The following is a 129,211-nucleotide window of genomic DNA, read 5'->3' as shown; positions in this document are numbered from 1 at the left end:
TGCAGTACTTAAAGGAGGTTTACAAAAAAGACAAAAAGTGACTTTTTACAAGGAAAAGTTATGGTAGGACAAGGGGGAACAGTCTCAAACTGACAGAGGGAAGATTTAGATGAGATGTTAGGAAGGAATTGTTCTCTGGGAGGGTGAGGAGGCCCTGGCACAGGGTGCTCAGAGCAGCTGTGGCTGCCTCTGGATCCCTGGAAGTGTCCAAGGCCAGGCTGGACAGGGCTTGGAGCAGCCTGGGACAGTGGAAGGTGTCCCTGCCCATAGCTGGGGATGGAATGAGATGATTTTTGAGGTCCCTTCCAAGCCAAACCATTCCATAGATACTATGATTCTTCTCTGGGGACTCAGTGCCTAGGGCTCCTCATCACTCTGAGTCCAGTTTTTCTTCACATCTCCAGTTCCCCTGTCCTAATTGAGTACCTTGGCTCCCTTCCACATCCTCAAATTGTAATTTTTTCAAGACAATTCCTGTGCTGGGGTTGGTCTGCAGCTGTCTGTATGTTGAGAAATCAGCTAGCTAAAGAAAACAGAAAATTGTTAAATTCACCAACACAGTTTTCCATCCCTGGGGTTATTAATTTGGCCATGTTTTTACTATTCAGCCAATTTTCATAACATGTGATGGGAATTTCTTTGCCATCTTGATTTTTCCATTCAGTTCAAATGAAATCCATCAGGAATTGCAGCATCACTAGAGATGAGGGCACTGCAGATGGACAGACTTCTGGGAAAATGAGCAGACAGACAGTTTGGTGACAGGGCAACACAATGGTACAGACATTTCCAAAGAAACTACTAAATCATTTGTCTTCCATGGGGCTTGAGGGAGAAAAAATGAAAAAAATTATGCTTCTGTAACAGTTTGGATTTGCTGGCAGTGTTCGAGATGTGTAGGAAGGGTGTGGCATTTTTGTTAAGACCAGTTTTCAAAGCAACTTCTAAAATGTATAAAACATTTTGACCTCACGTGACTGTAATCTCATCTAAAATACATGAAAAGTACCCTTAAAACCTAAAGCTGTCACTCAGCATTAAATAACCAAAATTTGTGAATCCATGATGGAGTTCTCTGGAGAAAGGGGAGTCACGTTTTCATTTTTCCTTATTTGCCAGCAGAGGCCTTAGTAACACTCCCTGCAAATGCCTCTTGTGAGGCTCCAGATCTTGGGAGTTTCTGCTGGGATGTTGTCTGAAGTGAATAAAACACAGATGATGAATGCTTTTGAAAATGTTCAGTTATATTTATAAAACACATCCTATTTATTACAGCTCCAAATCACCTGTGAAACAAGATGGGGAAGATAATTATGGGATGGTGTTGGCCTGCACAAACACCAGGCCAGCCTCAGGCTCAGCTCTGCAGATGTCTGTTTGGGATACAGAAGGATAGGGTCGACTGAAGAGGTGTTTAAAATATGTTTTATTGCAAATCAGTCCCATGGAAAGGTGAGATTCTAAGGTTGTTACATCCAAAGCCATCACATTAGAAGCCTGGCACCAGAAGCCATTACAATTCTAGTTACAATGTCTTTTATAAATTTCTTTTCCAATCAGCTACTTCCACAAAGCTTGCTAGCATCTCCATAACCAATTGCTATGTTTTACATATTTATCACAATGTGTCTTTTTCTATCCCATCATAAAACTCTACAGAAACTTATTACTGTATCTTGTACTTTCTATTGTTAAACTCTAAAATCTTCTACTATCTTGCTTAACATATTTGTTCACTTACATGAGGACTATATCTAATTGCTTAAAGCATATTTCTGCTTAAACTACAAATCTTTATTCTTACTTTGTGTCTGTTTCCCTATTATATTCCAAAGCTCCAAGCCTTCTCCAAGGCCTTAGGTCAAACCCTGTACCCATCTCTATCTCTGAGCTTGCGTGCTCGAGGCCTTGGGAGCTCTCAGTGCTTGCGTTTCCCACAGATGTCCCATTCCCCAGGCTGCCAGCCTTGCAGGAGCTCTGCTGACCTCATTCCCAAGCCACTGCAGATCTGAAATCTCCCATGATGTGGAGCCCTGAGCCTGTGGTCACTGGGAAACAGAGAAAGCCATAAAGCAGGACACAATCCCAAGCGTGGGGGAAGTCTCCTTAGCAATATTTGTGTGGAAATCTGGGAAAGTGGCACTGGGAGCCTCCCTGAATCCATCACCCCTCACCATGTGGAGGAGAACCTTGGCCCTTGCTCAGCCTCTGGGCTCAGCCTCTCCCCTGACACACTATGCTGAATATCATAAAATATCAATAAGAGGAGGCCCTTCCCAGGCTAAATGTGCAGTGACCACAGGAAGGAAAGAAAGAGAAGATCATAAGCAATAAAAGCACATAACAGCATCTCTAAAATGCCAGGGAAATGCTGGAATTGCTTCCAACCAGATTTGTTATCAATCCAGCTATGGTAATAAATAGAGAATAAGAAACTCCCTTGTCTAGGTGCTGATCAAAGGAACCAGCAGATCTTCATCCTTTTAGTCAAAAGTGGTTTCCTTCCAAAAATATTATCATTATTTCTGAGATAAAAACCATTTAAGTCCTGATGGATGGTTCTGGAAATTACTCCCCACTCTGCTGACAAGTTTATCTGGCCTCAAGCGAGGCCGAGGTGTTTTGCTTGGACTGAGTTTGCCATAACCAGTAGGAAGCAAACAAAACCATATCTGAACAGCACTATGGGGTGCATTTGGCTAAATTTCAGTATTTCCAAAACCAAATTCAGTAACCTAAATGATAATGACATTCTTTAGGGTAAAACTGTTGGACTCAAGAGTATCCCTAGCACTGTTGATCCCATTAATGAATTGGATATAAAACCACACTGTGAGAAATACATTCTGTGTTACAGATCTTATAGTTTAAACATATAAAGAAGGTTTAGAAAGGGAGATGCTGTTATCACAAACATCTCTTTCAACCTAAGCTGTTCTATGATTTTTGGAAAAAAAATTACTTTTGATAAACTTTAAAGTGCAAGATAATTTTTATATCCTGCTTTTTTGGCAAAATTAGTATGAAGTCCTGTGTGGAAAAATATATTAGTGCTTTTCAAACAGTGCAACTTTATAATTTATGTTATGCCACCTATTAGCAAGAATCTGCATAGCATTAAAACTTCACTGGGCCTTTAAATCCTATCATTTCACCTCTCAAATATCCTTGTCCAGCATGCTGGCACAAGCCCTTTTTTAATGGCTACAAGCTAAGTTCAAACAAGTTTATTACACAGCTGTGAAATTACATTGGCATATCTGGTAATGTAAGTCTGACGTGAATCTCTGTGTGACAAGTGAAAACTCATTTCATTGCTTTTCTTTCACATTAATTCTTGCATTTTCACTGTTTTCATAAGTGAACAAACTGTGGAAGGTACCTTCAGTATATTGTCAAAATATGTGATTATGAAGATAAAATTAGATCTTTAAATATTGGCTTTAAATATCACTAAATTAATCAGTCTGGGAATTAAGCTATGCAGAGACATTGTTATCATATGAAAATGTTAAATTACATTAAATATTTCTTCACCCAAAGTAATCCCCGCTTGTACCTGAAAGGAATAACTCCTGGCTCTTCTGTCTTTAAAACACCATCTTTAAATACAGAATTTTAAGGACTACTCTCTGATGATGCATTTGCCAGCTCCATCACAGTGAGCATAACAAATATTTCTACACTTATGTGCCATCCTCACTTCCCACTGGACTTTCATCCACGACTTCTCAGGCTACACTCAGGCTGTGGATATTGAAGAAATCCCAGGAAAAAAATGACCTTTCAGACAAACTCCACGCTGCACTTCCCTGCTGCTGCCTGGGATGTGTTAAACATGCTGCTCACACTCCACATGGCACATGTGCAGCAATTTCAGTCCAGGAAATACCAGACTGAAATGTGAGAGTCGTTACTTTTTGGGATTCAGCTGTTGGCAGGTAGATGATGTCCACGGGGACTTGCTGGAAGTGGCTGTTTTCATCCAAGTGAACCAAAAAGGGACGTTCCAGACAGGCCGTGAGCACAGCAGGGGAATTTCATCCCATTTTCTCCAACTGTTCCATATAACCACTGTCATCCACTCATCTCTGTTGTCTCAGTGCTGTCTCGGTTTTACAGTTAAAATAAAATTTACACATTAAACTTGCCCATTTTTGGACAATGAAGACAACTCTAAACCACTGACCAGGGCAGAACTACAGTCTTTCCAAAGCTGATGAATCAACAAAATACTAATAGTATCAGAAAAAAATAAAATATTAGTTCTCCTTTTTGTAGTGTTAGCATTAGAGAATTAATCCCAAGGCTGCCTCTCCAGTCCCTTTCCTAGTCATAATCCTGCTGGCTTTGGTCCAGCAGTGGCTGCCAAATGCCAGGGCAATGGGATGTTAAAATCTACAGACATTCTGGAGCATGAAGAAATGCAGTTACCATAATAATAAAAAAAAAACCCAAAAACTATTACATTCTTTGCAAAAAATGCCAGAAATTCCTTTTCTGGCTTTGTTTAAGTCACTGGTTAACTTTGCCTTTCTTAAAATTCTGTTTCTTCTCATGTGTTCAGCACAGAAGGAAAAAGTAAAGAAAACTCTGGGAAAGTGTAGGTAGAGAATTTTCATTTCTGCAGCAGAATGGGGCTGATGCAGATGGATCTGATGTAAATATCCCCAAATAATGGTGATGGTGGGTGCAGCCTCTGCTTGGCATTCACAGCATTTGTACCATGAACTGATCCATCACTCTGAGGTGCTCAAAACAGGAAAATCCCACAATTCCATTTCTGGCTTGGAAAAGGGCTCATATAGTGAAAATTATATCAAAGCATGGGGAAGTATAAGAGAACAAGGAACTTTTGTTTCCATGGCAATCTGAGATCCTTCTCCAGACACAAGCACAAAAGCAATATGCTTAATGATTATCTGAAGGTCATGTTGTTCTTAGGAGAAAAAGTTAGGGAGAATGCACTGGGATAAATTCCCCAGCCAGGATGCACACTGCATTTCTAACCAGTTCAAGTAAACAACTGCTGAAGGAAATAATTGCCTTCATTAATGGCATCCGTTTATTTTAAAATCTGCTTGCCTAGAGGGAACAGCAGCCTGCTCAGGGTGATATTTGTACTATTATTTGATATGTTCAGAGACAAATTGTGAGATTCTGGGTATATTTGGCATTCCCCACCTGGTGAAATAATTATATTCTCTTTAAAGTTAACTGTATCTTAAAACTGAGTAAAATGTCTCCATGTAAGAGCTTGTTTATGTTTTCAGTAATTTTTTTCTGTGGTAAGAATCACTCTTTTAAGGATTTGCCTTATCAACAAGTGCAAACAGGGCTTTAAATGCCAGGATAGTCAGGGTGAACAGGTGAGCAGAACCTTAGTACCTGTCTCTGTTACACGTGTAAGAAACAGGCATCACAGAGCCACAAAAATGTTCAGTGCAGCTTCCTTTGTACTTCCAGTGTAATTTTTAGGTTTCCATTTCCTCTGAGATGGTTTGACCTTGTTGACAGCAGGGGTAAATGCTTTGTGCAGCAAAGAAAATTACTTTAGAAAGTGTAATTCTCTTTTCTTGCTCCATTCTGTGCTTCATGATTTACTACAGAGCTGATGTACAAAGGAACAGAAACTTCACTGGTGTTCAGGAGGAAAGTTATTTTTAGAGTCATTCTGTTGCCAAAGCATATAGAAACCTTATGTGCCACCTCAGAAAGTTACCCTGGAATGGCAAGGAAAACAGAGATGCCTGGTTTTTTGTCTTTTTTTTTTTTTTCAACCATGAAGCTTTGCTCCAACTAAAAAAATGATTTTCCAAATGAGAAGTTGCAGGAGTCACTGAGCTGTTTGAGTTAAACCTAAATGTGTGGTCACTGATTGTGGGGTATAAATACAAATCAAGATCATCATAAAGAACTTACAGGTACAATTTTACTTTCTCCTCAGTGAAAAGCATTCCTGAATCTGCACTTTCCTGAGTCATTTAGGTTGGAAAAGATCTCTAAGATCATTAAGTCTTTAACCTGCTAATCCCACACGTCCCCAAATGCCACATCCACAAAGCTTTAAAATCATTCCAGGGATAGGGACTCCAGCACTGCTCTGGGCAGCTCCAATGCTTGATCACCTTTTCCATGGTGAAATCTCCCTTAATATCCACTCTAAACCTCCCCTGGCAGGGCAAAGGAAGAGCTGGGAGTGCCTCTTTTTCCAGAGGTGTTGTTGAAATTAGCCCAGCTTAGAGAGAAAACCATCATCTTCCAAATAAATCCTTTCTGGGAGCAGAGGGGGGAACCCCACTCATTCACAGACCACAGCATGTTGTGTCTCACTGCAGCAGGACAAGCATTTAAAGCAAAGTGTGGGATGACTTCTACACTCTCACTGGCATCGTTTCAGGGAGGGAGGGTGATGCTAGTTACAGCTGTTTTCTACAAAAATCCCAGTTTGCTTTATCTCCTTCCACATCAACGCAGGTTTTTGTAAGCTATTCTGATATGTCCCAGGCAAAAGAAAAGAAAAAGCCCTTAGGCCCAAAACATCTGAGCCCTCAGTCATCTTAATACTTCTGTGCCGCTCTTAGAAGAAAAACCTCCTTTCCTGTAAGTTGTTTCTAGGATGCTGACAGATAAAAAACATTTTATGGTAAGTAGATCAAAATTGTGCCTAGAGACAGACTTTTGTGTGGTCTCAGCTGGCTGAATTCATGCACATCCCAAAAAGAGAGGTGGGCGTGGAAGGGGAAGCAGTGAATCCATGCCCACACCCACAGAAAGTATTAAAACCCTAAAAAGGAAATACAGGAGAGCTGGTTATTTTCTCAGGTTGATACCCAGGAATAGGTATTGATGAATTAATCTTTCTGAAGGGTAATTAGAGACAGAGAGAAAAGAGGGAGTTATTTGTGGTGACTGCAGGAGGAGCAGCAATGGGTTTAGTGCTGCCTCATGTCTTGCAAAGTTCTTCCCAGCAGAATGCAAAATAATGCAAAATTTCCCCAAATCACATTCCTCTGGTCTTTAATTAAAGTACACTCAACTCTGTATTTCATGAAAATGCTTCTTGTTATCCTTGAAAATGTAAATACTTGTCTCTCTGTCCATCTTTTAAACACCACAGCAAGTTAAATAATGATCTGCAGCTAAAGCTCCTTTAGTTACCAAACAGCCAACTCCTTATTGACGTCATGGAGAAGTTTATTTTTCTACTACTTCTTTAGGTATGTGAATATTCATAATGTTTTCAGAAGATTGGCTGTGCTGCAAATGGCAGCAAAATTAAACACATTTTCTGTAGCTTGTGTTCCACCCTCAGAAATTAGGACCAAGGAGGGAGAGGACTCTGGAAAGGGAAAATGCAGCCAGAATATTTGTGAAATCACTAAGAGGGGATTTCCAGGATATTCAGCCTGCTCCCACACTGCTCCCAGAGGCAGAGGTGACAAAGCCATATATTACAGATAAAAGGGCCTGGAAGTTTCATGGGAAGCAGCTTTTCATCAAATAAAGTTTATGTACATATATAAAATTCAGCAAAGCAATGAAAAAGAAAAGTACATTTTATTCCTGTTTTAAAACCAAAAAAATCCTATATTTAAAATAGAAAGGTGCATAGTTTTCAGATTTAAAGGGGGAAAAAAAAAGTTCAGGATAAAAGTACAGCTGCACTTTTATAAAAGGCGGGACAACAGACACAACAAAATCATTACATTCCTTTTGGGATAGCAACTAAGAAAGCAAGGATGATCATTGCATACATGGAACAGGATCACCCACAGCCTGGAAACCAAATATATCAAAAGATACAGGTACCAAGACATGAAATGATGCTTATTATGGTATTAAAATTATGAGAAACACACCATAAATGTGAGCACAAAGCCAGAAGAAAGACTGAGGTAGCAGATGTAATATTTTCTCCCAGCTGACTGGACCATGGCAAGAAATACAATATACATGATGAAAATATAAGCTGGTATTTTCAACACAGGAGTAAGAATTCATATTTCATGTGAGCCAAGTGTTGCACATTTCCTTCAGCACTGAAGGTTATTTTAGAGGTATGAAAAAGATGAAAGATAAGATTTTGCTCTCAGACAAATTGATTTCATTAACAACACTGGCTTGCGTGTGTGTAGCACAAAACATCCTGGTCTGCTGGGAAGATGTTTCAGGGGGAGCAAATAGCAGGACTATCCCAAAAAGTGTGAGAAAAAGGGCCACAGATGAGCCATGCTCTTCCTGGTTTTCAGCTGGGCAGAATCCAGGGAGCTGCCAACTACTCCAGAAGAAGCCTCTTATAATTTGGCACGTGATATGTGTTGAGATGTATTAGTTATAAATGTAGTTAGATAATATAGATATTAATTATAGATATAGTTGTATTAGTTATAGTTGTATTAGTTATATGGCACATGATATGTGAGTTGTATTAGTTATAAATACAGTCAGTTAGTATAGATATTAGTTATAGTTGTATTAGTTATAGAAAACTTGCTGCAAATTGCTATAAAATAAAATAAAGGTACTGCAATGTATAAGTTTATCTAAAGTGATATAATTTAAAGTGTATTATTTAGACAATAAACTATAAGTTACTATAAACTAATATAACTATATATATACTATACTAACTATATATATAATTACATATATATATTTAAATATATCTATAAACTAAAATGTAGTTTTAGCTCTATAAAATAAAATGAAATTTTGTGTCTATAAACAAAAATACAGTTTTAGATCTATAAGTTATATAGAAATTTTGTTGTCATATGGATGTAAACTGATATAAAGAAGGGGGGCTGAGATCGATGCTTACTGGAGACAGATCCTACTTTGTGAAAGTTAAAAGTGGGGGAGGGAAAAGCACCGCGGAAGGGAATAACTTCTGTGGAATGAGTTCTTTGTGCCGCTGTCCCGCATCCCCGGTACCCTGCGTGCCCAGTGCCAGCAGGTGACCCCAGCCAGGCTCGGGCTCTGCCTGCCCAGCCCTCTCCCGGGGGAGGGAAACGCTCCGGCCGCGGGCTGGGAGGAGAGGGCTGCCTGCCAAGCCGCCTTTCCTTGGAATCAGCGCTGCCTTGGATGAGCTGCGCGCAGGAGGAGCGAGGAGCCCGGGCAGGGAGCGGAGACGGGACACGGCGGCACCGGGAGCTGCGGGCACCCGCCTAGGGGGGAGCGTCCGTCTGTCCGGGTGTCCGTCTGTCCGAGTGCCCGACTGTCCGTGTGTGCGTGTGTCAGAGTGTGTGTGAGTGTCCGTGTGTCCGAGTGTCTGACTGTCCGTGTGTCCGTGTGTCAGTGTGTCTGAGTGTCCGTCTGTCCGAGTGTGCGTGTGCTCGAGGGTCTGACTGTCCGTCTGTCCGAGTGTCTGACTGTCCGTGTGTCCGTCTGTCCGAGTGTCTGCGTGTCCGTCTGTCTGCGTGTCCGTCTGTCCGAGTGCCCGTGTCTCCAACTGTCCGAGTGTCCGTGTCTCCGTGTGTCCGACTGTCCGTGTGTCCGACTCTCCGTGTGTCCGTGTGTCCGGCGGTGCCTCTCTTCTCGCTCCCCGCAGCCCCGTCCCGGCTCGGGCTCCATCCCCGCCGCTCCCGGCGCGCTGTCCCAGCTGCCCAAACTCCCTTTGCGCTCTCCCGATAAAGTTCCGGGACCCCCGCGGAAGGCAGCCCGCGATGATCGCCCGTGGCCGCTCTGGGCTCGGCCTCGCCCTCTGCGCCTTTGGGCTGGCTCTGCTGGGGGATGTGTCCCGGGCTGTCCCCATGGACGATCAGGATTATTACCTGCAGGAAATTACCAACAGGGACCATTATTACTCCTTTCCGTATCCTGGGGAAGAGTTCTTTCCTTTCACGGAGCAGCCCGGAGAGCAAGGACCTATCCGTGCTGCTGAGACAGAGGAGAAGCCAGGGTTCAAACCGAGCAGGAAGGAGTTAAAACAGAAGAAAAACAACAAAAAAGGAAAATCCGTTCTTGAAACGCCACCAGGTAACTTTCCACCTTCTCCTCCAGAGTTTGGAGCCTGCTGAATCTCACGCTGTCTGTAACTTTTAGCATTAATGAATATCCAGTTAATGGCAGTCTTGGTAATAATAACAATAAATGAAGTTGTGGTGATGATGATGACAGCACATTAAGTTTTAATATCCCACAGACACCTGCAGAACTTTTACATTGAAACAATCTCTACTTGAAAGGGAAAGAGTTAAAGAGTCGGAATGTAGTAACTCTGCTGTACTCTGGCTAGTCTGTGGACTTTTCCTTCTTAATTATTCTTAATTACACTTGGCAACTGGCTTGCTGTGAAAGCTGCTGTTCTATAGGCAAAAGAACAGACAGATTTCATAGTAAAAGGTGATTATACATAGTGACATCTCACCTTATCCCTTGTCACTTTAATCTAAGAGAGGCTTCTGAATTAATTTCACTTCTAAACATATGAATTTCTCTGAAATTTCACTTTTAAGCCCTCCAGAGGAAGAGATGTAAACAGAGATCTTCCTGGAAAAGACCAAGCCCTAACAAGCTCAACTTAATTATCGACCAGTTAAGTAAAGAAATTAAACAGCAACGAAAACGCCTTATAATAAAACGCTCACCCTTAATTCCATTTCTAAAGTTTGCAGAAACTTGATCAGCTTTTACCACCCACTTGTTCCCATTAACACCTGATTGCTCTCCCCAAAAAGAGCAATCCCTTCCTGTGTTCCCTGACTGGTTTGGGATACTTAGGGGTAAGTTTGGTCCATGAAGTTTAGAGTTGTAAAATTTGGGGCCAAATCTCACTCCCCTACAGCTGAACTTCCCTTTACTTCAGGAGGAAACTTCAGGTTAATGACTGGAGCATATGGCACAAAATCTGTGGTTTAGAACCATCAGTACAGCAAAACAGCGTTGTAGAGTGGCTTTAACTTTGTCCAGTGACATCCAGCAGGTAGCGAACAAGATATTTGAAATTTAACGTTAGCAGTAATAGAAATTAATTAGCATTTGTGCAACAAAAATATGGGCTTTTATGCTAATAAATAGTGATAAGAAAGTGTAATTTCTAAATCTGACATTTCTGTAACCATTAGTGGGGCAGGCATCTTGGCTTGTCAGGGTAACTCCAGGCAGGAGTCAGGGGTGGTGGCAGATGCACCTTGTCTGGGGAGCAGAGACACCAAATATCCGTGTCCCTGTCCCCTCAGCAGCTTCCCAAGGGGATGACCCTGCCTGGACCGTCTCGAGTTCATTATCTCAGTGTGGTCATTGCAGTCTGCATGAGATCTGAGAATATTCTTGTTGCAATGTGTCCTTTGCTTGGTTTTTTAAATTACGGAAAAAGGCTCTGCCTTCCACCTCCACAGACTGAATCGGGTGGATTGACAGGACAAGGGGGAACACTTCCCACTGTCAGAGGGCAGGGTTAGATGGGACTTTGGGAAGGAATTGTTCTCTGTGAAGATGGTGGGGCCCTGGCACAGGGTGCCCAGAGCAGCTGTGGCTGCCCCTGGATCCCTGGCAGTGCCAAGGCCAGGCTGGACAGGGCTTGGAGCAGCCTGGGATAGTGGAATGGACTGGATGATGTTTTAAGATTCTTTCCAACCCAAACCATTCCACAAATTCATGACCATGGGAATCACTTGGATATTAAAGCTCTAATTAGGTTTTTGATTCCTCATTGTGGTGGAGACAATCGAGATTTCCATCCTGTGGTGGGATGTTCTGTGGCTCATCTCTGCTTTCACCTTCCCTGTTGGCTTTTTCCCAATTTTCCCAGCACTTGGGGGATTCACAAGTCTCCAAACCTGATAGTGAAGGGAAGAGAATCCAATCCATGAGGGCAAAGTTTATCTATCTTCACAGACTGGCATCTTCCTCGCTCCCCACCTGCTGCACTGAGCACAGGGGGAGAGGCTTGTGGTGCACCACCAAAAGCAGCTGGGAATGGCTCAGTCCCTCTGGGAATGGCTCAATCCCTCCTTCTGCAGCAAATCTGGGCTCTGGACACAGCTGAGCTTCCAAGCTTTCACCAGCCATGTGCAATAAGAGGTTTCAAAGCCTCTGAGCTTTTAAAAAAACCTGCCAGAGGTACAACAAGGACCTGATCTCCTCCACCCAACTCCTTCTCCTCAACCCAGGACATGGCTGATTGACATCAACTCAGCAAACTGGCCTTATTTATCTGGGAGAATTCAGTGAGTTCCCCTGGGAGCAGCTGAACAATTTTAACTGCAAGAGGCATCATACTCTTGAACACCCAGTGAGGAGAAGAGTCACCACTCGTTGCAGATGGGAATGAAACAGGAGGGTTCCAGCAGGAAGTGTCAGGCAGGTTGAACTGCAGTGCTAAAAGTCCTGGCTATAATATTTAAAATTTCTCTTTTCTCCTCACCCAGAGGCAGGCAAGGGCAAGGCCCTGCCAGGGCAGTAAGTCTGATGCTTAGTGTCATGTCCCCATGTCACCAGGGATCACTTTGGAGTGAAGATTTGACAATCTGGCCCTCACAGAAATGTTGAAATACTAATTCATACCTATATTTACTCACATCTGGATGTTAAGAGGCCAGCTGTAAATCATAATAGCAGCTGTCAAACAGATATCAATAATAATAATAACCATAAATCTGGCTGGGTAAGAATGAGTCTTCTGCTCACATGTACACAACTGTGTTTATGCATCTCTCCAGAGGTGGAATTAATTTATTGGACATGCAGTAAATACCGAAATTTGGGGTTTGTGAGGCTCACTGGCAGCCAGGACATGTGGGATTAATTAGTTGTAACAAACAATAGCCTGGCTGGGAGCTGGGATGGGGAAGGAGGAGCAGTGGGAATGTGTGATGTGCCCTTTGGCTGAGCAGCTGGACCTGATCAACCCCAGCTTTGAATCAAAGTGGGAATCAAACAGAGCACTCTCAAGGACATGGCACTAAACAGATGACACACACTCCATTTATTTCAGCTAATTACTGAAGGTGGCCAGGATACAGATATTTGCAGCCTGTGAAATATTAATGTAGAAAGAAATCCAATTGATGCCAGTGGGTTTGCAATTTTTGGTTTAAAATATTAGAATTAATATTTGCAAATCGCCAATTCAGGTAAAAGTTGAAAGTATCTATCTGCCTCTTTGCCCTTTAAATGCCTCATAAATTAAGTGGTACTAGGTCATCCTTGGAAGACAAACAGCTGGATTGACAGGTTTTGTGTATATAAAAGATTTCCATTTTCTAATTCCATCTTTGTTTGTACAGGCCTCTGTCCAAAGCCCATTCAAATCAGTGGAAAGAGTCTTGTTAACATCAATGTTTTTCTTTTATGAGGCTTTTAATAGAGTTTGATATATGGTGCCTCAGCTGCCATCTGTGGGGCAGATCCCTTCAGAGTCTGGGGGTCTGGCTACAGGCAAAAATTTATCATCAAGAGATTTATAAGGCTGAGGTGCCCAATAACCTCCTCAGTGTAGCCCAAATCTGCCACAGTGAAGTTTGTAATTATTTTGATTTGATCTACAAAACTTAAACTTGTAGTTCTTGTAGAGCCATACCTCAGTTCTGAATGTATTTAGAAACTAAAGGAGCGATGTTTATTTGTATGGCAATGCTCAGAGTGGGGCTTAAAGCACATTTGTTCTGTATTTCACAGATCTCCCAGTCTTTGATCTCTGCACAACCCAACATTTGCCTGTGTTTAGCTGAAATCAGGATTTCCTTTGTCTCATCTCATTTGGTGCTTTCCCCAGGCTTGATGAAACTCCTCACATGAATCAGTGTTTACTTGCCCCATATTTGTTTATTTTTCTGCAGTCTTGCCACCTGTTCAATAATGCAATTCTTAAGGGGTTTGGTTTGTTATTTCCTTTTAATTCCTGTAGTGCATAGGATGGGCCAGGTCTTTCCTGGGACATGTGTGTGAGGAGGAGTCAGTGAGGGAAGGCAAGGAGAGGATAAAATGGACAGTGCAGGCAAACATGGAAATAATCCAGCAGAGAGAATCTGAATTTATAAAAATAGACCAATAGTTCTTTAATTGAGATGTTTATCAAGATGATGAAAGCTTGGAGAGAGATCAGTGAGTGAATGAGGAGGGAAAGCTGAATCACAGGGATGTTATTCAGGAAAAACTGGAGATATTTTGGTGCCAAATGGGGGCGAAGATCGGAGGAGTGTGTGAAGTTAAAAACATGACAGGTTTGGGGTGTTACTGGCACTAGAAAGAAGAAATGACAGAGTGACACAGAAGGCATTGAACTGACAGCTGAAAGCACTTGAGACCTGGTCACCAAGATCCAGCAGCACAGAATTTCTCATGTGCTGGGCAACCACCAGTGCTGCTCTTTTCCAGTCCTTTGGTGTCCCCTCTCTTCAACCTTCCTTCTCTGAGCAGCCCAGAGTGGAGCTCTCCTGTGACCTAGAACACAGATTTTAATTTTAAAGCTTTTGCTTTATAATAAGAACTTCTAAGAATGGACTTCCTGGCCCTAGGTGGGTATCCCATGAATTTTAATATGACCTGTATTGCATCCTAATTGCCAAATGTGACAAGCAATGTGGCTTTTAATGAGTTTTCTTTCATCTACCAGCCTCTATTTTCTCCTCAGCACTTCTAAAATATGCAGAATAATGTAACGTTCACTGTTCCATTTAAGAGCCCATCCTTTAAAGAATGTCACAACAAAAGAGGGCAAGGGATGACTAAGAATGAATAATAAGCAATACCCTCAAAATTGGCCAAATCTTTTTGATTAGCATCTTTCCTTACCCATGGCTTCAATGAATAATGTAACACGAGAAAGAAAAAAAATGGGAATAAACACATTTGATTATGCCAGAGAAAACCACTTTCAAAGATAATTCTTCCAGCAGCCTTCTCTGAATTCAACCTCATGTTTAAGGTGAGAAAAATGTCTCTTTAAAAACATGTCTTTAAAAAGGGGATGATTTCACTGAATAGATTTAATAGTCTCAACGTGAGCCTAGAGCTGTTCCTGAAATGCCAGCAATTATGAGACACTCATTAGCTGAATTCAGTCTTGGGGTTTAATGTTATTATCTGTTCAGTGAGCTGACTAGACAGGTCAATCCCATGGCTCACAACCAAATTTCAGTTATTTCTTTTGGGTTTGGAATGAAGGTTTCTGTCAGCTACGTGAGCTTCAAATCTGTCAGAAAGATGAAGTGGTGGAAGTAGAAGCTGTGGTGCAGAAGAAGTAATTTCCTGATTTTTCAATATCTGACTTGAGATTTTTAAGTCTTGCCCAATTCACTGTGTAAAAAGTAAACTACCAAAAGACTGGTGGTCAGAGCAGGGATTTAAGTGTCATATTCACACAGTGGCTGCTTGTGACTTCGTTGTTATTTTGCAAAGGATGCTCTACATTTGGTCTTCTTGTCAGGCCTGTGGTGAGGTGATGTCTCGTGGGATTATTTGGTCTGTGGAAATATAAATGTGTGCCTTTATCACTGTGTGCCCCAGGAAAATGGGAACAAGTGAAGCTCTGATGTAGTCAAAATTACTTGACTTTAAAAATGCACTTTTAAATTCAGTGCCTGGGGAATGAAATGAGGATGTTCAGAGGAAACTGGCCAGCCCAAAGATGGGTCTCCACCACTGCTGCTGTTTGATTATTTTCCTGATGAGGATTCCTGAACCACAAATTCCTGCATCTTTCAGGGTCAAGCCTTGCTCCAGAGGAGCTTTCTTCTGGCTATTTCAGCTTCAAAAGGAGTTTGGTGGGGTGTTTGCATATCTAATCAAGCAATGAGAAACACCTACATCAAACCATTAGTAAAACACACTGCAATGTTAATTCATTATATTTATAATTTCCTTGTGGCACAGCAAAAGGAGCATTTATGGTTCCATTCCCCTGTGGTTTTAACATCCCAGTGTGAGCAAGAGCAGGCTGTTCTGGATGTCTGCTGTGTGCTGGAAGGGATGGAGCACTATCAGACAGGAGCAAGGCTTTTTATTCCTCATGCACGTGCCAGGCAGTGCTAAATCAACTTGGCAGGTGTAAGGGGAAAACTGCTCCTCTTTTCTACCCGCAGCTAAAAATGGCAACAATAAAAAGGTGAGAAGAACAAGAATAATGAAGAGATGCCAGATGGTGGCTCAGGGAGTCAGAGTGCCTGTGAAGGCATCAGAGTGAGTCTGTGGGTCACTTGAGGCATCTTCAGAGCACTTGGGCTTGGCTGTTAATCCCTCCAGCCCTGCTCTAATTAAATTACAAAGGATATTCTGGTGAGTCTGCTGATAGATATCTAAAGTCCTCTTTTGGACAAAAAATGCTTCCCTTCTGCTGGGGAACAACCCAGTGTTGTGGAACATCCATTTATTATGGGTTAAATGGAGACAAGGAAAGACAAGGGCTTCATGCCTCGTTTGCTCAGTGATTTACATTAAAAAACAGGCTGTAAAGTGATTTTCTGATTCTGGAGGGGTGTTTAAAGGAGCTGTCTTATAAATGGGAATCAACCCCAATACGCTGTGAAGCATATTTTATAACAATTCATTTCAAAGAATTACATGAGATAATACTGCTTTGTCAGGAGTGGAGAAACTCATTTTACTCTTGGCTTAGGAAGAGTGAATCTTTCCCTGTTCTGACACATGAATGCCCCCCAAACCTGCCCTGCCTGGGCTCTGTGGGGCTGCCTTGCTGGGATTTGACATTGCAGAAAAGTGAAAAAAGCTGGGAAGCTCCAGAGGACCACAGTGAATTCCAGCAGCTGTGACTCAGGGCTGGAGCTGAGCTGATTCAGGAGTGAAAGTACCCAGATATGGGATTAATCTTCTGGGTTTTTTGTGGTTATTTACCTGTAAATATACAGGTCTGTAAATAAGAGTAAGTAATAGAGTTTTGCTCCTGCTTTCATGCAAGCATTAGCAGGATGCTGTAATTGCACAAGTGCTGCTGCAGCCAACATGCCAAGCAAGGAACACAGTAAAAGCTGTGTCCATGACTTAAACACAGATCACAGTTATATGTCTTTACTTGCTGCTACACAGTGTACCAGATCTTTGGCTTCTAGCTACTGACACAGAAAATATTACTTTCAAAGTGGATAGTGGAAGTGATTAATTGAGGTTTTTTTATGGGGGGGTTAATTGCTTACAGATTTATTTTGTGGTTTACTTTTTTTTTTTAATGAATTGCCAGACAGCCTTCTTGTGTGAGTGTACATCAGCCTGGGGCTGCTGGTGAATTATTTAAAGTTTGTACCTGGCAAAACTGTTCTCCTACAACTGATGTCATTCCCAAAGACCAAGTGCAACTGAGATCTTCCATGAAGTTTGTAATAAAGAATTATGTGTATATCTAAAGTTATAAACTTTAAAAATGTGGGAATTTTGAAAGTTCTACAGTGGGACTCAGCTGTAGAGTCCTCTGTTCATGTTGATTCTTTCTTTTGGACCTCAGTATCTCATCCAGACAGTGAATGACCTGGTAGACCTGGATGACCTGGTAGACCTTCCTAAATCTAATTTTCTTGCTTAGGTTATGGAGCTTGAGTGCTTCCTGCAGATTATTTTTTCCTTATTCTCGCATGTATCACAAATTTAGTGGTTTTCTTGTTGCTTCCCCTCATTTTGGCTCTATAGGATTAATCCTTCTGGCTGGGACCTAGAAGAGATCCTGAGGGTGAAGCCCAAATGCCCCTGCTTGTCTTCCAGGAGTCTGCAGTCCCCACTGTCCCCAGATTTGCTTTTTAGCTGTTCTCTCATTTGAACTTTAGAAGCACAGCAGCCTCCCATTTCAGGGGGGTTATGTTTGAAAGGGGGAGCACTGAGTGAGGCCGAGCATCCCCTTCCTTCTCCACATCCAGGATTTTGGGGAAATGCCAAGCCCATGAACCATCCTGGCGTGCTGGGACAAGGTGTTGCTTGCAGTGGGAGGAAACTGGAACCCATCTTTGTCCCTCTTTCCCAGAAAACAGGGTATTTTTATGGTCTCCCCTTCAAAGATACAACAGTTCATGGTGACAGATTTATGGCTCCTCACGTTTTAGGGTGCTCCTAAAACATCTGCCAAAGGAAGGGAACAGTTCCGAGTGTTTTGGAAGAGCTGATCTCAGACCTGGCTGTCAGGACTCCCTGCTCCTCTGGTACCACCACCCCTTAGCCCAAATTTGGCTCAAACACAATCATTTTTTCCCTCCCCAAGATTATTTTCAATAGTGTAATGAATTTTCCTCATGTACAAGACAGAAGAGGTCTGAAAATAAGGGACCAAATCTCAACCTTCCCTCTCTGACTGATAACAGAAGCTGCAATTTCAACCAAACAACCTTTCCTATGTGATTGCCTCAAAGTAGAACTTTAGCCCTTGACAACATGATTTTTCTCCTTTTTCCCCTTAATTGCTCATGTACTGAAAAATATTGTTAAAGATTGGACTGGATGATCTTGGAGGTCTTTTCCAACCTGAATGATTCTGTGATTCTGAGCTGCTGAAGGCATTTCAGAACCAGTCAGAATTGTGTTTGTCATCACAGGCTGGATGGGCAGTGCCCCATCCCAGAGGACAGACCCAGCTGTATCCCAGTGTGTGTAAACTGCACTGCCTTTAAATTCCAACCAAAAATTCCAATGAGAGCTCTGCCAGAAGTAAATCTGGGCTATACATGGTCTGTATAGATGGCTGCTGGGGAGGCTGGAGTTTCCCATGGTGAACCTGGAGTGCATTTGGGTTTGTTACAGGATGGGGCTGACCCAAGAAGATGGGGATGCTTTCAGTGCATGTCCCTGGTGCAGGAGGCTTCCCCAGGTGAGGCCAGAGCTCTTATGCTGCTGGGGAGCAGAGGGATGAGGAGAGGAGTAGCCAGGCCCAGCACACACCCCAGATGAAACAAAGAAAACAGTGTGACAGCTCTCCTATTTTATTAGGAGATATAATATTTTTATATATAAAGTATATATATAAAAATATATTATAATATGTATTATATTATATAAATATTATATAATATAAATATAATATTTATTAGGGGTTATTTTGTTCCTCAGCCTCCTCTGGATAATTCTGGATCCCAGCAGATGTCTGCAGTCCAGAATTCCTGCAGGGTCCCCAGATGAGTGGCTCAGATCTAGACCAGTTCCTTTGCCTTTCATTACATGGAAATGACAAAAAAGGGACCCCAAAAAACCTTGATTCCATCTGGTAGTGGAACAAAGGATTGGGGAATCATCCACAGAATCAGAAATGTGAGTGAATCTCTGAGTGTTCTTCCAAAGACCTTTGAAAATGCTGACAGAGGGAGTCCAGGTACTGCAGAAGCCAAGAGATGGATGAAGGGATGAGCCCCAGAGAGGAAAATGGATAAATTCCAATGCAGGAATGAGGGCTGAGGGGTCTGAGGCTGGTAGCAAGTGGAATCCAAAATCCTGCAGACACATCTGATTTGTTCCATTCTCCAAATTTGTACTTGGCTTTTTTGGTGCTTGAATGCAAGTCAAATGGCAATCAGACATGGAGATTCCCTGCTGTCTTGCAAGAGGAATAAAATGGAAAACTTTTAAAAATATGGTAAAAAAGTGCTAGTATGGAGTTAGTGCAGATAAAATGCCACAGAACTCTTTGAAAAAGTGGACAGAAAATAGCACAGAACTTTTCCTCTGCGAATCTTTCCATATTTCTGCTCATTAATCCTGAATCAGATTTTTTTCCTTTCCAATTAGGAAGTGGAAAAATGAGGAGTTTTATGCTCAGGGAAGCTTGCCTTGAAGCTTTCCCTATTCCATGGCTTTTCAAGTGCAGAATACCTGTACTTAACAAATACTTTTGGCTCCTGTGCATGGGAAGGACTCTCCAAGGCAGCACTGGAGTTAATAAGTCCCAAATCATGACCTGAACTTTTCACATTAACACCTTGATGTTTTGCAGTGCAGATGAATCTCTTGGTGACAATGTGGGCGCTTTTTTCCAGGGAAAGGATGTCAAACCTCACTGGGCAACTGATAAAAATTAGATTTTATTGAATGCACTCCTGAGCATTCCTTCTTGGGTCCACAGGCTGGGAAATGCATTTCCTTCAGCTTGGATTTTTGGGCTTTTTTTTTTATTTTTGGGCTTTCAGCCTGGAGCAGGCAGAGATGAATGCAGTCAGTTTTATAGTCATTAATAACTCATATTCCAATTCATTTGGAGCTCCTGACACACTTTGCTTTGAACCAGTGAGGCCTCCAGTGTGCTAAATGTGGAGCCTGTGATTATGAGCCTTTGCTGGACCACGGCTGAATTGTTAAACAAAGCAGAAAAGATGTTTGGACAGAATGAATTTTGGGAACCGTAGGAAGCTGGAATAGGGAGAAGGGAGCTCTGAACATCTGGGCTGGAGAGGTGCCCACCCTTGGAGATATTTGTCTGAACCTTGCTTGAACTGCTTTATCTCCTTTGCTCCATAGCTTGGAGCTGGAGCTTCACACCAGCTTCCCAGCTCAAGCTCCAAACCTTCCCTGCAATCCTCCCAGAGATACCCAAAAGCAATGTCCTGCTCAATTTTAGCATTTCTCTTCCTGCAGACAGGAAACTCAGAGCCTTGAGAAAATGCTGTGTGTTCAGAATTTAAAAGGTAATAACCAAGCTTTTAAATCCACAGATTCCTGGTGCTTGCTTGGGCTTGAAGCATTTTAAAACTTATTTATTTTCGTAAGATGACATTTCCATTATTGATTTGAAGGCAGGTAGAGAAGGGGAAGTTGAACAGAAAGACTCTGGTGTGTCCAAATGTCATCTTCACAATGGACACATGAAAGCTAAGAAGTCACCTGAGAGCTGAAACCCTTGGGAAGATGAGCAAAAACTCAGTTTTTGCTGAAATGTGGGAATGGGAGAGCCTGGCTACACAGGAGCTTTCTGAGCTCCTTAGGAATCATGCCTTCCTCTAAAATTACTTTGGGGAGGAACTGATTTCCTTTGCAAGCTGGGCTCTGTCCTTAGATTTCCCATGTTCTCCAGTGGGATTCCTGTGCTGCCCTGGAGTTTGTGTCCCCTGAGTGAGCCCAAATGCCAATTAGAGATTTCCTCTTCCCAAGGGAAGCCTCTCATGCACCCCTACAATTCCACTCCTCTTTTTTTTTTTTTTTTTTTTCCTAGGGCTTGGTTTGGGGTATGGTTGTTTTGGTTGTTGGTTTGTTTTGATATATTTGGTTTTCTTTTTAATAAAAGAGGGTACTCACTCTTCAACCCAGGCCTGGATTTGATTTTCTCAGATCTCAGAGATTTAGATATGTTTTGAAATGTTGCTTCTTGATGCTTTGAACTCTTAAATCCTCTGCTCTCAGGGTGTTTCTCAAGGGTGCAACAGCTTGGACATAGTGGGATTTTAAAGGAAACAAGAAAGCTCTGTTATATGAGTTCCTAAATCTTTTGCTTTTCTGCACTTCTGAATATATCCAAAGAACTTCTGGTTATTTTCTGTGTGTACCTGGCCAATTTTTTATCCCTCCACTGAAGCAGTTTTCCACTGTTTGGGATTTAAATGTATAAGTTACTTCTGACATTTTAGTGCTGTCTTAGAGCTGTGTATCAAAGAATACTCAAGAATTCAAAGAATTCTGTGGATTCAAAGAACATGCAGTCTATCAAATGAATAATCAGTTAAATAAAAAAGAGTAATTAAATGAAAAGCAGACAACCCAACCCAACTTATCTTTTCTTTTTCTTTGTTCTAAAACTTACACACTGATTTCTTTTTAAGGGTTGGGAAGGAGTACAAAGCTTGAGTTCAGGTTTATTGTAGCCACACAACTTTCCTCTGGAATCACTGCCTGAGCAACAGCTCCAGGCACTATGAAAACTTCCATGCCTTTTGAGAAGTGTTTGGGTTTATTAATTTGTCTTATTATTTCCTATGAAACAATAACAACAGATGTGATGCTAGAAGGAAGGAAAAAAAAAAGTGTATAAATGTCTAAACTTGCTAGAGCAGCCACAGCAGGTCTTCATAAAACTCAGACTTTACACTTTATAAAAGGTTTTAAAAGCAAGCTGGATTGGTTTGAGGTATTTCCTGTCACAGGCTCCTTATATAGGTGGAGTATTTCTCCCAGATGTGCAGCCTGGCAGCGGGCTGGGCAGGGAGGGAGGGCAGGGGAGAGCTCTGAGGGACCCTGGCGCTGCAGCCGAGCCTCCCGTGATGCTCCCAGTGCTGCTGCAGGAGAAGGAATGACAATTCCAAGGGAGAGGCTTGGCTTGGCAATCCCAGCCCATCTTTGGGGGTGTTGCTTGTGCACGGAGCTGCGTTTGCAGCCGTGTGTTCAAACTTTCATAGCAGCATGTTGTTGGGAAGATTTCAAATCCAAAGCATGGAAGGATTTCGTCCATCCAAAGGATGAGGTTTTCCCAAGGCAACAGGACTGATGGTCAGGTCAGAAGGATGATGCTCACCCAGGTTTCACTGCTGATATAGACTGCTACTAGTCTGCACTTGGTTGGCAATTTGAGTATTTTTAATAATAAAAATATGAAGGGTGACAGCTAATGACTAATGACTCTCGGCTGCCTAAAGCACAGCTCGTGCCTCTTCATCAGTGTAGCTCTGGAGTTTCCTGGCTTGCATCAGGAGCTAAGTCAGCTCAAGGAGTAAAAAACACACTAGGAAACCCACAACTGAGGAGCCAAGTGTTTCTATGCACATCCATGATTTACTCCTGTTTGAGCTGCACCATCGAAGGAAGTTCATGTGTCTTTTTCAGTGTCATTTTCAGCTCATTTCTGCCTTGTTGAGAAGTAAAAAAATATGGTTTTGTCTGTGCTGGAGTTGAACTGGATTAAAATTTGAATAACATGAAGTGGAACTGACTGGGAAGTTGCTGATTTCAGTCCTTCTCAAGTGTAAATTTAGCACTTGGGAGTGGAGGTGACTGTAGCAGTGGGGATGAAATTTAATGGCTCGTCACTACTAATGAGAACTTCACAGTTTCTCAGGTTTTCCCTGCTCCATGTGTGTGGGGAGGGTGGAAAGGTGAAAGCTGGGTGGTATCAGAGTAGTGCCATTATTTATTCCAGTGGAATTAGGTGTTTCCAGAGGATTTCTCAAGCTGTTCTTGTGTGTCTCAGCCCCAGGTGAGCAGTTCTGACTCTCAGGGTGGAGCATTTACAGCCCCTTTCCTGTGTCCTCCCACTTGTGTAATTCCTTTGGGCAACCTCAAATCCATGGGCTGTTTCCCCCAAAAGCATGGCTGTGTTGCAGAGTCCTCAAAAACCAGCCAGAATGCTCAGTAAATGTGTATTTCTAGGACCAGGAGTTATGGATACTTTCCAGTTTATTTATGTTTAAGGAATTTCATGACTATGCTGTCACTCTGCCCAGTGTAAGTTCTATACCAACTATGGATATATTCAATGTATTTACTGCTATATAAAATTCTTACTACAGCTCTCATGGAGGGAGAGGGGAATAAGTGCACCACAAGCCAGTTTTATACTCATAGTTCTTATGTATTTATCCTATTTTTGGTAAAATGCACTCAAATTGTATTGCTAATAGGATTAAACTTGAGCACTTCTAAGATGCCTCATTTATCGAGCCAGGGCTGTATCTTAAGATCAGAGTTATTTCTGTCCTGGTTTTATACTTGTTAATAGTATTCCAAGTTTTAATGTTTATTTTTGATGGCTGCAATTAATGCTCTGAGTGTAGAATCTCTGCTCTTGCAGTACACCTCAGTGACCTGGTATTTTTAGCTATTTCTGGCATGAAGATGTGTTTTTAATGGTAATTTTTGTCCAGTACCCAGCCATTGTGCAAGTGGTCTGTCTCAGTTTTGTTCTCCATTTTTTGGCTAAGTCTGTCTGGCTCTGGAAAAAAAAGAATGGTTCTCATTTTTGATGGCTGTACTCAGTTTTGTGGCTTTAGCTGGAATTACAGAAACTCTTCACCCTGTGCTTCAGAAAAAAACATCAGAGGAGGCATTTTAAAATTAATAGCACAGAATTCAGCCTTTGTCAAAGCTCATAATAAAAAGTTAAGAGCTGATACGATATTATTCAGGCTGGATTCTTTTGGCCACAAAAGCAAATATGTTTTCTTCAGAGTGATTAAATTAAATACCCCTGGAGAGAGGAGGGATCTTTGCAGATATGGGCACAAATTGGAGGGTACCTTGTGCCACATCACAAATCCATCCTGTGCCAGTCTGGTGGCAGCAGAAGGCAGCTCAGGGAGTGAATGTGATGTCTGGAGTTTAGATGAAGCTCTTGAGTCTGAAGGCTTGGCCACAAAACTCCCAGGCACTCTGGAAACTCCTGCCTCCAGCTGTGCCAGCAATAATAGAGGCTCTTCCTGCTAAATGTTTCATTGCATCTCCAGCCAGCCACAACCTGGGCTTGTGAGAGAGCAAAAATGTGAAAAGTTAATGAGAGAAAATGAAGAAGTGCATTTTCTGAATCTCATTTGGTTTCATGTCAGACCTGACCTAAAGAACCCAGAGAATTCTTCATTTATTCTTTATTTCTTTTTAAATCTTCAGCAGCAGTCACAAGTGTAGGTTGCAGTGCTGTGATAAATATTTCCTCCTGAGAGGAGTGCCTGATGTTGAACACCTCAGTGCAGCATTTGGTGCTTGTCCTGGAAAAATATACTGCTTCAGTGCAACATTAGCCAATAATTAATGTGGTCTTAGGATAGGAAATGTTGGCATCTCCTTAGTTCTTTATTTGATCTTTGGCCTGGGACTGTAATTCAGTGCTTCAACTCCTGTGCAGGGGATTTGTTGTAAGTGCACTTTGCCTGCTTTGCTCTCACAGTGCTCTGGGAATGAGTTTTCCAGAAAAAGTAAATAAAAGCAAAAGGTGTTTGAGGAACCTTCAGCTGCCTCAAGATGCTGCTTCAGATGATCTGGGGTGTAGGGTGGCTGGTGGCCTGAATTCAGGTCAGAAAGGAAACTTTTTATTGTTGTTAGCAACACTTCAGATATGAGCAGAGTCAGAAAAGCACTCAGACTGAAATCCGTGGACATTTTTCCAGGGAAAAGCTGGGCCAGAGCAACTGTGGAGTGTGAGTCATGAACATCTGTGGGAATTTCACACTTCCATGATCACATCATCAAAGCAGCAACATTTAGAGACCAAATTTGCACACCCCCCCTCCATGCCCTCATAAATAAATATAAATTAATTATGTAATATATATATATATATAACAAATAATTTAGAAAAATGAAAAGTTTACTCTTTGAACTCAGCCCCTGCAAAGGCTGTTCATCACAGAAACATAATCAAAAGACATTTTCAGCAAGGTGAAGGCTGTCAGAAATGTGCTTTTACTGTTACTTCACCTTGCAGGTGCATTGCAGTATTAAAGTACTTTGCCTACCTGTGACCTAAGCAGAACTTTAGCCACAGCAATTAGACTGCCTGAGTTCCCATTAAAAGTTTCTGCTGTTGGAAGATGAATTATCAACCACACTCTTCATAGGAAAACATCTAAATATAGCTGCTAGGGCAAAATTTATGATATTGGCCTCATTTAGAAACTTTTGTGCAGGACCATCAAGACCTAAGAATAGTGTGAATGCTCTAATGAACATTAAAGTCTTAATTCCCACAAAATATACTCTTATTTGTGTGCTTAATTTACCCGTATCTGTAGGTAAATTCACAGTTTTGCCTCTTACTTGCATGTTGAAGTGCTTTGTTTAAACAAGATTTAAATCCTGTGTCTCCCCTGGGACAGGAGATTGTCAGATGCACAAAGCTGATATTTCTCCATTTCCAGATCCCAGTATCTCTGCTCATGAGGAGTTAGACCAGGAGGACTTGTAGGAATTGAAAAGGATTTCAGGTGTGGCTTTTATGATATGGGCTGAAGAAGAAACATGATGCTTCTCTCTGCCCTTCCATTTGAAAAGCTGAACATATTCCAAACTTGATGGAAAATTCTCTTTAAGTAAAAGAATTGTTTGTCTGCTTTGCCTCTGAAAGAGGAGGACAGAATGATTTCCTAAATGCATCTTTATTAGATACAAGAGCCATAAAGGCAGTCTGGACTTATCTGGAATTATTTTTTTAGACCAGAAGGGAATAAAATAAATGAGTAATTTAGACAACAGAGATGAGCACAAGTGTTTTCCTTGCCTGCTCATACAGCTGTGTGATGGAGAACAGCTGAAATTGCAGCACAGCAGCTGTAATTGTCCTGCAGGAGTGAAGGAAACCACCTGGCTCTGCAAAAGGTGGGGCTTTGAGCAGAGCTTCAATTGAAGATGCTGCAGCAACAGGACAAAGCCATCACGAGAATGAAACTGCTTTCAAATATCCCTCACACTGAGATTGCAAAGTGAGCCCCTGCTGGCTCGAGGAGGGAGCTCAGCTGCATCTCCAGGTATTGTTCTTGCTGTGGGCAGACCTAGAATAAGAGGTAAATTCAGATTTCAAGAGATGAGGTGGAGACTGAGCTGATTCCTGAGTGTTTCTCTTGCTGATTTTAAGGGACAGGGATTTCCCCCAGTGCCCAGGTACCAGAACTGCCTTGGTGCCCTGCTGGGACTCCTGGGGGAGGAATAATTGGTAATATTGGACACTGAGATGTGGGCATTTATCATTGCTGCAGGAAAGCTGTTCTGGACTGAAACCCTCACAAGAACACACTTCCATAGACAAATGTTTTTAACTCTGAATCCAAGCCCTGTCTCTTTTTATTGGAATGAATTCATTTGATCCAGACATCCTAGTAATGCTCATTTCTAAAGTGAACACCTATCCATGGCTGTAAATCACACACAAAATCATGCTTGAATATGAGCCAGGAGGGAAGAAATGTCCACAACAGCCCCTTCCCTGCACCTTCAAGCTGAAGGTTTGCTTTTTGTCCCTCTAAACTAAAAATGCTGTAGGTGCATTTATTTATTGAGTTCTTGTGGACACAGGACATGTATTTCAATGTCTCAAAGCCACAGTTGAGTTCTCTGTGTTTTATAATGATTAAATTTTCAGCTGGTTAAAGAAACAACCAAATAATTGGGTCATTTCCAGCTGAATCCATTATGCATTAGATTCACACAATCTCTGGTCATTCCTGCTGTCCAATTCCTGTGGCTTCCCCAAGGTTTTTTCAAACTGGCACAGAAAGTACAAAATCATTAAGACAGCCCTACTGATTGGGTGGCGATTTTCATTGTTTCGTGAAATATTTCTTCAAACTAAATAAAACATATTAAAGCAATACTTTAAAAAATAAAGTTTTTATGAATGCCACAAATCAGTTTCTTTTCCTGTATGTTTTTCAAGACTTAGGCTGTCCTGGTTATCTCCAGTAGCTTTAAGAAGCAGGGGACACACACCCCAACAAAATAATTTATCCAAAATTAAATTCTCAGTATGAATCAAATCTTTTTTCTCAGTAGTGATATGGTAACCTCAGGTGGCTTTTGTTGTATTACAATGAGTAAATTTGAGGTAATCAGAAGAGGCTCTGTTGAAAAATTTGTCCCCACCATCTCTGTACATTGCAAATTGTTGTTTTGGTATACATGCTCCTCTTTTCATTCCTTTACTGATGCTGGAATTTGTATGAAGGTGGAAAACATTTATGTTCCTAAAGTGTTAATATTCAAATATTATGGCTATAAATAGAAAACATAATTTTATTTTAAAGCAAAATCAAAATTCTTCTCTTGTGGAAAACTGCATGAATCCCAACATGTAAAATAAATAAATAAATATCTGAAGGTCTTTGAATGCATATCCTGCTGCTCTTCTTTCTCCCATTTTGGGATGTCCACTGGAGAAAGAGGAGCCAACAGTGGAAGAAAGTATTTTCATTAATTTTCAGTCAAGTATTGAAGCAAAATATTCATGTTTTTTTCTTATCAACATAAAAACAATTGATTTGGTTAGTTAGTGAAGTCACAGCTTGAAGTCTAGAGAAAGCAGGTGCTCTCCCATTAATTTGTATGGATAACTGTAAAAATAAATTGCAGGATACTATTGAATGGATGGTAAAGATCTTTATGATTTCACTTGGAATATGATAATGCTTGAGCAGGTTGGGAAGGGAGTGTTGGGAGCATTGCAGGGTTTTCATCAGAGTTACCTGTTCTGCCTCGTGTAGTCCCTGTCTGCCCACACAGCCCAGTCTTGGTTTTATTGACAGCTCCTGCTAAATTGAGCATTTCCTAATACAGGCCTGGTAATCTGATATATCCACAGACAACACAAGTAATTCATCCTAGAAAAGTGAAGAGCAGTCAAGCACCTTTCTCTGAGATCCATATGAACATTTATTATTAAGCTTCAATTTCTCTAGAAGCAGAGATAAACACCAGAACACTCTGGGAATTTTTTTCAGCCTGGAAATACCCATCTTGCAGCCTAAATCCACAGGCAACTCAGGAATTCTGCAGTTTTATAATGAATTAATAACATTTCTCTGAATAAAACTAAACCCACTTCTCCTACTTATATGGGCAGGTGAATGTCACTGAACTGCTCTGACAGGCAACTGCCAGGCTCAAAAATAGTGCATTTCCTACAGGTTTCATCAAAATGGGGTTTTGCACAGCTGAGGGCAGTGGTGGGTAGATGTGGATTCTTTGCTTCTTTTTTCTGCTAGGGTCAGGATTAAATGTGCAAGAGGGTATTTCTTGTTGGGACTCAGATGTTAATTCTTCTCTCTGTCACAGTCTCACAAACCCTGAGTTCTACAGCACTTCACTCTAACAAACTAAAAATGGAGATGTGTGTCTCTCTCTACAAGGCCTTTTAAGGATAAACTGTCCAATTAAGAAATGACACCTCAGTTATTTTCACTTTTAACCCAATAACCAACCACCCGTGCCCACAATGTGGACTTTTTTATCCATTACACAAAACCATCCAAACCCATGGAGAAGAAGGTGAAGAAAGACCAGCCTTGGCCCTAAAACCTCCATCTTGCTTTATATATATTCCTGTATTCTAAACCCTTACACTCTAAGTTTTCCACCCTGTGATATCACACACTTCTACCCAAACTCCACACCCACAATCCCAGTTCCATAATTCCATTTTGGAAGCTTCTCCACAGCCTCAGATCAACGCAGAGTTCTCCTGGAGGTTGGTGCCTGGCAGCACAGAAAGTCTGAAACTCTCAGCACCAGGGCTCCAACAGATTGGGATTGTGCCTGTGCATCCCATGGAGCAGGGATGTGTGTGACACCTAGGGTAGCTCCAGGAACCTTTGCTGCATTTTGGCAGCAGAGAACAAGATGTGAAACACAGACTTTTCACCTTTTATTTTATAACTCCCACAGTACCTGTAGATCTCCCCTTGATTTTGGTAGGAGTAGAATAAACACTGAATTAAATGGTATTTTATGAACGGAGCATGTAAAACCAGCTTGCTTTTATTTTGCAATTCGCCTTTATTTTCAGCTCAGACCTGGCATGGGTAGTTCTGGGTAACTTCTGGGGAATTTGGGGAGATTGTTCATGGAGGAATATACCCCAAAGTGCCAAAGCATTCTCAGGATTGCACCATGAGATTGATTTCCAAACCTGTCTTGAGGACCGAACTTGTTAAAAAATGCAGGGAGTTCCAAACTATGTAATTTACTCCCAGTAGAGATCTGTCAGAGCCTGAGACTTCTTCCACTTGGAGTATGATGAAAGATGCAACACTCTATAAGGAAATGAAATTAAAACAATCAGACAATCAACCCAAAATCCTCCCAGCTATTCCTTACTCTGCCTTTCATTACACATCCTGCTTCTTCTCTGTTTTGGATAATTGAATTGAAAGCTCTTTGAAATGAGGAGCTGTCTACATTTCAGCTCTTATGTAACACTAAGATCACTCTTGGTACTTCAGAGAATAAAATAATTTATACCTTTTGTCTTTACTACTTTTGAAGGAGACATTTGGCCCCGGATTTGTGTGAGAACTTCCTAAGGATGACCAAAGAAACAGCAGCATGGATTGACAGCCTGTCACATTTTTCCTGAAGGGTTTTAGTTTGTTGTGAACTAAGGAGGAGGCTGGGAAATCTCACACATTGGCAGTTTGTGCCTAATAATGCAAAAATCTGCACCTGAAAGTTAAATACAACCTGAAAGTTAAATACAACCATTTCCACTGTCCAGGGCAGAGTCCCCATCCCTGGAGAGATTTAACAGAGGTAGGGATGTGGCACTTGGGGACAATAGTGGTGAATATGGCAGTGCTGAGGGAATGGTTGGAATTGATGATTTTCAAGGGCTTTCCCAACATAAATGATTATTTTATACTTTGATAACCTCGTGACATTTTGGTGAGTGATTAAAAAGCCAAACATTTGTCTGATAATCACAAAACAGATTTTTCCCAGCCTCTTATCTCCCAAAGCCAGAGTTCCAAGCACTGCTTTGCTGAAGTAATGGCATTTGCTTTTCTGTCCTCAAGGATGTGCAGAGTTTGGGGCTTAGGGAGATGGTCCTTGGTTCCAAATTGCTCTGTTTGTGTTTAAGCACCACCTCTGCAGAGCTCAGCTCTCTCTGGGCTCCCAGACCTCTGGAACAGATGCTATTGTGCAATGGGAGGAACTCTGAGTGAAGTTTCCAGAAGAGATTTTAATTAGAAACATAATTTCATACAGTAGCTTGGAATGAGTACAGGGAGGGGAGAAAAATCCAAGCAAGAGATGAATAAGAAAACACCAAAAAGAAAAACAAAAAGGGTGTTTTAGTCATGAAAAGCACTTGACAGGAAATACTGTGCATATCTGTGAAAACTGAAGAACAGAGCAAGCAGTAATAACTATCTGAGCCCCTGCAAATGGTGTAAATCTGCATTGCCTCATTGATTTTCTGAGAGCTGCCATTCCTCATTGCCCTCAGCACTGCCCTGCTCCTTTATCCCAGCGAGGACCCTGCCAGCTTGGCACTGCCGAAATCCAGAAACTCTCAATACTTGTTTGTTTTGTGTTGTTTTGTTGGGGTCTTTTTTTTTCCCCCTGTTTAATTAAAATTTAATCAATCTTTTGTTTTGTAGATTGCCCTCCACTTGGTCTGGAGACATTAAAAATTACTGACTTCCAGCTCCATGCCTCCACAGCAAAGCGCTACGGCCTCGGGGCCCACCGAGGAAGGCTCAATATTCAGGTAACATCAATTTTTTCTCCTAAGTGGGAGAATGGCTCCAGGTTGTGCTGCTGAATAAAGAGAACCAGTGGATACTTATTGGTTCTGACTGCTTTGTCAGCTCATGTAATTCAAATGAAGGGGAAACACTGGGGTTGGAGGAGGGAGGAAAGGTTGATGGATAACCTTTGGGTTCGTGGGCTAGTTGGGAAAATCTCCAGGCTTGGAGTGCAGATCCTGGCTCTGAGCAAGCAGAGGTGGAGGCAGCTCCCTTCCCTGCTCCCTTCACAGCCAGCCTGCAAGGAAGCTCTCACAGCAAGTTGCTTTTTGCCTTTGTTGTCTGCCTGTAGTTAATGACGGTGGTTAATTGAAAGTGTGGTTTCAAGTGAAACCCTTTCCCTAAGGCAGTTTTTTTCAGAAGCAGTGATTATACCATCCAAAAAATGCTTCACTTCAGAACTCTCTAGCACACAATCCTGTTTAGCTTCTTTTGTTTCAGATTAAAAATGAGTTTAGGTGCTTTGCAGGACCAAATGCCATTGTCCCATTTCTCATGTTTCTGTTTCCCACTTAATTTTTAAGGCTGTTCTCTGAATTACATTCTGTCCAGACTGAAATTGTTACTTTACATGATAAAGCACAACACTTAAGGTCATAAACAGGATATCAGCGCTGAGCCAACAGTGAAAGATCTCTTAAGTTTATTTAATTTATCTTTCATTTTAGACCCCTCCTTTGTGTTTCTCCCCAGCTGAAGGGGTTTGGTGCTTAGGGGGCTAAGGCTGGGAGCAGGAGGGGTGAGCTCTAATCAGCAGTGCCACATTCCATGTGGCTCACTCTGGAGGGGGGTTGATTTTAACCAATCCATTTTTTATTTTTTAACCAATTTTTAAACCACTGTGGCCCTGCACAAATACCTCTCTGAACTTCTCTCTGGGGAAATGCATACCCCTCCTAATTTTTTTTTCAGTGTTTGTTTTGACATATTAAAGTTGGTCAGAAAGCTGAGGATACACTTTGGAAAAGGCAGCTCCAAAGGGGAAGTGGCAGGCAGCCAGCACAGAGTGGGAATGGGCCCTTCCTTTCCAATCCAGGTCCATGGGCTTGTGTGCAGGGTGAGATCTCACCTGCAGCCTTCATATTTTTTGTCTTGGGAGAGCCCACTGAGGCAGTTTGCTTCTTTACTTGATATTTCTGCTAGGAAAAAACCCCTCATGATCACAGAAATGGAATGCAGATGATATTCAGGGGGGTTCTAGAGGAGTGCTTAGTTATTTTATTACAATCCTGTTTATATAATGGCATAAAACCAAGGACTGTGATGCAAACCTCCGAGTTCTCTGTTGGTTCTGGCTACTTATTTTCATGCTGCTGTTGAAGTTCAATTTATTTAAACACAAGACCACACTGGTTTAGACGAGGAGTCTATCCAGTCCTGTCATCACCAGTAGTGTGTTAAAATAAATAGAAAGGTGATAAGTAAATATATAATATATATATAATATATAGAGTGTTTCCAATGGCTGATGTTTCCTCTAAATATAATCTCCAGTGAAGCCAAGGGCACAGTCTTTTACTGGGAAGCAAAGCAGAAGAAAAATGCCACTCAGCTCTTCCTGAAATTTCCCAAAGTTTGGATTAGACCCATTTTTTTTTTACCCCTACTGAAGCTATAGATACAGCAATTCCCTAAACCCCCTCACCACATAGGATTACTACACTGTAAAAAAAAAAAAAAAAGAAAAAAAAAAAGGCTTGCCTTTATTTTTCTTTAAAACCAGTTTTCTTTGGGCTTAGTTAAAAATGAATAGCACTAAAACTTTTCTAAACCTGGTCCCTGTCACTGGGGTTGCAGTACGTGAAGATTTCTGAATTTCACTCATATTTAGAGGGAATTTGCTTTAACCAGGGACAGGTGCTGCAGGTGGCTGATGTGCCAGGTGGGTAATGAGGTCCCTGGTGGTTTCCCTTTGCTGCTCAGCACAGGAGGTTGCAGCGTGCTGGGAAAGGCAGAAGGCACTGGGGTGGAAGCTGCTGTGTTTTCCTGCTGTTCATGAAGGAAAACACTTGGCCAGCTCAGAGACACTGCTGTGCCACTGGAATTCCGTGAACATGTTGTGCTGTGGGGATGGTGACAAGCAGTTTTATGGGCTGCTGCCCCTGTCCAGTGATCTGGATTTCACCACGGAGCTGTCACGATGTTTGTGGGACTGTGGTGCTCCCCCCCAGAATAATACAAAATCCTCTCTCTGCCCAAACTCATCATCTGATGCAAAGTCAGCTGAGAAGCTCAGGGCTCTCCCCAGGTAACTGGCACTGCCTCAATTCTCAGAGAATTTGCAGAATAATTAAGTTTCTCCAAAGCCTTTCAGGGTTTGTTTTGGTTATTTCGTTTTTCCTGTTTAGATTATCTGAAGCACATGAAATGAACCAGTTGCTGTGTGCTTTATTCCAGAGAAGGACAGGCTTAGAATTGGATAAGACTTTGCAGGATCTGCTTCTCTTGAATTGTGTGGGCCCTGATTTTCCTCCCAGTCCTGCCTGGATGTGGGGATTAAGGTGGGATTTCTCAAGGGCACGAGCCACATTCGTAGAGCCCCATATTTTGGAGATCCAACTGCAATAGTGGTACAACCAGGTGTAATTTAACATCATCAAGAGAAATCAAGGCATAAAATAATATTAATTGAGGCTCTCTGCCTTAGGGGATAAAATTCATTAGTATTTGTCACTTATATGATAATTAAAAGTGGATAATTTATCAAACTATGTTTCTTTCCCTTCCTAATTTTCCTGGTTGAAGAAATCCAGATACTGATTACCCAAGTAATAATAAACCAAATAAACCCAGAGCAATCCCACGTCTGCAAACACAGGCATTTGTGTCTAAAGGAGACCTTCCTGTGCCTGAAGGGGCTCCAGGAGAGCTGCAGAGGGACTGGGATAAGGGATGGAGGGACAGGACACAGGGAATGGCTCCCACTGCCAGAGGGCAGGGCTGGATGGGATTTTGGGAAGGAATTGTTCCCTGTGAAGGTGAGGAGGGGCTGGGATGGATTTCCCAGAGCAGCTGTGGCTGCCCCTGGATCTCTGGAAATTTCCAAGGCCAGGCTGGAAAGGGCTTGGAGCAGCCTGGGACAGGGAAAGGTGTCCCTGCCATGGCAGGGGTGGCACTGCAAGGTGCCTTTAATGTCCCTTCCAACCCAACCCATTCCATGGTTCCATGGTTGTCATTCCACATCTTTGTTCCCTTTGAAAAGCTGCATTATCAAATCACAGGGAAAAGACAAAATTATTGAAGATTAACTTGCAGCCTGTGTGTTTTAGCTCTTCCCTACTGGCAGTGGTTGCTATAAATACCTGTAATGAGTAATGCTTTTTTTTTTTTTCCCCCTCCCAAACTTCCTATGGTAAAATGATTTTTTTTTATCATCCTGCTGGGAATGGAAAAGAATTTAAGCAGAGGTGGTTTGATATTTGGTGTATTTTTACTGCTGCTCCAGCTGATTTGTGGCAGAAGACTGGAGTTTCTCTCTTTATTTCAGTACATTTTGGTAGTCTCATCTTTCTCCTCATTATAGAAGGCTTTTATAACACTGATATTGTGAACAAGTTTTTATTCTTGCACACATCTAATTTGGAAGAGAAACATGAATTAAAATGCAAAGTCATAGTATTTGTAAAGGAATTTATAACTTTCATATTATTTTCTGGATACCTAATAAGCAGCTCATTTGGTTTAGCTGAAATACATTTCTCAGCTTTCACATTTGGGAATAACTGATTTGTGAGTGACAGAAAAAAAATCTCTTTTCCTCTGTCCAAAAGGGTTGGATTGGGTTTTTTTGGGTTTTTTTTTCATAAGACACTGTATATTGAGAAATATTTTTGCATTTGGCTGCAAGTGAAACAAAAACTGAGGTAGACTTGGAGTTATTCTTGAATATTCTGTGAAGGGAAAAAGACTTATCCCTGGCTTCCAATTTTCATGAACTGCTTCAGTCTCCTTCTTATGAAGACAATTTAAGTACCCATGGCATAACTTGAATCTGCTTTTTCCAGTAATTCAATATGGATTTTAAAAATTCAAGTAAAGATCTTACTGAGGAAAGATCTTGACATGTATTATTTGCTAGAATACTTGGTGATAACTGTACCCATCTCCTAGGAATGATAATTTTCCCAAATAAATTTAATAGGAAATCTAATTACTAAATAATGATTGAGTCTATAAGTTTTTATTTTCTAGAAACAGTTTTTTGAAGTGGCCATAGGGAAATAAAGCAGCTTCAGAAAAAAAATTAGACTTGAAGCTTGAGAAGAAAAATTGTAGCATAAATTTCTTGATTTTATTTTCCTTCAGAAACATTTCTAAGACGAACTTCTCATTATTATTAAACTCCTGTTTTTCACATAGTATTTTGTGCTGATTAGACACAGACACCTGCTTCTTTTTACCCAGTAAAAACCTTTTCTTTTAGCTTCAGAGAAGCTGATATCAGAAAATAAGAGAGCAGGGAGAAGTAGCAATATAGGGTTTGATCTTCTTCCTCTTCTTCTTTTTCCTTTTCTTCTTCTTTTTATTTTATTTTTATGGTATCTTTGCCCCTATTTAAGGCCAGAGTATTTTAAGCTGTGGATAACTAAAACTTCCCATATTTTATAAGCAACTTAAGCTGAAATTTATTTAAACCCAGTTGAAACCATGGATACTCAAGAATGTAATTTGGGTGTGAAGGTTTTTTATTTTAATAGCACTTTTTCCATATTTTTTCCTCTGCTTTCCATTTCTCATTCCATTATGGAGGAGAGGTTTATTCCCTGATGAGCATCACACCAGTGGGAAATATCCTCAGCTTAAAAAGCACCAGGGGTTGGGAGTTAGGGGCACTTATTCTGCAGGAACTGGTGGAATTTCCAGTGTGAAGGGATTAGCAGGATGCTGGTTCAAGGTGCTCTGCAGATCTTAACATTTCCTGGCAAGGTTTTAAAGCCTCAGGCTACTTCAAATTCCATCTTACTTTAAAATGCATTGAAACCTTTTCTTGCCAAGGGTTATAACTCAGGTCAGTGACCATGTTTGTGTTCTCATGTTTTCCCATTGTTTTGTTCTCCCTGAAGAATTTATCTCTCATTGTTAACAGGCTTTTTCTCTGCTTTTTTTTCTTTGACTTTTATACAAACTTCTCCTTAAAATATCAGAGCTAATGCATAGAAGTAGGGAGTTTAATTTAATTTTGGTAGATGTAGGAAAACACGTAATTTTTAAGCTGCTTTATCTCAGACCTGAAAATGAGAAAATGAGAAGTTTTAGGAATTGAATCAGTGTCTTGTGTTTTGCAGCACTTCCTTCAGATGCCACACTGGGAAAAGGGATTAACCACTGCATCCTCTCTGAGTTAGAGCCACCTATTTGGGTAGAAAAACTCTGTAGACCTCTTCATTTTCATTTGGGAAATATTTAATGATATCCATTCCTGGAATTACATGGATGGCAATGATAAACCACAGATGAAATACCACAAAAATACACGTAGCCTCAGAGGACCACATGGCAAAGCTTCTGGGCTCTTTATGGCAGTATCCAGCTTGGTGCCAAACATTTCCTGGGCTTTAGATGGAAAATAAATCTCTGAAGGCTTCAGATGTTATATTTCATTAAATTCTAGTTCAGATTTATTTGGAAAACAGCTTACCCAAAATACCTTCAGCTGTTTGTTTGAAATGCTGGGAAGGCTGTTTGTGGTGGGTTTCCCAGCAGAAACTGGGATGCAGATTGGTGCTCAAGCTGGGGAGCAGCCAGATAATTCTGAATTTTTAACCTCTGCCACCCTGGCTATGAAAATTAATAATTCTGGTTCTGGTGGGAAGTAGTGCTACTGTTTCTTTATGCCCAGCACTCTGCTTTGCTGCTTCCAGGGAAAAGAAGATTTTTCTAATCACTGACCATTATTTACATAATGGGCTGGAGCTGGCTTTTTAGGACTTTCCAAACTCTGCAGACCATGTGGGTAATTTGTTCTGGATAAAGAATGTGGCTCTGGGTTTGTGGCTCTATCGGGCCACAAGAACAGACTGAAACTCTGTTTATATTTTCTGACTTAAATTCATATGTAAACATTCTTAGTTTTCAAAGGGACTTCCCAGAATTTCCTGCCCTGAGTAAGGAAATATTTTGGTGAGGGCCTCGAGGGTCTTGAAGTGAGGGGGATGAATGATGTGTTCCTTTCTTTCCCCCATGGAAAACCTTCAGTTTCTTAGCTCTGATTTATGGTCAGCTTTGCCTTCTTTTCAGGCAGGTGTTAACGAAAATGATTTTTATGATGGTGCTTGGTGTGCAGGAAGAAATGACCCCTACCAGTGGATTGAAGTAGATGCTCGAAGGCTGACAAAATTCACTGGAGTCATCACCCAGGGAAGGAACTCCCTCTGGTCGTAAGTACCTGACTTTTCTCCATGGGACTCTGAGCTTTCTGACCAAGGAGTTCATGTCCTGATGAGCTTTGGTTCTTCAAGAAAAAAAAAATTGAAAATCTGTTTCCAAATGCTGTGAGACATCAAGTCATTGAATGGGGCAACAGTTATTATATATAAGGCAAAGTCATTATATATATATAGAGAGAGAGAGAGAGAGAGAAATATAGATATATAAAAAATTTAAAATATAATATAATATTATATATGTAAAATATATATTTTGTATATAAGGCAAAGTCATTATATAAATATGAATAAATATATATAAAACAATAATAATAAATATTTACATATATATGTACAAATAGAAAAGTCATTATAGATGGCATAAAATAGAAGTTTAAGGGTGGCAAACTTCTGTAGACATGATGTACATCTGGGCCTTTACACTCACATTGTCATATTTGCTTCTGTTAAACTTCCTCATTCTTGCCCAATATTTAACTTGATTAGCTCCAGTTATAGTTTTGTGCATCTTTTAAATTTAGTTTTAAATAACCATGCCTTTTTGGGATGTCTTAATCCCTAGGTAATCACCAAGTAATTACTGTAATTCCAAAATAACATGATTTTTATGTAAGCAGGTAAAACAGACTTTATAGTACTCTCTCTCTCTATATATATATATAGATATATATTTACATATATATTATATATGTGAATATATTATTTATATCTATTTATAATTAATTTTATTTAAAATATTACTTAATTACTATCTGTATATAATTATGCATATATATACACGGTATATATATAAAAATATAATATTATTGAGCTTTCTTGCCACTGCTTGCGCTCAAAAATGTCTCATGGCACTGAGAAATAAGTGTTTTGACCAGATTTGTCTGCATTTACTCCTCTGTGACTGTTGTGGAGTGTATATGAGGGATGCAGGAACAGGAGTTGAGGATTTGGGATTTTTTCCTGCTCTTTACATCTTTGTTCGGCCTTTCAATTTGACACTGAGTCTCACAGCTTTATGTGAGCAGATAATTGCACTTGTGCTGCTGGACCTTTTGCACAAGTGTGCGGGAGATGCACAACCACTCTGAGAGATCCATTCTGTCAGAACTCTCCTTTAGAAAATGAATGTGATGTGTAATTGAATGTAAACCAGAAAAAATGCCACTGTATCTTAGAAAAAGAATATTTTCCTTTCAACAGCTGAATTTTCTGTGAGGTTTTTTTTGTTTAATTTCTTTTAAGGTGCTTGTGGGAGTAGGTGCTTATTTGGCAATAAGGTTTCTATATTTACTCCACATTTTTCTGGGGTAGGTAGGTAATTACTGTAGCAAAGCCTTACTCTTTTTATTCATCCTCTTGACATTGCTGTTCCTCTCAACGCCAGAGCTGCACTGCTTCATCCTGTCGTGCTTCTATTTTTAGTTCAGCTCTGTTTGGAGTTTACAGCAGATCTTGACACTCTATTTATAGCTGCTATTCACAGTCATTTTGGGGTTTTGAGGTTTTTCTGAACCGTAGAAACACCAAATCACAGAAAGGTTTGGGTTGGAATGGACCTTAAAGATCACTGAGTTTCAACTCCCCTGCCATGGGCAGGGAATTTTGGTTTTGCCTCTCTCCCCATAAAGAATTGGTGGGCAGAGCCCTGAGGGTCTGCAGGAAGAGCAGGATTGGTGCTGGTGCTGTTTTTTTTTTCTTTTTTGAACCATATAAACACCAAATCACAGTGGGGAGAAACAGTCCCAGTAAGGGACAGAAGAGGAGTGGGGTGGGAGTTGTTTTGGGGTGGGCAGGTTCCTTTGTGCCTGTTTGCCTCAGAAAGCAAAGGAGACTCACCAGCTTCCTTCCCTGACCCTCAGCTGCTGACAGGGATGGTATCAAAAAGGATTGTTTGTGATAGGAAAGTTTGTACCAAAAGATGCCCTTCTGTTACCTGAGGCACCTTCCCAGCTTTATGAGGCTGTGTAACAAGAAGAGAGTGCTTTCATGACTGATGGAAACATATGCTGGAGAATAATCTTATTGTAGGTATGAGAGCCAAAAAAACACCTCTCTGATCTGTGTTCTATTAGAAGTGAAAACCTGCCAAGCAGGGGAGCCGAGGTAAGATTTTTATTTAGTCCAAAGCCTTGGAGACTTTCCCAGCTTTATATTTTAAAAATAAAAAATCAAGGCACTGAAGGAGCGCTGGCTTATATTAGATATTAGGAAGAAATTCTTTCCTGTGAGGGTGGGAGGCCCTGGCACAGGGTGTTCAGAGAAGCTGTGGCTGCCCCTGGATCCCTGGAGATCCAAGGTTGGACACTGGGGCTTGGAGCAGCCTGGGACAGTGGAAGGTGTCCCTGCAATGGCAGGGATGGAACAGGATGGGCTTTAAGATCCCTTCCAACCTAAAGCATTCTGTGATTCCATTACACTGGGATATAGAACCACTAAACCAACTCTTGTTCAATAAAAAGAATCTTTAACAAAATGAAAAAACTGTACTTCACTGGAAGATGTGCATAGACCAGATTTGTACCTGTCCTGGTCCCTGTAGTTTCCTGCTGCTGATCTAATGAGGACATTTAAAATGCCAGGGAAGGCAGGCAAGGACACCCTGCTGAATCCTCTCTCAAATTTGCCTTTCACTGCAAAGCTGCAGCACTTGAGCTCCCAGCAGTCTGGCCTTTGCTCCCCGTGTGTGATGCTGCTGCCAGAGCTCTTTTGCTGCTGCTGGACTCATCCTTTTCCTCCTTTGGGGCAGCTCTGGCTCCTGGAGCTCGGTTTTGTTCATGACCACTCCAGTCAGACACAATCTGCTCACATTCAGCTTTGCTCACTGGGGGTTTTTGGGCATTCTGGGCAATGATGAACTGAAGGTTACACTTCATGCAATGCAAAGAGCACAAAAATGCTTGGGGTTTCCATTGGCTGTGCACTGGCAGGAGCTGCTTCTGCTCAGCCCTTCCTCTCCCGCTGTTCCCTGTGTGTCTCTGGTGGATTGTGGCTCCCCTGGTCCATGCCAGGCTCGAGACAGGAGAGGAGGAGGAGGAAGAGGATGAGTTGCAGAAGCAGCTCTTGGAAACAGAGATGACCTGACAGGAGAGAAAGAAACTGAGCCTGGTTTGTAGTGAATACTTGGATTGTTTCATCATTTCCTTTTTGAGGAAAAGCACTTCTGAGTCGAATTTTTTGCTCATCTGTGAATTCTGTGAATCAGATCTTTCTCCTCTCCTTTTTAAGCCTGAAACAAGCGAAAACAGGCTTTGAACAGAAATCCTGGATTTGAGGAGTCCTTCCTTTGACCAGTAAAAGCGAGCACATCAGCTTGAGGGCTGCTGCTGTTCAGGCACCTCAGTCATTCCTGGGAAACCTGAAATCACGGAAAAGTGTTCTTTTGCCACCATAAATGGGCAAATCTGCTGAGATCATCCAGATGATCTGCAGATGATGAATTTTGCAGAAAAAGTGGAGCCCAGCTGCAAGAACCAGGACTTCTTTTTGATTTTTACACTGAAGATATCCAAAAATCAGGAGTGCTACAAGTGCTGGTTAATAGGGATAAAATCCAGTGTCTTGAAAGTGAGCAGGATATCTGTTGCTTTGGGGGAGAAATAATATCTGTAATAATAATATGCAATTCTTAATAATAAGTAATTATTAAATAATAATATATGTATAATAATAAATGAAATAATAATATATGTAATTCTTCATATTGCTGCCAATACACATTCCAGTTTTAGGAACCAAATATCTTTAAAGAACTGTTCAAGGCTGTGGAGTGGGACACTGGAAGCATCACTGCGGAATTGAGCCAGGGATTTAAAGCAATGATGTGGTAGTTTAAAATATGCACTCTCTTGACAGAGGGAAAGAAAGTATTAATCACTCTTAGCAGTTTGTCAGGAATTTGCAAAACAGAGTAAACTTGTTTCCCACAAACCAAACTCCCTTCTGATAATTCAGCATCATCTTTTGTATCAAGAGAAAACCCACATGTCAAAATAGAGTCAGTGTGTACTGACAGTAACATAAAGCTTCAGGCTGTGTGAAGGCAGAGGATGTTTTGGTTTTCAGGAGAGGATGTAATGTTGCAGTGAGTGAGATGTATTTTCTAAAAATTAACCTTTCAGTCATGGTAAATTGTGAACTATCACTCCACGCCATGGAATGACAAAATGACAACAATAAGGAAAAGCATGGATGAAATGATCTGTGCAGAAAGTTGGAGTTCTGCAGCAGAATTAGGGAATTTTTAGAGAAAAATCAAAATAGACTTACTTTCAAGCATGTTCTCTGTTAGACCTTTCAGCTTCATAAAAATATTGAAGATTTTTTGCTTTTATGCAAGCTATTTGTCTTTAGGAAAAAAAATGTAGGGGAAACATCTTAAATTTTCAAGTCTGATTTGGGTAGAAATTATTTCTTGTGTCTTCTAAAATTGCAATAGCTCTTAAAAGGTTTGAGGAGACACCAAATCAGTGGTGCTGCTGGCTGGAAGGAATGACTTTTGTGTATTGCCTGGTTCTAAACTGACACCCTTTCAAGCTGGTCACTTATTTTTATTAGTGCTGAAGAAACATTTTAACCAGAAGCTGGTGTAGACACCACTGCACACTCCGTACTGTGGCACTTTGATTTCCCTGTGCTGCTCTGAAAGGATAGCGAATAATAAATACCCAGCAGATTGGATTTTGTGTCTGATCATGCTTTTGCTACAGACAAGATCCTTGTGATTGAATAGGGGAATGATTTTGCAATTTTTTTGGTAATACACCCTCGACCTCAGGCTTCCCTGTGTGCAGTGTAGCTCTCCATGATGCCCCAGCACCCCTTTTGACAATCTGTCCTGAGGGAATTGTAGGTCTGTAACAAGCTGGGTGCCTTCCAGAGATGCAGTTGAGGATAAATTTAGGTCAGTGCAATTTGCCTGCTTGTTTCTAATTTTGGTGGTACAGCGTTCTGCTCTTCAGTCACAAAATGAATGTGCTGCCCCACATTCCAACTTATTGCTGCACTCACTGGCAGTTTCTCAGAAACTCAGATTTGGGTTTTAGGCAGTGTCTGTGGCAAGGGGGAAACCTCCTTGCTTGCAAGGCAGTAAAAATCAGAGTCACAGAATGATTAAGGTTGGAAAATGCCTCTAAGATCATCAAGTCCAGCACTGCCAGGGTCTTTTCAGCTATTCCTGGTGCTAAGGTCATGGCTTCCTGAAGAGGTAATCACATGAGCATCTTCAGTCTTCCAACAATAGCAGAAGAAGGAGCAGTGATAATCCTTCCAGTGACACTGGGGTAGCATTCAGGAAAGTGGAGTGGATATTCACAGGTATTTTGAGCTGCTGCTACAATCTAAGAGAGCAGAATTTTGTACTGTACACATGAAGGGTCGAAATTCAGCAGTGCAGTGCTGCTTGTGAGAGCAGAGAAGAATAAACCCTAAACCCTGCCCAGCTCACAAGTAGAACAGACAAAGCTGGCTCTGACTCTCAGAGCAGTTCCTCCTGTCCCCTCGCAGAGGCTGTGAAAACACACCCTGGTGAAACTTCAACAAGTGCAGGGGATATGTCTCGATGTTTTATCCAGATCATGTAACAAAACAAGCAGCTGCTGTGTGCAGACTCCAGTAATTCTGGTGCATTAAATCAGTGCAAACTGTTATTTGCCCTGACTGGGTGACAGGACTGCAGAGATGATTACAGCTTTCCCAAAGTCAGCCTCATGGGGTGAATCGTTCCAAATCCATAGAAATCATATCAAGTGTATTGATGGGAGTTACAAAACAACCTGAACTCATTGCAGGAAAAGTCCCTTGAGATAATAATGTCACAGTTATGTGTTATACTAATGTTTATGATGGGTTTACCCAATAAGTTAGATTTTCTCTTGGCGTGGCTTGGTGAATCCTTCTCATGGGCTTCCATGAGCCAGCCTTTGGCAGCTGCACCTCCAGGGCTCTCCATCTATTTGTTTAGTTTCAGCCCCTGTGCCCTGTTGATTTTCCAGCTCAGTTCTTTCCCCCTGCCCAGGATTTTGGTCACCCTGATGAGCCCTCCCCACTGGGGAGCTGCCTCAGTGACCAGCTGGGGTGATCCTGTGTGGGTGGGGTGCTGACAGCACACCCAGGGACAGATTGATGCTTTCACGAGTTTGTTTGACAGAAATGTCAGAGCTGATGCTGTAGTTGTGGCTCTGATTTGTCACGGGGATCCTCTGTCACTCAGTGGCAGGGAGCAGGTCTCTGCCACCCCAGGGACAGCTCCTGCCTGGTCACTCTGCACCCCCAGAGGGGGCTGAGGAGGGGACAGAACCTGCTCTGCATGGTGGGGATGCTCAGAAGAGGAAGGAAAGCTTTTTAACCTCTATGGAAGGAACTTGAACTCAAATGAGCCGAATTCTTTTGGAAAAGGAGACTTCCAGTGGATTTGGGCATCTGCTGCAGCTGATTACTCACCCTTACTCATCACAGGCTGCATTTGTGTCTCTGGCACGTGCACGATGACTTGGTGCAATGAGAATGGTTGGGTGGAGGTCGTGTTGGGGTCATCAGGCTCCTTGTCCCTCTACTTGTGCCCTTCCCAAACCAGTGTCCCTTCTCTGAGTGCCACTTGGCCACCTCTCTGTGGGCTTGGCAGCCCAAGGGGGAGAGCCTTCAGCATTGCTGTAAATATTCTCTCAGCTGTGGACACAAGTGGCAGTGTTTGTTTGCTGGTTACTCTCAGGGCTTTTCATTTTCCTGTATTTTAGCATTCATGAAGTGAGGCATTGCCTGGAAAGTCTGGATTTTTCTCCTCAATTACACGACTGATTTACAAAGGTGAGGTAGGCACAAGAAAAAAAAAAAAGGATAATTAAGAACACCACAAAAAGATGTTCAGAAGAAAAGGCATCACAGCTTGGTTGTGTTCAGCAGATAGAGAGGATCTGGTACAGAAAGAATTTCGAATTCATACAGATTTCATTGCAGAGTGGCCCAAAATGAGGGGTTTTAAGACCAAAATGTTTGGGGCAGAGGATGTCTCTGACCCTGGCACCTTCAGGCATTACTGGCTGAATGTAGAACAGCAAAAAAAGAAACATCCACAGCTGGCACCAGATTTTCTAGAATGTCATAAAATTAATGTAAAAACCTGGCTGTAAGTTGCAGATGTTGGGTTGGAAAGGTATTTGCAACCCCAACTCCTGTTTATTGTTTATTTGAAAAATCTGTGCTGAATTCAGTTTCAAGCAAGTGAAATTCTGGCTCGGAGCTTTTCTTCATTGGGCCTCCAAAGAGATGGATTTCACAGCAGTACATTCATTTCAGTCAGCTAGAAGCAATTTTAAAAATTAAACATTCAAAGATTTCAATTATTAAAAAATACCCTTGCTGGCTAGTCAATCTTCATCTCCTAAATCATATTTATTTTAATTAGTTTGCAAAACTTGCTGGGCTACCTGTGGTTTGCCTGGGCATTTTTTGACTTGGTTGATTTGGAAGCTGTTTGGCAGTGGGTGATTTAAAATTTTATCAGCATAAATATTGTTATGGAATATTAATATTAATGGTTTTACATTTAATTGCATGAGAGTACAAATTAATTTTTCAAGTAGAAAGCCATTTAATTGCCAGCATGCTGATTCTGTTGCATGAGTATCATTTAGCATAAGGCTTGTCCAGCATTTTTTTTGGTATAGAGATTTTGCTATATCAAGTGTTTTGGTGTGGCAATTTATTTATTATTGCTGGGTACACATTTATTTGCCTGACTGGGTCTATTTTATATTAATTTTAGGGGTTTCTATTGCAGATAAATCAGGTTGGCCTGACAGCAGAAGAATAAAATGCTCAGTTGGAGCCAGGTCTGCTGCTCATGGAAGCTCTGCTGGTGTTTGCTGCTCTCATTCCAAGAATGTCAGAGAATCATGGAAGAGTTTTGGTTAGAAGGGACATTAAAAGTCATCCTGCTGCAATCCCCCTGCCATAGGCACCTTCCACTATCCCTGGGTGGATCCTGGCCCCATCCAGCCTGGCCTTGGACACTTCCAGGGATCCAGGGGCAGCCACAGCTTCTTTGGGAATTCCATTCCAGTTCCTCACAGGGAACAATTCCTAATTCCCAATATCCCATCCAGCCCTGCCCTCTGGCAGTGGGAGCCATTTCCTGTGTCCTGTCCCTCCATCCCTTGTCCCAGTCCCTCCCCAGCTCTCCTGGAGCCCCTTCAGGCCCTGGAAGTTGCTCTAAGGTCCAGTGCAGAGCCTTCTGCAGGCTGAACAGCCCCAGTTCTCTCCTTTCCAGACAGGAAGGTGCTCCATCCCTTCAAGCTCCTTTGTGGCCCATCTCTGCCACTCTGGGCTTGGCTTCTGCTCACCAGCGCCTGAAATCACCTGGGCTTTCCTTGATGTGGAAAAGCACCCTCAGAGATGAGGATCAAAACTTTAGGTTATTTCACTAGTTGCTGGTTAGCTTTCCATTATTGAGAAGCCTGGCCTGAAAATATGACATGCAGCAGGTGCTGCTCAAAGAGAATAAACCCAAACAATTCCAATTCCCAGCTGATCCACTGCCTGCTGGCATCCCTCCTCTGTTTCCCATTCTCCTCAGCTGGGATTCAGCCTTGGGTTCAACACACACAGAGAAAAGTCTGGAAAATGTATCAGGGCAGGCACGGTGGAAGATGTTTTATTGTTGTGGTGCTGCCCATGATCTTTTTGCTCAGTAGCTGATGCCGTGGTTAGATAAGGAAAAGCTGATTACTGGGACAGGAACCTGCCAAAGCTGTAGGAGATCTGCTTTTAATTCTCTGCTTTGATTCAGGTTTACGCTCTCTGTCCCTGGGCAAGTTATTTAATCCTGCAGCTTTTCTTTTTGGATGAAAATGAAAAAGCAGGACATTTCCATGCATCACAAAAGACTGAATTTGAAATTGAAGGTGTTCAAATAAGCTTTGTCTAAGGGCAGTGCATTACAGATAAAAATCAAATAATTAGTAATAATTCAAAGATCCACCACATTAAGTGAATTTGAATCACATTTTGATTTTTGCATTTACTATCTCTGAAAAGAATTCATTAATATTGTCAGTGGATGCTGAGATTTTTCAGATTGGCTGTTTCTGAAGAGATAAGGCTGCCATAAATTTTAAAAGGGGTTATTTTAAAGGGATGCAACTGAATCCAAAGGTTCCCTGTCAAATCTGTACCTTGTGATCTTTTTCCAGCATGGAGGAAATTTGTGAGGTGGAACAGGGACTTTGTGGCAGAGGGTGATGGGCTGGGGGTAACCTCAAACACTCCTGGATTGTCACACAATGCCTTCTGCATTGCCTTGCCCTATGCCAAGAAAGAGCTCCGTAATTAATGCACTCTTTTTTGAATGCTGGCCTAGGACTTCCCTGGAATTCGTCTCCTCAGCTCTATAAACCCAGAAAAAATCTGTATTTTTCTCTTAGAAGTGCAGTGATAGGTCTTGAGAGATTTTATATAGTGAAAGCAGAAAAGCTTCTCTGAAACAACAGCAGGGACATCCTGAGTCTTGGAAAACATTACAGCTTTATCTCAGCCTTCCTTAGACAGCTTTATTGTTCAGTGCTGATGGGCCCCAAAGAGATTGGATGTGACAGAAATCCCTGTCTGCAAATCCCAAACCGAGGAGATGGATCTTGGTGTCACCAGCTGATCACACAGACAAAATTCCCCAACAATTCTCCTAGCACAAGGCTTTGCTTCAGCTGCTGTGTTCCTCTGATGGATTGCCACAAAAAAGCTTTAGATTTCTGTGCCTACATGAATAAACCAGGTGTTTCTGGAACTTCTGGATCCTGGGAAATGCTGTTCTTGGAGCACCACACACCCAGCTGCTTCCTGGGGTCAGCAGCCCTCCTGTGCCACAAACAGGTGGGAAGACTGCAGCTCTTGGGAGGATTTAGTGAGTTGGGTGTTCTTGTCTGCTCTGGAGCTGTAGAAGTGTCTGGGATTTGAAGACTCTCATTAGGCTTTGCTAGTTTTTTTCCAGATCCTCTGACTACAAGAACACACACAGAGCTCCCCTTCCCCAGCATGGGGGATGTGGCTTTAAAGGAGAAGGTGCCATTTCTCAGGGGAGTCTGAATTTACAGGAGCCTTCTTATTATTATCAGGAGCTGGTTTTATTATGGCACTGGGGGAAAAAAGGGGAAAAATTTAAGCCCCTGGAGGCAGCTTTGCATGCAGTGCCAGTGAGAGAAGGATCTGATCCCCTGTGATGTTTTTATTCTCCTTTTTCCTCATAGGCAGACAAAGTGAATAGTGCATGGTGTGTACCTTCATACATTGCACTGATTTACCTCATCCATGACCCTCTGAGGTCCCTCTGTCCTGCCAGTGTCCAAGACTGGATGCAGCCCATTAGGATTTTAATTGCATTCTGCCTCTCCATAGCACGTTACTTGTTGCCACTCAAGATGGAAAATGTGCAGGACTACTTGTATATGTTTTCCTTTGGGAGACGTTTGAACTTTTGTAATGGTAGGGAGTGAGAAAATCAAAATATGTTAAATGAAAGTCCCAGCTTAGAAATGTTACTGTGACAGCAACATTTTCTCATGCCAGTAAAGCAATCTTGTTCTTTTAAAACATCCTGTATATGCCATGATTTTCTTACAAAAGTCATGGTTTTATGTGACTTTAGTACTCTGAATTTCTTCTGCAAATGTTGAGCAATGAATATGGATGTGTTGTGTTTGCCCTCCCAACTTGATCTGTGCAGTTGAAGTGAAAAAAGCTCTGTAATACTTCAGAAGCAATGATGTTATTTCCTTTGTGGCGTTGCCTCTTTTGGTCCTTCAGCCTGAGTTTGAGAGATGATGAAGAATTGTAAAAAAAAAAAACAAAAGAATTATGCAAAGCTCATGCAACCCCCAACAAAATGAGTAAGGGGAAAAAAAACAAAACAAAAAACCAGCAAAAGCCCAATATAATTTTATGTGCATTGAATATGTACAGTGCCACCAGCACCCTCCTTCAAACCCAGGAGTTTTGCTCTCAAGCTTATATTTTTCTAGTAATTCAGAAAAAGCTATTTTCCTCCTTTTAGATTTTTGCTGTTGGCCATTTTATAGAATGGTTTGGGTTGGATGGGACCTTAAAGCTCATCTCATGCCAGCCCCTGCCGTGGGCAGGGACACCTTCCCCTGTCCCAGGTGCTCCAGCCCCAATGTCCAGCCTGGCCTTGGGCACTGCCAGGGATCCAGGGGCAGCCCCAGCTGCTCTGGGCACCCTGTGCCAGGGCCTCACCATCTTCACAACCAAGAATTTCTTCCCAATATCTGATCCAAACCTACTTTTTTCCACTACCCTTGTCCTGGCACTCCATGTCCTTGTCACAAGTCCCTCTCCTTCCCTCTTGTCAACTCCTTTTTTTGAGAGAAGTAAATCAGCCCTTCTTCAACTTAAGAGAGAAGCTGAGGGAAGAAAGTTCTTTGCAAGAGTCAGGAGAAACTTATCCAGCATGCTGAAGTCACTGTTTATTTTGTTGTGTGTCATTTATCATTTTACAGCCAAATTTTAGAGACGCCAGCACGGCACTTCTCAGCTCTGCAGTAAATCTCCTACCCCAGGAGCCCTTCCACTAAAAGGCAGACAATTAGGATTTTCAGAGTGCTGCTCACTTGTTACAGTTGTTTACCAAATACTAAAGTTGTGTGCATTACAAGTGATAGAGGTACCCTTCTTTTCATTGCGATAACAAAAAGTTGTCTGCTTGGCAATAGTCAAGATTTTTCCATTTAATCTAACATGAATGGCAAAATCTATTCACTGAAGGAGGCTGGTGAAAGAGTTGCAAAGGACTGGTTTAGTGTCTAAAACAGAGCTGGGTTTGTTCAGTTGCTTTTTTGTTCTGTTTTGTTGGGTTTTTTTTTTCAAAATCTCATTTTTTAACTTTTGGGGGCATTAGTATAGAAGGTCCAGAAGTGATTTTCCAAATCCTACTAAATATTTACCTCGGGTTTTGGGTTTTTTTTGATGTGTGGAAAAGCTCAGTTGTCTGTTTTGTACAAGGCTTGGTTAAACTGGGGCTGATGGTTTTACTCTTGTTCCATCCTTGTCCCTTTTTGGTCTTCATTAAAAGCCTGACTCTCTTTAGTAAGCACATAAAGGCTGATTTGTCCTTTAAATACAGGCACAGTGGGTTCAGTGTGGGTGCATGTGTTCATAGGTAGTTTGCTATTACTAGCTGATTTTAAAAGAAAAAACAACTCAAAGTTGTATTTGTACAGGGAAAGTTCTTAGGTGTGTCTGTCCTTCCAGGCACTCCTGATCTCCATTTTTTTATGCTCTGCTGCTTCTCCAATACCTGCCCCAAAGTCCCCTGTTCTTCTTTCCAGTGCCAAGAGCTTTCCTAACCCTGGTTTCACTCCCAGCCATGGGACTGTAGCTTAGCTGAGAACCTGTGCTGAAGAAGAGCAGCTCCAGAGCCCTGCTGGTTGCACATAAATATGGAATTTAATCATCCTGGACTGACTTCACAGTACAAATGTTCCTCCAAGCCTCAACTCTCCTCCAAGTCCCTGCCTACTGAAACCAGGTGTTAGGGGAAAAATAAATCACTGCTGCCCTTTCTGAGTAAAAAAAAAGGAGAGGAGAGTTGGGCATTGCCTTCTCCAGCCCTCTCCACCCCTGTACACACATTTCCACAGGTAATGCCCCAGCAGTGTGAAACTCCACAGCTTTAATCCAGAACATAGGAAGCAGCGTTTTACATTTCCTCATACTCTTCTTTAGCTGGATCCAGATGAGGCATAACTGAAGTATTTTACTTTTTTAGATGAAAGGGGATTTTGTTGTAAATCAGATGACATTAGAAAAATCAGCCTATTGGGGATTGATCAGGATGTTGTAGGAGTGCAGTAGTCCTGTGATCAATTGTCTCTCTGTCCCTATCTTTTGCTAATAAATACAAGAATAACTGCAGGCACCAGTTATTCTTCTATTGAAAGAAATGGAAATTTTGCTGGTTGAAATTCACAGATGTTTCATCCTTGAGGATTTATTACTTTTTTCCCATCCTCTCTGATAATAACAGCAGAACTAATAAATGTTCTGCAGCTGAAAAGATGATCTTTGAACACTGCATAAATCTGTTCTAGATAAGCCATTTATCTCAAACTCTGCATATAAAAGGAGAGAAGAGCAGCAAGTCTCTCACCCCCTGGAATCCCAGAATATTATCTCACCAGGATTTTGCTTCTATGTGCTGGGCTTTTTGAACAGTCTGTTGAATCCAGATTGGCATGACTTTGCCAAATGGGATTTCCACTGCTAGCAGCCTTATAAGCTTGATTAGATTAAATAATGTGCAGTCATTCTAAGTTATGAAAAGTAACTTATTTATTCTCTTTTTCAAGGAGTAACTGGGTGACCTCTTACCGAGTGTTGGTGAGCAATGACAGCCACGCGTGGACTGCTGTCAGGAACGAATCTGGAGATGTGGTGAGTAGAACAAAACATGTTTTATGAGGAAGAGCAGAGGTGGGAAAGCAGGGGCTGGTCATGGATTAGTCAGTGGCAGCATCTCTCAGTGGTCCTATTGATTTTAAGAGCAAATCTCAAGGTACAGAATCAGAATTGCCCAGGGGGAATGGGGGCATTGCCATCCTCAAAGAGCAGTTCTGGCCCAGGCCACCACCAGCCTGGACCAGAAAGGTGATTTTACATTTCTCTTACCAAAACCACTCCGGGACAGTTTGAAGCACTGACGTTGCCCTTTCCCCCTGTCTGGCCCGGCCAGATTTTTGAAGGGAACAGCGAGAAGGAGATCCCAGTGCTGAACATGCTGCCGGTGCCACTGGTGGCGCGTTACATCCGCATCAACCCCCGCTCCTGGTTCCAGGAGGGCAGCATCTGCATGAGACTGGAAATCCTGGGCTGCCCCTTGCCAGGTGAGAGCCTTTGTTAATTCATGTTGCCTGTGGCAAGACTCAAAAATTGCATTTCCTTTGGATAGCTTTGCTTTTGGTATAATATTTTAGTGAGTAGGGTTGTGCAAAAAGAGACAGAAATATCTGCCCCAGCCCACAGACAGTATCAGGATAACTTTTGATATGCAAGCCATAGTATCTGTAGGTGCCTTTATTAAAAAAACAAGACTTCATAGGTGATCTAACTGTTTTCTAGGGCAATTTGTATGTAAATTATCATGATCCCTTTCTCTCCCCTAAAACTGCATCTTAAAATGAAAAAAGCAAAAGTGTCAGTATTTGGAAAGGTGATTTTTATTGAGTGCAGCAGTTTTTTACCCTGGATTCTTACTGGCTTTACACCCAACCAGGGCCAGATTATGCTTGCTGTGCTGGAATTTGTTACCCTTCAGCTTCATGGGTCTGTGTCAGTGGGTGAATCTGGGAACACATCCCCACTTTCAGCACTGTCCTGCCGAGTGCTCTTCCAGCTTTTCACAGATCTTGGATTCACATGGAAACAGCATCAGAGCATCCCCCTGGTAGTCATTTATTGAGTTAATTGCCCGCAGTGGCTGATTCAGTATATTCCTGGAAGAAAATACCAGAATCATTCATTGAGAAGCACAATGGGAATGGGGTGTGTTCATTCAAAATGTAATTGGACTGAAGAACTAATAGGTTTTGATAAGTGCTGACCCATCTTTTTAGCTCAGAAAGAGCTGGCATTTCTTTCTCCTTGCTCATTTTGCGCGTCGCACGCGAGGTGCCCGGGACAAAGCTGTTCCTCAGGTTCCAGAGGCTTTTCCATGCATGTTTTCTTCCCCTAGGATGGGACATGTTTTTGCAGCTCCCTCTAAGTGGATTCCTCACCCTTTATCGGTGTCATTTTGCTTATTCCAAATTAAATATCTGGATGGTTTGGCTGTGGGAGCAGCGACTTTGACAGTGCTGATCTAACACTCTGCATTGACTGTGGGACTGGAAGTCAAGGGCTGGGCTCTTCTTTTCTGACAGGCTTTTTTTTTTCATAAAAATGACCAATCTTCCTAAATTCACCAAAGTTAGGAGGTGGAGCTCTGTTAGTACACATACCTCTAGCCTTTCCAAAGCCCGGGATGTAGGGAAATGCCCCAACAACTAAAGGAGGGTGGAAGGAAAGAAACCCATTTTTCTTAACTCTGAATTTCTTTTCATGTCTTCTAGACTTGTGATTTTAGGGTTTACGCCTTCATTAATCCCTGAATATATTAAACCATTTGCATTCAGTCTGTGCTCTGTATCTGCTTTCCATCAAGAAGGTTCACAAGGGAGGGTAATAAAGGAATAAGGAGAAAGGATAAAAGAAAAAGAAAAAATGTGAATAAGATTGATATTCTAGGTTAGCACTGTCTGAATGAGATGGAAATGGTTAAAGACAGCTGGAACCATTCCTGTGGGTAGGGCTCTGTCTATAAAACCTGCTGCCTGTGCTAGATGCACTAAAAATTGGATAAATCATGATAAAACACTATTTGGACAACTGGAATGAACTTAAAGCAGAATTATATAAGATAATTGCAGTTTTTATCAGTGGAATGCTTATATCTTATCCATAACATACATTTTTGTTGTATCTTAGGCTAGTGTGGACAAACAAGCTTTTCTAGATCGTTACAGTAGCTCTGAAAAAAAGAAAGAAATAAAAAAAGCTGTGTTGTCCAACTATGTCAGTGCTATCTTTGGGCAACAGAAAGGATTTGCTGTTTCACCAAGAGAAAGACATTTCTCTGTGGAGGAAAGATGCCAGAAAATCTTACCTGTAACAACAATCAGTGCTGCCATGTCTCAAAAAAGAGGGCAAAAAGAGGATAAAACCCAAAAACATTTAATTCCCTCTCCACTTTCCAAAAATGCTGGTATTTACATAGATGGAGGCTGACACATACAGTCTTTTGCAATTGCCTCAGAGGGATGGATGTGCCTTCCTTGCCTTCTCTTTCTCAAACCTAAGGAAGGTCAAAATGAAATTGCATGTGATCAAAAGCACCCAGAAATTGGAGAGAGAAAATTAGTTGAGTTCTTCATGAATTTATTTATATTGCAGAGTTTTCAAGGCAAGAGACAATTATTTTAACAGAATAAATTGGTGATGGAATTTAATTTTTAATAGTTCTTATATAGAAAACTATCACTGGTACCATGATCATGCCATTAGTTTGAACCCAAGATAAAAAAAGTATTTTAACAGCTCTGTAATGGAGTGCTGTGTTTTGCAGTGTCTTCAGTCTTATTTTTACTGCTTCTCTCTTAGTGCCAGGCTACCTGGTCAAGTCTAAAGTTCTGTTCATTTTTTGATAAAAATGTGACTTTTTGCAAGTATCTTTCATTACAAATGTCCATGTAAACAGCAGTTCTAAATCCAGCATCTACTTCTGAGAATAAAAGGAGAAAAGAATCCGTTTATAGTTGAAAAATATTATTTCATTGCTGATTTCTTGTGTGATGTTAATGCTCATGAGCAATGCTCATGAGGCTGCCATGAAATAGATCATGTGGAAAAAAACTTAGGATCACCTGATGTGGCTGCCAGCGGATTTATTTCAAGATTACACATGTGCTGTCTGTGAGATGTTCAATTTGGTGAAGACAAGTCAAATTCACTTAAATTGCATGGAAATTAAAAAAAAAACCCAGTCATTTGCGAAATGGCACATTGGGGTTTTTAAGGCAGTCTAAGGGATTTAAAGCAGAATATTCTTTTTGTTAAAAACTTCTCTGAATCCCTTGGATTGCCTTCTTTATGCCCTATATTTGGAGCAGCATTCTGAGAAGCTGAAACCCGCTGGAAGCATCAGGGCCTCACTGGCTGAGGTGCTGTAGAGCTGTAATAAGTGAAAATGCCCTTTTTTCATCAACTGCCAAGCAACTGGTCCTTTCTGGTACTTTTTCTGGGCAGTTTTCAGAGCCCTCGTGCTGCAAAGTTGTTGGGCATGAACCCACTCAGAGTTTTGGGATCCCCAGTTCAGGAAGTGATGCCTTGCAAAGGCTGGCCTAGAACAGAGGCTGAGCAGAGCTAAAGAATAAAGCAAGGATTTACTCAAAGGATCTCCTCCATGGATCCACCTTGGGCAGCAGCAGAGCCCAGCCAGGGCTGCCCCCAGGATGAACCCAAATGGCCCCAAAATGCACGAGCGCTGCCGGGGTCTCTCCCTGGGCTCAGCTCTGCTCCATGTGCACATTGCAGTTCAGTGTCCAATCCCACTGCAGCCCCTGCAGTCCCATCCTGCTTGTTTCTCTCTCTGCAGCCCACGGGCTTTGTGCTCCTGGGCTGAGATTGGGATCATTTGTCCTTGGTGCCCAGCTGGAGCAGGAATTGTTTTGTCTCCCTGCTCTGTGTGCAGAGCTCACCATCCCCTGATGTGAACCCAGACCCACACACTAAAGCAGCACAGAATGTGAAAAATAGAAATGTTAGAATCTGAGGCATCAGAAGGGCATAGAGCTGTTGCAGACCTCAGAGATGATCAGAGGGATGGAGCAGTTCTGCTGTGAGGAAAAGCTGAGGGAACTGGGATTGTCCAGCCTGGAGAGGAGAAGGCCTTGGGGTGATGTAACTGTGGCCTTCCAGGGCCTGAGGGAAGCTACAAAAAAGATGGACAAGGGCCTGGAGTGTCAGGACAAGGGAATGGCTTCCTGATGGCAGAGGACAGGGTTAGATGGGATTTTGGGAAGGAATTGTTCCCTGTGAGGGTGGGCAGGCCCTGGCACAGGGTGCCCAGAGCAGCTGTGGCTGCCCCTGGATCCCTGGCAGTGCCCAAGGCCATGGCGGGGGTGGCATGGATGGGATTTAAGGTCCCTTCCAAACCAGACCATTCTGTGTTCCTATGAATCTGTTATTTAACAGCTTTAGTCACTTGTCCATCTTTACAAGAATAGAAGGATGAAGTGCACAAGGTGCTTCTACCAGCAAATTTCATTACCTCTACTGGTGATGTACAGACAGAGTAGTGGCAGGAAAAAGCTAATATATCCCTCTGTATAAACATGAGTACCACAGTTTTGCAGGATTTTTTCTCCGTGGAAGAAAGAGAGACTTTCTCCAGAATTTCTGTGAATAAATCAGTATATTTCTCTTATAACTCTTCTGTGATTTGAGCTTTTCAGTCTCTCATTCTCAGTTTTATTTTTAAAAAAATTTGCCAAAGTGGACCCATCCAGCTGTGTGCGAGCCTTGTTTGCCTTTCTACATTTTAGTTTTTAATGTTCTAATCTGTATTCCTGCTGCAGCAGAAATCCAGCGATCCCAGCAGGCTGCAGCAGAGCCTGGCAAAGTATGAGTGTTAATTCCCCAGGGAACTGTCAAATTGAGCTCTGTTGTTGAGGAAGGGCCAGAGATACCATCATTCTCACTGCACAGCTTTTTTAAGTTTCCTCCAACTCTACAGCATTCACAATCATTCCCATGATATTAGTGTTTGATGTATGGAAAAAGAGCCAGGCTTTGAAAGGCATGGGATTAAAGTATCAGGGAAAAAAATCGGTTGCTGTATATTTTGGCTCATGGGGATACAGAAAACTTTCAACATCCTGGCAGTTTTATGACGTTTATTTTTATATTTTTACAACGTGGAGGTATTTTTTCAGTGATGAAGATATTCTGTGGGGCATTGAACACATTGTCTCTTTTGAGAAGAAGTGGGGGTTTTCTTTATGATTTCCATTTCTCATCAGTGTATTAATGAGTAATTTCTACAAATTAACATGGGTTTTGATGAGACAAGATTTTTTGGACATTTTTCTGTCATATTTATGGAGCAGCCTTCAACTGACCTTCCAGCATCTCTGCTGTAGATTAGGAAATGGAAATGGAGACAAGGATGGGTCATGTTACTGGGAAGCTTAATGGGACTTGCATGTTTCATTTCATAAATAACTTAAATAGTGCAAAAGATACCCCAAAATTTAGAATTTTATGGGAATATTTTGTGGTTTTTATACCACTAAATACGAAATACGGAAATATGAAACTTAAAAATGTTATAAAGTATTTTGCACTGTTGTGAGTTTTCCATAATTTCAGTGAGGATTTGTTGCTGTGGGATGGTAACTACATATTTTTCCTACTCAGAATTGTTCTTTTTTTTCCCCACTAAAAAAGTCACAGCTGACAGGTGATACTGTTTAAAACCATTTTTTTCTCTAGGGACAATGTATTTTTTTGTTGCAATAAGACAGGATGATATTTAGGCTTTTTCATATTTCGCTTTTCCCCCAATAATTTGAAACCAATGAAGATGATTTTGTGTGAAGGGAAACAATTTTTCATAGAAGCCTGACAGCCACTGGCTTGACAAATGATTACTCAAAATTCCAGACATCCCAGATGTGGCAAGTTAAGGAATGTGTCTGATGTTTTCCAAATAGACTTGTTTGTCTCTGAAAATAAATCATAACAGATTAGGCTAGGAGCACATTTATCAGGAACTTCAAAGCTGAGCCATAACAGTCTTGACCTGTTTGTTTCTGGGTTTTTTTCCAGGTGAAGGGCCTAGAATGTCAAGGAGACAAAAGATTCTTCTCTAACCACATATCCTCCTTTGATACTTAAAATTAACAAACTATAAATAATACCCATAAATAAGTGAATATGGAATTTTTTAGTAACAAACACCTTGGACTTCCACAGGATCTCTTTTGGAAGACAATTAGGAATGCTTAATATGCCAAATTATTCCTTTCCATGTTTTGCAATCAGTGCATGGACTTGGAAAATACTCATCAGGAAAACTAAAATTCCTTACAATAGTAAATTAATCAAGTGGACACAAAGCATTTACTGTGGCTTTTTCCTCTGATTTGATTTTTCTTCCACTCTTTTATCTTGCATCTGACTCATCATTTCCCAATGACTTTTTCCCTCCTCTGCAGCCTAAGGCTGCCTTCTGCTTTTCTGTTGAAGTTTGGGTTTTTGTGCAGAGGAGCTGTCTGGAAAGCTGGTGCCTCCTTGCTTTTGTTTAGATCTGTATGAATTGATTGTGCAGTGATTAGAAATATTTCAAATCAGTTGTTTTTCTGAGTTTTGTTTTTGAAACCTGTTTTAGGTACACACAGGACAGTGGAATTCAGATTTCCACGTTTCTTACATGCATTGTGCCAAAGCACTTCTGTATTTGAAATGCCTAAGCATGAGAACACTCATTTTTTTCTTTTCTCAGACCCAAACAATTATTACCACAGAAGAAATGAAATGACAACCACTGATAATCTGGACTTTAAGCATCACAACTACAAGGAGATGAGGCAGGTAGGCAGAGAAGGATGGTGTGTAATGGAGGGTGGATGGGTGCAGGCTTTTTATCCCTGTGGAATCTGAATTCCACAAAAATTAAAATATTACTTTCATTTAAAAATATTATTAAACTCTGTCTGCAATATGCTTTTAAAATATTTTCTCTGGTTTCATCTATTAAAAGAAGCAGTCCAATAAAGTCCCAAAGTCTTAATTTGTACATAAATTAACCTGGAAGTGGTGACACTCTATGGCAGAGGAAGTATTTTCATATAATGTGCCACTCTTTTTCTTCCATATGTATTTGAGTGGTGAATGGCACAGTGATTTCTCCTTCTACATTTGACTCTGATTTCGCCATCAGTTTTCTCATCTGTTTCTGTGGGTTTGAATAATCAGAATAAACTCTAGAGTCCAATTCCATATTCACAGTTGTGAAAATCAGCAAAAATTCACCAGAAACACCAGAAAAAAACCTCTGCTAGTACAATTTTAAACCTACCAACGTTGTTAATTTTGTTCCTATAACTTCAGACAAGTTCTTGGTTTTGTTATTGTTTTTAATCTTGCTTCATATCACCACAGACACAAGTGTGGGTTTGTCCTGAAGAAATATTTCTGCCCACTTTCTCTTCAAATATAAAGATAATATGTTTGGACTTGATGTGTGTGAATCACTTGCTGTGTGCTGGATTTTCAGTGTATTTATACTGCATGAATCACCACTGGGTTTTATTGAGCAATTGTGTACTGAGTCACACGTTTATTTTGGTAGAGATTTCATGGCCTATATTTCTTAGCACAAAGATTAGATGAGTAGGAACTCAATTGGCATAATTACTGTCAGGAAAAATAAAATAAAATGTATTTATGTTGTCGTTGCAGAAAGACAGGTTGGTCAGGTTAGAAATATCTTGGGGAAAAAAACCCACAGCTTTAAACCAGAGTGTTTTTGCACTCTTCATACCAATAGAAAATCTCTAACTGTGGTTGAGATTTGTAAACTGTGTGCTCTCCCAATAGCTGTTTTCTTCTGTGTCAAAATAGTTAATTTTTTTGGAGCTAATTGGATTTTAATTGCTGATGGGCAGGATATTATGGGTTGCACTGCAACAAGTCTTATATTCCCAAAACTATTCTCAAAACTTCAGTGCAAAATAGAATAATAACTTTCAGAGTAAACTTCTTATTAAAAATAAACAAACAAACAAACAAAACCAACAACAATCAAAAACATCCCCAACCTCCAAAATATGCATTATTTTCACTTTTCATGGCTTCACCACAAACCATCTTAGAAAAATGCTGTTCTTTGATTTATTATCAATACTGAAGGAGGAGGAGATGGTGTTCCCTGGGCCATGTTTTGGAAGCATCACATTGCATTGCCATAAGTCAAGTATTTGTGAGAGGGAGGGATTTTCTCAGTGTCAGGTTATTTTAATAGAACTCTCTGGTTAGGAAGATGAAATTTACAGCTCCAGTGTTCTCCTTGTAAAAGAGCATTCAATATTCCTATTCCAGTCAATGGGAACCCTCAGTGTGTTTTGTGTGCAGGATTGTTTTACAGCCCAAAGTATTTTTTATTTGTTTATTTCTATGTATATATTTGTGTATATTCATGTGGTACAGGAAGCTGCCACATGTTTGATGTCAATATATGAGTTCAAACTTGTCTTTGAGACAACAAACCAGATCATAGGTGAAATATTGTGCCATTTGTAGGAAATGGGAATGAGAAGATCAAATACGAAATATGTTGATTTTCAGCATTGTATTTCCATTAACTCCACTGCACTACATGTTACCAAAAGAGTCACAGTAAATGTTCCTACAAAGGCTCTAATGCAGGAAAAGTTCTTTGACTCAGAAAATAATCACATGTTTGCAATTAAAGAGATGATGGGAAGTTTGCTGAGGCCAATACAAATATTTCCACTGAATGTAATGGACTTTGAACTTGGTTCTGGGCATTTTTCTCACTATTAATGAGCATTTCCATACTTTCAACCACTTTTCTAAATTGATGTTCTGGTATCCTGTGAGCACTGGAGTGCCAGGCACGTCAGGAAAGCTTCTGCACGTGGAAGTTTCAGAGTCAGGGGTTTCAGAGGAGCCCTGAGACACAGGCTCACATTCCCCATTCCTCAGCTTGTGGAGCTGCATGGATGCAGGGAAACATCAGCCAGCTCAGTTTGCTTCAATTTGCAGAAGGTGTGAGGAGAGAAATTAGTAAACACAGGTCTGAGTCAGTAACATTATTTATACAGTAGGGGTTTAGCCTTTAGCTAAAATAGAACTGCTTTTAATGCAATATCTCTGCTTGCTGGCAGAGTGGAAAAATTCATATTTCTATTGAAATGTGGTAGCATGCAAAATAAATGCATTTCTGTGCACTGACACCCTGGGTCACCTCAAGTCCCTTATCTTGTACTGCCTCACAGAGTGTGGTTGTTTTAATCACTCCCCATTATTTTAATTACTCTCCATAGCATAATGTTTTAAAAATGAGATAGCAGAGCTATAAATTCATGAACTAAACACAAAGTTTTTATAACTAAAAAGTAATCAGATAAGTAAATGAAGAGTTGGTGCCACATCCAATTTAGAATGAACCAATTCATTGTGGATCTATTTTGATGCTGCATTGTCTAAATATATTCTTCTTTTTCTCTTTTTTTGTTGGCAGCTGATGAAAACTGTGAATAAAATGTGCCCAAATATCACAAGAATTTACAATATTGGAAAAAGCAACCAAGGACTGAAGCTGTATGCAGTTGAGATTTCTGACAACCCAGGAGAACACGAAGTTGGTTAGGATTTTAATCTTAACTAAATCTGTTGAAGGGGTGTTAGGATTTGGCTTTTTTCCCCCTCCTCTTTCTCCGTATCTGCACTAATTATCACTGATGGAATTATATTTATGGCAGCAAAGATTTCAAATGTATGTGGGAGGAACCTCAGTGCTGTATTTCTAAATTGGGAAGGGGAGAGTGAGCACAAATAGAGGACATTTTGAATGTGGGATCAAAGTCTTTAATGATCATTCTTCACAGTAATAAAACAAAAATGAACTTTAATACTGGGGGATGGATTTTAGTTATGGGATTGATGTAGCTATGGATAGAAATTTACCTTAATGCATTGCAAGCAGGGACAGGTCAAATCTCCAAATAATTTTTTACTCATGAGGTCTGGGGTTCAATTTCCTACCATGATATAATTCTTCAGCACGGAAACTCATTCAGTCCTTGGTTCTTCTCACTGTGATAGTGCCTGGGACAGCAGTTGGAATAAAGGAATTTTGTGTTTTGCTGTATCCATGAATACCCTGCTAATGTGTTTAGATTGGTTGTTAGGAAAATTCTCTTGTAGCAAAGTATTTTTCATGTGACTTTTAGACCTTCAAAACTGTTAAAATCTACCTCTAACATGCTGAAGTTGTGAGTATAATTAAAGATCTGTTTAATCAAATATGGGTTCTAGAAGTTTTACACAGTGGCTTTAGATATCTCTAATACATAAGCCAGTTTTAAAATAGCAACAGAAAGCAATTTATTTCTCCAAAGTGACATTTTCACCTCTCATCTGTGCAGCAGAGACATTTCTTCTCACTCCTTAAGTGAAATGTTGCTGATTGACATCGATGCCATTTGACAGAGATTTGATTTGCTGCTCTGACTACAACTCTGCTCCGTGCTTTTTTCCCTACAGGGGAGCCAGAATTCCACTACATTGCAGGAGCTCATGGGAATGAAGTGCTTGGACGAGAGCTAATCCTTCTGCTAATGCAGTTCATGTGCCAGGAATACCTGGCTGGGAACCCACGCATTGTGCACCTCATCCAGGACACCAGAATCCACCTGCTGCCCTCAGTGAACCCTGATGGATATGACAAGGCCTACAAAGCGGTAATTAGGATGATGAACACATCAAGGAATTCTTTTCTTTCCAGCAGATGAATCAAAAATGCCCCTGTTCTCTTTATTTTCTTCAAAGATCACATTTTGTAAGCGATTGAAACTTAAAAATGAAAAGATGGGCACATCAAAGTAAACACAAACCATCTTGTTTTGTGAAAAAGCTGAAAGAAACAGTATTTGATGTGATGTTGGCTAACAGGAAAATGTACATGAAAGGAGGGTCACAAAGACTGCCAGAGCAATCCTGAGGTGTGCAGAGCCATGGGAACATTATGGAAAATGGAAAATCCATGCAATCTGTTTCTCACGAGAAACCAAGTTCAGCACGTGAAAATTTGCATTCCTCCACAGCTGAAATTTTATAGTGTGCCTTAAAGGAGAGCATGATGTGTTGGGCATCATAATAATTCAGTCTGGATGAAGACAGACACCAGGAAAAATTGTAGGGGCTGGTCAAATGCACTGGAAAGTCTTCCAGAGCTGTCTGCAGGAGACTGGAACAGGAAAGTCAAAATCATAGTCATGGGAGGGAATGTCTGCTGTCTCCATTGAGAGATATATTTTGGCCAACCTCAAGTAAATTTTCAAGGGTTTTCCTTCACCTCATTCAAGATTCCATACAATTTTGTTTTAAAAGCACCAATGATTTAATTCAGTTAGTTAAATAATTAATATTCCATTTTTCTGTATAGAATTACCTCTGGCACATTCCCAAATATTCTACATGGGCTCACAGGTTTCTGTGAATCCAGGATTCTGGATTCTGAATAAAAATTAATTTTTAATTTTCTTTCTTTTTCTTTATTTTTTTTTTTTTTTTTTTAATTTAAGGGTTCAGAACTGGGGGGCTGGTCTCTAGGACGATGGACTCAGGATGGCATTGACATCAACAATAACTTCCCTGACCTAAATTCTCTGCTCTGGGAGTCAGAAGATCAGAAGAAGAGTAAAAGAAAAGTTCCAAACCATCACATCCCAATCCCTGACTGGTACCTGTCCGAAAATGCCACTGTGAGTAAGGCCAGGAGAGGGGACACAAAGGCTGGGATGTGCTGAGAGAGCGAGATTTACATTTCTCAAGAAATTAATAACCTGGGAGTGAAGTTCCACACCTGATCTAAGTCAATAATTTCCTTTATGTCAGTGGAAATAAAAATGCACCACAAAAGCACCATTTTCCCCCAGGATTTAGAGGCAGATCTTGAGGAAGAAACTGTTTCCTAGAGGATTTTCTTTTCCTGCTATTGCAAGAACCTGGAGGACTCAATCCCCAACTTTTAGGCAGCAAGGTAGACAAGGAAAAGCACAGCATGAGCTCAGCCATGTGAATCTGGCTTCTCCCAAGTTTTGTGGCATAAATGAGCTCTTTGAAAACTCACTTACAGATTTGTCCTCGGATTTTCTTACTTGCTCTTACTTGAAATGTATTCTTACCTTGAATCATCAGGCATATGCAAACCCAGTGCTGTGCCTTCTGTTAAAGTTGTTTATTGGATTGTAGTGCCAGAAATTTAACTTATTTTGGCCTGACCTTTGAATTATAATGACATCTATTAATAGCAGCTTTGCCGTGGCAGTTTTTAGTACTTTAAAATCACACAATCATGGATTAGTTACAGTTTAAAGGGGCCTCTGGAGATCAATCCAAGGCAGGGTCACCTGGAGCAGGTGACACAGGAACACACGCAGGTGAGTTTGGAATGTTTCCAGAGAGGGAGACTCCATGACCTCCCTGAGCAGCTGTTCCAGTACTCTGCCACCCTCATGGAAAAGTTCATCCTCACGTTTGAGGTGAAACTTCCTGTGTTTTAATTTATGTCCTTTATTTCTATATTTACAATCCCTTATTTTGTAAACAAAGAGGGGAAGCAATGTCACCACCTGACACCTCTGTCAGTTCCTGCTCTTGGCCTCACTCCACATAGATGTTCCTGTCCATAAATTACTGATGTGAAGGCTTTGTTAGTTCTTACGGGATGTCTGTGACCTCCGGGATGGCTGACAAGCACCATAATTTAAAGAAGGCCTTCTCCTTGCCCACATCCCTTCTGCTGGCCCCTCACGCTCAGGAACTCCTGATCCTGCTCTCTCTTTGAAGCAGCACAATGTGATTTCCACGCCGAACCAGATCTGCTGTCACTTTTCCTCCCAGGTGGCGGTGGAGACGCGGGCAATCATCGCCTGGATGGAAAAAATCCCTTTTGTGCTGGGTGGCAACCTGCAGGGGGGAGAGCTGGTGGTGGCCTATCCCTACGACATGGTGAGGTCCATGTGGAAGACCCAGGATTACACGCCCACCCCGGACGACCACGTGTTCCGCTGGCTGGCCTACTCCTACGCCTCCACGCACCGCCTGATGACGGATGCCAGGAGGAGAGCCTGCCACACTGAGGACTTCCAGAAGGAGGATGGCACTGTGAACGGAGCCTCGTGGCACACCGTGGCTGGAAGTAAGTGGTGGAAGCTCCAATTAGTGTTTCCTTGCTAATTAGGGGAAAGCCAGCGCTGCCTGGTGTAGGTTCCAGCAGCAGTGGTGGTAAAATGTGTGTTCTAAAAGGAATATTTCCAGATGTCATTACTGTCATTAATACCCGGTGACTGCTTCTTTTGCAGCCAAGTTTTCCAAAAATGCACATGCAGAACATTAGCTTTAAGAGCCCTGTGCACTCAAGATGGTTTGTCAGGAAGAAACCAACCCAGGCCAAGCCCCCACACAAGGTGACAAGAAGAAAACTGCTGCCAAGCGCCACAGCCAGTGTCAGAGCTGAAGCAGGGGCTTCAGGGAGAGATTCCAGTGGCTCTCAGATAAGGAAATCCTGATTGCAGCCTCCTGCTGACTGAGCTCAGCCTCAGATCAGCCCTCACTCACATTCACTGGGAGCTGCCATAAAAAGCTACTGTGTGCCTGCTGCTCTCCTATTTCTAGAACGCCTGGACGTCCTTACACTTAAATTTTGCATGGGCTCTACAGTCCTTCCTGCTGCCAGGATAAATCACAGCCTGCATCAATCTCCACACACCCAAGCCTGTCACCCTGTTAAGCAGCACAGAGGGGAAGCCATGGCCTGTGGTGTGGCCAAAACCTCGATTTCCAGGAAAGCCCAATTAGAAATCCATTTTTAACAGCATTAGGCACATTTGCCTTTGCTCAAAATCCTTGTGGTTTTCTAAGTGCATCAGTCAAGCAACATATTCCCTGAAATTAGGATATGAGATGGGCATATGCCACCAGTGGGCTGACAACAGGAACAGCAGTGATGGCAAACAGATGCAGGCCAGTGTCTCTGAAACCCAGGTTTAGCTGAACCTGGCTCATGTTTGGAACTTGCAGGTACTTCCACTGCATAAACATTTTGGGATTTTGGACATGGCTTTTATGGCTTTTCTGTTGGCCCATGTGGAGTTGGTGCTGGCCAGCTTTTAAAGGCAACAGTCAAGAATTAGCTTTTCAAATATTTTTTCAGGAGGTTAAAAAGTCTTGGGTGAGTTTGGGGGGAAATCTTGAACTCTTAGGTCTGACAGTACCCATGCATTTCTGCAGATTCTAAAGCATTCTCTGAGAACTAACCTGACCACTTAATTATCTAATTTATGAATTTAATTTTCCTAAGTGCTACAAGAAACATCATTATGAATCAATCCAGAAAAAATGACATTGGCCTTGTCACTAACAGCTGTCACACTGAGTTCCATTAGTAAAGATGGACAATATAGATGCTGAATATTACGCTGATTTCTTAGGACCAATTACATTTTGGATTTGTTTCATCTGATTTGCTTTATTTCTTGATGATGCTTTAATTATGATTAATGTCCTGCTCTGTTACATGATGGTAAAGTCTCCAAAAAAGTGCTTGCAGAAGCTCTCCCACCCATCCTTTTGTGTGGGTGGCATCTCCTCATTGTACCACACCTTGAAACTGCCCCCTCCTCATCCATCTGCTTCCTTGCAGTGGTCCTGCACAGAAACTTCTCACTGCTCATGCCATGGGAAAATTTAAATGGGATTGTTCTAATTTCATTTCAGTCCTCATGCCTTTAAAACCCAGCCATGATATTTCCTGCACATTATTTTGACTGCAGTGAATGCAAGTTCTCCAGCAATTTTACATATGAAGTTTTTGCACTGGATGAACTGCACAGAGGCAAAAAAGGGATTGATTTAATTTTATTTCCTGTGTTTTTGAGGCTGGATTTGCATGTTCAGGCAGTAGGAAAGAGTCACTCTTGGCAACGCAAAGCCATTTTCTTAAATACATGTATTAAAACTGAGCAATTGGTGTGTATAGCAAAACATTTCACAGCAGATTAATCAGAATGTTATACAGTATGTGAGGGGAAAATAATTGTGGCTGTTTCTCAAGTGGAGGGGAAGAACATTTATGCAGAGTAGCATATGCCACTGGCTGATGTTTAGGTTTCCCCCATCAACAACAGTGAAAAGTTTAACATCTGTATTATATAATCCTCCTGCTCTGCTTCCAGAAGGCACTGAGGGCTCATTAAATACTTGACTACTGCTCTGTGCTAATTGGACAGGAACAGGGATTTTGATTTAACTCTTCTTGGGCAGAAGCACTTGGTGAATGCAACGCCTGCTAATCTTTGCTATTTAAAACATAACAATTAATGATCATTGACAAACATATTTTAAAATATTTTCTTATTAGAAGTGCAGGTGGAACAAGAAATGAAGCTCACATAATTTCTTCCTCTAGTGTTCATGTTCTGTATCTCATTATCTGTGAGAGTGGAGAACTATTAAGGAGGAAAAATAATAGTGAGAAACAGGAGAGAAACCTGGAGGATGGAAATGTTTGAGCTCTGTATGTAAAGACAGCCCTCCTTAGTGCTCCTGACCTTTGCAAAGGTTACAGTGGTCTCTGTAATGCAGAATTAAACTGCAGCTCCTCAGAGACTGGAGGCACTGACGTTCCTGGGGCTTGATTAGGACATATTTCTGGTGGAAATATGCAGAGCAACAGTGCAGAGCAACAGTGCAGATCCCAGTGTTCTGCAGCACCGTGACAGGGAGAAAAGAGATCCCTTCATTTCTTACAAACTGCAGACACCATATGTAACATAAAAGAATTATTACTGCCTTGATTTTTCTGGCTTTTCTATCTGTTAGATTACTCAGGGAGGAAAACAGACTGAGGAACTATTTCACCAGCTGCTCTGATAAATCACTTTTACATAACAACCCCTGTGAGCACATAGCTCTGTGTCCTGGCATTCAGGGTTCTATCAAATGGGGATTCTGTGAATTGGGTAAAAAACTGCACCTCCCTGCCACCCAACACAGACAATTCAATTTCCACTCAGGGCACCCATAAAGGAGACCTGCTCCGTGGGGAATGTCCAGGATTAGAAATGTTTAGGGCTTAAAAAAGCACCATTTTTTCTTGTAGAGAGAGACCTTTCTCCTGTTTGTATCCCCATCTTCTCCATCAACAGAATCCCAGAAGGGTTTGGGTTGGAAGGGTCCTTAAAGCCCATGGAGTTTCACCCGTGCTTGAAGCAACTTTTCACAATCCCAGATTGCTCCAGGCCTTGTTGTCTTGGTTTGAGAAGACAGGTGTCTGCTAAAGAAGGCAGGAGCCTCCCCTGAAATGGAAAATGTAAATTCCCTCCCTCTGAATTATTATAATTTTGAAACTAAGGGGCTCTCAGGAAAAATATGGGAGCAAGAATAACAGTTCTTTACTAGGGAAGAAAATAAAAATAAAATTTAAAATGCAGTAATGCAGAACAACACTGACAGAGTCAGATGATGCCCTGGCCCCCTGTGTGTCAGGGTGGTGGCACAGTCCCATCCCATGGGGTCTCAGCCCTCCTGCAGTGCCAGCTGTGCTTCTGCTGCAGCAGGGATCCTGCACAAGGCTGCAGTTTTCCTCTGGAGCTCCAGGGCTGCTGGAGATGGGCCTGCTCTCCCTCTGGGAATGCAGGGCAGCAGAAAGCTGCTCCTCTGGGAATGCAGTGGGCAAAGGCTGCTGTGCTGTTCCAGGCTCAGATTGTATCCAGGTAGGAATGCTTGGCTCCTCCCCTGGGTGGAGCATCTCCCCATGGGATGCTGGAATTTTACAGCCATGCAGAGACACTCAGTGGCCATGAACAGAAGATAATTAATAATTAATGGCCCATTGGCAGAAGAGATCTCCTGGAGGGAGGATTGGTTGTGGGAGAGGTAAAGAAAACTTCCCAATGAACAGAGGAGAACTGCCCCAGCTCTGATAGATGGAAAATAGAATACACAGCTCCAGGCACATCTTGCAACCCAGGACCTGTCCAAGCTGACCTTTAGCACTCTGATGCTTTGTTACAAAACATTTGGCATTTCTAAAAACTTCTTGCCCACCCAAATCTGCAGGCTAAGCCAGCTGGATGAATACCCAACTTGTGTTTACAGAAGTTACATTAATTTGCTTAAAAACTCAGATCTGATCAATAGATTAAAAAGGCCATGAAGTTGTTCCCTTTTTCCCCAATATTGGCAGGCATCAATGACTTCAGCTACCTGCACACAAACTGCTTTGAGCTCTCCATCTATGTTGGCTGTGACAAATACCCCCACGAGAGCGAGCTGCCAGAGGAGTGGGAAAACAACCGCGAGTCCCTGATTGTTTTTATGGAGCAGGTATTCACCTGGTGTTTTTGTTTGGATTTAGATGATAATTAGTTTTTATTCATATTACAGTTTTATAAGTTCTGAGTTTTATGGTATTTTATTACTCAACTAAAAAATGGAGTTGTATTTTTATAAGGTTTTTTAAGGTTAAATTGTCTGGTTAAGAAATTATACATAAATTATTTTGATTTTTAACTTAATTAATTGTGTTTTGTAATGTGCACTTTTAAATTTAATTATATAATACTACTTAAATTTATGAAGAAGAAGGTGAAGAAGAAGGTAAAGAAGGACTACTTTCTGTTTTAAAACTTTTATTTTGTTTTATATATATTATTATATTATAAAACTAAGTTTTCTAGTATGTGATATTATACACTTTTATTTAAACGACACACTTAAAATTTTAGTTTTATTATTTAATTTTGGAATTTTTTATGGTTTTAGGTTAAATGTAGTGGTTTTTCGGGGGTCAGTGCCTCACAGTACAGATAGTCTAAAATTTTTAGCAACTGGGGTTCCAACGCCTACTGTTTTTCTTGCATGACTAATTATGTGGTTATTGGTATTTTTGATAGACATAGCACTTCAGCCAGGCTGGTTTGACTTCAGGGAATAAAGTAATGAAGCTTCTGAAAATGTAATGTGGGTGCTGAGCTTGTCAGAAAGGGCTGCTGGAAAAAGACCCCAATATTGTGTCTGCTGCTTCATCTGTATCTTGAATTTGATGCCTCAGGAATTCTAACAAAATTCACAAACTGATTAACAAGTTAATGCCTGAAGGGCTTCTACAGGGTTAATAATGATGTTCCACAATGTTGTGAGCCATAAAGTAGGAATATAAAAATAGAATTCACTTATGGAATTACAGATTCATTGTAAGTTCCTAGGAATGCTACTGTTCTTTGCTGCACAATCTTTATTTGTTGTTTTTTGGAGTTTTTTTATTCTCTTCCCAGGTCCATCGTGGCATCAAAGGCATTGTGAAAGATGTTCATGGAAAGGGAATCCCAAATGCTGTTATTTCAGTGGAAGGCGTTAACCATGACATTCGCACAGGTAAAAAAAAAACCAAATAAAAATACAAAACATCAGTGCAAAAGAACAGATTTGTGGTTTAAAAACAAACCCACCAAACCATGTTCCCAAGTACCACATCCACATGTATTTTGAATGCTAATTTTATGGGGTTTTATCTCATTACTGGTGTTCTGTGCTCTTCATTTGCTGCCACTTCCATGTGCTTTGCCACTGAGGTACAGAGTGAGGCAGATTTGGACACATAAACTGATTTGAGGCTGTGGAAAGTAGAGCTTTGTGACTTCCAAATCTTTAAAGTTTGCCACAAGAGGTGATCTGAGCCAATAATGAATCTTGGAATATCTAACTTAGTTTATGATTAATTTCAGTGCTACTGTGTCTCCATTGTGAGAGAAAGCATTGAATGACAGGTTCTTAATTAGGCCATAATGATTCTGCCTTAAATATTTCAAAATGGGACCACTGGGAAACGACAGTAGGAATTAAAGTAATCAGCTATTTTTCCTGTCTTGGAAGCCTTGGCAGTGCTGAAAGTCTGCCATAAAGTGTGGGTTGTATTACTCTGTTAACAAAATTAATGTACTGCTCTGGGTTAATGCAATATGTGATTAATCTACAGCTCTCTGTACTCTGGATTGTCATGTGAAAAAAAAAATAAAGTTCAATAAATGTGCAAGATCCCAAAACCCACCTTGTAACACTCAGGGAATCTTGCAGCTATTTACATCTTGACTTATTGCTGAGCCTCTATGGCTCAAGGCCATCTGCTCTTGTTAGTAAAAATAAAAGTACTTATTTCATTCCCTTTAATTTTTCTTTTTAATGAGACGTTTAAGCTCACACTCCGGAATCACTGTGGAGATGGGAACATAAAAGTTCTATCTTGTTTCATATTATCCAGATAACAATACACGTCTCATTAGTCCCTGAAACTAGAGGATTTATGCTGGAGCCAAAAAGCTAAAATGACATGTATAACTCTGGAGAAAGAAGGCAAATTGTCAGCAGTCTTCTTTCATTTATACCTTTTAAAATGAAAAATGTGCCCATTTAAACCTCTGAGTTGCCTTGATGTAAAAATAGGCCAAGCAGGAGAAGAATTATGGCCACTATCTCTATTCACAAAAGTTTTGTTTCAAGTGAGCAGAGCTCTGCTGTTCCAGTGCTGCATTAACGTGGTCAGCTGCCCCGCAGAGCCAGACACAAGTTGCCTGTAAAAGCTCTGTAATAACATTTAAAGGTTTGAGAAAATTCCTTTGCTTCTTCCTGTGGACTGAAATAAAAGCAGATTGGTTTGGCTTTCTGCTGGATACAATATCCCTGATGGAAGGAGAGGGATGCTGACATTCTGCTAACACCAGTAATGGGCTAATTGAAGGCATTGATTCCAAGAGCAAGAGCTTTGTGGGGAATTATTCCATTTTCCCTCAATGCAGATGTAACTATTGATTAAGTCTGAATGATTCCATGTTGTTACAGTGAGATTTGGGTTGGATTCTGTGAGAAAACCTCTGCAAAAAGAGTTCAGTTGGGTGAACAAATGCACCTTTCCTACTCCATGGTGCCAAGGCAGTTTTGGGGGTTGCTTTCTGTAATTTGGGAAATGACAAAATGAATATTGATGGAGAAGTGTGCAGTTTCTTCCTGGTGAAACACTTCTGTGTCACAGCCAGACTTCAAAGACAGATGCTCCTGTGTGGTTTTTGAACCAAAGTGTAATTAATTTAATTTCACACAGTGTCCAGAGAAATTTTTATTAATATCTTGGTAAGTTTACAATGTTTTCAGTATACTTTATGCACCAAAACCCAAGGATTTTGAAATAGCATTTAGTAATATTTAATATATAAAATATATTTATCTATTAAATATTTATTTAATTAGTCCAATCTAAGCAAAATTCTGGTATTACAACTCTCCAGCCTCACTCCTGGCTGCTCAGTCCATACAGAAAAGTTGAGTTTAAGTTGTTACATGCTTTGGGTTTGCAGCACTATGGCCAGGTTTCTTGGAGAGTTTTTGTTGGTAAAAAAGCATTAGAAAGATTTTTATAATGTATTTAAATCAGTGCAGTTTGGCACATTTAAATGTAAAAATTGCTTTAGCTCTTTTACAATTACTTAATTGTAACTAAGGCCTGTCCTGTCAGGCTTGAAGGACATTTCTCTTAATTGCAGAATTTATGGAGTAGTCTGACATATTAAATTCATAGCAATGCTATCTTTGTCCTGTAATGCATTGTTATTTTATCTAAGCAGACATGGCAATCCTTTTCCAGCCCCAGTAGGTGGGTATGGATGCAGTCTGCCTCCAGCCTGCTCCCACTGGAACCTATTATTTCAGCAAACCTATTATTTACTAAATTTATCTGTGTTTTTAGTTGTGTTTCTTTTTGCCATCTGTTCTGAAATATTTTTTTTACTGGATTTAATCTGATTTTCAAAAAAACCCCAACCTTTTAGCTTGGTATTAAATTCTGGGCACTGACAGCTGACAGAAATACTCCTGTCTGCTTGCTTCTAAATGGAAAGCAGGAAAAGTGCATCCTGCTGAAGGCTTAATGCCCAGCTTTGCAATAATTCCCAGTGGGGTGTGAATGTGTAGGTTTATTCCTGGCCCTGTGTGGGGTTGTGATGAACTGAGTGCTAAATGTGTCAGGAAAATGTGGGTCAGGTTTGCAGTCCTGGGGCTAAAGCCAGGCTGGGAGCAGGGATGTGATCACAGCCACACACGAGGGGATCCAGAGCCCTCTGCCTGCCCTGGGGATTGCCAGAGCATTTACAGCCAAAAATGAGCCCTTGGGGATAAATACGAGGAATTTGGGCAGATTTGTGGTTTGGCCTTTTGTTCATCTTCCAGCAGACCCAGTGGTGAGGGAGAACTGAATAAAGAGCCTCTCTTAGAGCCTTTCCTAAAAACGCCCGAGTCATGAGGAACAGAAAATGTGGACCTTATTATCACCCCAAATGTGATCAAGTTGACTTAAAAACCCCCTGATCATATTGGGATGTAAGAATGGACCTGATCAGGGACAATTCTGGCACACTCAGAGGCTGTGCTATCAGGGTACAGTCAATATTGCCATTTGTTAATGCTTGCTGTTTGCAAACAGATTTTTTATTTTACCAAACCCTAAATTAAAACACTGTTTCTTTAAACAGAGGCCGACCAGCCTGGTCCTTCCCCAAATAAAATATTTTTATGCAAATCACCTTCAGTTTTGTTCCACTCTGCACTGCCAGTGAGCCCAGGCTGGTGTTAGTAAGGCTGTCAGGTCTCATCAGTGCTAAAAAACCCCAACCCCTCCTCATGCAGGAGATGTTCCATTTCTATTTTTGTATGGAATTGCATATTTGAATATGTATTTTCATTCACAGGGAGTTTCTCCAGGACAGAGTGCAAAACTAATTTTAGGTAATAGTTTTTCCCCTTTTTCAATTCACAGCTAAGAATACTCAGTGGTTAAAATGATATTTAAAAGAAGCCTAAAACGATGCTGATGCACATATGGGTACATAGAATGGGTATATCTGAGATCATTCGTGGGGAAAAAGAAGAAATAAAAAACTCCTGATTCAATGAGGTGTTAAAATACATTTTTAGGAGTAGTTTAGTTGATTGCAGGAGCTTGGTTTCTGCATTTACATTTAACCAGGTGGTTAAATGTCCTGGTGAATTTACTTTGCAGGAAAATCAGTGTAATAAACCCCAATGTAAGACTTAATAGAAGGGAATATTTACCTACACATGAAAGTGAGTTGGTATTATGTATTCATACACTTTTCCTAACAAATAGCACCAAAATCTGTGTCCTGGCAGTCTGATCATGGTTGTGTGATGTGGATATTTCACTCGGGCTCCTCTGGATCCCTCAGTTAGGATTAGTTTGGGAAAGGTCTTTTCTACCCCATGGGAATCACCAGATTTTGCCTCAGGCCTTTCCAACTGCCAAAAAGCTACAGCTGGTTTGGAGCCTTTTTGCATTGTTTGAGGTGTGTTTTTCTCTAGGGTTGGCAGGATGAGGAGGGGTATTTGTGGTGGGAGCAGCCCCTTGGACACCCTCCTGGTGTGAGGATGGAGGATTTTACCTGTGGTGTCATCTTACCTATGGCCAAGGACTTCTCCTGGGGATGCTGCAGGGCTGGGAGTTGGACTCGATGGTCCTTGTGGGTCCCTTCCAATTCAGCTTATCCCATGTGATTCTGTGTCCTCATCTAATGGGATCACGTTGCACCAGGAAAGGTTTGGATGCAAATTTCTTCATGGGAAGGGTTTTAAAGAACTGGAGCAGGCTGCCCAGGAATGTGGTGGGGTCCCTATCTTTGGAAGTGTTCTAAAAATCTGTGGCTATGGCGCGTGAGGACATGGTTGGGTGGTCAACATGATGGTGATGGTTAGACTTGAGGATCTTAGAGATGTTTTCCAACCTCAGCAATTCTGTGACTTTACAAACACCACTATCCTCAAGGAGAAAGGACCAAAATCCTGAAAACCATCTTTTCTCCCCCACCAGGAGCTGACGGGGATTACTGGCGTCTCCTCAACCCGGGCGAGTACGTGGTGGGCGTCAAGGCCGAGGGCTACACCACGGCCACCAAGACCTGCGAGGTGGGCTACGACATGGGGGCCACCCAGTGCGACTTCACCATCTCCAAGACCAACCTGGCGAGGATCAAGGAGATCATGAGGAAGTTTGGGAAGCAGCCCCTCAGCCTGTCGGCGCGCCGGCTGCGGCAGCGGGCGCGGCGGTGGCAGCGGCTGTAGGGCTCGGCGCCAGCTCTGCTTCTCTCAGCCTGGCTGTAGTCGTAGTGAGAGTTACATAGCCCGTCTCTTCATGCCTTTTTCTCTGCACGAGGCCTTTCTGTTTGTGGAGCTGGATGGATGCTGAAGGGGTTCTCATTTTTGGTGGGAAAAGAATTGGAAATGGAGTTCAAGTCGAACCGAAAGGAGCCCCCGGTTGAGGGGAGAGACAGGGAGAATAGAGGAAGGTGATTTGAGTTGAGCTGGAATGAAATGTTTTGCTTGTTGGGTTGTTTAATCCTTTGTCAATCTATTTTCTTTAAAAAATGAAGAGAAAGGATAAAAAACAACAACAACAAAGAGATAATTATAAAGGAGAAGTGTTCTGAATGAAAAATTGAAAAATGTATCTAAAGTACGAAATTGGTATATTTTTGCAACTCAGAAAAGTTTTGACACTCTTTATGTTTTATTTTCATATGGGAGGAAAAGCTGAGAGGCGACAACTTCTGTTTAATGTGATTAAAACTTGTGTCAGGATTTCTCTCTTTCTCTGAAAGTTCCCCTTTTGGTAAGCACTATATTCAGGAAAAAAGCCTGCAGTGAATAACCCACCTTTGCTTTCCTGCTTGGGTTGTTTAGATTTAAGGATGCTTTGTGCTGCCAGAGTTTAATGCCAGGAGTGTTTTCTCCTCTGGCTTTTTAAGGCTGCAATTTTACTCTATGAACGAAACCTGACAAAAGGTTTTGGGATCAGGACCACTGGGGTGTGTCATTTCTTCCCTGATGTGGGAGAAGGACCTGAACAAAGCTTTTCCTGAGGATACAGCCACTTGTGTCATGCGTGAGAGGAGAGGCTTAGTCACTGAGAGGTGCTTAATTCACAAACCCTCTGATACCATCTTTTTCTTTAATTTTTGACCTGGCTTGAAGTGCCTTTTGTGCTCCTGCACATGTCATGCCACTCTCTTCTGTGACATGCACGGGGTTCTGGGCTTCTCTTGCTGCTGCTTTTTCACTCCTGTGCCTCTTTGGGAGCAGGAGTTGTGCTTTATTGTTGGCTTTTGAGTAATAAAATTGTACAGCAGGACAGGATTGAGGTTCAGGAAAGATGCAGAGCACATCTAGGAAAGAATCAACACTGGGCAAAGTGCCAGCTGATGAAAATATGACTTTGCTCCATTAGCTTCAATGTTATGACCTAAATTATACCTAAAAAAACAGAGTCAGCTGCATGATTTTAGCCAGTCTGTGGCTAAATAAACATCTCTGCAGACTGCAGCATATTCTTCCAAATACAATTCTGTTCTAAACATTTTGATTGCTATTTACAGTTTTTGCCAGTTTGATAGGATTCTTTGAAACTGAGGAAAAAATAAAGCATGAGCAGAAAAGTTACTGTAAAAATCCCATGTTCCATCTGTATTAATTATTTTTTTATTGTCAAGGAATGAAGGAAACACATAAAAGGTAAAAGACTGAAGAATGAAAAACATAATCTAGAGCCCTTGCATAGTAAATAATCACATTCCTAAATTTCTTAGGCAATTCCAGCTCTTTCTTGTTCTGCAGATACCATTAAATAAAAGCAAAGGCTCCAATAAAACAGAAGAGTGCACTTTTAATTCTCTGTGACTGAAATTATGGAACTCCTCCAAGTCAGTATAATTTCAATTAAGTAACAGAAGTAAACAACTCATCCAATCATTCCATCATGTGGAATTATATTTTACTAACTTCGCCCTCTTTGCACCCTTACAGCATCCTGTATGCCATATATTTTTGTATAGCAAATATAACTGCAGTTTGTCAAGAAGGGATTTTTTTCTTGAGAGGTGGGAAGGGATTAATGATATCTTTGTGCAGGTAACAAAGTGAAATAATTTTGGAGTGTGGAGTAATGACAGCAGACAATTTGTTTGCAGTTAAATTTGTTGTGGTCACTGGCGTATGTAGATTTTATGACCATCATGGTAGATCAAGAGCACACAAGATTTTTTTGGGGTTATGAATGGAGTTCTTTGGGTGGATTCTCTCTGGAGTCCCACAAAGGCAACTTTGTGGGTGGCTGGAATGCACTGGCAGAAGTGGAACAAAATAGCCACATTTAAATGGGATTGAAGGTGGAAACCACTGCTTTAGTCCTGGCAGGTGAGGTCCTTCTACCTTGAGATAATGGTGTGAGAGTTTAACTTTACAAACCTTGAGGTTCCTGTGCTTTGTTCTCAGAACTGAGGTTTTTCCTATGAGAAATAATTTTTCATTTGATCGGAAGGAATGGATTTAGTGGGGAATTCTTGGACATCTGTTGGCTAAGACTGGATGGACTCTGACTGCTGAAGCCTCAGGTGCTGGTGACAGTGGCTTTGGTGCTCTTTCCTGGCTGTCACTAGTGCTTACACGAGTTTGGGCACAGCAGAACTGGGACTAATGCAGGTGACCTTACTCCATTTTAGTCCAGGCGTTCCTAAATAAATGGCCTAATAGCTGTCAAGTGGACTTGTCTGTGCAATTATTTTGTCCAGCACTGGAAAACACTCGGGCTCCAAGGAGTTTTACCAGGAATATCAGATGTGTGAATACCTTGTGCTGTTTATACCTGCCCTGGATGTAATGATGGCAGACTGATGTGTGCCCTATTTACTGCTGTAGTTATGCACTTGGGAGTTAAAATGTTCCTTTCCTTTGAAATACACAACACCATTATTTACCTTCAGACACATCCAAGCCACAAACCAGTAAATCTGGATACCAATGTTTTCTATTTAGCTGCATTTTCCACCTCTTTAGAACAGGTAATTTTTTTCTAAAGTCTGTGCTTTAAATCTCTTTTCCTTTTAGTGTTGTAGGAAAACAGACAGCCCTGCAGAGATGCCAAGAAATAAAACTTGAGGGTGGATTCAGCCCTTTTGTAATTACAGATCCATTTGAACACCTCATAACAGTTCTCTTATGTGAGAACTTTGCTAAATCTTGATCATCCCTGATATAAAAGAGAAAAATACAATCCCTTCCAAGTAATAAGAAATTCAGCTGCACAACCTCACCCACACAGGAAAGGTTAAACAAATGAAAGGCTAAAAGAGAAGATATTCCATTCTGCTTGATAATGCCAACCATCAGTCATCTGCTCCCATGCAGAGCCCTGACAATCATAAAACACAGTGGGAGCTGCCTGGCTTCTCCTTTACTATCCCTGTCAGGTTATCCAGCTGCTCATTTTTATTGGTTTCATTATCATCTGGGTTTTTCTCATCCAGCCTGATAACCACAAGTGCAGTGACATCTCAAAAACAGCTCTCAGTACCTGCAAATCCCAGACTGGTTTGGGTTGGGAGGATCTTAAAATCCATCTCATTCCACCCCTGCCATGGCAGGGACACCTTCCACAATCCCAGGTTGCTCCAAGTCCTGTCCAGCCTGGCTTTGGACACTTCCAGGGATGGGTGAGTCAGGCTGGGAATCCACAGAAACAATATCAGTTTATACATGTTGGTAGACATGTGGTGTCATTTGGTAATCTCTAATCCAAGTTTAATTTACTGGCAGCAGAAGGGTTTTAGGAATTTCTGAGTATGGGTTTTACCAGGAGGTTGAGCTTTGTGTGGGTAAAACACTGATGAAAATGAATGTGAATGAAATAATTGTCTGTGCTAGTTAGGAAATACATTTTTTTTCATTGGATATTTTAAGCTGTCACATATTTTCAGCTTCTGTCACCATCTACTTTCCCTTCTCTTATCCATGTATAGTTATGGGTTTTTCTTCTAACTTCAGCTCATTATTCTCACAGAATCTGGGACATGTCCCCAAAGTGGATTCCAGCAGTGAGTGACAGAGAGCCAGCCAGATTTCCTTGTCTCTTTTGTCACTGTGGCAGGTGCTTGACCTTTATGAGAAACACCAAAACAGAGATGAATTTGAAACAGAACACAAGTGGATTCACACCAATTCTTCCACTAGTTAACCTTTAAAAACTCTCATGCCATGCCTTTGCTGTGGGTCTGGAAAAGCCCAAATTTGGAGATTTTTTTACCTTTTGTTTTGTCGCCAGGCTCTGAGTGAATTTAGGCAGCAACCCTAAGCCTGAGAGGGAAGTGTAAAAGCACAGATAAATTGAATTGTGGTGGCATCACCTCGTGCTGCAGGACAGCCAGCTCTGTGCACACATTCCAGCCCTCCAGCCAGAGCCCAGGGAAGCTCTGCTGCTTCCCACTCCTTGAGAACACAACATTTCAAAGCTCTTTTCCTCTCCTACTGCAGCAGCTGCACACCTGGAGAAAGAATCAGTGATTCTTACCCTCTATTTCATGGGTACTTTTGTGACCACTTTTGGCTGTGCTGCTTTGTGTTATCATGGAGACAAACAGGATTTTTTGGCTCTTTCCAGTCCTTAATAAACAGCTGTGAATCCTCTTAGTTTCAGGTGATTATCTTCTAGAAGTTTTAGTGTTTTCCTCTGTTGTCTCCTTAATATTCCAAGTCTAAATAATATCTGTACATTTAATTTGAAGTGTTTACTGGTCTTTAATTGCTTTTTGAAGGTCATTAAACTTCAGATGACATTTTTGTATTTCACTGTAATGTTATAAGATTTTTTAGCAGAAAAATTTGCATTCAATGAAGCCATAACAGTGAATGCAATCTTGTCACTAAATAACCATTCTCTGCAGTCTTCCATTGTTAAATCAACATTTTGCAGCATCCATGGTCACTTTATAGCTAGGTGATGTTTACAAATCCACCAAGTCCACACTGAGATTTGCAGAACAATTTGTTGATCATTTTGTGGCTTCTCTGTCCTCTTAACCTGACAAGAGACTCAATTTGATTTTGATGGAGATTACAGTTTCCATTAACATTTTAAACATTGCTCACATGCTTGAGTTTAATTATCATCTCATGAGTTTAATGAAAAAAGTTAAAATGAGTTTTTCTCATTAGGCACATAAATGATATTTATGCATTTTTATACATTTCACAAATTTCAGACTCAACAATTTTTGGTGGAACCTTTCAACTTAATAGATAAATGAGTGCTTTCATCAGTAAAAAATGAAAATAATTGGATTTTTGACAGCTTGTAAAAAAACTCCAGGCAGTGAACACAGAGTTACTTTACAGGTACATATTTTTAATATTTAATCTGCCTTTTCAGGAGTTTGAGTGCCTTTGTTCACATGCTGGGTGTCACATTCAGAGGCGTTAAATCCACCTTCCCCTCGCTGGAGTTTGGTGATTTCCACAGGTTGGATTAATCAATATCCCACAGTTTTCTGCTCTTTACTCAACTGATCTTCAGACCAGACCCCTTTCAAGCACTTGCCTCTCCCAGGGGAAGGTCCCTGGAGCATGGCTGGGATGCCAGCAGAGAACACTTGGATTTTCACATCACAGCAGCACTTTTGAAAGTGATTTTTCCACCAAAACACTACAAAAGAGCATTGCACTGTGTATTCTGAAATACTGGTGGTGTTTAGAGAAAACAGTAACAATTCCCACCTATTATTACACTAAGTAATCTCAACCACCTGATATTTTAATTATTCGAGTCATTAGCTCTCTCCCTTAATTTGCAGCAGCTGCTTTCTAAAATTCAATACATCACTTATGTCAACAGCCCAATCATTCTTATTAGCTCCGCTGTCCCAAAAGCAACAATAAAAGCATTCAGAGTAAACTGCCATTTAAAGATTAAATATTCATCCAGCCTTATTGTCAGCAAGTAAAAATATGAGAAATGGAATTACTTTCTGTGGTTTAGTCGTGACAGAAATTCAATACCTGGGTTAATAAGGAGCAATGGCAGCATAATCTCACTTAACCAAACCAGGGGGGTTTAAATCTGAGATCTGTTCCTTGCCACAAAGATCTGGATCTGGTTCCATGGCCTCAGTGTAAAAAGTAGTAAAATCACATTGCTATTTATTACAGTTTTGTGAGCCCTGGAACTCTCGGGTGAATGGAATCATTAATTTGGGTTTGGCTCAGCTCAGGGATCATCTCCTGACTCCAGGGTTGTCCTCACAAGTAGAACAGGTGAATTTACAGAATACTTGGGAGAGGAATGGGAAGTGAAAGGAAAAACTGACTCTGTTTCTATGATCCACCCTGTATCTGCCTTATTTTTCTATGTTTGGCTAATGAAGGGCAGCTGGAGCCACTGTAATGAACATAATGATTTCTGGGAACATCCAAACCCCAATGATTGCACTGAAGGACCAAGACAATCAATCAACAGCTCACTAGAGAGACATAAGCTGTTAAATCTCCTTATTCAGTTCAATTCTAAAGAGCTTTATTACTGCTGGCTGCTGTATAGTCCTTTTAAAATACTAAAACAAATTCCTTGAGTGTTAGAACTTTGAGAGTTTTTCTTCAGAGGTATTTATCTGCATTTACTTACACACTTTCTGTGACTTTTGCCCTACAAAGGTCATCAAGGACCAGCTTGATGACTCTGGATCACTGTAAATTTGGGTACTGAAGGTTCTGTCCTTCCTCACTCAATGCACCCTCAGCACTGAGTGCAGAATATACCTGATTTGGAGAAAATCCAGCTTTTTAAAACTTGTTTCTCACTAATGAAAGTGTCCATAGAAATGAATTGCTGATTTCCATCTCAGCTGCAGAAGTAATGTGTCATTCTTAAAGCAGTATGAGTCTCCAGAGGGTACTTTTCAGATTATCACAGTCTTTAGATGTATTATTAAGACCTTGACTGCTGCATGATTGATTTAATATAAATATAAATCAATAGAACTTCCCTAGAACTCTTCCCTGTCTCCTGCAGGCAACTTGGTAGATCTTTGGGAAATGAGACCAGAAAAAATGTGAGATTGGGGTGGGAGAAACAGACCCTCTATTACAGAGGGAAAACTGAAAGGTGGAAAAGAAGATTCCAGTTGAAGTCTTCTAGTCCTCTACTTTTCCTGAATGAATTTCCTTTTCCTGCATTTTCAAATAGTCCATGTTCCTGAAGCAGCCACTGAGGTGAACAACAAAGGACATCACAAGTGGTGGCATTTCCAGATTGCCAGTCCAAGCCAGAGAGTTCAGAAGCAGATGGTGGCAAATTATATTTCAGCAAAAGCTGATAACGAGTTTATCATCAAACAGAAAATTACTCTGAAATTTGGGATCTGGCAGAAAGCTGAGTGGGGTTTTTTTCACACTAAAGGACTTCAAAGCAGATAAAAGCTCAGGGTAGGAAATGGGATGGTCAGAGCAGCATTCCTTCACTGAGTTTTTGATTTGACAATCAACTGTTGATTGAAATGTTGAGGATGTTGAAAACACCTATTTCCAATTTAAAATAACATAAATGCCTGTTATTAGAAAGAAAAATATAAACTCTGGAGGGGCAGGAAGGAGCAAATCAGGGTGCTAAAAATGAAGTAGAAATGAATCTCTGTGACCTACACCAGCAGTGGGGTCTGTGTTTGTGTGAGCACACAAGAAATGAGAGGGCAGGCAGCCCTCAGGGGCATCAGCACTGCAGAGCTGCCAATTGTTCCACATTAGAAACCCCAAATTGTACAAATGCAGCCTTAATATAGTAACAGTCAGAGCAGTGTAGGTGTCCCCAGTGTTTATCTGCTTCCCTGATTGCATCTCCTTGAATTTCACTGAGCCTAAGAGCTCAGGATGTAAAATAGTGGTTATAACATCCCTCCCACCATCCAAAAAAAGAAAAGAGGAGAAAAGAAAACAAAACAGAATCCCCACCCTGCTGATGAAACTCCAGAATATCCTGTGACTTCTGTATCTGAAAATGTTACCTTGAAATATTTGGGAATTTGCCACAGTTCATGCCAAGTTGTAAAGAAACTTGAGAGAGGAAACAGATTCTCATCTGCTGAGACCATACAAAGGCTGCTGATGTCAAGATAAAACTGCCCAGCCCCTTTGGCACTGCATTTGGTAGTCTTCCTTATCAGCATCCCAAAGCTTGCCAAGAGTCACTGTTTATCTGATTCCCACTGGGAAAGTAGGAGGATTTTCTGCATCAAAGTTCATGACCCATCCACACCTCGATGTTCATAAAAGGTCCAGCACATTGTGGGTGATGGACAAACAAACCACTAATAAAAATGTAATTTGAGGTATATTCTTAAATTTATGGAGCCTTTCATGTAAGAGAATTGTTCAGGCTGGAGAAGCCCTCTGAGGTCTCTGAGTCCAACCATTCCTCCTGCCAAGGCTGTGTCCCCATGTCCCCAAGCACCACATCTACAGAGCTTTAAATCCCTCCAGGGATGGGGGCTCCAGCACTGCCCTGGGCAGCTGTGCCAGGCCTGGACAAACCTCTCCATGAAGGAATTTGTCCCAATACCCACCCTGAGCTGCCCTGGCCCAGCCTGAGGCCGTTCCCTCTGCTCCTGTCCCTGTTCCCTGGAGCACAGCCCGACCCCCCGGCTGTCCCCTCCTGGCAGGAGCTGTGCAGAGCCACAAGGGCCCCTGAGCCTCCTTTGCTCCAGGCTCAGCCCCTTCCCAGCTCCCTCAGCCCCTGCTGGGGCTTCAGAGCCTTCCCCAGCTCTGTTCTCTTCCCTGAACATGCTCCAGCCCCTCAATGTCCTTGTCGTGAAGCACCCAGAACTGGACAAGGATCTGAGGTCCCTCAGCAGCCCCAGCACAGGGGACAGGCACTGCCCTGGTCCTGAGGTCACAGCAGGGCCTCAATAATGTACTACAATAATATATTTTTAAATTGTAGTATATAATATATACTACAATAATATATTTGACAGGGCTGCTGGTTAGCACTGGGGCTGTTCATGTTGCACTGCTGCTCTGTGCACACGTGAATTAAAGATTAGAGATCTGATAACCTCCTGAAGATCAGGCATTGCCACCAGCCAAGGTGATCCCCACAAAGTGCCCCTTGGCATTCCAGACAGTTTGTCACATCAGCTCTGTAAGCAACAGTGGTGCCCCTCTGGCCCCAAATACCTGAAATATCTTGGATAACTCCAGTGACTCAGCAGCTCTTTAACCCTTCAAACAGGCAGGGGGTAATTTGTGAGCAAACAGACCTAAATTCTATCAGCTGTTCACAACAAATAATTTGAACATCTCTGTGTGTGCAGTCAAAGCAGATAATCTTAATGTGAAAATGATGGCAAGAATGGAATCAGTTTAATAGGATGATGAAGAGCTCTGGGCTCCTGGGGAAAGCAGTGCAGCAGTGTGTGCACCTGCATCCATTAAAAGGAGCCAAATATAGGGAATAATGAGCTGCAACTCACCAGCCCATCTGTGGGGCATGGGAAGAGCTGGTGGTAACTGGGGTGGACAAGGAAAAGAGAAAATACAGTGTAGGACAGCCTGGGAATGGTGTAATGAAGCTCACATGGGGCCACACTGGATATTTGCCTCCCTCCTAAAACTGACGGAGGTTTTGGAACACACATGGAATTTGGGTTATGGAGGAAGAAAAAGTAAAACTAGAAAGGCACAGGTAGTGGTGCCTTGAGAAAGCTGACCTAGAACTGAGACTGGAGAGAGTTCCAGAATAAAGCAGGGATTTATTCAAAGGATCTCCTCCATGGATCCCCCTTGGGCAGCACCAGAGCCCAGCCAGGGCTGCCCCCAGGATGAACCCAAATGGCCCCAAAATGCACGAGCGCTGCCGGGGTCTCTCCCTGGGCTCAGCTCTGCTCCATGTGCACATTGCAGTTCAGTGTCCAATCCCACTGCAGCCCCTGCAGTCCCATCCTGCTTGTTTTTCTCTCTGCAGCCCACGGGGTTTGTGCTCCTGGGCTGAGATTGGGATCATTTGTCCTTGGTGCCCAGCTGGAGCAGGAATTGTTTTGTCTCCCTGCTCTGTGCAGAGAGCTCAGCATCCCCTCCTGTGAACCCAGACCCACACACTAAAGCAGCACAGAATGTGGAAAATAGAAAAGCTAAACCTGAGGCACCAGTAGTATCTATGTCACCTAATCAACTCCATCTACTCTGCCCCTTTTTACCATAACAAGAACATGCCTCAGTCCCTGGAAAGAATCTCTGAACACTGGCCAAAAAATAGAGGAGAAAACAATCCAAAGTAACTACAAGTTCTTCTGAGATGATCTCACTGCCCATGTATATTCATTGTTTGCTGCTAGGCAGAAGCAGTCTTTCAGTCCTCTTGAAGAAGTGGGGATTATAATTACAAAATACTAATATCTTCTATAAAATTAATTGATCAATTTTTAACAGATAATAGATTTTATTGCCTTTGTAGTATTCCTTTGGAGGAATATGTTTGTAAAGGCCATACATATTTATAGGTGCTACAAATATAGAAGTATATAAATATGAAAAAATGCATAGATATATATTCCTTTCCTCTTCTTTCTTTTGCATTGCAAAGAAGGGACAAATTATGAGAAAAAATATCTGTAACAAACCCACCCAGGCTGCAATTGCTGTGTTAAAGCTACCAAGGTCACAGGAGAAGATGATGTTTTATGTGATTACCGGTGACAAATATCAACACTAATGTGAGTTTATTGACAAGCACAATGGTAGAGATAGCCAGGAAAGCGAGGCACAACCCCTGCAGTACACAGAAACTGAGAAAGTGATTTCTCCTCTAATAAAGGATGCTGGTGTGTCCCTCCTGGGTTGGATTTATGTCCTTGAATTATCTGGCAGCACTTCTTTACATGGAACATCTACCTGCTGCTAAACACACCATTATTTAAGGAATGGTGTGAGTTCATCATCATTTACATTTTTCTTTAGATTCAGATACCATCTGCTGCTCTGTTTTCTTTTGCCTAATGTCACAGTCATAAGCATGTAATTACCATACTCCTACTCATTTTTTTCATGTTCTTATTCATTTCAAGCTTAATTTCAGTCAGTTTTTGTCCTTAGCTTTCTTAAACCCTGCAATTATTAGAAGACAGTTAATGGGATCAACAGCAACCTTTCATGCTGCAAGGATAAATTTTGAAATGGATTAAATGAGGACAGATGACAAAGCACTGAAAGCAATCTTTAGATCAGAAAAAATGGAAGGAAAAGTAGCCTTCCACAAACTAACAAATGATGATTTTTTAAAAACTCTAAATCTCAGGGGTTTTTCTTAGTGATAAAACAAGAATTTGCAACCCTGAGAAAGTATAGGTCTTTGTAAATATTAATGGGGGAAAGTGCAACCCTGGCTCTATTCTTCTGCCCAAGTTCAGAAAAAAGCTCAGCATGGATCAGTCCTGACCCTCAGAGTCCTGCCAGGTTTGCTGTTTGTCTCTGGGTTATTCTGTAGCCTAAAGGGGGTATAGAAGGGAGGGGGACACTGCATACAGGCAGCTGGTGACAGGACGAGGGGCAGTACCACCCTGCCAGGGAACAATTCCTAATTCCCAATATCCCATCCATCGCTGCCCTCTGGCAGTGGGAGCCATTCCCTGTGTCCTGTCCCTCCATCCCTTGTCCCCAGTCCCTCTCCTGGAGCCCCTTCAGGCCCTGGAAGGGCTCTGAGCTCTCCCTGGAGCCTTCTCCTCTCCAGGTGAGCACCCCCAGCTCTCCCACATCAAAGGTGCTCCATCCCTCTACTCAAAATGGATATTTCTGTGATGTTTGCACAGCATATTCCAGCACACCCACTGGAAAACAGTCTGTGCAAGCCCACAAAGAGATGTAATGTCACTTTAGGTCAGCTGCTTGTCACCAGATGTCCCAGGGGCCACTGAATGGCTCCCACCCTTTTCCCTTCAGAGGTCTCTTGGGTCCCTGGTGCTGTGCTGGGATTTGCTGAGCTGCTCCAGGGCCAGGGACCAGAGTGGCTCAGGGACACACCTGAGCTCTTTATTTCATGTTGGGACTCCTGCAGCTCTGGCTGGGCTCCTCTTCTGCACAGCACGTGCTACTAAGTACAAAAGATTAAATAAATATTGGCTTTGTTGGAGGTGCTGGGACGTGCCCACTGTCTTGCTGGCATTGCAGCTGCTTTCCTCCCAGAGCCAGGCCAGCAAAAGTTGGCATGAGGCTTTTAACTTGGTTCTAGCATGATGCTGGTAAAAAAAAAATGTTATGTAATGATGTGGATGGTAAGTCCTTTGAAACTGCACTTCCTTGCATTTTCCAGGGTAATTATTCTGTCTCTGTTCTAAATCTCCAGGCGAAACTTTCCAGGAATTAATATTCCTTTGCATTTGCCTTTGTACTGTGAAAGACAATATTTAGGTCCTTCCTAAGGGATGGGGAAAAAAAGTTGTAATGGAGACCAGAGCAAAATAAAACCTCCCACAGATTCAGAGAGGGAACAGCATCCCAGAATCTCTCACATGGTGTTAGCAGCTTTCCTGTGCCTGTTTGTTGGAGCCTGGAGCCCAGGATGGAGCTGTGATCCTGGAAAATGCCTTCCCCCTGTGTGAGAACACCACTGTTGTACTGAGGTTTGCAGAGCCAGCTTCTCCTTTCAAAGATAGCAGTGAAATCTTTGGATTTGGAGCCTGATTTGTGCCTTGCTCTCAGGACGAATTAAAAGTGGCTGCAGGCTGAATGTGAATAAATTATTTACCTCAGCCAGCCCTGCCAGCCTTTGTGAGAGCAGGGGGTTAATCTGTGGAGATTCCTATTAATGTGTGCCTGGCAGGGAGGTGGGGCATGCACAGGGAAAGGTGGGGAAAACAGTTATTTTAAATAATGGGGGGAAATGGGAATAAAAGATGCAGCACAATGTAATCGTGTTGGTTAAATCAGAAATTATTTGATGTCTGAGAATTTTCAGCTCTTCTGGGATCTCTTCTGCTTTTCTACAGTGGAGATTTAACACCTGGATGGGAAGCAAAAGAGCCCTTAAGAGGCCTAATCTGTGCACTGGAGTGGAATTTAATCTTCAGCTCAAATCTGTCTGGAAAGCACAGGGAGAAGACTGGAAATGTTGCTGATTCCAGGGAGTGGAAGGTGTCTGCCCATGGCAGGAGGTGTGGAATGAGATGACCTTTAAGGCCCACCCCAATCCAAACCATTCTGTGAGTCTGTGTTGTTAATAAAATTCATTATTAATTATTAAATTATTAATGATGAATCCCTGTAAATCAGTAAAACCCATTTGGGATCAAGAATTTGGACTTTACATGGGCAATGAAAGACTCTGCTCTCTGAGGACCAGAATTTTGCCCTGTGCAGGGTGCAAACCACTTGGGTGGTGTTGAGGAAGTCTTCAGCCTTTCTGTAGGAACTCTGAGTGGGGGAGGATGTTCAGGGAGCAGGAGAAGGAAGCCACTCAACCTTGGTTTCACACCAGGCCTGAAACCTGCTCAAGATGTCAGGGAAGAAAGCTTAAGTAGAATCACATGTACCAAGGCTAAACATATATCCAAGATTAGACATAAGCATTGTGTATTCAGATTCTCCACTTCTTCCACTTGGTCATACTGGAATGAAGTAATATTCCATTGCAATGGACTTTGTTGCTGTTTTCCAAAAAATGGGAGGGACTGACCAGGTCATAGCATTGCAATGACACCACAGGCTTGACTTTTGCAACAATGAAGTGAAACAGGCTTTTTAAAACATTAATTTTATATGAAAAAATAGCTCATGCCAAGTCATTTGTCATAATCACATTTCATTAACAGTAAAGTTAACAAAATCACAATATACAGATTTAGTATGTATTTATTTATATATGTCACTTTGTATTAACCATTAACTCTATGTAATAAAAATATATTACAACATTTGATATGTATCCACAAAGCACAAGCCATTGTAAACAGAACAGACAGCACAGGCCCCATTATTCAAAATCTGAACTCAGGAATAATAATTATTTCGTTGTATTCCTTTAAACTGTAGACACAGAGGATTTTATGTGTTTGCCTTTGCATTAATGGATTTGTTTCTCTGGAATATCTCTTAGGAGACTCTCAGAGTTTATCATTCCTGGGACCCTAAAATCCATGTTAACTCATGGCACTCTTAAGTGTGTTGTCATTACAAAGAGGTCTGTGCATCCCTTTATCCATGCAACGTAGAAAGGTTTCATTTATATTCCCATTTTCTCCCCTAAATAAATAGCCCCTGCAATTACACCCCATTGTTATACAAAAAAAAAGTTAAATGCAATAAATTATAGTGGTATATTTATAATAATATAATCAAACATGCCCTATCTACAGCAGCTGTTAATGTTATTTCATAACTATCTTCCTTCAGACTGGCTCTAGGTGCTTTTAGAAATAGGAAACCATCTATTTTTTCAATATTTGCAAAACAAAATAAATACTTTAAATACACTGACTGAACTTTTTATACCTCTCATGATATGAATGGTCCTTACTCACCCAAGCAACCCCACAGTCCTTGCAGCAAGGAGTTGTAAAACCAGCTCCTAACTACTTTTTTAAAAATCAAATAATCTTCTAATAGTCTAATCTAGGGACAAAAGTTTATATCCAACTGTATCTGGAAGGATTGGTAATAGGTTACATTCTGCAGGAATTCAGAAGGGAACGATTAGTGATTGCCAAATATATGGAAATTTTAATCCTAAAATAATCTTCAAAACTGAAAACGCTGTGAAAAAAAATCCAAGGATTAGAAAAATGCCCTGTGTATAAATAAAGTTAATCAAGGCACCTCTTAGTTACCTATTTCTATGTTCCAAGGCAATATGTGATAATAGTTTTCAAATGTCTTATCTGGGAAGCCCTATGGTTTCTGCTATAAAAAGACCCATTCTTTAGTCTGGCTGATGCAGGTAGCTTTATTTTACTATTTTTTAAATGAGGCTGGGCACAAAGCACAGGGAACTTTTCCCCAACCTTGTCACATGTTTGCTGTGTGACCCTGAGGGCACCGAGCATTTCACTGACTTTTTCCTCACAAAAGTCACTCAATTAATGAGATTTCTTCCTTTGTGGTATTTTTTTCCCCCTCTGTTGGTCGCTGATCCCATTAGCAAAACAGGAGGAGGATTTACCTGTCTGTGCACAGGGGTTTAGTGGTCAGGAGGTAAATTAAAACACTTTGGTATCTGATAGGGCTTTTTGGAGTTTTTGTTTGAGAGCTCAGAGTGCAATGCAGAGCAGGACAGTGGGATGGGCAGAGGGGGGAGGGCTGCAGCCAGTTCTGCACCATGGACCTGCTGCACTCCCACTAAAACCTCACTGGGATGCTCTGGCATTGCATTAAAAACCACTGGATCCAAATCCCAAGGGAATGGGGATTTCTGAAATTTTTTTTTTCTCTTTGCATGACTTTTAAAAAACATTTGTTTTAAAGCTCTGATTATGGAACTACAGTGACTAGAAAACAGAAAGATGGAGAGGAACTTTGGACCAGAGCAGGGGGTGACAGGACAAAGGGAAACGGATTCAAACTGGCTGAGATTTAGATGGGATTTTGGGAAGGAATTTTTCCCTGGGAGGGTGGGCAGCCCTGGCACAGGGTGCCCAGAGCAGCTGTGGCTGCCCCTGGATCCCTGGCAGTGCCCAAGGCCAGGCTGGACACTGGGGCTGGAGCACCTGGGACAGGGGAAGGTGTCCCTGCCATGGCAGGGGTGGCACTGGATGGGATTTAAGCTCCCTTCCAACCCAAAACCCCTCCATGATTCTCTGACTCAATAATAATTCCAGATGGAAATCCTTTCCCTAACATGACTTTGTGTGTAAATAATCAGCCATATGGACTTGTGCCTTTGGGTATATTGGAACCATGTGAAATAGCATTTCTTCAACAACAAAAAAAAAAAGTTATTTTACTCCTCAGTTGCCACCCCTGCTGTCACACCCCTGATGCTTTTGCTTCTTGGCACACACATTTCTGAAGGGCACTTACAGCCTGTAGGGCTAATCCTCCTCCTTAGAAATATAGACATACATGACAAACTACAGCAACTTCTTCAGCTCATAGATCAGCAGTATTTGCTTAAAAACCAACAATCCTAAATACATATTTACACCAAACACACCAGAGTACAGGTAAGAAGCTGACATTTTACAAAGACTGCAGCAGCTCTTTTCTCTGTGTAAACTGTTATACCCTCCCAACAGGGACAGCTGCCTTTTGGAGCAGGATGGTTTTCCTAAAAAAAAAAAAAAAAAAAAATACTCCACCCATTGAAAATTTTCACTATATTGAGTACTGAAAGCACAAGAAGCAAATTAAAAATAAATAGATTTAAGGCTACAATGTCGTTGTTCTCACTTATTCAGGTCTGGGCAGGTTACAAAGACATAATCCCTGATTCTGCAGACACAAAAGCCTGTGCTCAGCCCTCACAATCCAGCACAGCAAACACCCAGTGACTCTGGGTCAGGATCTAACTGAGCTTTCCCTGACTTTCAGAGTCAAGTAACAACGAGCTGACAGAGGTGTGAATTCTCTGTCTTTGCTTTTAAGCTTTGTTTAATCAGAAGAACACTGAGTGTGAGGAGAAGAGAGATCTAACAGCAGTGAAAAGCAATTTCCAAAGGGTTATTCCAGAGATATTCACTGTACACATAAAAATGTATAGGACAAGATATTCAGAGCCTTCTTCATTTAGAATTGAGAGGTGAGGGAGCTATGAAACCTTGGGCATGTAGGTCCAGAAAAATTCACATTCTGCAGGTGACCTAAACCTCTTTGACTTTAAGAATTAGACTCTCTGGTCATTCAAAGGATGTGAGTAGTTTCCATAAAAACCATCTGAAAACCATGACAGTTTTCCAAAACCCCAACATGTCCTCTTATGGCAGCTGTCAGCCCAATCTATGGCACAGCTACAGGGCTTCGACAGGAATTTCACCTTTTTCTTTGGAATGAGTGAATGTCTGAGAGACTTGGAGAGCTCTCAGGGTGGAAGCAGGGCACTGGGAAAAGCTCACTGCAGCCAAGGAATCCCAAACCACTGCAGCAAAGCCAGTTTGTATTTCCCAGCCTCCCATATACAACCATTCCTGCCTCACTTTTGGAGCCTCCTAAAGATGTTCTGATACAGCTGGGGTTTGAAGTTTAGTCTAAAAGGTCTTCTCAAAGTTATTTTTAAAAAAAATAAAAATCCTTACCAGAAGATTTTACTGTTGACCTGAAGCAGACCAAGATCATTTTCTAGGTGCTTTGGCAAAACTGAGAGGGTAAATCATTGCTAGAGGCAGGGATGGGGCTTTTGGGGGCTTTTTGAGGTTCCTTCCAACCTCAGCTGGTCTGGGATGCTGTGATATGTGTGGCTACAGCTGCAGCAGCCATCAGGCTCCACCAGGATTTGCCTGAAACATTATTTAATCTCTAGATTTGAAGGTTTGTTTTTATTTTTCAGACATAAGGGAAGTTCTAAAAAGTCTGGTTTAGGGCTACTGAAAAGAGGTTTTTAGGGTCATCTACTCAAAGTCTAAGAACAAGGATAGAACTTAATTAGTTATGTGGCTGCCTGGGATTGGAAGTGAGCACATCAGAGGAGCTCCCTAAATCCTGTTCACATCCTTCCATTTGTAAATACCATGAAACCAGGGTGCTACACATAGAGAAGAAATCTACAAATCCTGGATAAAGTCACCTAATGGACCCCATCCTCAGGTGAAACCACCATTATTTTGATTTATGTCAAGAGAGGGCCTGGTACTTAATAATTGTTCAACAGTCCTTATCAGTCTCTCATAATTTTTGCCAGTTGCAATTACCCAGATTTTCACATTCCAACTGGCTCAAGAGAAAAACAGGAACCATCATCACAGCTCACAGTGAGGGCTCTGAAATGGTGTAAAAACCGTTCAAATGAACAAAGGGAAAAGCTCAGAATCCACAAAACAACGTGGTGGACTACATTCTCTTAATCATCTGCCAGTGCTCTGCCTGCCAAATTCACAAGCTCTGAAGGAAATGTTAATTGAACATGCGTGTGAGGAGTAGATATTGCATATGGGTCACAGATACAACAAACAGAAATCTGCATATTGCCTAAGCAGCTGCCCAGATTTTGCACATGCAGCTCCAGATTTTGGGCACAGGTTGCAGCCAAACTTGACAAACTTTTTTTCAAAAATATTGAAGTAACAAATGGAAATTCCCCCAACCCCCCACTCCCCTTGCACACACGTGTGTTAGACAAGAGAACAGCTCTGCTTCATGAGCAGAGATAATAAATACTGTGCATTACATTTACCAGCATGATTTTAACTCACTCCAGTCAGAGTGTTGTGTAGTACATATAATACTCAGCAGACAGATAGTTACTCATATCTACATTCATCACCTAGACACATTTTAGAAAATTTTGCCAGTTGCCTATAAGAATTCAGCTGAACATCTAGCACTTAACAAGCCACAGCATCATATTTCGAGTATCCTATAAAATGTCATCAGGAAATGTTGGGGTGGTATTTTTATTTCGTGTACTGAGGCAGTTTGTCAAGCACCAGCATTTACAACTCCTGCTTGCTTCAGATGGTCAAAACATGACAGAGAGCTGATGCAAGGAAGGGGAAATCATATCTATTCTCTGTTACAAGATTAATTATGGAAGAAAGGCACCATGAAAGAGAGACAAATTTTTAAACACATACAAGGGGAGAGATTTATTGCTCATGGTGGGATATAAATCAACCAGTGACTGACTGTGATACACAAGCATAATGAGACAAGTCCAGTGCTGTGTTCTCCATCTTTTACTAGACATCCTACATGGATTATGCTTTTTTCTCCTGGGAAATTAGCTTGCTCTCTTTGAATTTGAAGGTTTAAATGTTTCTGGAGCTGCCCTTATTGACCTACAAACCTCCCATTGGCTTTGGCATCAGCTCCATGTGTAAGTTTACAACAGCTGTGGCCTTTGCTGGTTCAGTTTAAGCCAAACATGCTCAATATGGAGCTTTTTGTCTTTTTAAACTCAATAATATTCAACTTTCTAACATCCTGTATCTAACATTCTAATACAATCCAATCATCAATATGTCTTGAATTTCTTAATAAACAAGTATTGAACTGGGTGTTTTTATCTATTGCACCTGAGAAAATTATGTTAAACCTAAGAAGCAAAATGATTAAGATGAGGTAGACTATTTAATCTGGCTGAGGGCTCATTTAAATGCAGTGGTTTAAAAGCTTCCTTAAATTCTGTGGCTACAGTTATGTGTGGATTTTATTGTAATTATGGGTTTTTTTATAACTGAAATTAAGAATTAAGATGAAAATTTTTATTTACATGGTAGCTGATAATCTTCAGATAATAACTGAGGTATTACCCTACATTCACTGACTTTGGGGTGAAGCCCCTCACTGGGTCCCCAGTCTGGACTTTGAATCAGAGGCCAGAAAATTCAACATTGGACATTTTTTGCAACATACCAAGCCCTTCTCTTGCATGAGAGAAGGTGGCAACTGAAAAATAATCCCACATTTTTTACAACTTGAGGCCTTATTTCCTCAGAATGGCATTGATAGATGGAATATGAGCTGGGATAAATGGCAGTACAGCCAGTTGTGTCAGCTGTTATTGAAGCTGCCTTTGCATTCATGAAGCCTAATTAACCAAGCCTATTTTAAAATCTGGGCAGGCATCTGAGTGCATGGTAAATGTTAATAATGTTCCTATGCAGAACTGCAATCCAGAGCTATAAAGGTTTGTACTGACACCTCCAGAGATTTGCACATTCAGATGTGGCTTCACATTATTGGTTCCACTTTCGTGGTGGAGAGGGGGGCCTATTATTTGTGCTCCACTTGCTTTGGAAATTATACTTGAAATTCAGATTTAGGCTCATCTTTCCTTTAAGTAGGAAAAAGCCCCATGATTAACAACTCCTCAGAAAAAGGGATTTGTTATTTTTCCTCCTGGGCACAGGGCCCAGATCTGCAGCTTTGGGCAAAATCCAGCTACTCAGAGCTCAGCCATATGGAAGGTAGGCAGGAGGCATCCTGACCTTTCCACCCTGTCTACCATTTGTATTTTCCTGAAATTTAATGGGGAGAATATTAGTGGGATTCTATGTAAATAACTTTAAAAATTTAGAGAAGACATGGCTGAATCCAGCACACTCCAGAAGTGGTTTTTCTCTTCCTTCAATTTTATGGAATTCTTCCTAAAATATATATCAGAAAAGGCTGAACTGTACTGGGTGCTGGATGAATATTTAGATTTTTTTTTTTTAAGCTTTTCCCATTAAGATATTTTCTACAAACAACCTTCTCAAGCCACTAGGATGGGGTGGTTTTTGTAAAACCACGTTGGCAGCTACATCAGAAGGAGCTTTACCTGCAGCCAACGACAAACACAGCACAAATATCCCTGCACAGCTTTTCAGAATAATCTTACACCAGCAGCAGTTTGCTCCCATTACCTTCATGAATCCCTCTGCTGAGGACTGGGTTTCTATCTCTAGATGCAGCTGCTGATGGAAATCAATGGGAGATTTGTATTTGTGGAGCTTGCAGGACCACGGATCAATAGCGCTCTTCCAGTCGGATGTGACACGGGCTGCTGGAGGGACACGGTCTGGGCTTCACCCTGCCCACAGCTGCCTCCCAAAACCCAGACAGCTGAGGAGAGCTACTAGGGGTGGGCCAGTTGCTGTTGTTTCACAAATACCCCTGGACAGGTGCCATACCAGGCTCCTCACTCGTTCAGCTGCGGGAGGTTCCGGTTGTGCGACTCGCCCGCCAGCGCCGAGGAGTTGATGGAGCTTCTCTTGAGGATCTTGTTTATGATGTCCTTCCACGTCTTCTTGTACTGGTGCCGCAGCAAAGAGTACACAAAAGGGTCTGAAACAGCTTTGCTGTAAGCTAAGCACTTGGAGATGATCCCCCAGTGGGAGTTGATGTGGACCACGGAAGATAATTCAACAAGTCTGGGGAAAGAGGGAGGGTGAAAGAGTGAACGTTAAAAATTACATTAACCCACCCCAAACCCACAAATTATTGCTGGGCAATTGCAACAAAACTAAAGGAAAGAAAGCCCTACTCATGAAAATGTGTATGTTGTCCTCCTCTTATAAATTTTAAAGGCTGCAAATGCAAACTTGAGGCCTGCTTGCCAAAGTGCCATTGCTTGGTCTCAGGGGAACAAATTCCTCTACTATGAGCAACCTAAAAAAACAGCATCAGTCTGAACTCTTGGTTCTGGGTCCCCTCTAGAGCATCTGAGTCACCACACCAGGGCTAAACAGCTCTTTTGGCCAGTCCAGCTCCTAGAGAGAGTTGATGCCTTTGACCACTTTGTCTGAGTTGTAGAAGCACACACGGAAAATTCATCGCTGAGAGATGGCGTGTCATACCTTGAATTTAAAAATGGCCAGTTCAAAGGGCATTTTGCAACAAATATAGCAAGACAAAACTTTTTAATCATTATGGGAGGAGGAGGGGGAAGAGCTTAATATACTCCTCATACCTACACTAGCCCAGATGAGAGCATTTTTGACAGGGAAATATTGATAACTCCCCACGCCTTTGAGCAGCATCAAAGGGCAGCTCTGTTCAATATGCCTCTATAGCTGTTAGAAACTATTGATTTTTATAGAGGTCAAACAGCCACGTGTGCTGTTACAGAGCCCCACATGGCAGGTCAGGTCTTTGCTGGATCTCTCTGCAGCAGCAGATGTTCTTAAATCTGCCTGGGAAATGCTTCAGTTGCTCACATTTCTGCAGACAAAGCTCCACTTCCAAGGAGCATTCTGGCGGGTGGTTCCTGCAGCAGCAGTGACAATAATGTTGGTACTTCAAGCAGTTTAGAGATGAGGATTTTTTTTTCCTCAGTCATTCCCATTTCATAACCTTTCACTACAACATATTATTTAAAATAATGCTGGCAGATGTCACAGTCCAGTCAATGTGAGGGACAGTTCAGGTGACAAGGGAATGAAAATACTTGGGAACTGTTGGTGCCACTCCACTAGTGCTGCTTGGCTCAGCAGAGTCTCCAAAGAGCCCTCATCTGTCCCATTTCTCCCTCATCTCAAATAAACAAATGTTCTTTCAGCCTCTCCCTGTAATTCATGGTTGTTATCTTTCCCACAAAGATCAGAACTGAGACATAATTTTCATCTGCTGGAGTTTCCAGGTGGTCTCATCTGGTGTATTCTCTCTTCTTTAATAAAATGCAACTTATGGCATCTACGTTAACGTGTTCTAAAATGAGAATTGACAATTTTGAAATTAATCATCTACTGAGTCATATTTGCTTTGTAATCTACCATGAGCCATCCTTGTTGTTCTCCATTTCATTTATTCGATGCCTGCTTCAAGTTTTGAATTTCAACACGTTGAATCTCATTTGGATGATTTATTTTTACTCAGTGCTTTACAGATGTGAATTTGATTACGTTTAATTAAATTCAGCGGATGCCTTGAATAACCAAAATATGACAAATTTGTGTCTGAGGCTCTGTCAGTCAGTTCTATGAGACATTAACAATCTCCATTTAAAGCACATCAAGCAGACACTTCAGGGTTGCAAGCCTAGACTTGCTAATTTTGCCTTCATTGACTGATCAAATGAAAAGCCTACACTTTTATTAACAAGATCTTAAATATTTTCCTTGCGTTCTGTAAGTCTCCTTGACATTTACACATTTTTCAATTCTCATGCATTATTTTTTATAGTAAATTACATTTGCTGTTATCAAGCAGCAAACACAGAAATGTAGCCAAACCCTGAGCTATGCATTTCCATTTCATGTACAAACAATTAAATGTCAGCCTTTCAAGGCACATCACAGAATTTATTGCCTTTGAAAGGTTTTGTTTCTCATTTGTGAGGGAAATTATATGCACAGCTTCCATTTTCATGAAATGTTTCAGCCTAAAAGAAGACATTTTCAGTGAATGAACATTAATATTTCAGTCCTACCTGTAAATTAAATTTTACAGTATCAACATAATTCCCTGGCTTGCTTTCATAAGCCTCTCTTCTACTGTCTGCCCTTTTTATTTCAAAGCTGTAAGCTCTTTTTCTGTGATGTTTTGGTCATATTTTAGAAACTTACAACTCTGTAGAGTGTGTCATTTAACATGGCTATCCAATTATGTTATTTCCCCTTCAGTAAGTAAACAAGAATGCCATGTTGAAGAGTGTGACCGTGATCTCTACACACATAATGCACACTGGAAATCCTTTATTTACATGTGCAGTTGATCACTACACTAAAATATTTTACTGAATGTGTGCCCACTCAGCTGGGATGCTGAAGAACACAAATTGCAGAAGAATTCTGAGCTTCTTGTGTGCCCAAGCAGGATCTGCATATGCAGAGGGCAAAAAACAGTTTAAAACCAGGGTTTGCTTACCCCCTATCCCCCAGGGATGATACAACAGAATTTTAATCATCTTCTGCCTGTTCCACCATCCTCCTCTGTAACCTGAGGGCATGGGATTATGAACTTCTGCCTGCTATTACTTCAGGATTTTTAATTTAAGGCAAATTTCCTCACACATTGACAGCACTTTTTAACTTACATGAGCAAAGTTCTGTATTTCAGTATGAAATGCCTGGAAATTTTAGAAACTTGTATGATTTACCTTCATTTTTCTTATGAAAAGGTTCCTTGGAGAAAAGAGGTTTGGAACAAATATATTTAATTACATAATGATAAATATAGGGAATGAAGAAATGTGTACCAGTAGATTATTTAACAAAACAAGAAGCAAGCTATGCCTAGAAATATATAATGGGGGGATTTACACGTGTCATGTTGGTAATGTGGAAACACTGGGTCAAAGGCAATCAGATTTTGAGACACTACTTAAGGGCATCTACTGAGCTAATTAGAAGGGTGTTGTCTTGATAAATGAAGTGCCTAATCTGATTTTTGCCTGAATGTGATCTGAAAAACTCAGGTTTACCCAGAGAAGCATTTATATGTCTGGGGACATGAGCACACCCCCTTCACTCGTTCATGGAATATTTTTAGTGTGGAAACAGGAAGATGTTATAGTGAAACCTTGTGATTTGCTGCTGTCAGCCCCCAGTTCAGGGAGTACTTAAGAGCATGTTTAATTTAAATATATTGCTGATTAGGAGAGGCTGAGCAAGGCACTCCCTCTCCTGACTTCTGTCCACGGCTTGTACTGATTGATCATGTCCCTTTTGAGGATGCAAAGCACTGGACGTGGTCCAGAAATTGCACACAATTACACACTTGCTCACACAATTAAACTCCAATTCTCCCAATCCCCTCGGTGTCCGGGTGCTCAGCCCTGTGTGTGAGGCCCAGGGCAGGCAGGGATGAGTGTCCTGGGATAACCAGCCCTGCAGGTGTCCAGCAAGGGCTCTCAGGGAGATCAAGAGGGAATTCCCCTCAGCCTGAGCAGCTGTGGGAATTGGAAAAACAGAAACTCCCACAGACACTGAAGGGTTTGATCTGCAGCCCTGGAAGAAGCTTGGATTGATGTAAAATACAATACACAGATATTAAGCAGAAAAATAATCAACTTGTGTTTCTATAGCTGTAAGTAAGAATATGCCTTCAGTAAGTGAGAAACTGCACTGATGAGATGGTGAAGGGTTTCCAGTGTAGGGGTGGGGTTGTGTGGCATTACTGAGAGTTTAGAAGTTATAACAGAAGCAGATGTGTGCCTGTGAGACAGAACCCATTGGACAAAAGCATCCTCAGTGCAGCAGGAGTGAGTAAAGGTGACAGGTCAGAAAAGCAAAATAAACCCTGTGGCAACTGTCCATTGGGGTAGAAAGTTCTGTATTGCCTTGTGACAAAGAACTTGTGACTGCTCTGAGCTATGGCCGAATGCTGGCTCCTCTGAAACCTCACAGCCTCTGAGACTGGTGTTGGTCTGAGCAATAAATCGTTCTTAGCCTGAAAATAGTCCCATCCTTTCATTTCTAGCAGTGACAATGATATACAGTGACCTTTTTACACGTCAGAATTGAAAAGGCCAGGAATGTGGGAGACTTCACCCCTCCTGACATGTCTGACCAGCTCCCACTCCAAAACACCCTCATGCATCCAGGACCCTGCATTTTCCCTCCCCTCACCATCACCCTCTGTGGAGAAGCTGTTCCTCAGCAGAACATTGAAGTGATCCTTGTACAGACTAAAGGGAGGATGATCAGGATTGTTCTACCCCCTCTTCTGTATTTTAAGGCTACTGGGACACAAATTGGGATGCCACGGAGTGAAGAGGAGATGGGGAGGTGGTGCCTGAGTGCTGAGATGCCTTTGGAGGAGCATAAAAATACTCCTGACAGCTCTGGTTAGAGCACTCAGTGTCACTCAGGATGAGCTGCCACCTATTCTGTGACTGGGAGGATTTTCATTAAGTTCAGAGACCATACATGAAATGAAAATTAACCATTTGCAAAAAGACAGAACTTTAATATCTTACAGCTTGAGAATTAAGGCTAAATGTCCTTAATTACAAGGCCTTTCATACCATTTAGGTGCATGGCTTGCTGTGGTGTCTTCTGGCCACGAAGTGAAAGTGAAGGTAATTCTAGTAAATTACTTAAATTTTATAATTCTGGGAATTCAGGGTATTACACTGAATTGGAGAAGCTCAAGGTTGGCCAAATGTTCAATTATATTGACTCTTAATCCAGATATTTTGATTATTTTTTTCAAGGTGGATCTGAGTTTGAATGTCAGCCTCACTAATTTCCACTTAATAGTATTGGAATAGGAGATACCTTTTTTTTTATTTTTCTTTCTCTGTTGTGCATAGCAGCATCTCAGTTTTTCCAAAATCTTATAATAAGGAATGCAAGCTGTAAATTTCCTTTAACAGCTAGATAACTTTTTTTCTGGATGTACTCACTTTCTAACACTTTTTATTTCACAGGAGTAATTTAGTGTTTCCCACAGGAGCCATTTCCAAAGATAAGCTGGTGGATAGATATCTACCATAAATCACGAGAAGATTTTTCAGTTATGAGCCAGCACAGCTCTGATATTTGGTATTTATTACTAATAAACCCTACCCAATCAGACAAAACTGTTGTTTAAGTCTGTGGACCATGTTTTCACCTCAGTAGAATCTTGTTGACCAAATTTTTACAGTCTGAGCTGTTCAGGCGAGAGTTTCCCTGGAGATCAACCCCTGGACTGGGAAGTCAGTCAGAGCAGTGGGTGACAGCAAAAAGTGTCTGTGATGCCTTGAGAAGGCTGACCTAGAACAGAGGCTGGGCTAAGTTAAAGAATAAAGCAGGAATTTATTCAAAGGGTCTCCTCCATGGATGCACCTTGGGCAGCACCAGAGCCCAGCCAGGGCTGCCCCCAGGATGAACCCAAATGGCCCCAAAATGCACGAGCGCTGCCGGGGTCTCTCCCTGGGCTCAGCTCTGCTCCATGTGCACATTGCAGTTCAGTGTCCAATCCCACTGCAGCCCCTGCAGTCCCACCCTGCTTGTTTTTCTCTCTGCAGCCCACGGGCTTTGTGCTCCTGGGCTGAGATTGGGATCATTTGTCCTTGGTGCCCAGCTGGAGCAGGAATTGTTTTGTCTCCCTGCTTTGTGGAGAGAACTCACCATCCCCTGATGTGAAGCTCAGACCCACACACTAAAGCAGCACAGAATGTGGAAAATAGAAAAACTAAACCTGAGGCTTCATCTGCAAAACCTTATGGAGTGACTTCCTAAATCCCTCCCATGCAAGCAGCACGTTGCCTGGGCTGAGTGAGCAGAGTCTGACCCTCAGAGTGCATCAGGACTGAGAGGAGAAGCACTGGGCCATTTTACATCATTTGTTAGCTCAGTAAATGCAACCTCTGCTGCAGGAGTGGGAACGGTGCTCCAGATTTCCCCAGGAGACTGGAATCCTGTTCTGGCTGAGAGAGCCCTGCTTCCCTGAGCCAGGAGTGCATCTCAGCAGCCTTTTGCAGGATGTAGGTTCACACTTACCTTGTGATTACATAAGGGGCAAAGCACAGTATGAAGGTACCAATGAAGGTACTGATTTTCTTCGTGGCCCGCTGCCTCCGCCTCCTCTGCTCCTCCAGACAACGCTCTCGCACGCTGTGTGACATTCAACACAAACCACAACATCAGTCACAAATAACAGGTAACAACTCCCCGTGCCTTCACCAGGGAATGATGGAGAACAGTCTGGTTTAGATGTGTAAACCAATAAGTGCACTGTGTTTAAGTGGGACAAAAGCAAATATTAATGCATTGTCTGTTCATCCTACCCTCCACAAAGTTCCTGACAAATTGTTTGTATGTTTGTGCACACACACCCCCATTATATCAATTTATCTATAGAAAAATTGGTGGATTTCATCCTTGAATTCAGTTTGCAGCTCCTTCTTGAACTACTGTAACCTGTATTTGCAGGCAAGATGATACTTAGAGGTTTGGAAAATATCCTGTTGGAATCTGCAATGCAGGGAATTCTCAGAACTTTGGGCTTGTAAGCCAAAGCTTAGAATTAAACACAGGATTTGATTTGAGACCTTGGAAAGGCTTCCAATCTTAGGTGCTAGAAGCAAAAATGTGGATTTATAGTTTAAAGCAAAGACATGTCACGTTAAAAAGAAGAAGTTTAGAGTTTTAAGAGTTTAAGATATAGAAGAAATAAAAGTAGTTTAGGTAAAGGAGGAGTTTAAAATGCAGTACTGTAAGTTTGTGTATCATAACATGATTGGCTAAGAAAGCTTACATTGTAGCATGAGTCCATAAAATGAAATATTTAAGGATTGGGTCAAAAACATAAATGTCCTTGGTAGCAGTGTTTAATTGGTCAATAACTCCTCAAAATGTCTTGTAACTATAAGTCTTGTGACCTTATGAACCATGCAGTGAAGATGTGAGCTGAGCTCACCCTTCCTATGTAGAAGGTAAGAAAATAAACCAAATAATCAAAAGCAATTAAGAGGTCCCATCTCTAACTCATTCAAAATTCCTTCAAAAATCCCCACATATCCAGAGTGGGATAGGCAGGATGCTTCTTCCCTGGAAACAGCAATTCCAACACCACTGCCTTGGAGAGGAGAAGCACCCCAGCAAGATACCCAACAAAATAACATCATAAGGGGAAGAAGAGCACTCTGAGCCTCCAGCCCAACATGGGAGCTCTCACTGTGTCCCACTGAGCCATAAACATCCCATCAGATCTGCAGGGCTGAATGCTCTACGAAGCTGGAATTGTTTCACAAATCCACAGTCTGGGGTATCCCCATTCCTCACCTCAAACCAGCCCTGTTTCTAACTAAACAAGTACAAATTAGTCACACCTTGGTTTCTTTCCTACCTATGGTATTTTAGGATGGGAACTTTTCCTTTCAGTTTTCTGTGGGTGGTCTCAGCAGGCCACCAGAGATTTCTGAATCCCCTCAGAGTGCCAGCAGGGCTGAGACCTTGATTTCAGTGCAAAAAATCCCTGAAATCAGCACATTGGCTTGTGAAAACAGTGATTAATGTGAAAGCTCATCCTCCTCCTCTGTCTGTTTGTGGGACTCCTGTTCTCCCTGTGATTTCTGAGGGAAGTGGATGAGCTTCTGTCTACTCCAGGCAGGTGGACTGGGCAGCACTGGTATCTCCCACAGTGCCAGGACTGCCTGTACCTCAATAAGTCCCTTTGGAAAGGGCACAGCAAAGCCAGACTGGCATCCTGAACCCCTCTCTGTGCCCATGGCAGAATTGCTGACTCCTTGCACATATCTATATATCATCTATATATCTATATATCTATATATCTATATATCTATATATATCTATATATATCTATATATATTTATATATCTATATATATTTTTTTAATTTTTTTTTAAACTCAACTGTTAGGCATTGGCCTTTCCATTCTTGTTGTAAATTTTTTATTGGTGACTCACTCTCAGGCTCCACACTCTCACAGCTCTGAGGCTCATGGCCATACCCTTACATTATTTACTTCATCTGTAAATGTTTTATCAACACCCAAACACATGCTGTGTCCTGAGGATCTCAGTGTGTTTCAGTGATCTCTGTGGCAATGAGCTCCTTTGGTTCTGTAAAAGAAAAAGTGTTTCTTTTGTTCCTTTCTAAATTTGGTCTTACATAGCCAGGCCCAGAGCAGCTATCATGATGTGATGAAATAAATACTGGAGAAAAAGTTTGATCTTCTAACAAATTGTCTTTCTCCTAAAGAATATGACACATTTAAAGGTGTTACAGGTTCTATACATGAGTTATTTGCAGCTAGAAATGACAGCTGAGAAGGGGGAAAAAATATCCACCTTTTCAAGGGAACCTGTGTGCTTTCAGTTCTGCAAGAGCTGGGGAACTTGGAGTATTTTTATGTGCAGAAAAATGATCTGAGAGTTTAATGAACTTTGTTTAAGACCTGTGTTCTTAAATTCAGAATATCTCAAGCCCATGGCAATACAGGAAAGTGAATCTCCCAACCAGGTTCAATTGAGGTGTTGTTAGGGAGGGGAGGGTGGTGTAATTTTTGTCTCTGTTTCCTCAGTTACATCTTTTCCTTTCTGGCACATGCAAATCTGTCTCTCACTCCTGGAGCTCACCCATGAGTGTTCTGGTAGACTTAAACCCATTTCTTTTGTTCAGCCCTTCCAGATGTATCCAATAAATACCACATCACAAAGGAAGGTATTTTATCTCACTCCTTCATGTAGACCATGCACACAGATGAATATTTTGGTTTTGCACACACTTTCATGCACTATGATAAGACATGTGTGAGTTCTAGCAGTGACATCAGTAATAGAACAGGATTATTAGATAAGCTTACATTTAAAGATTTTAATATCCTGGGAAATCTGAGCTATATCCCTTTGAAGGTTTGGTATTTTAAACAAAGTTTATGGGATATTGGACCTCCTTAAGATGTGTAGAGCTGGATACACCAAAAAAAAAGATAGTATAGATAATTTGAATTAGGAAATACATGGGTTAAGCACTTAAGTGAAGTTTTGCCCAAATCTCCCACAATACCCAAGATATTTTGGTCTTAAGAACAAAGAAAAAGCAGGATCCACTAAAAAAGCCCCAGCTAACTTGAAATGCCCCGTGCCCTAAACATTCACACATATTTGCAGAGATTTGGAGATTTCCTTTTTATTCGTCCTGAATGATCTTCAGGAGATCACTGGTGTCTTTCTAAGTCACAGGTAATAAAGCCATCTGTCACAACTCCTGTCACCAGACCCCCCTGCAGGTGGATTCTGAGTCAAGGGAAGCAGAAAATTGTCTGTACACATTTCCCAGTGTTGAATCTGGACCCTGCCAGAGGAGTCAGAGTAGCCTAAAGTGGAATTGCAAACTTTGCTCTCTCACTTGGGCTCTCCCAGCATCCACAGCTGTGCTGTCAGGTACTACAGTGCACCCTGAAATTGCCTGTTACACAATGCAAATGATGCCTTTGTTGTCAGACATTTCTGAGCATCTCTGACTCTGCCAGCAGAGCTGCAGCCCCTGAGCAGCTCACACAGGAGGCTTGGTGACCTGAGATCTGCCCCAGGAGCTGTCACTGGTTGAAGCAGTCCCTCCAGGGGTCAAATCAGCCACCAGCTCTGCAGGGTAGCAAAGAAACTAAAACTCCTTTCTTAGAGGGAGGCACCAGAAGAACCTGGGTGAGAGGTAAAGGCAGCGGTGCAGGTTACACAGCAAAGTGCCTGCACAGCTCTGTCTGCCCTGAAGAGAGGAAGCATCATTCCCACAGCCCCACTGAATCCACCCCGCAGTGAGAGCATCACAAAATGCACAAACACCCTCAAAGCAACCTCAACCAGAAAAAATGCAGGGGAGGAGAAGCAACACTGAGGTTCTGCCCTTTCACTAAACTTTGCTGTGCAGTCCAGGCATACTTTTAGCATTAGGCAAAACGAGTGGGGTTTCAAACAGCCCTGGTGGGTTTGTGGCACTTTCCTGGGAGTAAGCAGCACATCTCCTCATGCTGCAGGACCTGAGGCAGTCGAGGCACAGCTCATCAAGCAGACAGCACAAAGGGCAGGAGGGTGTTTTTTCTCTCAGTGTGACTTGGTGAATAAGGGAAGATTTATCCCTGTATTTCTCAAGAACGGCAGCAAGACTTGCCCAAAGTTCTGCTCTGCATTCTTGGTCAAGAGACAGCTCAAACAGCTTAACAGGAGGATTCTGAGCAAATGTTTCTGTTCCTCTAAAATGTGCTGCCCTGCCCTGATCCTTCCAGACTTATTTGTCTTAGCCTCAGGCATCCCCAAACCATGACCTGTGTTTCAGGACAGCCACATGTGCTCCGAGCCCTGCAGCTCTGCTCCTGGCTGCTGCAGATGGAGAGGCTGCTGGAGCAAAGGGGAGCAGGGATGGTCAGATGGGATGTGTGGCATGGGACTGCCCTCTCTGTCTGGTCTCTGCTCTCCTCTCTTCCAGGCAGATTTCCTCCCTGTATCACACACCGAGCCTGCATCCCTTCCAGACCTATACATCAATTATTCATGCAAGATTTATGGCTTATGCATAATTCCTTCTGCACACATTCCTCTCCCTGTTTGGTTCTTGCCTTGCAGCCCACAATCCTGCCAGTCCCTGGGGAGTTTTCTCCTCTTGTCTCGAGGCACAAGGGACTTGCCTAAAATCTCCCATTTGAAATGAGCTTTATACATCCCTTGTTTGTCACATTAACACTGCTACTGAATTCCCTCTCACTTAAGGTCTAAGTACAGGCATTCGAGCACATGAATTTTGCAGATGTAATTCCCTTAAGGATTCTGCCTTCAGGAATGATAAAGTTACAGAGAGCACAGCACTGGGGAAACTGCTGGGAAAAGGAGCAGCAGGCAGCGCTCAGCTTCCCTTGCAAACTCCAAGGGACATGTGCAGCCTCCTCCCTCTCAGGGATCCAGCACGGGTTTGGGGCTGACAGTGCCCAAAATATGCAGAGCTATCGACCACTAAATCCACCTTCAGGGACAAAGGGCAGTGATCTGATCACTGTCTCAAAGGGAAGTGCATGCTTGTCCAAAGCTGCCTGTTCATTTGCTCTCCCTCCCAAAACAAGTCTTTAAGCCTAACAAAAAATGAGTTCAGCAAACAGAGAATTAAACACAAGTGAAAAGAACCGTGCAGGACAGAAACAGGCTGAGACAATTTTGGTTTCCTCCCCATTCCCTGACACAACACTGAGAGCGCTTCTCACTTCTTCTGCCAGGAACAGCTGCTGAACTCAGGGGAAGCTTACCTGGGGTGGATGTCCACGAGCAGCACCAGGGTCTGCATAGTGATCACGTCGATGCGCTTACAGTGGAACCGTGCCACCTTCAGCACTTTGAGATATGTGAAGCACAGCACTACCAGGGAGAGGAGGAAGCTGAGGGCGTGAAAGACCCCAGTGAAAATCACAAACTGTGTCCTATCCTCTGGTCTCTTGCTGTAGAGCGTGCAGGAGGCGTAGAGGTGATGGAAACCCACCCAGGAGAGAGAAGCTGCCACTATGGGGAAGGACGCCGAGTGCAGCCACGTGTAGCTCAGAATGAGAGCAGCATCTCGGTACCTCATTTTGGAGTGATAGCTTAGAGGGAAGACCACGGCAATCCACCTGTCAATGCTCAAAGCTGCCATGCTCAGCATGGAGTTGGTGGTGAGGAAAGTCTCCAGGAAGCCCACAACGTGGCAGACCTCATCTCCCGCTGGCTGACTTTTGTAAATGATCCCAGCCAAGGTCAGGGGCATGCTCGAGACGGCCATCAACAGGTTGCAGAAGGTGAGGTTGAGGATGAACAATCCCGGGACCTGCTTGCGGATGTCGGCGCTGTACAGGAAGCACATCAGCACCAGCACGTTGGCCAGCAGGGCCACGAGCATCAGCACCACCACCACGAAAGCCAGGAGCAGCTCCCAGATGCTCATGGTGCGTCCAGTCACAGCAGGGACATCTCCGAAACTGCGCCGCGCTGGCACCGGGGGACCATGGTGCGAGGTGCCCCCGCCTCGCCCTCCTCCCCAGCCTGCTGGCTCCCGTGCATGCCCTCCGTATTTTTAGAGGAGCTGCAGTTTTCTCCTCCAACCTCCCCCTCCTCGCTGCTCCTTTCCACGTCAACGCTTCCCGAGACGTGCACAAAAGCACTGGGAATGCCCATCAAACTGCAAGGAGGGCTTAAAAAATATCAGCAGGGCTGAACCACTGTCTGCCGTCGGTCCATTTGGAGGAGAGCGTGCTGTTCTGAGAAGCTGCTCTCCTGAGATCCCTAATTATCAGCCCCAAGCTTGCAAGCAATCCACCGAGCGAATTGTGCTCTCTTTCTCCCTTGCTTTCTGCCTCTCTCTCCCTCTCAGTCTTTCTCTCCCCTCCCCTCTCCTCCAACCCTCGCTCCCTTCCAGGCTGAATGTAACCTGCTTTTTATGATCACAGATAAAAACCCCATTAATGGATTAAAGCATGCACACTGCTGGTGATTCGCAAACGTGATTATGTCATCCCTGCTCCACAACCCCTCCCCTTCTCCCTGCCACCGTGACTAGACTTTCCTCAAGAGAAATCCCATGCTTTCATTTAATTGATTTAGCCATTAATTTGCAAACTAGCCTTGTAAATGAATTCCTGCACTCCAGCGTGTTCCCTACTTTTCAGTGCATCACTTGCAGTGCTGCTGCTTGCTCTCAGCCAGGGCAGGGGCTTTCTTTTCTCTTCCTCAGCCCTGCTTAAAGAGATGGGGGAAATGGATATATTCTGCTACTTCTCTGGAGCTGTCATTAGGCTACGGGAATGGTTTTACTGCTCGGGTTCAGCACTTTGCAGTTCCGTGTCTCCAAATACCATGTGGAGGAGGAAACTGATTGCTTCCCTTCCTTTAAAAGTAGGGAAATCAAAGCCCACATGCCCAAGGTCACAGAGCAGGTGAGGGGCAGAGGCAGCATCGTGCTGCAGGTACCTTTATTCCCCCAGCCTTTCTCCTCTCCAGGAGTTTCTCAAAGCCTCCCTCCCTGTGAGGGTGAGTACCCTGTGAGATCAAAACTAAAAAGCAGCTTGGCAAAGGGAATAGGAATGAATCTGACTTGCACATAATTAGGTGTCAAAATTAAGTTTGTTTTAAAGGATGGAGCGTGAGCTGATTTCTCATTGCTTTTCCTGTCTCTTTAAATCAGTTTTAACTGGGGAGGCTGAGAGTTTGTGAGCAATCAGGACAGCTTTCTGATCAAGGCAGCCAGGCTTTAATCCCTGCACAATAAGAAGGCAAAAGATCCCCTGCAGCACAGTTATTGGGGCTTAGCAAGTGCCTCTGCACGTGTGGGAGAGCTCGGTGCTCGGTGCTCGGGCAGTTTTCCCTCGGAGCCTCCGGAGCTGTCATCTCCACGAGCAGCAGCTGTTCACTGCAGCTCCGGAGCAGGGCTGGCAGCCTGCACACTGCCAGAGCTTGGCATGGTGGAGAGAAAGCATCTTTCACTCCAGTTTTGGTGTGTTTTGTTTTCAAAAGCCAGGCTTTAAGGGGCTGAAAGGAGCAGGTCAGGGTGTGACAGCTCCCTGTTTCCAGAACAGGACTCCTCATGCTGAAGGGATGAGGAGAGACCTACAGTGTTTGTCTCCTTTCCAAAATCAGTGAACTGGTGGAGTGACCATCCCTGGCAGGGATCAAAAACCCTGTGGATGTGGCATTTGAGGACGTGGCTTAGTGGTGAACCTGGTGGAGGTATTGAGTTGATGGTTGGACTTGATGACCTTAGAAGGATTTTCCAACCTTAGTGATTAAATGAGAAAAGCCTAAAGGTGATGCCTTCCTTAAAAACCAGGGCTTGTTACCCTCTTAGAAGAGGAAATGAGGGAGAGGAGGAAGGTTTTGTTGCTGCTGCTTCACAGCCCCAGAACTTCAGCAAGTTTCCTCTTTGGGTAGGAAGCAGCAGCCCTGCTGAGACGGGTCCCCTGGACCAGCCTGGGCAGGTGTCCAAGGGACACTCAGGGACAGATTAAAGCCTTCAAGCTCAGCAGGCAGGGGCAGCTGTGGGACCACAGGAAGGTGATGTGTGATCTGGGATCGACTGTGAAGAAAAAAGTGGGAAAACTTGCTAGGAAGAACAGGGTGGAAAATGAGAAATTCTGGTGATACATTTATGAGAGGCAAGAACTCTGTGACAGTGGTAAAGGGGAAACTCACCCCCACTTGGCATCAAGGGGATTCCTGCCTCTTCTTTCTACACTCAGCCTCTTCTTGGGCTCAAATGAACCCTGCAAAACCGTCAGCTGCACTGGGGAATTCAGGCTTTTCCCCTGCCTCCAGTGCACGAGGCCCTGGGTTTGTCAGGGTGGTTTCCTGACACAGCATGCTGTTATCCCTTCAGTGAGCTGTGGTGCCTCCAGGATTGAAAAGCTCTGCTCCTGAGTAATTCCCTGCTGTGACAGGGGTCTGGCGTCAGAGCCAAGCCTGGGTGAACAGTGGGGGAGGAAATTCATGCCCGGAGAAAAAGGATTAGGGATGACAGTCGGGAAAAGAGGATTCTCCCTAAGTGATAGATGTGAAATAATGGGAGGCAGAATGGGAGAGTCCAGTGAAGCTGTGATAGAATACGGAAGGTCAGATCTGGGGGAAAATCTACAATCAAGGGGAAAACCTTTGTAGATATCAGGAGGAAGCTGAAGTTTTTTTCCTCAGTGTGTATTTTGTATTCTGAAGACCCAAGTGATTTACATAACTAATTCCCCTGCTGCTAATCCCTGTAAGAGGGGGTTTGCTGAACACTTCTGGGCTTATTTATTTTGTGTACCTAAGGGAGCACGAGGGACCCATGAAATGGCTTCATTTTATACAAATCAGGAGGAAAGAATCTGCTGGGCATCTGTCGAGGGTTAACCCCAGCTGGCAATGGAGCACTGCTCAGTCACTCCCCTTTTCCCAGGGGATGGAATCCTGGGATGGAATAACTGAGTCCTTTGGGTTGAACAGAGTCATTTGGGTTAGAACAGAGTCTAAGGCCACAGTCTAAGGCTTTGGACCAGAGTCCAAGGAAGAAAAGGAAGCCCTTTAGACACTTGTGTGGGTAAAATTTGGTCTCTCCTCAGCCAGTACTATGCAAACCCTTGTCAGGGCTGTTTGATGGAGACAGAAGTCACAGGTCTGTCTCTTTTTGGGGCATCAGAAGTGACCTTTATACCTTCCCTGTCACCTTCCTTGACCAAAAATTAATTTACTTCAGCCCCTACTCTCCCCATCCCCAGATAACGAGGATCACCCAGTGGATTCTTGCCTGGCTCCCTCCTCTCCAGCAGGGTCTGTGTGTGGCACACTGGGACTAGCTGGGAGTTCCTGGCCAGCCAGATGGCTTCTCATGGGGATGTGGGCAGAGAAGCCCTGCACTGCCTCACCTCAGAGCCCTGGAGCTGGGAGTGCCAGGACAGCTCCTCAGCTGCTCCCCAGACCCTCCTGGTGAATTATTCACGCTCGGGCTGTCGCTGCTGCTTCGCCTCGTGGAATTAAAGAAACATCAGGCACACAATTAAAGAAACATCCAGGCTGGTGCTCCTGGCACTTCTGGATGGGTTTTTAAGGACTCGCAGGGCAGCTAAGGAAATCAAATCAAGCCAGGAGGAGCAGAAAGCCATGGGAAGATTTGAGTCAGGGAGGGTTGTGGGTGGATGTGTGTGTGGGAGGATGGCAGAGCTCTCTCCTTCCCTGAGCTCCTTTGGAGCCAGGTGAGAGCTTCCTTCCTTCCTGGGGACCAATTAGGGGATGAGCAGGCTCAGTGACTTGGTCCCTCTGTGTTATTCTGGCAAATGCAGGATGTTAAATGACATATTCCAGCAGGGGCTATGGTTCACAATTCATATTTTAGAATCACTCCCTATCAGCACCATCAGTGATGCAGATATTGAGTCACACTTCATCTTCATATGGAGCTCTGTAAGAACAGCATTCTTTTAAAGGAGAGAGTGCGTGGATGTACCTGCTTTATTTGGTTTACCTCAAAGACAAAAAGGGGGGCTCAAAATAGAGCTTGGGCTTTAGGTTTTAATTGCCATTTCTCACCCTGGGAAATATTTATTAACAAAAAATAATTAGCTACATTTTAATGCTTTTAAAGATATAAGAGAATTCTAGTTTGGTTTTTTCTGATTTTTTTTTTTTTGTTCTCAACCTATTTTTACTCCTCGCCTCTTGCTTAATGCTAATGAATAAAAGAGTAACTAATGGGAAAATTAGCATCTTTGAGGGATCTTGAAAAACCCCAATTAAACAAACAAAATTCCATGTTATTTAAATGGAATTCAATTAGTATATCCATAATATCACAGCCTGTAGAGTTATTCAGCACACACCAACACTCTTTCTGTTTCAAACTTTTCTGGAAAGAATAATTTCCAGCCTCAAACTGCTGAAATAATAACTCAGAAATATAATAACAAAAAATATAATAATTCTAAATAGAATCTTAGAGTGGCTTGGGATGGAAGGGAGCTGAAAGCTCATCCAGTGCCACGCTGCCATGGGCAGGGACACCTTCCACTCTCCCAGGTGCTCCCAGCCCTGTCCAGCCTGGCCTTGGGCACTGCCAGGGGTCCAGGGGCAGCCACAGCTGCTCTGGGCACCCCGTGCCAGTTTCCCATTTCTCTTTCTCTCTAGGATGCTTTTTGCAGCAGCTGAAAGGGAATTGTGTTTGCAGTCAGAGCTGCCTTGTGAATTGATGAGCTTTGCTTCGCCTTGGGAAGTTTGTTCTTGTTCAGGGGACCTGGAAAGGGCTTGAAGAGATTTAGAGACCTGTATCCAAGTGGGAAGGTGATGGAACTGGAAGGCTTTTATTCAGGGAAAGGAATGAGGGTGACCTCTCATAATGTCACCTATGATGTGCTGTCACTGTGGGATTTAAACTGTCCTGGGCAAAGCACTGGGTGTTTGAAATGCAGAGGAAGAAGGAAGACACTTGCTAATTTAAAGACCCCAAATATTCTTGGCTGTCTGAAGACAGGTAAAGCAAATTATTTCCCATTTTTTTAGGAATAAAGGCAGGACTGGATTTGCTAGATGTTACATTTTATATTGGTCCTATATGTGATACAAGTGATAAAAGTGACACCTGTCAAATCTACACCGCTCTAGATAGAACTTGTTCACTTCACCCTGTACTCCTTCAAAATGTCAGAGCAGAAATCACTTTTGTCACACTTGCTCTTTTTAGATGTGTGGTATTTCAATTTCCTCTTGTTTTAAACTGGGCTGGCTCCTTCTCACTCAGCAAAGATGAAAATAGAGGCTTGAACAGAAGGCTTTCAAAATGATACGTAGATGTCAGTGCCTGCTTCTATATAAAAAGTCATACATGAGCATGCACCCTTGTAAACTTCCATTTAGCAATTAGCTAAGTGTTTTATTTCTCATCATTTCCTCTACTATAGCAATTTATTGTGGATACTCTTATCTATCCACTTCTTTGCATGGCATGTCCATTATTAATCTTGTTCACTTGTGATTGCAATATTTGATTTTTGCATCTTGGCTGGTTTGGGGTTCAGTTTGTTCAGGTTTTTTTGACTGAACAGAATAGCATTTCTGCTCCTTCTAATAAGTTCTGCAGGGGAGGAGGTTATGATACATATGGGGATGATCTAACCAAATGTGTCTGTTTTATTAACGAAGGATGTTTGGATCTTTGCCAAAGGCTGGGCAGAAGAGTTTGGGTTCAAAAATACATTTAATTTCCATGAGCATATGTATTATTTTGCAGAGCTTGGTTTTGCTTTGCCTCCCTTACTCTGCTGGGATTTTGGACTTCAGGGCTCAACTCCTTGTGTGTCACCTGCAAATTCTGCACAACTAATTTAAATATACTGGAAAGCTCATTAATGTTATTCTAGCTCAGGGAATGAGACATGCAGTTCATCCTCTCTGAGACTAAAAGACTCATTGCAAAGCAGTCTATTAAGAGCTTAAGTTATGTCCCTGTAACAGCTCTTTTGGGGTTGTGATTCCCTTGGATCTGTGATATATTGACAAGGTTTTATAAGGCTTGTTTCACTGGCAGCTTTTCTACAAGTCCAGTAGGTTTAAGGACTTTGAAATTCTAATTTTAATTATTGATTTAACTGGCTTACTGTGGTAATGAAGAAATTATGCAATCCCTTCAATAAACTCAGCAGCCTTTTAAAAATACATAAGTTCTTTCCAGGCCATAGTATGGGAAGAACTATTAATGAGGTGTGGCCTGCCCTTGCCATCAGTTTGGCTTTTTCATTTTGAAATGTTATTAGTGTAAAAGGGTTTTGGTTAGAGCCTGTAAATCTCAGTCAATACTTCACAAGCAAAATAGAATCGTAGAATGATTTGGGCTGGAAGGGACCTTAAAGATCATCTCATCCCACCCCCTGCTATGGGCAGGGACACCTTCCACTGTCCCAGGCTGCTCCCAGCCCCAGTGTCCAACCTGGCCTTGGGCACTGCCAGGGATCCAGGGGCAGCCACAGATTCTTTGAGTAAGTGGAGGGCAAAAGGAGGTGAATAATCACCACACATGGTTTCTATATTAATGCAAAACAATCCTGCATCCATCAACCCTGACCAGCAGGCTCTGAGACACGGAAATCACCAGAAATGCAGCTGTACTGGCATTCCCTTGTAATCCAGGAAGATTGCCAGGATCGGTGGCTGCTCTTTGAAAACATCTTGTCTTCTTGTATCAAATTATGAAGATGGTAATAAACTAGAAGAGCAAATCCTGAGACCCTTTATTGACACCAAACAGGACTTTAGCTCTGAGCTATCCCATTTGTAGCTCCACAGTTGCTTTCTACAGCAAACACGACCTTCATTTTATGTCAGGTCCTGTGTGATGGCTCTCCTCAGACTTGGAGCAGAGCACGTTCCATAAAACCATACAAATGCAAAATTGGTGAGTTATGTTAAATTCCACAAGGAATAATATTGGGGTTTTTTTAGCTTAGTAGCTGAACCCAAAGAGTTCTGAGGTCTGGTTTCAGGAGTTTCATCCTTTGCCAAGATGCAGCTGCTGCAGTGCTTGTGCTCAGGAGCTCAGCAATGTCCCTCATCTCTCCACTAGTGTAGAACACAGGGATAAAACCCCTCAAAAACAGTCACAGCCTTTCAGTAAACTCCAACTCTGCCTTGTCATCTCCTTTAATTTCTTTTCCAAAGCAGTAAATGTTTAAAATAATCCAAACCAAATGAAATAGGAAATATTGGCCACTCCCATGTAGGTTACCTGGAATGGAAGAAAACTCAGAGACAGAATCAGCCTGGTGTCCCAGCTCAGCAAGATCCTGATGGAAAAATCTGGAAAGCTGCCCAGTCCCCAGCAGTACTGTGCATTTATTAGCTGTAAATGAACAGGGATACCTCCAGTTTAATTTTACCAAGGACTGCTGACCTGTCTCAAGTGAGTTCTTCCCATGGAAAAAGTTGATTGAATCCACATTCATGTAGACTGTTTCCATGTCTACTGGTTAATCCATTTGTCTTTTTAAAATATGCTTCTGATAAAGGTTCAGAGAAATCATGAGAAAAGAAAAAAGCAAACACACAGGAAGATATAAGATTTGTGGAAGGAGCAAGTGAGGACAGAGACTTTGAAGTGAGCTGTTATATCCTCTATATTATAATATTCTAGAACTTCTCTTTTTACTTTTCTTATATTAAATTTCACCTGATAGCTGGGATTCTAGCCACAAAACCTAATTATAAGGTAGAAAAGAAGAAAGTGGTGAAGTTTTGTCTATGTCCCTAATCACTCTTTGATTTTTATCAAGCCAAGGCATAATAAACATCACCTGCAATTATCTCTCACGCAGAAAGATGACTTCCTTTTGTCAGGAATCCCTGTCAGCCAGACCCAGGAGCCCTGGGTTTTTATTACTTGGGGCTCCAGGAACACCTGCATTTTCTTGGCAAGCTCTGGAGATGAAAATGCTTTTACAGTGCTCATGTTAAGAATTTCCTCTGCAGCCCTGAGTGCCTCATTGATCTGGTAGCTGTAAAGAGGGAAAAATTAAAGGACTTGCTGACTGATTCTTTTCCCAGTGTTGAGGATCTCCTGCTCTTCATCAGAAGCTTTAGCTTTATTTAATTAACTCTGAGTCCCACTTCTGTTATTTGTGTGAAAGCCAAAGCCCCTAAAGATTTGCACAGAAAGCTACAAACGGGATTTTCTTTCCTTACAAAATGATTCTTTTTCTCTCATGTGAAAGAAAAAATGTTAATTATCACTAACAAAGGGGTTTTTTTTAAATTTCCATTTGAAATCAGTATAATTCAATTAGCTTCAAGGAGATATTCCTGCTCATCCTCTGGGCCTGGGAGGTGAGGAAACAGTGCAGGAGGAGCATCCCCACATCTGGAGGCACAGGAAATGTTCCTCAGCCCCACAGCCAGAACCTGCTGGAGCTTCTTTTTACTTCCAGGTACACTGTTTGAAATGGAAAAAATGGCTTCAAAAATGCCTTTAAGTGAAGAGAAATCGAGCTTGTCTTAATGCAAATCTCTGCAATATTTCCTCATTTGCAAACAGTGCTGTTGCCTTGGATTTCCAGCTATCATCTCTCCTCTGGACACAAAAGGGTTTGTCCCCTTTTTTGATTCCAGCTGTAGAAATCACACTGGATTTTGGATTTATTTTCTTCTAATCTTTCTTGCAAATCTTCCCTCATTTCTTCCCTCATGTCTTCCCTACTTTCCTTCACTTTTTCCCTCATCAGAGCTGTTTCACTTCTGACAAATCTGCCTTTGGTGTTGACTTAAGGGAAGGGAAGAGCATCCCAATGAGTGATACTGGAGAGCACACACACAGAATATAAAGTTCAATCCAATTAGCAGAAACTGCATGTCTGCCCCTCAGGAAATCCTCTAACTCACCCTGCCAGGGCAATCAACCCTTTCAGATCATGGGATCACAGAATGGTTTGGGTTGGAAGGGGCCTTTAAAGGTCATCTCCCTCCCTATGTGTTACATGGAGGTGGCAACAGGATTGAAAAGGCAGAAAATCCAAATCTTTTGATGTCAAAAACTGGACAATTTCTGCCCATGATTTTCATGTGGTCTTTTGAATGATTTCCAGAAAGAATTTGCTCATTTTAGGGACAAATAAAACCTGCCTTAAAAAGATGTGTAGGGCTGTTGCAACTGGAGGAGATGAAAAAGCAATATTGAAACAAACTTGGGGGCTTTATCAACAAACAGCTTGCTTGGTCTAATTAAGTGTCATTCCAGAGACAGCCAATCTCCTTTTGCAACAGGGACACCCAAACTCTGCATTCCCAAGCTTTCCAGAGCAAGATAAAAGCTCATACTTATCCACTGAGTCAGGAATCAGCTAAAATCAATATTTTTATTTCAAAGTATACTTTAGGATCTTTTTTTCCTTTATAAACCTCACAGGATGAGCCCTGCACTGCCAAACCCCAGCTTTAAGATGATTTTTTCTGACAAGACATGCATCACTGAGAATATTTGCCTGTAATGGAAGTGATGGCACAGGTTTGTGAACACAAACCTGCAGTGACACAGGCTCAGAGAAACCCTCTGTGATCCACATGGATGTTCCTCAAAAGCCATTTTGCCTCGGTGAGACCCCATGAGGGTTTAACCCACAACAAATCTGAGCCAATTGGTGTGATTTTCCAGCTTTTAACAGAGCAGTCTGAGCTGTGGTGGCACAGGGGATGAGCAGTGTGTAAAATCCCTGGTGTGGGTGTGATCCTGGGTGTAGCAGTGAATATTTACTGCCTTTCTTTGCTCAGATCCTGTGAGGTATAAGGGCTGAAACTGGTGAAATCCTTTTTCCATCCCAGAAAGGACTGGAGGCTCTTTACAGCCTTATCTTGCTCCCAGTTATCCACAGAGACCCCAGAATGAGGAATGAGGTAAAAAAAAAAAAACCCTCTCTTCTCCATCTCTGAGCTGGTAACAGGAAAACTGGATTTATAATCTTGTTCCTTCTTCTTACACCTGTCTCTATCCTGAGCATGAGAATAACCCTGGCTGCTGTAATTGTTCTTGGAAAATTACTACAGGTAGACAGAAATACAGACAGAAATACAGATAAATCCCTGAATATTCCAGGATACTACCTTTATCCACCAAAGGACAGGATCAGCTGATGTGCAGCTTTATTGAGCACTGTGTTGGATGATTTTCACTAGAGAAACCTGTATAATAAGGGGGGTGAAAAACAGCACAGGATCTGCATTAAAAATTCCAAGAAGCAATTCGTTATCCAAACAGAACTTCATCTGTTTTAAGGGATTCTGGTTGCTTTGTCTCATTTCCTTAATTTTTTAATTGTCCCATAGTAGGATGCTATACCTGGCATGTAGAGAGCCAAGGAGGGATTTTCTGATAATTTATTTGGAGAATAACATATTAATACATATTTTCATTGCCCAGCTCCTGGGTCAGGAGTATAATTTTAGCTCCAAGACAAATTAAGAGAAGGATTTAGCCTGTATGGGTATTAAAGGAACATGGATTCTACGAAGGACTGGGTTTGTGTGAGCACCTGTAGGTATGGGTGGGTGTGGACTTGGAAAAGTGGGAACTGGGAATAGTGACATTCCTTACAAAAACAATGTTCTGCTCAGACTTCCATCCTAGCAAAATATGTCCTAACTCTATCTTTGGTTTCCTGGATTCTCTCCTGATTGCAACCACCCTCTTTATCTGCTGCTGTCTCTACAAGGGAAAACTGCTTTAAAATATCACTAAATTCTCCTTTGGTGATTTACTGAATTTATACAGAAAGACCTTTGTGGCATTCACATTTTCTGAAAAATCCCTTTGCCTAGGATTCTTCTCCTGGGAAGCTGAGAAGCCTCAGAGAAAAAGGAAAACAATAATTATCTCATTTGCTTCTCCTGTGTTTTGCTGCTTTGGAATGTGGTTGGAGATTGTTTACCAACAGGTGATTGTTTCATTGGTTTCATGTGAATTTTTTTGACTTAATGACTAATCAGGGTCAAGCTGTGTCAGACTCTGGAGAGAGTCACGAGTTTTTATTATTGTCTTTTTAGCCTTCTGTAAGTATCCTTTCTGTATTCTTTAGCATAGTTTAGTTTAGTATTCTTTAATAGAATATAGTATCATAAAATAATAAATTGGCATTCTGAGAACATGGAGTCAGATTAATCATTACTTCCTTCATCTGGGCACCCCAAAATACAATAGACCTTCATTGGAATTTTTTAAAAAATAAAAATATCCTTGCTCTGTTTTTTCTAAAGCTGCTCCTCCAGAGCTGGCTGCCTCTGTTAGCCCTGAGCATTTCCTTCCCAGATGAGTGTGGCAGCATTGCTTCTTTCCTCAATACAGCAGCATGAAAGGCACAAGCAAAATGTGGTCTTTTCTAATAGGATCTGAAAAGCTGCACTTTCTGGGTTAAGGTTGCTTTTTGTCTAAAGAAAAAAATCTCATAGGTAAGAAGGACACAGCAAAGAAAAAGGCTTTCTGAGCTGAAACACTGAAGAAAGTGTTCAGGAACAGTTAATCCCCCAAAAGATATGTCTTGAGCAATTCTGGCAAGATTAGATAGAAAAGGCTATTACTTATGTGTCTTTCTGTTATTTGCAGCATGGGCAGGAGTTGTCAAGGCAAAAGTCTACTGCATTTCAATATTTTAGGTCATTCTTTATGCTGGAATCAGGATTATTTCTCATTCTTGTCACTTCTATCCCCTGCTGATTATTTGATTTAGACATCCATCCCTATAGCATGCAGTATTTTATGCCTGACCCTGAACTTGCTGGAGCAAAGACTTATGTAAAGATCAGTGGGAAGAATTTGAGGGATTTTAATTAACCCTTGTTAAGCTTTTCAACAAACAGGGAAAAACTTCCCAAACAGACAAAAATAATTGGCTTTAGTTGCCTTCCTGCATTAATTGGGGAAGACTGAGTACTTCCCAAAGTGGCAGACAACAAATCAAGTTATGAAACTCAAATACTGAATATATTTATAACAAATAAAATGAAAAAATAAACCCAAGAGTCAGTTTGCAGTCAATCACTCAGGACATTGAGGTTTGTATGATCTCAGTCACCCTGAAGTAGATAAACCAGCACATGGAGTAAGGCACAATTTTCTCTTGATGGGACTGAAAGATGAGTGACAATCCAGCCCTGTAAATGACTGATTTAAAGGCTTCAGCCTCTCCCAACACATCTTTGTCAGTAAAGTGTCTGCCAGCCTAAAGGGTTTTCTCCAATCAATTTTTACATTAGTTGCTGATAATTGAAAATCTTCAGCATGTGTCTGTGCAGATCTCTCCATCTTTTCATTTTTCGGGTGAAAATGGTGAGTTTTTATCTGAGATTGGGTCTTTGTGTGTGTCACATCAGGAGTGTCCCGTGGCTGTGGTCAGCCCTGTACAAGGTGTAATCAAACACCCTGATCACCATGGAGTTCACCATGGAAAAATGGAATTCAGTAAGATGCTCTCTGTCTTAGCTGAGTAAATGCATCCAGGAATAGGAAAGTAAGAACAATCTAAATTTGAAAGCCAGGCTGAGACCCCTTTTAATAGTTTGACCTCTTATTCCTAAGAAATGACCTCTTATTCCTAAGAAAAGCACATTAATCCTTTCTGTGAACTGTGACACATTTCAGAAAGGGGGCAGTTGTGTTCTCCTGCTTTCTTTTTATTTATTACCCCAAGAGGCAGAATTATATGCAGTCAGATTTCTTGGCACTCTAAATCTTAAAAAAATTCGTTTCTGCTTATAAACATGAACAAACTTCCTAAACAGCCATCATTTCTTTAACAGATAGATTTTTACATTTGTGTGGCCCTTGTTCAAGTCATGACTTAAAGTGAAATAAAAAGACTGTAGTAGGTAAGATATGTTACAATTCTTTAGAGCTAATTTAGCTAGTTAATTATACATATTCAGCTTCTTATCAGAAAATTATCAGCCTGGAAATAAATACTCTGTAGCCAAGGTAATCACTCAATATTTAATAAACTGTGTAGCCATTTCCTGCCATTAGAATTCAGTGACAGTGGAATTTCAAAGAGCATTTTGGATAAGGGCTGATACACACCCAAGTGGTTTGTGCAATACAGACATGCAAGGAACATTTTCCAACTCTGAGGAATAAAACAAGATTAGGAAGCCATGACAAATGATCCAAAATAGGGTAAAGTCCCAAACATCATCTCCAGTATAATACAGGCTTAGCCAGCAGATGGGTTTAGAAACCACTCTCGTCTCTTATCAACAGCCCAAAGATATTCCCCTCCCTCTGCTACTCTGCCCTTTCCTTCTGGCTGCCACAACATTAGAAAACTGATTTTCCATGTGATTTATCTCCCAGACTTGAAGAACCACAGTGAAATCAGCTTGGTGTCCATGAACCATCATGAATCCGGGGAAACAACATTCAGATGTTGTGAGCATCCTGTGTCAGACCAGACTGCAATCCAGAGTTTTGATTTCATTTAACAAATCCAAATTACACACTTTGACTTGGGCCCATCCAAACCTTTTGCTTCCATTTAAAAAGTTAAAACCAAATGTTTTGCTGTATCCATGTTGCCTTCAACTTTCCATTCTGCAAATCACTCAGCTTGCTGACTTCTCAGCTGGACTTAGGCAGAAAAACATCAGGCTTTTCCACGGAGTGGAAAAAGAGCTGGGGAAAAAAAATTGCTTATGCTAAACCTAATTGGCAGCAGGGAATAAGATCAGATTTCTGAGAAAAAAGTTTATGTATAACAGCCCTTGCTGCTTAATTGGCAGAGAGGCTGAAAATGCAGCTGGGTGAGCTGTGTCAGACTTTTCAGTCTGACAAACTGGGGACAAACATTTTTTCAGGACCTGTTGTTGTGGGACAAGGGGTGATGGTTTGGAACTGAAGGAAGATCAGTTTGGATTAGATCTAAGGAAGATGGTTTTTACAATGAGGGTGGGCAGGCCCTGGCACAGGGTGCCCAGAGCAGCTGTGGCTGCCCCTGGATCCCTGGCAGTGCCCAAGGCCAGGCTGGACAGGGCTTGGAGACAGTGGAAGATGTCCCTGCCCATGGCAGAGGATTGGACTGGATGAGCTTTAAGGTCCCTTTCCACCCAAACCATTCTATAATTCTTTGCTTCTCTGTGTCCCAAATGTGAGAATTCACTTGTGGGGAATTTTGGAAGGAATTTGAGATGGGGCCTCTGAGTTGTTTTTGATGATGAGGTTTATTTTCTTATCTTCCACATAAGCAGGAAGGTTGAGCTCAGCTCACATCTTTACCACATGGTTCATAAGGTCACAAGACCCTTAGTTACAACACCTTTTAAGGAGTTATTGACCTATAAAACACTGCTAAGAAGGATATTTATATTTTTGACCCAATCCTTAAATGTTTTGTCTTATGGACCATGCTACAGTGTGAGCTTTCTTAGCCAATCATGTTATGATGCAGAAACTTAGAGTACTGCATTCTAAACTCCTCCTTTACCTTTGTAACTACTTTATTTCTTCTAAACCTTAAACTCTAAAACTCTAAACTTTACTTAACATAAACTCTAAATCCACATTCTCACTTCTAGCACCTAAGTTTGGAAGCCTTTTTCAAGGTGTCAGATCAAATCCTGTGTTTAATTCTAAGCTTTGGCTTACAAGCCCAAAGCTCTGAGAGTTCCTTGCATTGCAGATTCCAGCACCCAAACTCCTGGCTTTCCTGAATGAAGTGGCACAGGTGCCAGATCAGCAGCAGGGAGGTGACTGAGGAGCAGGCACCCAAATCTTTTCCAGTGTTTCCACAATTCTGGTGAATATCCAGCCCCAGGAGCTTTCCAGGGGCCAGCTGCAGCTCCATGATGAGCACACAAGTCCTTGCTTCTGCTGTTTGAGGAGTGGTCAGCTGCACTCAGAAGAATTCCTCTGTGCCATTGGATTTTCCTGCCTCTTCAGCTCACGGGAGGATTCCAAATGGCAGCACCTCTGTGCTCTGTCAAACCTTCCCCATGGAAGCAGCTGAACTTGCTGAATGCAATTAAGTTCATGTTTAAATTAGGATGAGAAGTAATTGACAGTGAAAATCTGGGAAGTATTTCAGACAGAAAACAAGTGGTGAGTTTTGCTTTCCCATAAACTTCCTAAGAACTTAAATATCACTGTGCTCTAGGAGACTTTGGGTAAAATGTTATGTTTGCTTCTCAAAAACCAACATGGAAATGGTATTTGGAAATGGGAATGGTTTTGTTTTCACAATGAAATCCTCAGCAAACATTATCCTCTCCTCCTCGGATTTGTGTGACAAGTTTCACTGGCTCAAATCAAACATGTTTATTTTCAGAGAACCCTTTCAAGAAAATTCTTTTGAAAATGAGTTGACTTTGGTTGTTATCCTACACTTTTTCATATTTCATTAACTTGACTTTTAACAGCTGGTGTTTAATGAATAATTACACAGTAATGAAAAATACATCTTGCATTTAAAGAAAGCTTTATGCAGATTTGCTAATCAATTTAGACACTGTATCTTATTTGTTTATAGTACAACTCCCAATTGGAGTGTAATTATCAAACTTTGCATCTCTATTTAACTGTCTAAATTGAAGGAAATAAAACAGAGTTGAAGCAACTAATTGTCAGCATTACCAACCAATTAGTATTCTGAAAGATTATTCTGTTAAAGCTTTTCCATCCTGTATAACTCATCTTAAACACCCCTGGGGTTTGCTGTTCTGTCCATAATCTCCAGGTATTTTTCAGCTCTAGAAGCAAATTGTGGAAGAATAGGACTAACAGGTTCCTTCAGCTATGAACAGGAAAATTTTAGGCAAATAACTGAAATTACAGATTAATTCTCAGTCTCTTATTTCTTCTAATACCTGAGATGGGTTGGAAGGAATGAAGGTTCTTCTTTTTTAAAAAAAACCAGATATTGTAGTTGATCCAAAGTACTGTTGGAAAAAAATACTGCAAGCATGTTTAGTTTTTGATTTACAGAAAAAGTAAGAAAGAGAAAGAACTTGCATTGTTGCTGTTCTAAAATGTGTTGCTGATATTCCACATGACATCAAAAAGCACTTTTAAAAGGTCATTTAGCACATTAAATAAGTGTAACTGGATGAATGCCTGTACCAAGAAAATCTGGACAAATTCAGCATCATGTTCTAAAGAGCAGTAAAACCTTGCTCCCTGGTTAAAATGAATTTAAATAAAAATAATTGAAAGATTGGATTTTCTTCCTGTGGTCTGCTGTACTTGAAAACTACCTTATCTTCCATATTATGGGGGGTTTACAGTCCCTTAAAATGTTTTAGGCAATAAAGATTAAACATAAAGAAGGAAAAGCTCCTGCTGTAACATCAAATGGGGCTCAGCAGCTGGATACAGACATGGAAATCAGTGAATATCTGGAATGACAATAACAGTTAACCTAATGTAATGTTACTCCAAATACAAATATGCAGATTAAATGAGCCACAAATGTGACATTTCTCAAAGTCTCCAGGAATGCAGCATTTCCCAGTAAAACCAGAATTTTCTCAGAACAGGAATTCAGAAGAATTCAGAATTCCAGGATTCCCTGGAAAAGATGAAGAGATGTGCTCAGGCTGTGCACCAGCCACCAGGCATGGATGCCACTGATCCACCACAGATCAGGGGAGTGTTCCTGAGCCATGGTGGTGCCCAAGAGGGAATGGATCCAAAGGAAGGTGTCAGACTGCCCAAACTCCAGAAATCACTGCTGCTGGGCTCTTCCTCCCTCTCCTGGGGATGTGCTGGGGTTTTCCAGGTGGTAAAAATTTGGGCAGCAAGCAGCAGACATCGAAAAAGCATCGGATGCTCCCTGGAGACACTGGGCTTGCTGCCCATGGGGGAGAATTGCTGATGCACACCAGCTCCTTGTCTTCCTTCCCATGGCAGGGAGCACAGTGGGATCCTTGGGGTGTCTTTGCAGGCCCAGGAGCTGGACTTGATGATCCTTGTGAGTCCCTTCCAACCCTGGATATCCCATAACTCTCTGATTCCCCTGGATCCTCTTGCATCACTGCACTCTAAGAGCAAAAGCCAATTCTGACCTCTTACCACAGTGTAAAACATGGAAAACTCTGACCATGTCACTTTTAAAGCTCATGTGTGGAATAATCTTGAGGTGAGCAACTTTGGAGCTGCCTGCAGGGTGTTTCCAAGAAGTGGGAAGGTGTAAGGGGAGCACTGAGCTCCACTCAGCTCCTGCAGCACAGCACAGGTATTTTGTGCCATCAAATAAAATCACTCCATGCAAGCTAAATAAATCCTGTGCATGCAGTATGAATATAGGGTGTAGTGGGTAGAAATCCCTTTTTTTATTCATGAGTTGCTACTTTTGGCTGAAGACACATGCAGTGTGCTGTCATGGGACAACTGGGGACAGAGCAATCCAGAGAGATCAGGATGGATCCAGATGGATTTGGTTACAGGAACAGGAGGGGAGATGTGGTAATTGCAAGTGGTGAACCTCTTGGCTGCCTGTTTCCCTGGTTGCTCCCTCAGTGACAAGTCACTTTAGAGAGGAAATCCAACAGTTTGTGGCATTCTGCCTACAGGGAGCAACTTCTGGAGATGGGAAAATGTCAACCCCTGCGAAGGAATCGTTAACTCTTCTCCAGCAGGGAGGAGTGTTAATTGCTAATGAGAGCAGGGCTGTGAGCAGACCTCACAGTCCATTTTGCTTGCACCATCTTTTGAATTTGCTAAGGGCTCTTCTGCCAGCTCTGCAAGCACAGAGCCTTTGACCAGGAGAAGTGTTAGATGTCTCCCTGTCTGACCCTGGGGCAGGTCAAGCCCAGTCCCCAGGACCCTCCCTGGGGCAAACCTGGCCTCCAGCTCTGCAGAGAACTAAGGGGAGATGTCCCACCAGCTGAAATGAGAGGCCTACAGAGATATTGAAGGGGTAGTGTTGGCATTTAGCCCTCCCAGATTCATCCCACTTGGTGTTTATTAGCTCCAAGCTCTTGTGCTACACCTTGGTTATGGAAAGAGAGCACAAAAATGGAGAAATCTAGTGGAAAGGTGCCCCTGCTCATGTCAGGGGGGTGGAACTGGATTATCCTTAGGGTCCCTTCCCACACAAACCACTCTGTGATTCCATGGTAGGATCCAATCCTGTGAAACTGTGTGCCAGGCTCATCTGCTCACACAAAGGATGGAAAAGCCTTTCCTGGCCTCAGAACACAGAGGAGGCTCACAAAGCCCTCCCTTGCTGCTCTTGGTCCTTAGGAACACATGCAGGGGATAAAAGGAGAAGCAGGCCATGTTTTACTGCTCATATTTGTGGCGAGCCACAGACTTCAGTGTGCAACATCAACTATGCCAGGCTTGTTTGATTATGAAATACAGATAATATCCTAGCAAGAGCCATGAAAACAACTCTGCTGAGATTTGATTGTCCCATGATGACTACGTGAAAGTGCAACCTGTGTGCTCAGGTAACACAGCAGCAGAGGGGGATCTGCTCTGCAAACCCAAACCCAAACCCAAACCCAAACCCAAACCCAAACCCAAACCCAAACCCAAGCCAAGTACAGAGGCAGTAAATCAGCCCAGAGCCACAGGAAGGATATAATGAGACATGAACCCCAAAATCTGGTCATTCTCTGTGAGGACTCTGGCTAAATCACCCTGCAGCCAGCCAGCTGAGGTGATGTGGGAGAGATTTGGAGAGGTGTATTAGAAGCTCTAATCAATGTTGCTTTAAATCCACCAGGTTAAACATTTCTGCACAAAGCTTATTTTGTTCATACATCCTCCTCACTTAGAAACATATTTTAAACAGACACACTCCATTTTTAAAGAGTTCTATAATAATTTATGTGACACAAAAGGGGGAGATTGCCAAAAGAGTGAATCATATTATCTTGTTTGAAAATGTTATAAGGTAAATGTGAAGTTATGAAGTATTATAACACTGTTATGTGTCAGGAGCTCGGTGCAGGATGAGATTTAATGGGAAATGGTGTTAATAGTGTGTAAATTGCCAAAATAGATGAAAGGCTTAGAGCTGGCTGCAGGAGCAGAGGGGAAGCCTGTCAGAGGGGAATCAGACACACAAATCCCACTGAAATGCAGTGGATTTAGGGTGTCTGATTCTGCTGCAGCTGCAAAGAAAAGCAAAGAAAACCCCAGCCTCAGCAGGGAGATGATGGATCTTGCACTCTTGCAAGGTGTGTGATTTGGGGTTGGTGCCATTGCAGTGGCAGCTGTGACAGCTCTGATTCCTGCAGGAATCCAGAGAAGCTGCTGGGAAAATGCCAGAGGCAAGCAGGAGCTTCATTTCCTGCAGAGCCCAATTTGGGATGTGAAGGGGCAGCATCTTGTGTGAGCACAGGTAAATTAACCAAGCCTCTGAAAGAGGCAGTGTCCTAAAAGCTGCAAGATATGGCTGGGACTGTGTATTCCATTGCCATCTGTCAGAGGAGGGGCAGTTATCCTCTGTTCATTGGGCAGTTTTCTTTATCTCTCCCACAGGCAATCCTCCCTCCAGGAGATTTCCTCTGTCAATGGGTCATTAATTATTAATTATCTTCTGTTCATGGCAGTGAGTGTCCCTGCATGGCTGCCCAAATTTCAGCATCCCATGGGGAGATGCTCCGCCCAGGGGAGGAGCCAAGCATTCCTACCTGGATACAATCTGAGCCTGGAACAGCACAGCAGCCTTTGCCCCCTGCATTCCCAGAGGAGCAGCTTTCTGCTGCCCTGCATTCCCAAAGGGAGAGCAGGCCCATCCACAGCAGCCCTGGAGCTCCAGAGGAAAACTCCCCCCTTGTGCAGGATCCCTGCTCCAGCAGAAGCACAGCTGGCACTGCAGGAGGGCTGAGCCACCCTGGGATGGGACTGTGCCACCACCCTGACACACAGGGATCAGCTCCTAAACTGACTCTGGCAGTGGGGTTTTTTTGTACTATTACATTTGTATTTTTAATTTTCCTAGTAAAGAACTGTTATTCCTGCTCCCATAGTTTTGCCTGAGAGCCCATTAATTTCAAAATTATAATAATTGGGAGGGAGGGGGTTTGTATTTTCCATTTCAAGGGAGGCTCCTGCCTTCCGTAGCAGACACCTGGCTTTTCAAACCAAACCAGGCAGCAAATGATTCAGGGAAAGCAAAGGGCTTTAATAGTCAAGGCAGCCTTTCCTCACGTTGATTCTCCCTCACCTCTGTTTCAATTTGGGAAATTGTTATTACCACTGAGATTTTTAAGGTAGATACTTGAAAGCCTGGGCTGTCATACATGCACAGGGGAAAAGCCACAATCATCAGGAAATCCCTCAAACCAGAGGATCTCTCATCTCAGCAACCTGCCAGAGCTCCAGAGCAAGGAAAAACTTCCTAATTGCAGGGGGCACCCCAGTGAATTGGCCCGTACCCCAGACTGCTGAAAGCTATCCATATGCATCTCCTAAAAAAGGCTCAGTGTTGCTTAGCTTATTTCTCTCTCTTGCTTTCACTCAATTCCACCAGGTTCTGTGTGCACAGAGGGCTGCCAGATGATATTTAATGACAAATTCAGGCACCTAGTGCCATCCTCCCCCCGAGGGTGACTGAGACCCCCTTTGGGGCTGTGGAGGGGTCAGGGGCAGCTCAGGTGGCAGCAGGGACAGCTTGGAAAGACTGAGACAGCACAAGTGCTTCGTTTGGGCACCCAGATTGCTCCCACAGTTTGAAAACAGATAAAACATGGTAATTTTTGCACGGAGAAGGCTCTTGCTGAGTTACCAAGGCAATGCCAGCCCCCTGGATCGCTCTGGCAGCAGCAGTGAGCTGGTGCAGGGGAAGCTGCACGGGTCCCTCAGCCAGGGGAGGACAGAGCTCTGTGCTCACAGCTGCTGCTCATGCTGCAGCTTCTCCTCCCCTCCCTCAGGGTCCCCTCCAGCCCCTTCCCCTTCCCTCGGGCTGTTTGAGGAGGCCACAGAAATCCAGTGCCAATTCCTTTGTGCAGCAGTCAAGTGAGGCAGGTCTGCCCTGCTGAGCAAGACCAGAAGCAAAATTATGAAGGAGAAAGTGAAACCCACCAAACTGGGAATACATCCCATCTAAAAGCACACATGGGGATTTTATTTTGTTGGTTTTGTTTGGTTTTTGGGGGTTCTTTTTAGGGTTTTTTTGTGTTATTATTTTTTGGGTTTTGGGTTTTTTTTTTTTTTTTTTTTTTTTTTTTGTTGGCGGGGTTTGTTTGTTGGGGAGGGGTTTTTTAGTTGTTTTTTTTTTGTTTGTTTGGGGGGATTTTTTGTTGTTTTTGTGGGGGGGGGGGTTGTTTGGGTTTTTGTTTGTTTGCTTTTTTGTTTTGTTTAAATCCATTCCAGTGTTGAAGCTGAATATCCAGCAGTGTGGAGATGCTGTCAGGTTTTTAAGAACACACTACACCAGCTGTTTCAGGATTGTATCCCAGCATTATTATTATTATTTAATAAGCTCCCTCAGCCAGCATGTTCACAAATAAATAAACCAACAGACTAAGGGCAGAAACAACCCCCTAAAAAGCTGTGCTCCATTTGCTCTGGTCAGGTGTTGCTAGTAATAGAAGTGGAGTGATTCAAAGTGCAGCAGAAATGTTGAATGCTCGAGAGCACAGGGCAGAGGATTCCCAGCTGGACAGACCTGGAATCACTCTCTCCAATTAGCTGGAGAAGGGAGGAAGTGTGTGGGGAAATTTTTCTTTCCCACAAACAGCACAGGACTGCTGGGAGACGTTCCTTGAGCTTTTATTTGCAGCGTCAGCCTCATGACATGGTTGAGACAATAGAAAGATGACAAAAGCTCACATACAGCCAGCAGCAGTGAAAAATTTCTTTGTTACAGAACATTTAAAAAACTTTCTAGCCAACAGCATATTGCTAAAGCTTGCAGACAATTGTTCTAGCCAATCACTAAAAGCACGTGTACACCTGCTTCACACAATGCTTGCTTGTTTGTTTTCTATTAACAACAGACAATACTCCAGTATTAAAATCTTCTACTAGCTTGCTAAGCATATTTTCCTGCAGTCTTAAGGTCTATCTTAACCAAGCCTAAAACTCAAGCTCTTGTTTCATGTCATTGCTTGCTATACTACTATAACTTTTTCTACCTTCAGACTTTACAGCTGTAGCTGGTTGCAAATTCTCTGTTCTTTCTGTTTCTAAGGCCTGCTTTCCCAACTTTCTGAAAATCTTCTTACACAAGATTTCCCACAAGGAAGCAACCCTCCCTGAGCAGCAGGGCTTTAACAGCATTCCAGTGCCTGTCTTTGGGGAAGGCAGCATTCCCTGGGAAGAATCACCTCTCCAAATGCCAGGCACAATATTTATCCATCAGCACATGTGCATTTAACAGGCTGGGCTGGCTGCCCTGGGCTCGGGCAGCTTCAGGAAAGCCTCCCTTGCAGGGCACTCGGGGATGCCAGCCCTCCTTCCCTCTGCTGGCTCTTTTCCACCTATTTGCTCACTCTTTTCCATCCCAGTTAGCTCTCGTAGCCTGGAGGAAGTGAACTAGATTCTCTTTCTGGGGCATCATCAAAAGCAGTGTTTACAG

The 129,211-nt window shown here is 42.1% G+C and overlaps 2 protein-coding genes and 1 long non-coding RNA gene across 5 annotated transcripts; 1 reads left to right on the top strand and 2 right to left on the bottom strand.

The window, feature by feature from the left end:
• The first annotated feature begins 9,025 nt into the window (after positions 1 to 9,025).
• CPXM2 (carboxypeptidase X, M14 family member 2) lies at positions 9,026 to 76,460 on the top strand. 2 transcript variants are annotated; one of them, XM_064431535.1, is made up of 13 exons: positions 9,026 to 9,981; positions 30,930 to 31,039; positions 37,314 to 37,453; positions 50,812 to 50,896; positions 51,195 to 51,345; positions 57,561 to 57,649; positions 60,324 to 60,447; positions 61,349 to 61,545; positions 62,389 to 62,568; positions 63,710 to 64,007; positions 68,055 to 68,194; positions 69,145 to 69,244; positions 73,740 to 76,460. In XM_064431535.1, the coding sequence occupies exons 1-13, from the start codon at positions 9,669 to 9,671 to the stop codon at positions 73,988 to 73,990; spliced, it is 2,178 nt and encodes a 725-aa protein (XP_064287605.1). In that variant the 5' UTR covers positions 9,026 to 9,668; the 3' UTR covers positions 73,991 to 76,460. The 2 variants fall into 2 exon arrangements, with proteins under 2 accessions (XP_064287605.1, XP_064287606.1); XM_064431536.1 differs by lacking the exon at positions 9,026 to 9,981 and adding an exon at positions 29,024 to 29,240.
• Positions 51,661 to 55,349, bottom strand: LOC135306911 (uncharacterized). Of its 2 annotated transcripts, XR_010367646.1 has the most exons (4): positions 55,326 to 55,349; positions 54,859 to 54,986; positions 53,163 to 53,351; positions 51,661 to 51,954 (listed from the first exon to the last, which is right to left on the bottom strand). It is a non-coding gene; the product is annotated as an uncharacterized LOC135306911 (long non-coding RNA). The 2 variants fall into 2 exon arrangements; XR_010367645.1 differs by lacking the exon at positions 55,326 to 55,349 and having other exon boundaries at positions 54,859 to 55,157.
• Positions 76,461 to 90,896: 14,436 nt separating the features above from the next.
• Positions 90,897 to 107,157, bottom strand: GPR26 (G protein-coupled receptor 26). The gene is made up of 3 exons (XM_064431541.1): positions 105,983 to 107,157; positions 100,729 to 100,842; positions 90,897 to 94,731 (listed from the first exon to the last, which is right to left on the bottom strand). The coding sequence occupies exons 1-3, from the start codon at positions 106,648 to 106,650 to the stop codon at positions 94,500 to 94,502; spliced, it is 1,014 nt and encodes a 337-aa protein (XP_064287611.1). The 5' UTR covers positions 106,651 to 107,157; the 3' UTR covers positions 90,897 to 94,499.
• Positions 107,158 to 129,211: the final 22,054 nt, after the last annotated feature.

Source organism: Passer domesticus, chromosome 8 (genome assembly GCF_036417665.1).
Source record: "Passer domesticus isolate bPasDom1 chromosome 8, bPasDom1.hap1, whole genome shotgun sequence".
NCBI lineage: Eukaryota > Metazoa > Chordata > Aves > Passeriformes > Passeridae > Passer > Passer domesticus.
This window is presented reverse-complemented; position numbering and strand designations above follow the sequence as displayed.

What these genes read in the sequence shown, in the direction of transcription:
- CPXM2 (XM_064431535.1), top strand. Translation starts at nt 9,669, where the DNA reads ATGATCGCCCGTGGCCGCTCTGGGCTCGGCCTCGCCCTCTGCGCCTTT. An exon ending in CCTGGGCTGCCCCTTGCCAG is followed by an intron (nt 51,346 to 57,560) that starts GTGAGAGCCTTT and finishes TTCTTTTCTCAG; the next exon opens with ACCCAAACAATTATTACCAC. An exon ending in CCCAGGAGAACACGAAGTTG is followed by an intron (nt 60,448 to 61,348) that starts GTTAGGATTTTA and finishes TTTTCCCTACAG; the next exon opens with GGGAGCCAGAATTCCACTAC.
- GPR26 (XM_064431541.1), bottom strand. Translation starts at nt 106,650, where the DNA reads ATGAGCATCTGGGAGCTGCTCCTGGCTTTCGTGGTGGTGGTGCTGATG. An exon ending in CTCGTGGACATCCACCCCAG is followed by an intron (nt 100,843 to 105,982) that starts GTAAGCTTCCCC and finishes AATGTCACACAG; the next exon opens with CGTGCGAGAGCGTTGTCTGG. An exon ending in GCCCCTTATGTAATCACAAG is followed by an intron (nt 94,732 to 100,728) that starts GTAAGTGTGAAC and finishes CTCTTTCCCCAG; the next exon opens with ACTTGTTGAATTATCTTCCG.